The sequence below is a fragment of the Hordeum vulgare genome, chromosome 7H, assembly GCF_904849725.1.
Source record: "Hordeum vulgare subsp. vulgare chromosome 7H, MorexV3_pseudomolecules_assembly, whole genome shotgun sequence".
In the NCBI taxonomy this organism is placed as follows: domain Eukaryota; kingdom Viridiplantae; phylum Streptophyta; class Magnoliopsida; order Poales; family Poaceae; genus Hordeum; species Hordeum vulgare.
Genome location: NC_058524.1, coordinates 566,788,032 through 566,932,210, shown reverse-complemented (window position 1 = coordinate 566,932,210; position 144,179 = coordinate 566,788,032).

The following is a 144,179-nucleotide window of genomic DNA, read 5'->3' as shown; positions in this document are numbered from 1 at the left end:
ATACAATGGTAGAGACATGTGAAGCGTACTACTGAGCTAATATCATGGTTGCCAATGTAGTGATAGTAAACATATTTATAGAACCTTCTAGAGTATAACTTAAACTCTCAGAAATATATACTACAAGTTTGAGTCAAGGATAAGCTAACAACGAATGCATGCTTTGCTATTGGTACTGAAAATCACATCATTTACGATGAACATAAACATGCCATTGATTTTACCATTATATACATGTGACTTGATTATTTCATATGTTCTTATGCAATGCGTTTGGTTTCATCTTGTGTTTACAAAGCTCTTGCTAATTTCTGAAATAATACCTTATACAACAAATATTATTGTAAAAACTTTAGTTAACCTAAACTTCAATATGACTTGTAGGATTACCAGACACTTCATGTGTGAAAATTCCTCAACTCCGAGGGCCACCTTACTTTTGGGCCAAGCCCATGTAATGTCAAGATACTAGACCACATGCTATGTGTAGAGTTTGTACTGGTAGGGAAAAAGACTTCGGATGGATTTTAGTCCCACCTTGATAAGGGTGAATGAAATTCTTCTCTGTCGTCCTATAAATACAACCCTTAGGGTATCATTTATATTTGAGTTTTGTTTTCTTTAAATTTATCCATTACGACTTCTTGAACTTCGTGTTGTCCAACGACGAGACCAAGACTGCTTTCAGAAACCCACTTTTATGAATACTTCATCTATATTGTAAGTATTTATATTGCTTTTATTATATTCTTGCTTGTTCGTTGATTGCTTGGAGGAATAGACCTTCGTAGTTAGACCAATCGTGCTTCCGACATCGTTAGTAACCCCGGTGAGATTGATTTAGCGATCATTAAGGAACAACACCGTTCATGTTTGTAGTCATATCGTCAAAGTCATTCTCCACCAAATCGACAGTTATCATCTCATCGAAAGATGAGATACCCTCGCCTCTATCAACATGTTTATATAGGTGGCATCCTCGGGTCTCCTCCGGTGACTCCCCCTCCTTCCTCCAAGGGCTCTAGGGTAGCCAAATCCTCTCCCGAATCCATCCTTGTTTCATAAGGATCACTAGGAACAAAATGAGATGAAATCAATGAAAAATCATGGAATTTTTTACCAATTTACGCAGCTCTCAGATGCTAGTATGAGAAACGGTATGACCGGGCAAGCTTGTATCGAAGACCACCATTTACTTTGTTACTTCGGGAGAAGTTTAGCATTCTAGCCGTGATTTCTTCACATGAAGTCTGATTTTGGCGCTCTTGGGCTCGCCAGATTCGTACAAACAACACCGATGCACCTATGATGTTGGATCTTCAGTTTGGACATTGTTAAGAACTCCAAACATCAAAACTCCATAGGGCCCCAATCTAATGCGTGGAACTAGACTGTTTTGATGACCCAACCTATTCCTTTTTATGTGCTAAGTCCATGAGCATGCCCAATATTTTCAACAATCTCCCACTTGCACTAAAGTTATTAATCTAGTTCACATCACTATGTGATTCACACCCAATAATTTATGGGGTTTATCATGTTTTGCTTGTGAGAGAGGTTTTAGTCAACGGGTCTGGACCTTTAAGATCCGTGTGTGCTTCACAAATCTCTATGTCATTCTATAGATGCTGCTACCACACGCCATTTGAAACTATTCCATACGACTGCTCCACTATACGAATCTGGTTTGCTACTCACAGTCATATGGATTGGTGTCAAAGCTTGCATCGTCGTAACCCTTTACTACGAACTCTTTTATCACCTCCATAATCGAGAAAAATTCCCTAGTCCACTAGTTACTAAGGATAACTTTGATCGTTGTTCAGTGATACATTCCTGGATCACTCTTGTACCTATTGGCACACTCATGGCAAGGCACACATCAGGTGTGGTACACAACATAGCATACTATAGAGCCTACATCTAAGGCATAGGGGACGACCTTCACCCTTTATCTTTCTTATGCCGTGGTCGAGCTTTTGAGTCTTATTTAAATTCACACCTTACAACACAACCAAGAACTTCTTCTTTGACTGGTCTATTTTGAACTCTTTCAAAAACTTGTCAAGGTACGTACTCATTGAAAGTTTTATCAAGCGTCTTGATCTATCTCCATAGATCTTGATGCTTAATGTTCAAGTAGCTTACTCCAGGTTTTCCTTTGAAAAACATATTTCAAAAAACCTTATATGCTTTCCAGAAATTCTACATCATTTCCGATCAATAATATGTCAACTACATATACTTATCAGAAATTCTATAGTGCTCCCACTCACTTTCTTGTAAATACAAGTTTCTCATAAACTTTGTATAAACCCAAATTTTTTGATCATCTTATCAAAGCGTATATTCCAACTCCGAGATGCTTGCTCCAGTCCATAGAAGGATCACTCGAGTTTTCATACTTGTCAGCATCCTTAGGATCGATGAAACGTTTTGGTTGTATCAAATACAACCTTTCCTCAAGGAAACCGTCGAGGAAAAAAATGTTTTGACATCCATCTGCATGATTTCATAATTGAAAATGCAACAAATGCTAACATAATTCCAACAGACTTTAGCATCGCTACGGGTGAGAAAGTCTCATCGTAGTCAACTCCTTGAACTTGTCGGAAATCTCTTTGCGACAAGTCGAGCTTTCGAAATGGTGACATTCACCATCATCGTCTGTCTTCCTTTTTAAAGATCCACTTCTACTCAATAGCCTTACGACCATCAAGTAGTTCTTCCAAAGTATAGACTTTGTTTCCATACATGGATCCTATCTCCGATTTCATGGCGTCTAGCCATTCGTCGGAATCCAGGCCCACCATAGATTCTCGATAGCTCGCAGGTTCATTATTGTCCAACAACATGACAAGACAGGATTACCGTACCACTCTGGAGCAGTGCGTGTCCTTGTCGACCTATGAGGTTTGGAAGTAACTTGATCTGAAGCTTCATGATCATCATCATTGGCTTCCTCTTTGATTTGGTGTAGGCGCCACTGGAACAACTTCTTGTGCCCTGCTCCACTCTTTTTGATGTGATGGTTCAACAACCTCATCAAGTTCCACCATCCTCCCACTCAATTCTTTCGAGAGAAACTCTTTCTTGAGAAAGCACCCGTTTTCATCAACAGACACTTTGTTTTCGGATCTGAGATAGGAGGTATACCCAACTGATTCCTTTGGGTATCCTATGAAGATGCAATTATCCGCTTTGATTTCGAGCTTATCAGGCTGAAGCGTTTTGATATAAGCATCACAACCCCAAACTTTAAGAAACAACATCTTAGGTTTCTCTAAACCATAGTTCATACGCTCTCATCTCAACGGATTTAAATGGTGCCCTATTTAAAGTGAATGTGGTTGTATCTAATGCATAACCCCAAAACAATAGTGGTAATTCGATAAGAGACATCATAGTATGCACCATATCCAATAGGGCGTGGCTATGATGATTGGACACACCATCACACTATGGTGTTCTAGGTGTCATGAGTTGTGAAACAATTTTCACATTGTCTTAAATGTATACCAAACTCGCAACTCAGATATTCATCTCTACGATCACATTGTAGACATTTCATCATCTTTTTACGACGATCTTCAACTTTACTCTGAAATTGCTTGAATTTTTCAATAATTCAGCCTCGTGATTCATCAAGTAAATACACCTATATCTACTCAAATCATCTGTGAAGTAAGAACATAATGATATCCACTGCGTGCCTCAACACTCATTGGACTGCATACATCAAAATGTATTATTTCCAATAAGTCACTTTCTCCTTCCATCTCACTGGAAAACGAGGCCTTCAGTCATCTTGCCCATGTGGTATGATTTGCATGTCTCAAGTGATTCAAAGTCAAGTGAGTCCAAACGATCCATCTGCATGGAGTTTCTTCATGTGTTTACACCAATACAGATGGTTCGCATGTCTCAAACCATTCAAAAATGAGTGAGTCCAAAGATCCATCAACATGGAGCTTCTTCATGCATTTTATACCAATATGATTCAAGCGGCAGTGCCACAGGTAAGTGGTACTATCACTACTACTTTCTATACTTTGGCATTAATATTATGAACATGTGTATCACTATGATCGAGATTCAATAAACCATTCGTATTAGGTGCACGACCATTGAAGGTTTTATTCAAGTAAACAGAGTAACAACTACTCTCTTTAAATGAATAAGCAGATTGCAATAAACACGATGCAAACACGCAAACACCAATCAATATTTAGGTTTAACACTAATCCTGAAGGTAGAAAGAGCGTGCGATGGTGATCACATCAACCTTGGAAACACTTCCAACACACATCGTCACCTCGCCTTTAGCTAGTCTCCTTTTATTCCGTAGCTTTTATTTCGAGTTACTAACATTTAGCAACTGAACCGGTATCTAATACCCATGTGTTACTAGGAGTACTAGTAAAGTACACATCAATAACACGTATATCCAATATACTTTTGTTGACGTAGCCAGCCTTCTTATCTACCAAATGTGTAGGGCAGTTCCTCCTGAGTGATCATTCCCCTCATCATAGAAGCACTTAGTCTCGGGTTTGGGTTCAACCTTGGGTTTCTTCAGTGAGTAACAACTAACTTGACATTCTCGAAGTTTCCCTTCATTCCCTTTGCCCTTCTTGAAACTAATGGTTTTACTAACCATCAACACGTGATGCTCCTACTTGATTCCTACCTTCTCGGTGTCAAACATCGCGAATAGCTCAGGGTTCATCATCTCTATCCCTGATATGTTATAGTTCATCACGAAGCTCAATAGCTTGATGTGACAGCCCGAGACTGACGCTCTAGAAGATTCCCCTCTTTTTCGTGTCGCTGTGTTATTATTTTGTTTGCCGCATTCATCATCACATCATTTGCATCATCCGCATTGCATCGGCACTCCGTTGCCGCCAGTTTTCAAAACTTGCATCCGTTATTAGTTGTCGGTTCTCTTCGTGTACGTAGTTGACCGTTTTGAGACCAACCACACACGCACGCACCCGCGACATCATTAAATATATTGTTTTTAAAAGTGTGTATAAAACTTTCTTGGATTGGGTTGAAACTTGGCGCGCGGTCTTATTTTTATGTAGTTAGGCCGCCTGCCAATATTTGTCGCAATTGGAGTCCGTTTGATAGCCGAACGGCCGACCGTAGCAGCACCGTCTTCGGTGTATCATCGAACGTTTTCGGTATTTTGAACTCTATCGCCGGGTGCCCATTTTCCCTCTCGTCTTAGCCCATTCCACCACTTCCATCACAGCCAGCTAGCCCGCCCAACCCTAAGACGTTTCCGGAGCCGTCCGATAAAGATCGGAGGGTCTGAAAACGCCTGAAGTAGCGAAACCCTAACCCTAGTCCTTGTCTATATATAAACAGGCAAAGATCCCCTCTCTCCCTCAATTTCCGTGCCCTGCCTAACTCTAGCAGCCCCTTGGCGCACCGCTTCCCAACTCCGAGCGCCACGAGGGCCCGCCGAAGCCTGAAGCAGGCCCGCCCGGCCGAGCTGAGCCCGAACCAAAGCCGTCGCGCCCCAACTCCCAATCTGGATAAGGGAGGAAGCTGAGCTCCTCTGCTCCCGCGCCCTAGCCATGGACGACCTGCCTCACCGCTTCCCTGCCAGAGGCTGCCGGAGCACCACCGTCGTGTCGACCTCGTCGTTCCTCCATCTCCCTCCTTCTCCAACTTCTCTCTCTCCCTAACCTCCCCTCTCTCCCTCCCTATTGTGTTGCAGATCTTCCATGGGAGCTTGAAGTCACTGGCCGATCTACTTGTCTGGGCAACGCATCAAGCCACCGACGTCGGGAATGGGTTCCTCGCCCCCGATCCGCCGATCCCGAACCTCCCCGGAACCTCGACCATCTCCGAGCCCCTTGCTGGAGTGGCCCATCCGGCGTCATGCCTCTGCTGTGGAGCGAGGTGGAGGACGAACTCGCACCCCTGATGACCCACAAGTATAGGGGATCAATCATAATCCTTTCGATAAGTAAGAGTGTCGAACCCAACGAGGAGCAGAAGGATCTGACAAGTGGTTTTCACCAAGGTAAAATCTGCACGCACTGAAATTGTCGGTAACAAGTGATTGTGTGGTGAGATGATTCGTAGCAAGAAACAAGTAACAAAAGTAGCAAAGGTGCAGCAAAGTGGACCAATCCCTTTTGTAGCAAGGGACAAGCCTGGACAAAGTCTTATAGGAGGAAAAACGCTCCCGAGGACACACGGGAATTTCTGTCATGCTAGTTTTCATCATATTCATATGATTCGTGTTCGTTACTTTGATAGTTTGATATGTGGGTGGACCGGCGCTTGGGTACTGTCCTTACTTGGACAAGCATCCCACTTATGATTAACCCCTCTCGCAAGCATCCGCAACTACGAAAGAAGAATTAAGACAAAGTCTAACCATAGCATTAAACTAGTGGATCCAAATCAGCCCCTTACGAAGCAACGCATAAACTAGGGTTTAAGCTTCTGTCACTCTAGCAACCCATCATCTACTTACGACTTCCCAATGCCTTCCTCTAGGCCCAAATAATGGTGAAGTGTTATGTAGTCGACGTTCACATAACACCACTAGAGGAAAAACAACATACAACATATCAAATTAACGAACGAATACCAAATTCACATGACTACTATTAGCATGACGTATCCCATGTCCTCAGGAACAAAAGTAACTACTCACAAAGCATAATCATATTCATCACCAGAGAGGTAATGAGTAGCATCAAGGATTTGAACATAAACTCTTCCACCAAGTAATCCAACTAGCATCAACTACAAAGAGTAATCAACACTACTAGCAACCTTACAAGTACCAATCGGAGTTACGAGACGGAGATTGGTTACAAGTGATGAACTAGGGTTTGGAGATGAGATGGTGCTAATGAATATGTTGATGGTGACGAGTCCCCTCCGATGAGAGGAGTGTTGGTGATGACGATGGCGACGATTTCCCCCTCCGGGAGGGAAGTTTCCCCGGCAGGATCGTCCTGTCGGAGCTCTAGATTGGTTCTGCTCAAGTTCCGCCTCGTGGCGGCGGCGAATCCATGAAAAAGCTCCTCCCTAATTTTTTTCCTGGACGAAACCCTTCATATAGCAAAAGAGGGGGGCAAGTGGGCCAGCAGGTTGCCCACAAGCCCTCATGGCGCGGCCTGGGGGGGTGGCCGCATCGTGCAGGCTTGTGGCCAACCCCTGGCGCCCCTCTGGCACTTCTTCGGCCCAGTATTTTTGATAAATCCGGAAAAAAATCCGCGTTGATTTTCACGGCGTTTGTAGTTGCGCAGAATAGGTATCTCAACTTTGCTCCACTCTCAGGCCAGAATTCCAGTTGTTGGCATTCTCCCTCTTCATGCAAACCTTGCAAAATAAGAGAGAAAAGGCATAAGAATTGTACTCTGAAGTGAAATAACAGCCCAAGAAGCGATAAATATCAACATGAAAACATGATGCAAAATGGACGTATCAACTCCCCCAAGCTTAGACCTCGCTTGTCCTCAAGAGAAAGCCTAGCTCAATAAATATGTCCACATGTTTAGGGAGAGAGGTGTCGACAAAACAAGATACGAACATGCATGCATCATGATCAAGATCAGAACAGTAATACCAACATATAATCTCTCATGCTAAAGTGATAATTCCTTCACAAAGTAAAGCATGGATCAAGAACCTTACCAAGAAGTAACAACCTATAGCCTTTAGTCATTGAAGCAATTGCAATTTATCACAACATCAGAAAGAGTCAAATAAGAGCTTGTAAAGCAAATTCACATACTCAATCATTCTTTCGTTCTCTACAATTGCTACAACTCACGTGGTACTCATGAGATCAAAGTTTCAGCTGGACACAGAGAAAGATAGGGGCTTACAGTTTTGCCTCCCAACTGCTTACCTCAAGGGTAATGTCAACAATAATAATTCATGAGTACTTACCTCCAAGTTGAGATATGAATATAGATCTTTCCCAAGCATATGACGTTAGCCAAGACAAATGCGAAACAGGGAATTGGTGAAGATCACCGTGACTCTTTCAAGGGCAAAAAGTAAAGGTACAAGATAGGCCCTTCGTAGAGGGAAGCAGAGGTTGTCATGCGCTTTTGAGGTTTGGATGCGTGTCCTCTTAGTGCGGAGGAACGTCACTTTATATTGCCTCCTGTGATAAAGAACTTTATTATGCAGTCTGTCGCTTTTATGTCTTCCTCATCACAGGTTCGTATAAAGCTTATTTTCCACACACTAATAGATCATACATATTAGAGAGAAATTTTTATTGCTTGCACCGATGACAACTTACTTGAGGGATCTTATTCAATCCATAGGTAGGTATGGTGGACACTCAAGGCAAAACTGGTTTGAAGGTTTAGGGACGCACAAGTAGTATCTCTACTTAGTGCGGGAGTTTTGGCTAATATGAGGTGGAAGCAATCGTCACATGCTAAGGGATCTCTAATCATATAACATTGTTCGGAGCCAAGCAAACACAATTCACTATGTTGTCTTCCTTGTCCAACATGTACTTCTAGGCATGCAATAGTTTATGAGTGTTCACAATCATAGATGGTGTTAGAGATGATATATTTATATGTGAAACTCTCCTTCTTTATCACTTCCTATTAATTGAAACAATGACCAAGGTCTACGTTTTCCTACCCTCAACAAGTTTCAATTCTCATTCTTTTTATATGTGAAGCCATCACTCCCCATAAGATCATTACATGATCTTTCATGCTTTTGTTCTATTCTCACTCTTTTGATCATGTCAAGAGGGAAAGCCCTTCAACTAAGACACTCTTTATTATATGGATCACGAGCTCGAATACATCGGGGGTGACACTAAGCAAAACTCAAGACTAAAACACTAAGAATTTTAATCTACTAGAGAAAGAGAAAACTGAAAAGGAAAACTAAAACAAAGGTAAAGGCAAAAGATGTGATGGTGATACAATACCGGGGCAACTCCCCCAAGCTTGGCACAAGCCAAGGGGATTGCCCATACCAATGCTCAGTTGTCTTCCTTTGGTGGTGGTGGTGGAGTTGTTGCAACATGGGTTTGATCCTCCGTCTTCCAAGGCATAGGTGCTCCATCATGGAAAGATGAACGAGTCCCCGAAATCCTCAAATCTGCAGCCAACTGTATTGATTTAAATCTATACTCATACTCACAGTTTTGGTTCTGCAGGTCATAGATCTGGGCCTGGAGTTGATCAATCTTGTCATAGAGCCTGGAGAGGTGCTTGCCAATGTCATTGGCATCAATCCTGTGCTTGTTGGTGAACTCCGTGATCATCATGTCGTTGGCGTTGAGTCCACGCTCCACCATCCCTTGGCACTTGAAGACTTGTTGCTCCATTGCTTCGAGCCTCGTCTCCACGCTTCCGGTCTTCTTGGGCCCCTCAACATCACGGATGTGCAACATCCCCTCACGCATCTCGATAGATTGAGGGTGTTGCAGCACTCCCGTGAGGTAGGGATTGATGACCTTCTCGAAGATCTTGTCCTTCGGAGCTTTTGGGGAAGTCATAGCGATCCAGATCTGCAACAGAAACAGGCTCGAAACGAAAAATAGAGGAAATCTGTGTGACGCAGGGGTCAGACCAAACGGGAGTATATATAATGATTTTTTTCAGACCAGAAGGAGTACCCCGCATGAAAACGGAGTCCGGGAGGCGCACGAGGTGGCCACAAGCCCTCACGGCGCGGCCAAGGGGTGGGCCCGCGCCATGCAGGCTTGTCGCCTCCTCGCACACTTTTTGGACTACTTCCAATTTTTGTATTTTTTTCAAATATTCCAAAACGGAGAAAATTTCCTACTTGAAAAGTTTTGGACTCTGTTTTCTTACCGAATCACATACCTCTTCATTTTCGGAGTCTGAAACAGGCTGATAAATATCCCTTAGGTATTCTTCGAGAGTTATGGTATTGATAATATTGCTTTCAACATTTATGGAGTACCTGAGATATAATGCTTGATTCTCTGCCCATTTACCACTCTCGGACAATTACCTTCCGTGTTGTTGATCTTGATAGCACCGGAACGATATACTTCCTCAACAACATAGGGACCTTCCCATTTAGAGAGAAGCTTGCCTGCAAAGAATCTTAAACGAGAGTTATATAGCAAGACATAATCACCTACATTGAACTCACACTTTTGTATCCTCTTGTCATGCCACCTCTTAACCTTCTCTTTGAACAGCTTGGCATTCTCATATGCCTGAGTTCTCCACTCATCAAGCAAGCTAATATCAAATAGCCTCTTCTCACCGGCAAGTTTGAAATCAAAGTTGAGCTCTTTGATTGCCCAATAAGATTTATGCTCTAGCTCAAGAGGTAAATGACATATTTTACCGTACACCATTTTGTACGGAGACATGCCCATGGGATTCTTATAGGCAGTTCTATAAGCCCACAGTGTGTCATCGAGCTTCTTAGACCAATTCTTTCTAGACCTGTTGACAGTCTTTTACAGAATTAGTTTAATTTCTCTATTGCTTAGCTCTACTTGACCACTGGACTGAGGATGGTAGGGAGACGCAATTCTATGGTTGACATCGTACTTAGCAAGCGTTTTACGGAAAGCACCATGAATGAAGTGTGAACCACCGTCGGTTATTAGATATCTAGGGACTCCAAATCTAGGGAAGATAACTTCTTTCAGCATCCTGATAGAGGTGTTCTGATCAACACTACTAGTGGGGATAGCTTCTACCCACTTAGTGACGTAATCAACAACAACTAGGATATGAGTATACCCGTTGGATATTGGAAAAGGTCCCATATAATCAAAGCCCCAGACATCAAATGGTTCAATGACAAGTGAATAGTTCATAGGCATTTCCTGATGTTTGCTAATATTACCTATTCTTTGACATTCGTCACAAGACAAGACAAACTTACGGGCATCCTTGAAGAGAGTGGGCCAATAGAAACCAGATTGCAATACCTTGTGTGCAGTTCTATCTCCCGCATGGTGTCCTCCGTAGGCCACGGAGTGACACTTCTGTAGGATCTGTGCCTGTTCATGTTTAGGTACACAACATCTAATAACACCATCTACTCCTTCCTTATAAAGGTGAGGATCATCCCAAAAGTAATGTCTCAAGTCAAAGAAGAATTTCTTCTTTTGCTGGTATGTGAAACTAGGTGGTATATATTTGGCAACGATATAGTTTGCATAATCAGCATACCACCGTGGACTACGTGATGCATTGATGACATTCAATTGCTCATCGGTAAAGCTATCATCAATAGGTTGTGGGTCATCAAGAACGTTCTCCAACCTAGACAAGTTATCTGCTACGGGGTTATCAACACCCTTTCTGTCAATAACGTGCAAATCAAATTCTTGTAGCAAGAGAACCCATCTGATAAGTCTAGGTTTAGCGTCCTTCTTCTCCATTAGGTACTTAATAGCAGCGTAATCAGTGTGAATAGTGACTTTGGAATCAACTATGTAAGACCTGAACTTTTCACATGCAAACGCGACTGCTAAAAACTCCTTCTCTGTAGTAGCATAGTTTCTTTGGCCACTGTCTAGAGTTTTACTAGCATAGTGAATAACATTCAACTTCTTATCAACTCTTTTCCCTAGAACAGCACCAACAACATAATCACTAGCATCACACATGATTTTAAAAGGTAAGTTCCAATCAGGTGGTTGAACAATAGATGTGGTTATCAAAGCCCTCTTAAGTATTTCGAAGGCTTCCTCACAATCATCGTCAAAGACAAAAGGAATATCCTTTTGCAAGAGATTGGTAAGAGGCCTAGAAATATTAGAGAAGTCTTTAATGAACCTTCTATAGAAACCAACATGACCAAGGAAACTTCTTATACCTTTGATATCTGTGGGGTATGGTATTTTCTCGATTGCATCAACCTTAGCCTTATCAACTTCAATACCTCTTTCAGAAATTTTATGTCCTAAGACGTTGCCTGCATTAACCATAAAGTGGCACTTCTCCCAATTCAAGACAAGATTGGTGTATTTACATCTCTGCAAGACTCGATCAAGGTTGCTGAGGCAATCATCAAAGGAAGACACGTAAACGGAGAAGTCATCCATGAAAACCTCGACAATCTTTTCACAAAAGTCAGAGAATATAGCCATCATACATCTTTGAAAGGTGGCAGGTGCATTACATAAGCCAAAAGGCATACGTCTATAAGCAAAGGTACCGAAAGGGCAGGTGAAAGTGGTTTTCTCCTGATCAGATTGTGCAACTGGTATTTGGGAGAAACCAGAATAATCGTCTAGAAAGCAGAAGTGTGTGTGTTTAGACAGTCTTTCTAGCATTTGGTCGATAAAAGGCAAAGGGTAATGATCTTTCCTAGTGGCTTTATTCAATTTCCTAAAATGGATCACCATCCTATAGCCAGTAATAATCCTCTGTGGGATCAATTCATCCTTATCATTAGGGATAATGGTAATGCCTCCCTTCTTAGGGACGCAATGCACCGGACTCACCCAATCACTATGAGCAACAGGATATATGATATCTGCTTCCAGGAGCTTTAGTATTTCTTTTCTCACTACTTCTTTCATCTTAGGATTTAATCTCCTTTGATGATCAACAACTGGTTTGAAGTCAGAATCAGTTTTAATCTTGTGCTGGCATAGAGTGGGACTAATGCCCTTAAGATCATCAAGAGTATATCCAATAGTAGCACGGTGCTTTCTCAGAGTTTTTAGTAACTTCTTTTCTTCATGCTTTGAGAGGCTAGCACTAATAATAACAGGATATATCTCCTTTTCATCAAGATAAGCATACTTAAGAGTATCAGGCAACTGTTTAAGCTCGAACACAGGATCACCCTTTGGTGGGGGTGGATCCCCAAGCAGTTCAACGAGCAAGTTATTCTTAAGGATAGGATATTGTTCTAAGACAACTCTATCTGTTTCATCCCTTTCATCCATATGCATATCATTTTCATGCTCAAGCAAGTATTTCTCTAAGGGATCAGTAGGAGGCACGACAATAGAAGCTAAGGCAATAGTTTCAGCCCTACTAGGCAACTCCTTTTCATGAGGTTGTCTACCAAACTTGGAGAAATTGAACTCGTGTGACACACCTTCAAAGCCAACAATGACGGTTTGCGTCTCACAATCTATATGAGCATTGACGGTATTGAGAAAAGGTCTACCAAATATGATGGGACAAAAGCTATCTTGTGCGGTAGCAAGAACGAGGAAATCAGCAGGATACTTTGTTTTACCACATAAGACTTCGACATCCCTAACAATTCCCACAGGGCAGATAGTATCTCTATTGATAAGCTGAATTGTGACATCTATAGGTTCTATCTCAATAGGTGCAATCTTGTCTTTGATTTCATCATATAAGGATTGAGGTATTGCACTAACACTAGCACCCACTTCACATAAACCATGATAACAATGATCTCCTATCTTAACAGAAACCACACGCATGCCAACAACAGGCCTATGTTTGTCTCTAACGTGAGGTTTAGCAATTCTAGCAGCATCTTCACAGAAGTGAATATTATGTCCCTCAATATCGTCGGACAGAAGATCTTTGATGATAGCAATGCTAGGTTTAACTCTAATTTGCTCAGGGGGTGTAGGTGTTCTAATATAGCCTCTACGTATAACAGTTGAAGCTTTAGAATGATCCTTTATCCTAACAGGGAAAGGTGGTTTCTCAATGTAAACACTGGGAACAACAGGATCATTATAGGCAATGACTTTCTCTTCAACTGGAGTGGGGTTAACTACATTGACTTCTAAAGGGCGATGATATTTAAACCACTTCTCTTTGGGGAGATCAATATGAGCAGCAAAGGATTCACACAATGAAGCTACTATCTCAGAGTCAACTCCATACTTAGCGCTAAAGTCACAAAAAGTATTTGTCTCAACAAAGTATTTAACGCAATCAAACTGAAAATTCATATCTGACTCCTTACCTTCTTCAAGCTCCCAATCTTCAGAGTTGCATTTAATTCTCTCCAATAAATTCCATTTGAAGTCAATATCTCTCTTCATAAAAGAACCGGTACAAGAAGTGTCAAGCATGGTGCGATCATCATGAGAAAGCCGAGCATAGAAGTTCTGAATGATAATTTCTCTCGAGAGCTCATGATTGGGGCATGAATATAGCATTGATTTAATCCTCCCCCAAGATTGATCGATGCTTTCTCTATCACGAGGCCAAAAATTATAAATATAATTCCGATCACGATGTACTAAATGCATAGGATAAAACTTTTGATGAAATTCCAATTTCAACCGATTGTAGTCCCATGATCCAGTATTATCACATAGCCTATACCATGTCAACGCCTTATCCTTCAAAGAAAAAGGAAATACCTTCTTCTTGACCTCATCCTCGGGCAAACCTGCAAGCTTAAATAAACCACAAACTTCATCTACATAGATTAGATGCAAGTTTGGATGTGATGTTCCATCTCCTGTAAAAGGATTAGCCAGCAGTTTCTCAAGCATACCCGAAGGAAATTCAAAGAAAATATTTTCAGTAGGTGCAGCAGGTTGAGGAGCAACTCTTTGTGCTTCCGTTCGAGGTGAAGATACCCCGAACAAGCCCCTCAAAGAATTAGTATCCATAGTGACAAGTGACAATAAATTTTAGCACACTATATGAATGTTTCCTTACGAAGTTTCACTTACCAAAGGCGCTTCACTCCCCGGCAACGGCGCCAGAAAAGAGTCTGGATGACCCACAAGTATAGGGGATCAATCGTAGTCCTTTCGATAAGTAAGAGTGTCGAACCCAACGAGGAAAAGAAGGATCTGACAAGTGGTTTTCAGCAAGGTAAAATCTGCAGGCACTGAAGTTGTCGGTAACAAGTGATTGTGTGGTGAGATGATTCGTAGCAAGCAACAAGTAACAAAAGTAGCAAAGGTGCAGAAAAGTGGCCCAATCCCTTTTGTAGCAAGGGAAAAGCCTGGACAAAGTCTTATAGGAGGAAAAACGCTCCCGAGGACACACGAGAATTTCTGTCATGCTAGTTTTCATCATGTTCATATGATTCATGTTCGTTACTTTGATAGTTTGATATGTGGGTGGACCGGCGCTTGGGTACTGCCCTTACTTGGACAAGCATCCCACTTATGATTAAACCCTCTCGCAAGCATCCGCAACTACGAAATAAGAATTAAGACAAAGTCTAACCATAGCATTAAACTAGTGGATCCAAATCAGCCCCTTACGAAGCAACGCATAAACTAGGGTTTAAGCTTCTGTCACTCTAGCAACCCATCATCTACTTACTACTTCCCAATGCCTTCCTCTAGTCCCAAATAATGGTGAGTGTTATATAGTCGACGTTCACATAACACCACTAGAGGAAAAACAACATACAACATATCAAATTACCGAACGAATACCAAATTCACATGACTACTATTAGCATGACTTATCCCATGTCCTCAGGAACAAAAGTAACTACTCAAAAAGCATAATAATATTCATGACCAGTGAGGTAATGAGTAGCATCAAGGATCTGAACATAAACTCTTCCACCAAGTAATCCAACTAGCATCAACTACAAAGAGTAATCAACACTACTAGCAACCTTACAAGTACCAATCGGAGTCGCGAGACGGAGATTGGTTACAAGTGATGAACTAGGGTTTGGAGATGAGATGGTGCTGATGAAGATGTTGATGGTGACGAGTCCCCTCCGATGAGAGGAGTGTTGGTGATGACGATGACGACGATTTCCCCCTCCGGGAGGGAAGTTTCCCCGGCAGGATCGTCATGCCGGAGCTCTAGATTGGTTCTGCTCAAGTTCTGCCTTGTGGCGGCGGCGAATCCACGAAAAAGCTCCTCCCTGATTTTTTCCTGGACGAAACCCTTCATATATCAAAAGAAGGGGCAAGTGGGCTAGCAGGTTGCCCACAAGCCCTCATGGCGCGGCCTGGGGGGGTGGCCGCACCGTGCAGGCTTGTGGCCAACCCCAGGCGCCCCTCTGCCACTTCTTCGGCCCAGTATTTTTGATAAATCCGGAAAAAAATCCTCGTTGATTTTCACGGCGTTTGGAGTTGCGCAGAATAGGTATCTCAACTTTGCTCCACTTTCAGGCCAGAATTCCAGTTGCCGGCATTCTCCCTCTTCATGTAAACATTGCAAAATAAGAGAGAAAAGGCATAAGAATTGTAGCGTGAAGTGAAATAACAACCCAAGAAGCGATAAATATCAACATGAAAACATGATGCAAAATGGACGTATCAACCCCCGTTGACCGAGGGCGCCACCTGGGCCAGCCAGCCGCCAGATCCACTGGCCCAGTCGGCCAGGCCAGCTGGCCAGGCTAGCGCACCATCTTGGCCAGCAGGCGGCCTGCTCCCCCGCGCGCAAGGCCCAGTGCCAAGGCTGCCTCCCCTCGGCCCACTCCGGCCACAGCGCAGGCCCATGAGGGAAGGTGAGCGTGCCCGTTATGCCCCGCACCGAGCACCTTGTAGTTATTCTGCGCCCTGTCAGTGTTGTGCCAGATTCAGTTTCAGCCCGATTAGTATTTTTTTAGGCATGCGAATTAATTCTTTTTCAGGAAAAGCATCGATTTTCAAACACCCGTAGCTTTTAGACCGTGCACTGGATCGAGACAAGTTATATATGAAACTTGACTATAATTTTGCGTAGATTAACAATTTCTAACTCTCATGCATGTTTAAGGCTGTTAGTTGTGTTGTTTGCATTGATTTGTGTGTCGACGTGTTAGAAACGGTTTAGGTCGTAGTTAATTAACCGTAGCTCCGTTGGAGTTGAGACATATATGTAAATGGACTAGAACGACGAGTATAATCATGTGAAACACTTTGTTTTTCTGTTTAACAAACATAAAATGTGGTTAGGACAAATCTGGACAGATTTAGAATTTAACGCGTGGGGTCGCTTCGGAAGTGCTATATGTCATTTCCAGCCTCATTTAAAACCCTAGATAGGTAGTTAATTAGTGCTTCACCCCTTGCCATGTTAACAACATTTTAATAATGTCGTGTTCCTAAACGGGAGTGAACTAAACAATTAAACGTGGAGTTTCGTCGATATGCAACACGTTGCATATCGAGGTTCACTTAATGTGTAGTGTTTGCGTGATGTGAATTGCCATGCCATGCCTTGAACAATTGAGCTGATCATGCATCATATTAGGTTTTGCATCATGTCATGCATGTGTTGTGGTGAATATCTGTGTTGATGCTTGTTTCCGGTTTGCTCCGCCTCGTTAGAGTTCCGCAAGTGTGTCGGAATGTGAGGACCCGTTGGACTACATCGGTTCGTCTGCTTCACAGAGTCATTCTTCTTCCAAGCAAAATCTCACGCAAGATGACCATTTCCCTAGATACCATTACTATCATTGCCATGCTAGTTGTTCCATTTCTATCGCTATGTCTCGTTGCCTACCACATGTTAAATGTCAGCTTCTCAACATTGCCATGAAAACCTTCAACCTGTTCACAACCTAGCAAACCACTGATTGGCTATGATACCGCTTGCTTAACCATGTGTTAGTGTTGCTAGTTTTAGGTGCAGTTGCTTCCATGTGATTACATGGGTTCCTTGTTATATCACCATATTATTGCTAAATAATTTAATGCACATATATACTTGGTAAAAGGCGGAAGGCTCGACCTTTCTAGCCTGGTGTTTTATTCCACCTTTGTCCCCTTAGTTTCGGCTACCGGTGTTATGTTCCATAAATGAGCGCTCCTAACATGCTTGGGGTTGTTATGGGGACCCCCTAGATTCTCGTTTTGGGATAAAGCTCGTCTGGCAAGGCCCAACATTGGTACTATATTTGCCCAATATAATAATACTGTTAATACTGAAAACATAGGGCGTCATGAACCCAAGGAGTAATTCAACATAATACAGGGAGGGCCGGTGCTGATGGTGTTGGTCCAAAACAGAGCACCGTGCGGGGCCAACCCGGGACAACTCGGGTGATGTCTATTAGGCTACCGTACGCTTCGCTTATCCGTCATGTCCTGAGAACGAGATACGCGGCTCCTATCGAGATCGTCGACACGCCGGTGGCCGTGGTAGACTTGTTTTACCTTTCTCGGGCGTCTTGTGCGAGGGATTCTGAGGATGCTTTGGGTTATCTCGAGGTTGAGGTTTTCCAATAGGAATCCGAGGAGATCACGGGTTATCCCTGATCGAGGTCATTCCGTCGCAGCGTGGGGTAGTTTGTGATGGACTAGTTGGAGCACCCTTGCAGGGTTAAATCTTTCAGAAAGCCGTGCCCGCGGTTATGTGGCAACGTGGAAACTTTGTTTAACATCCGGTTCTAGATAACTTGAAGTAAACTTAAATAAAATATCCCAACTGTGTGCGTAACCGTGATTATCTCTTTCATGAGATCCTTCCCAGATCGAGGACACGGTGGGGTTATGTATGACGTAAGTAGGTGTTCAGGATCATTCATTTGAGCATGAGTAGTTCACGTCCACTATGCGTAGATCATCCCCCTCTTTATTCTTGTACTCGTAAGTTAGCCACCTCAAATAATGCTTAGTCGCTTGTTGCAGCCTCACCACTTAACCATACCTCACCCATTAAGCTTTGCTAGTCATGATACCTTTGGAAATGAGATTACTGAGTCCTGTGTGGCCCACAGATTACTACAACACCAGTTGCAAGTACAGGTAAAGCAATACTTTGAAGTGAGCGCGTTGATTGTGTTTTTGGAGTTTCTTCTTCTTCATCATCGATCTAGGGTGGGTTCCAGGCCGGCAGCCTGGGATAGCAAGGATGGACGTCATTAATTTATCGTTTGTTTTTGTTCTTAGACGGACCCTACTCTTCTTCATGATGATTGTATGCATTGTACTGATGTGACTCTGATGTAGCTTGTGGCGAGTGTAAGCCAATTCCATATTTACTCATCTTTTCAGTAAATGTACTTGTAACGATATCCATTGTTGTAAAACGACGAGATGCATTTCTATCCCTATCGAGGACCTCGCGCCAAAATAAGGATAGTGTCGCATCTTGGCCGTTACAAGTTTGTATCAGAGCGGTACCGACCTAGGAGCCCCCTTGATTGATCGAACATGGCCGAGTCAAGTCTAGTGAAAAACTGATTTGAGTCTAGTTATATATCGGAGAGTAGGATTCTTTTTTCTCCTCTTCTATGCTCTGGTGAAGAATCTTGACTTAATAATTTTAATTCTACTCCTCTTCTCACTCAAAATTTTCTTAGGATCACGCAGATATTTTTGGAATCTATATGATGCCGATGTGACGAAGTTCTGTCTTGGTGCCTCCTATCTGACTTGATTTCTTCCGGGGAGTTGAGCTCCAGGGGACTCTTGAGAACATCGTTATCATTCAGATTTCTTAGTATCTTAGGACGGAGGATGTTCGAAATTGCTTCAATACTAGTAGTGGAGAGAGGAGTCTGGCTTCCCCAGTACTGGTGCAGATAGATCCGGATGTATTGCCATACTTAGTATCATTTTGATTACGAGTGTCTGAGATAGATGAGGTTCCGAGATTCTGGTTATGTGTTGACGAATGTGATGCACTGGACGGGTTAGATGCTAGGAGTTGAGTGAAATGTTACTCCTTGTATCCGTGGACCCGATTGCATGGCCAGAAATTTGGAGAGTTCTTAGGTGGGAATTCAAGTAGTTACTTATAGGACAATCTTCCAACAGATGCATGATGTGAGTTTGGGGTTCAACATCTAGTGGATTCTTTTGTTCACGGTCATCTTACAGTAGTCCTCGTTGTGTCTTAAAGAGTCCTTGTAGCTTGCTATGACTCGAGGACGCTTCATATGTCATGTGCACTGCCTTGTACATGATGGCTACTCTAGGATAGAGCCCATGCAAGCCTCATCCACGAAAATATCAGACAAAATCTCTCTCATGAATTTGTTCTGGCTTGTTTCGTAAGCCTCATCCATTGTTTTGTTGGAGTTGTGTAATTCGAGTTGCTTCGATATCAAGTGGTGATTTTATATCTTTTCCAAGAGGTGTTCTCATATTTTTATGGGAATGCAAATTCTTTTGCTCAATCAAGTTGTCTTTTCAATTCTTGTCAACCGGAGTCGTCGTGTCAATTTTTTTTCCATCCGGCGTGCTTCTCTTCAAGATCAATCTCTCATTTCCTTCCGGAGTTCGTCTCGTCGGTTCCAAGTTGTTTGTGTTTTCCCCGCCCTCATACCCTTTTTCTTCAATGTTTCAATTGTCATCCAAGTGCATTTCATTTCATTGTGGCTCCCGCTATCTTTTTCTTTTCTCTCTTATCCGGTGATTCCTTGTGAAGATTCTCACAAGTTGCTAGTTCATCATTTTTCATTCTTGTTCTCTTTTTCAGTGGATTCAATTCAATATCTCAGTGTCCATATCCTTTTCATCCTTTAAATTCTTTCTCATGTTGAAAATTCTAATCAAGTCGTTCTTGTTTTTCATCTCTCCTTATTCTATCCGGAGTGTTGAAGTTATCTCAGAAGTTCCTTGTGTTTCAATTCTTTCAATTATTTCAAGGGTCTCACCTCTTCAAGTTTTCATTTGTATCAGTGCAATATCTCTCTTTCTGAGCAATCTGTTCAACGGTGTTTCTTTTGAGTGGGCCCATAACCCACAGGTTTTTTTCCAGGATCTTTTCTGGCTCTTCAACTCTTTTCCCGGAGTTCTTTAATTCTTTTCAATTATGGCATAAGTATGAATTCCATCAGTCATATTCATTCTCCAAGATCGCTTCAAATTTATTTTCATCGTTTTCTCAACCTTTTCTTAGTCATCATTCCGGAGTGTCTAGTTAGTCTTGGTGATGTTCTCCTCATCATTTTCAGCTTGGAAGACAGAAGGAGTGTTTCTCTCAAGTCTTATTTCCATTCTTTGAAGATTGTCATCTAAGCTTCATGCTATCTTCTCAGTTGTTTCCTATCGTGAGTAATTCCTTCCATATCTATCTGGTGCATTTTAGTGTTGTTATCATTTCTTGATCCTCCGAAGGCCATCATTTCAGAAAATTTCTTCGTTCTCAGCTTTCAGCTTTCATCCTCAAATTCTTCTCAATTGTTGTCTGTTCGTTCGTCTCTCAATTCTTTCCGCTGCTTTGTTCAAGTTTTTTCTCTCAGGTGGCTCATGATCTCTTCATTCTCATATATCTCCATTCATTCTTGTTATCCCCATTCATTCCAATTCTTAACGGTGTATCCTTCAAGACTTCTTCAAGTTTGTGCTCATATCTCTCCTCAATCTTTTCAAGAAGAATAAGTGGTATGCTAAATCCGTTGCTTGTCATCAATTTAACTTGATGAAGGATAAGCATAACATAATTCTTATTCATGTTTCATACTGATTTCAATCTTTCTTCCGGAGTGGCTCATGATATCAATTCTTTATCTCAAATGCTTCATCTTTATTTTTCGGAGGTCAAGTTTTTCTCAAGTATCTCTTCGCAAAGTTCCATCTAATTCTTTGCAAGGCCATAATCTTATTCCTTTTAACCTTTAATTATTTTCTATCATCCTTTCATTCCGGAGTCTTCCAAGTGGTTCTTCATGGTGGTTAGTTTAGGACTTAATTCTTTCTCAGAGTGTTCTTCAAGATTCTTGTTGGAGAACCTCAAGTATCCCTTCTCTTGCATTTTAAAGTGCAATTCTTCCTCCTTTATCCTTTGAGGTTGTATTATAGAGTTCTTGTTTGTGGAGGAGTCTCGAAGAGAAGTTGTTTCGAGAATTAAATATGTAAACCCACCGGTTCTATGATCATGAGATTTTTCAAACCCATGGTTTCTTCATTGAGCTATCTTGGTTGAGACTTCACCTAAGGATTGTCGCTATTATGGTGTTGCCATTAATCAAAGTTCTCAAGGTATCCTCTTGGTGAAAGAAGTTTGCCTTTCTTGCTGCATCTAATCAATCCTTGGGTCTGTTAGTGGCTGGTTGTCACCTCATGGTTGAGATGGTTTTCGTAAGTCAACTACAAGTTTGTTCTTTCCATTGTTAGTTTTCCAACAACTCCGTTCAATTCTTCTTGCAAGGATTCTTGCCAAATTCAATTGCCATAGTAGTTGTCATTTTCTTCTTCATTCTATTCTTCTCAAAGATCTAGTTTCTATTCTCTTGTTCCGGAGTGTGGTGTCTTCTTTCATGATCTTTCCTTGCTTATCAATTTTGTTGGTTTGTTGTGAATCTTGTCAAGATCTTTCCATTGTATCAAATTTTTGTCCCTTTTTCCTACCGAGGTGCTGCCGAAATTTTGATTGAATTCTTGATTGTTGCTCATGTCATTGTTCATCTCTTTGCAACCATAAAGATTCATTGGTTTCACTTGTTTGTCGAAGAAGCAATTAAGTTTTACCTCTTGATCTTCCTCTTCCTCTTCCCCTTTCATTCTTGGATCTCGGGTCTAGATCTTCTTATAGTGTAGGAGAGTTCTGACACCCCGAGACTGACGCTCTAGAAGATTCCCCTCTTTTTCGTGTCGATGTGTTATTATTTTGTTTGCCGCATTCATCACCGCATCATTTGCATCATCCGCATTGCATCGGCACTCTGTTGCCGCCACTTTTCAAAACTTGCATCCGTTATTAGTTGCCAGTTCTCTTCGTGTACGTAGTTGGCCGTTTTGAGACCAACCACACAAGCACACGCCTGCGGCATCATTAATTTTTTTTAAAGTGTGTATAAAACTTTCTCGGATTGGGTTGAAACTTGGCGCACGGTCTTATTTTCATGTAGTTATGCCCCCTGCCAATTCTTTTCGCAATCGGAGTTCGTTTGATAGCCGAACGGTCGACCATAGCAGCACCATCTTCGGTGTATCATCGGACGTTTTTGGTATTTTGAACTCTGTCGCCGGGTGCCTGTTCTCCCTCTCGTCTTAGCCCATTCCACCACTTCCATCATAGCCAGCTAGCCCGCCTAACCCTAAGATGTTTCCGGAGCCGTCCTATAGAGATCGGAGGGTCCGAAAACGCCCGAAGTAGCGAAACCCTAACCCTAGCCCTTGTCTATAAATAGACACGCAAAGATCCCCTCTCTCCGTCAATTTCGGCGCCCTGCCTAACTCTAGCCGCCCCTTGGCGCACTTCTTCCCACCTTCGAGCACCGCGAGGGCCTGCCGAAGCCCGAAGCAAGCCCGCACGGCCGAGCTGAGCCCGAACCGAAGCCGTCGCGCTCCAACTCCCGATCTGGATCAGGGAGGAAGCCGAGCTCCTCTGCTCCTGCGCCCGAGCCATGGCCGACCTTCCTCCCTGCCAGAGGCCGCCGGAGCACCATCGTCGGGTCGACCTCGTCGTTCCCCCATCTCTCCCTCCTTCTCCAACTTCTCTCTCTCTCTCCCTAACCTCCCCTCTCTCCCTCCCTGTTGTGCTGCAGATCCGCCGTGGGAGCTTGAAGTCTCCGGCCGATCTGCTCGTCCGGGCAACGCCTCAAGCCGCCGACATCGGGAATGGGTTCCTCGCCCCTGGATCCGCTGATCCTGAACCTCCCCGGAACCTCGACCATCTTTGAGCCCCTCACCGGAGTGGCCCATCCGGCGTCGTGCCTCTTCTGTGGAGCGAGTTGAAGGACGATCTCGCACCCCCGTTGACCGAGGGCGCCACCTGGGCCAGCCAGCCGCCAGATCCACTGGCCCAGTCGGCCAGGCCAGCAGCCGGCCTGCTCCCTCGCGCGCAACGCCCAGCGCCCAGGCCGCCTCCCCTCGGCCCACTCCGGCCACAACGCTGACCCATGAGGCAAGGTGAGTGTGCCCGCTATGCCCCGCCCCGAGCACCTTGTAGTTATTTTGCGCCCTGTCAGTGTTGGGCCAGATTCAGTTTCAGCCCGATTAGTATTTTTGTAGGAGTGCGAATTAATTCATGTTCACGAAAAGCATCGATTTTCAAACACCCGTAGCTTTTAGACCGTGCACCGGATCGAGACAAGTTATATATGAAACTTGACTACAATTTTGCGTAGATTAACAATTTTCCAACTCTCATGCATGTTTAAGGCTGTTAGCTGTGTTGTTTGCATTGGTTTGTGTGTCGACGTGTTAGAAACGGTTTAGGTCATAGTTAATTAACCGTAGCTCCGTTGGAGTTGAGCCATATATGTAAATGGACTAGAACGACGAGTATAATCATGTGAAACACTTTGCTTTGCTGTTTAACAAACATAAAATGTGGTTAGAACAAATTTGGACAGATTTAGAATTTAATGCTTGGGGTCACTTCGGAAATGCTATATGTCATTTCGGCCTTATTTAAAATGCCTAGATAAGTAGTTAATTAGTGCTTCACCCCTTGCCATGTTAACAACATTTTAATATTGCCCTGTTCCTAAACGGGATTGAACTAAACAATTAAATGTGAAGTTTCGTCGATATGCAACACATTGCATATCGAGCTTCACTTAATGTGTACTGTTTGCGTGATGTGAATTGCCATGCCATGCCTTGCATAATTCAGCTGATCATGCATCATATTAGGTTGTGCATCATGTCGTGCATGTTCCATGGTGATATCTGTGCGGCAAGGCCCAACATTGGTACTCTATTTGCCCAACATAATAATTCTGTTAATACTGAAAAACATAGGACGTCATGAACCCTAGGAGTAATTCAACATAATACAGGGAGGGCCAGTGCTGGTCCAAAATAGAGCACTGTGCGGGGCCAACCCGGGGCAACTCGGGTGATGTCTATCAGGCCACTGTATGCTTGACTTATCCGTCGTGTCCTGAGAACGAGATACGCGACTCCTATCGGGATCGTTGACACGTCGGGCGGCCTTGCTGGACTTGATTTACCTTTCTCGACCGTCTTGTGCGAGGGATTCCGAGGATGCTTTGGGTTATCTCGAGGTTGAGGGTTTCCAATAGGAACCCGAGGTGATCACGGGTTATCCCTGATCGAGGTCAGTCTGTCGCAGCGTGTGGTAGTTTGTGATGGACTAGTTGGAGCACACCTGCAAGGTTAAATCTTTCGGAAAGTCGTGCCCGCGGTTATGTGGCAACGTGGAAACTTTGTTTAACATCCGGTTCTAGATAACTTGAAGTAAGCTTAAATAAAATATGCCAACTGTGTGCGAAACCGTGACTGTCTCTTTCGTGAGCTCCTTCTCCAATCGAGGACATAGTGGTGTTATGTCTGACGTAAGTAGGTGTTCAAGATCATTCATTTGATCATCAGTAGTTCACGTCCACTATGTGTAGATCATCCCCCTCTTTATTTTGTACTCGTAAGTTCGCCACCTCAAATAATGCTTAGTCACTTGCTGCAGCCTCACCACTTAACTATACCTCACCCATTAAGCTTTTCTAGTCTTGATACCTTTGGAAATAAGATTGTTGAGTCCTATGTGGCTCACAGATTACTACAATACAGTTGCATGTACATGTAAAGCAATACTTTGACGTTGATTGTGTTTTTGGAGTTTCTTCTTCTTCTTCATCGATCTAGGATGGGTTCCAGGCCGGCATTCTGGGATAGCAAGGATGGACATCGTTGTTTTATCGTTTGTTTTCATCCGTAGACGGACCCTGCTCTTCTTCGTGATGATTGTATGAATTGTACTGATGTGACTCAGATGTAGGTTGTGGCGAGTGTAAGCCAATTCCATATTTACTCATCTTTTCAGTACATGTACTTGTAGCAATATCCATTCTTGCAAAACAACGAGATGCGTTTCTATCCCTGTCGAGGCCCTCGCGCCAAAATAAGGATAGCGTCGCATCTTGGTCGTAACACTTGGTGGTAGTGACTTTGGAGAACTATGTCAATCACTATCTTATCTGGAAGATCAACTCCCACTCGAGTCAAGTGATTGTAGCACCCACACAATCTGAGCACATGCTCAACGATTGACCTTTTCTCCCTTACTTTGCAAACAAAGAATCTTGTCGGAGGTCTCATACCTCTCAACATGGGCACAAGCCTGAAAACCTAATTTCAGCTCTTGGAACATCTCATATGTTCCGTGATGTTCAAAACATCTTGGGCAACTCAATTCTAAGCCATAAAGCATGACACACTGAACTATCACGTAGTCATAAAAATGTGTATGTCTGATGTTCGAAACATCTACAGACGACATTTGAGGGGGGGGGGTGTATGTCTGATGCAAGGTAATCCGAGGCCCGAGCGGTGCATTAAGGACATGAGCCTTCTATGCAGCAATGAGGACAATCCTCGGATTACGGACCCAGTCTGTATAATTGGTACTATCATTTTTCAACTTAGTTTTCTCCAGGAACATATCAAAAACAGGGGAGCTACAATGCAAGGTAATCCTCCACAACATAATTTGCAAAGACATTTTGACTATGTTCATGATAGTGAGTTCAATTAATCATATTACTTAAGAACTCCCAATCACATTGACATCCCTCTGGTCATTCAAGTGGTAGATGATCCAAATCCACCAACTCAAGTACGATCATCACGTGAGCTGAGTTGGCTTCAATGGTGAACGTCTCTATGTTGATCATATCTACTATATGACTCATGTTCGACCTTTCGGTCTCTTGTGTTCTGAGGCCATGTTTGTACATGCTAGGCTCATCAAGTTTAACCCGAGTGTTCCGCGTGTGCAAAACTGTCTTACACCCGTTGTATGTGAACGTAGAGTCTATCACACCCGATCATCAGGTGGTGTCTCGAAATAAGGAACTTTCACAATGGTGCACACTCGGGGAGAACACGATTTTATCTTGAAATTTTAGTGAGGGATCACCTTATAATGCTACCGTCGTCCTAAGCAAAACAAGGTGCATAAAAAGGATTAACATCACATGCAAATCATAAGTGACATGAAATGGCCATGAACTAGTGCTTTTTTATCTCCATCTTCAAAGCACCGGCATGATCTCCATCGTCATAGGCACTAAACCATGATCTCCATCATTTTGTTGCCATCGAGGTTGTCGAACCAACTATGCTTGTACTACTATTGCTACTGTTTAGCGATAAAGTAAAGCATCACCAAGCTCCAAAGTAAATTAAAGACAACCCTATGGCTCCTACCGGTTGCCGTAGCATCGACATGCAAGTTGATTTTTAACTATTACAAAAAGATCATATCATACATCAAATATATCACATCATGTCATTGGCCATATCATATCACAACATACCCTGCCAAAACAAGTTAGATGTCCTCTAATTTGTTGTTGCATGTTTTAAGTGGCTGCTAGGGGTATCTAGCAAGAACGATTCTTACCTACACAAAACTGTTGGAAATATGCCCTAGAGGCAATAATAAAATGGTTATTATCATATTTCCTTGTTCATGATAATCGTCTATTGTTCATGCTATAATTGTATTAACAGGAAACAGTAATACATGTGTGAATAAATAGATCACAATGTGTCCCTAGCAAGCCTCTAGTTGGCTAGCTCGTTAGTCAATAGATGATCATGGTTTCCTGATCATGGGCATTAGATGTCATTGATAACGGGATCACATCATTGGGAGAATGATGTGATGGACAAGACCCAATCCTAAGCATAGCACTAGATCGTATTGTTCGTATGCTAAAGCTTTTCTAATGTCAAGTATCTTTTCCTTCGACCGTGAGATTGTGCAACTCCCGGATACCGTAGGAGTGCTTTGGGTGTATCAAACGTCACAACGTAACTCGGTGACTATAAAGGTGCACTACGGGTACCTCCGAAAGTGTCTATTGGGTTGGTACGAATCGAGATCGGGATTTGTCACTCTATGTGACGGAGAGGTATCTCTGGGCCCACTCAGTAGAACATCATCATGAGCTCAATGTGACTAAGGAGTTAGTCACACGATGACGTGCTACGGAACGAGTAAAGAGACTTACCGGTAACGAGATTGAACAAGGTATTGGTATACCGACGATCGAATCTCGGGCAAGTTCTATACCGACAGACAAAGGGAATCGTATACGGGATTGATTGAATCCTTGACATCGTGGTTCATCCGATGAGATCATCGTGGAGCAAGTGGGAGCCACCATGGGTATCCAGACCCCGCTGATGGTTATTGGCCAGAGAGGTGTCTCGGTCATGTCTGCCTGTCTCCCGAACCCGTAGGGTCTACACACTTAAGGTTCGATGACGCTAGGGTTATAGGGAATTGTTATACGAGGTTACCGAAAGTTGTTTGGAGTCTCGGATGAGATCCCGGACGTTATGAGGAGCTCTGGAATGGTCCAGAGGTAAAGATTGATATATAGGACGGATGGTTTCGGACACCGGAAGTGTTTCGGGCGTCACCGGTAACGTACTGGGACCACCGGGACCACCTGAGGTGGCCCCGGGGGTCCACCGAAGGGGGCAACGACCCCGGGAGGCTAGATGGGCTAAGTGGGGAAGGGAACCAGCCCCTAGGTGGGCTGGTGCGCCCCCACCCAGCCCATGCGCACCAGAGAAGGGGGAAGGGGGAAACCCTAGGCGCAGGGGAGGCCCAAGGCCCACCTAGGGCGCCCCCCCCCTTTCCCTGCCCTGGCCTCCGCCCCCCTCCCATCTGGTGGCTGTCGCACCACCTAGGGGGAAACCCTAGGGGTGGCGCACCCCCTCCCCTCCTCCTATAAATAGAGAGGGGTTTTGGCCCTTGTGAGACAGACTTTTGCCTCTCCCTCGGCGCAGCCCTACCCTACTTCTTCCTCCTCTCTACGGGTGCTTGGCGAAGCCCTGCCGGGAGACCTCGTCTCTCCATTGACACCACGTCGTCGTGCTGCTGGAGTTCTTCCCCAACCTCTCCCTCCTCCTTGCTGGATCAAGGTGCGGGAGACGTCACCGGGCTGCACGTGTGTTGAACGCGGAGGTGCCGTAGTTCGGCACTAGATCGGAATCGCCGCGAGTACGACTCCATCAACCGCGTTCTAGCAACGCTTCCGCTTAGCGATCTTCAAAGGTATGAAGATGCTCTTACCCCTCTCTCGTTTCTGGTCTCTCCATAGGAAGATCTAAATATGCGTAGGAAAATTTTGAATTTATGCTACGTTACCCAACAGTGGCATCCGAGCAAGGTTTTCTATGCGTAGATTCTATGCACGAGTAGAACACAAAAGTTGTGGGCGATGATTTGTCAATTTTCTTGCTGCTACTAGTCTTATTCTTTTCCGGCGGTATTGTGGGATAAAGCAGCCCGGACCGACTTTACACGTACGCTTACGTGAGACTGGTTCCACCGACAGACATGCACACCGTGCATAAAGGTGGCTAGCGGGTGTCTGTCTCTCCTACTCTAGTCGGATTGGATTTGATGAAAAGGGTCCTTATGAAGGGTAAATAGCTTTGGCATATCATCGTTGTGGCTGTCACGTAGGTAAGAAGGCGTGCTTGCTAGAAACCCAAATCAGCCAGGTAAAACTTGCAACAACAATTAGAGGACGTCTAACTTGTTTTTGCAGGGTTTGACATGTGATGTGATATGGCCAAAGTTGTGATGTTGCATGTATGATGTATGAGATGATCATGTTATTGTAATAGGTTTCACGACTTGCATGTCGATGAGTATGAAAACCGGCAGGAGCCATAGGAGTTGTCTTAATTTATTGTATGAGATGCAACGCCAAGTGCTTACTACTTTTACTTCATTGCTAACGGTTAGCTATAGTAGTAGCGATAGTAGTAGTTGGCGTGACGACTTCACAGAGACACGATGATGGAAATCATGATGATGGAGATCATGGTGTCACGCCGGTGACGATGATGATCATGCGATGCCTGAAGATGGAGATCGAAAGAGCAAAGATGATAATGCCCATATCATGTCACTATATGATTGCATTGTGATGTTTATCATGTTTTACATCTTATTGCTTAGAACGACGATAGCATAATAATATGATCCCTCTTAAAATTTCAAGAACGTATTCCCCTAAGTGTGCACCGTTGCGAAGGTTCGTTGTCTCGAAGCACCACGTGATGATCGGGTGTGATAGATTCTAACGTTCGCATACAACGGGTGTAAGCCAGATTTACACACGCGAAACACCTAGGTTGACTCGACGAGCTTAGCATGTACGGACATGACCTCAAATATAAGAGACCGAAAGGTCGAACATGAGTCGTATGGTTGAATACGATCAGCATGAAGTTGCTCACCATGGTGACTAGTCCGTCTCACGTGATGATCGGACACGGGTTAGTCAACATGGATCATGTATCACTTAGATGACTAGAGGGATGTCGATTTAAGTGGGAGTTCATACTTAATTTGATTAAATGAACTTAATTGTCATGAACTTAGTCTAAAAGTTGTCTTTATAAATATTGTAGATGGCCAATGTCAACCTCAATTTCAACGCATTCCTAGAGAAAAACAAGCTGAAAGATGATGGTAGCAACTATGTGGACTGGGTTCGCAACTTGAAGCTCATCCTTGAAGCAGCTAAAAAAGTCTTATGTCCTTGATGCGCCGCTAGGTGACCCTCCCGCTCCCGCTGCAACCCAGGACATTCTGAACGTCTGGCAAACGCGGAGTGATGACTACTCTCTGGTTAGGTGTGGCATGTTATACAGTTTAGAAACGGGGCTCCAAAGGTGTTTTGAGCAACACGAAGCATATGAGATGTTCCAGGAGCTGAAGTTAGTTTTTCAAGCTCATGCCCGTGTCGAGAGATATGAAGTCTCCGACAAGTTCTTTAGCTGTAAGATGGAGGAGAACAGTTCTGTCAGTGAGCACATACTCAAAATGTCTGGGTTACACGGTCGTCTGACTTCACTTGGAGTCGAACTTCCGGATGATGCTATAATTGACAGAATCCTCCAGTCTCTCCCACCAAGCTACAAAGGCTTTGTGCTTAACTACAACATGCAAGGGATGGAGAAGACCATTCCCGAGTTGTACTCGATGCTCAAGTCTGCAGAAGTAGAAATCAAGAAAGAGCATCAAGTGTTGATGGTCAACAAGACCACTAGTTTCAAGAAAGGCAAGGGTAAGAAGAACTTCAAGAAAGACGGCAAAGCTGTTGCCGCGCCCGGTAAGCCAGATGCCGGGAAGAAGAAAAAGAATGGACCCAAGCCTGAGACTGAGTGCTTCTATTGCAAGGGAAAAGGTCACTGGAAGCGGAACTGCCCCAAATACTTAGCGGACAAGAAGGCCGGCAACGTTAAAGGTATATGTGATATACATGTTATTGATGTGTACCTTACCAGCGCTCGTAGTAGCTCCTGGGTATTTGATACCGGTGTTGTTGCTCACATTTGCAACTCAAAGCAGGAACTGCCGAATAAGCGGAGACTGGCCAAGGACGAGGTAACGATGCGCGTCGGGAATGGTTCAAAGGTCGATGTGATCGCCGTCGGCACGCTACCTCTACATCTACCGTCGGGATTAGTTTTAAACCTTAATAATTGTTATTTAGTACCAGCTTTAAGCATGAACATTGTATCAGGGTCTTGCTTAATGCGAGACGGCTACTCATTTAAGTCAGAGAATAATGGTTGTTCTATTTATATGAGTGATATGTTTTATGGTCATGCTCCGCTGGTGAATGGTTTATTCTTGATGAATCTCGATCGTGATGTTACACATATTCATAGTGTGAGTACCAAAAGATGTAAAGTTGATAATGATAGTCCCACATTCTTGTGGCACTGCCGCCTTGGTCATATCGGCGTTAAGCGCATGAAGAAGCTCCATATTGATGGACTATTAGAGTCTCTTGATTTTGGATCATTTGACACATGCGAACCATGCCTCATGGGCAAGATGACTAAGACTCCATTCTCAGGTATAATGGAGAGAGCAACCGACTTATTCGAAATAATACATACCGATGTGTGTGGTCCAATGAACGTTGAAGCTCGCGGTGGCTATCATTATGTTCTCACTCTCACCGATGATTTGAGTAGGTATGGGTATATCTACTTGATGAAGCACAAATCTGAGACATTTGAAAAGTTCAAGGAATTTCAGAGTGAGGTCAAGAATCAACGTGACAGAAAAATCAAGTGTCTACGATCTGATCGTGGAGGAGAATATTTGAGTCACGAGTTTGGCACACACCTAAGGAAGTGTGGAATCGTTTCACAACTGACGCCGCCTGGCACACCGCAACGCAACGGAGTGTCTGAACGTCGTAATCGCACTTTATTAGATATGGTACGATCTATGATGTCTCTTACCGACTTACCGCTATCATTTTGGGGATACACATTAGAAACTGCGGCATTCACTTTAAATAGGGCACCGTCTAAATCCGTTGAGACGACACCGTATGAACTATGGTTTGGCAAGAAACCTAAGTTGTCGTTTCTTAAAGTTTGGGGCTGCGATGCTTATGTGAAGAAACTTCAACCAAAAAAGCTCGAACCCAAAGCGGAGAAATGCGTATTCATAGGATACCCTAAGGAAACTATTGGGTATACCTTCTAGCTTAGATCTGAAGGTAAAACCTTTGTTGCCAAGAACGGATCCTTTCTAGAGAAAGAGTTTCTCTCGAAAGAAGTAAGTGGGAGGAAGGTAGAACTTGATGAGGTAATTACACCCCCTCTCGAACAGGATAGTAGCGCAGCGCGGGAAGTTGTTCATGTGGCGCCTACACCGACTGAAGAGGAAGTTAATGATGATGATCATGAAGCTTCAGATCAAGTTACTACTGAAACGCGAAGGTCCACAAGGGCACGCTCCGCACCAGAGTGGTACGGCAACCCTGTGAAGGAAATCATGTTGTTAGACAACGGTGAACCTTCGAACTATGAAGAAGCGATGGCGGGCCCGGATTCCAACAAATGGCTTGAGGCTATGAAATCCGAGATAGGATCCATGTATGAGAACAAAGTATGGACTTTGGTGGACTTGCCCGATGACCGGCGAGCCATAGAAAATAAATGGATCTTCAAGAAGAAGACTGATGCAAACGGTAATGTAACCGTTTACAAAGCTCGACTTGTCGCAAAGTGTTTTCGGCAAATTCAAGGAGTTGACTACGAAGAGACTTTCTCTCCCGTAGCGAAGCTGAAATCAGTCCGATTCATGTTAGCAATTGCCGCCTTTTATGATTATGAAATTTGGCAAATGGACGTCAAAACAGCGTTCCTTAACGGGAACCTTAAGGAAGAGTTGTATATGATGCAACCAGAAGGTTTTGTCGACCCTAAGGGTGCTAACAAAGTGTGCAAGCTCCGGCGCTCCATCTATGGGCTGGTGCAAGCATCTCGAAGTTGGAACATTCGCTTTAATGAGGTGATTAAAGCATTTGGGTTCATACAGGTTTACGGAGAAGCATGTATGTACAAGAAAGTGAGTGGGAGCTCTGTAGCTTTCCTCATACTGTATGTGGATGACATATTATTGATGGGGAATAATATAGAGATGTTGGAGAGCATAAAGGCCTATTTGAACAAGAGTTTTCAATGAAGGACCTTGGAGAAGCTGCATACATATTAGGCATCAAGATCTATAGAGATAGATCAAGACACCTCATAGGTCTTTCGCAAAGTACATACCTTGACAAGATATTGAAGAAGTTCAATATGGAAAACTCAAAGAAAGGGTTCTTGCCAGTTTTGTAAGGTATGAGATTGAGTAAGACTCAGTCGTCGACCACGGCAGCAGATAGAGAGAAGATGAGTTATGTCCCCTACGCATCAGCCGTAGGCTCTCTAATGTATGCAATGCTGTGTACCAGACCTGATATAAACCTTGCCATAAGCTTGGTAGGGAGGTACCAAAGTGATCCCGGTATGGAGCACTGGACAGTGGTCAAGAATATCCTTAAGTACCTGAAAAGGACTAAGGAAATGTTTCTCGTTTATGGAGGTGACGAAGAGCTCGTCGTAAAGGGTTACGTCGACGCTAGCTTCGACACAGATCCGGATGACTCTAAGTCACAGACCGGATATGTATATGTGTTGAATGGTGGGGCAGTGAGCTGGTGCAGCAGCAAGCAAGAAGTCGTGGCAGCATCTACATGTGAAGCGGAGTACATAGCTGCTTCAGAAGCAGCTCATGAAGGAATTTGGATGAAGGAGCTCATCACCGACCTTGGAGTGGTTCCAAGCACGTCGGGTCCAATGACACTCTTCTGTGATAACACTGGGGCCATTGCCATAGCCAAGGAGCCCAGGTTTCACCAGAAGATGAAGCACATCAAACGCCACTACAACTCCATCCAGGACCATGTCCAGAGTGGAGTGATAGATATTTGTAAAGTACACACGGATCTGAATACTGCAGACCCGTTGACTAAACCTCTTCCACGAGCAAAACATGATCAACACCATAATGCTATGGGTGTTCGATACATCACAATGTAACTAGATTATTGACTCTAGTGCAAGTGGGAGACTGTTGGAAATATGCCCTAGAGGCAATAATAAAATGGTTATTATCATATTTCCTTGTTCATGATAATCGTCTATTGTTCATGCTATAATTGTATTAACAGGAAATAGTAATACATGTGTGAATAAATAGATCACAATGTGTCCCTAGCAAGCCTCTAGTTGGCTAGCTCGTTAGTCAATAGATGATCATGGTTTCCTGATCATGGGCATTAGATGTCATTGATAACGGCATCACATCATTGGGAGAATGATGTGATGGACAAGACCTAATCCAAAGCATAGCACTAGATCGTATTGTTCGTATGCTAAAGCTTTTCTAATGTCAAGTATATTTTCCTTCGACCGTGAGATTGTGCAACTCCCGGATACCGTAGGAGTGCTTTGGGTGTATCAAACGTCACAACGTAACTGGGTGACTATAAAGGTGCACTACGGGTACCTCCGAAAGTGTCTGTTGGGTTGGTACGAATCGAGATCGGGATTTGTCACTCTATGTGACGGAGAGGTATCTCTCGGCCCACTCGGTAGAACATCATCATGAGCTCAATGTGACTAAGGATTTAGTCACACGATGACGTGCTACGGAACGAGTAAAGAGACTTACCGGTAACGAGATTGAACAAGGTATTGGTATACCGACGATCTAATCTCGGGCAAGTTCTATACCGACAAACAAAGGGAATCGTATACGGGATTGATTGAATCCTTGACATCGTGGTTCATCCGATGAGATCATCGTGGAGCAAGTGGGAGCCACCATGGGTATCCAGGCCCCGCTGATGGTTATTGGCCAGAGAGGTGTCTCGGTCATGTCTGCCTGTCTCCCGAACCCGTAGGGTCTACACACTTAAGGTTCGATGATGCTAGGGTTATAGGGAATTGTTATACGAGGTTACCGAAAGTTGATTGGAGTCCCGGATGAGATCCCGGACGTCATGAGGAGCTCCGGAATGGTCCAGAGGTAAAGATTGATATATAGGACGGATGGTTTCAGACACCGGAAGTGTTTCGGGCGTCACCGGTAACGTACCAGGACCACCGAGACCACCTGAGGTGGCCCCGGGGGTCCACCGAAGGGGGGCAACGACCCTGGGAGGCTAGATGGGCTAAGTGGGGAAGGGAACCAGCCCCTAGGTGGGCTGGTGCGCCCCCCACCCAGCCCATGCGCACCATAGAAGGGGGAAGGGGGAAACCCTAGGCGCGGGGGAGGCCCAAGGCCCACCTAGGGCACCCCCCCCTTTCCCTCCCCTCGCTGCCGCCCCCCTCCCATCTGGTGGCTGTCGCACCACCTAGGGGTGGCGCACCCCCCTCCCCTCCTCCTATAAATAGAGAGGGGTTTTGGCCCTTGGGAGACAGACTTTTGCCTCTCGTTCGGCGCAGCCCTGCCCTACTTCCTCCTCCTCTCTGCCGGTGCTTGGCGAAGCCCTGCCGGGAGACCTCGTCTCTCCATCGACACCACGCCGTCGTGCTGCTGGAGTTCTTCCCCAACCTCTCCCTCCTCCTTGCTGGATCAAGGTGCGGGAGACGTCACCGGGCTGCACGTGTGCTGAACGCGGAGGTGCCGTAGTTCGGCACTAGATCGGAATCGCCGCGAGTACGACTCCATCAACCGCGTTCTAGCAACGCTTCCGCTTAGCGATCTTCAAAGGTATGAAGATGCTCTTACCCCTCTCTCGTTGCTGGTCTCTCCATAGGAAGATCTGAATATGCGTAGGAAAATTTTGAATTTATGCTACGTTACCCAACAAAAACCACAACCGTGATACACAAGTTGCTATTTAACCTTCTCCAAGGACCGCCTTTGTCAAATCCGATTCAACTAAAGTAGGAGAAACAGACACCCGCCAGCCATCTTTATGCAACAAGTTGCATGTCAGTCGATGGAACCAGTCTCTCGTAAGCGTACGAGTAAGGTTGGTCCGGGCCGCTTCATCCAACAATACCGTCGAATCAAGAAAAGACTAAGGGGGCAGCAATCTGAATATCAACGCCCACAAACTCCTTTGTGTTCTACTCGAGATGTCATCTACACATAGACCTAGATCTTGATGCCACTGTTGGGGAACGTTGCATGGGAAACAAAAAAAATCCTACGCACACATACGTTCTATCCATGGTGATGACCATCTACGAGAGGAGAGATTGGATCCACATACCCTTGTAGATCACTAAGCGGAAGCGTATATAACACGGTTGATGTAGTCGAACATCTTTGCTATCCAAATTGCAGTCCGTCCCACGATGACATCACGATTCGTCCCGCGATCCCATCACGATCAATCCCGATCTAGTGCTGAACGGACGACACCTCCACGTTCAGCACGTGTACGGCTCGATGACGTCTCCTCCTTATTGATCTAGCAAGATAGTAAGGAGAAGTAGATGGGATCTCAACCAGCACGACGACATGGTGGAGATGATGGTGGGGCAGTGCGAGCAGGGCTTTGCCAAGCGCTGTCGGAACCGATTTGAGGAGAAAACGGAGTTATGGGAGATGTAGGGCTGCCCTCAGGGCGTGGGAATTGGTGTGTTCAGCCCCTCCCTCCCCCCCCCACTATATATAGGAGGCAAGGGGAAGGGCTGGAGCCCTAGCCCCTCCTCCAAGGAGGGGCGTGGGCCTAGGGAGGTTTCCTCCCTCCCCAAGGCACCTACGAGGTGCCTTCCCCTTTAGGCCTTGTTCGGTTGCAACGGATTTGAAGGGGATTGGAGTGGATTGGGGAGGATTAAATCCCCTGTAAGTCAAAATCCACCTCAATCCCCTCCAATCCTCTCCAATCCCCTTGTGGTGGGGATTAACCGAACAAGCCCTTAGGGACTCTTCCCTCACAACCGCATGGGCCTTTGGGGCTGTCCCTACAAGGCTTGGACACCCCCTTACATCCCATGCACGTCCTAGGGGGTGGAGGGACCCTTCCGGACTCGTCCGGAACCCTCCAGAAGCTTCCCGCTACAATACCGATAAAACCCGAAACTTTCCGATAGCCAAAATAGGACTTCTTATATATAAATCTTTACCTCCGGAACATTCCGGAGCTCCTCGTGACATCTGGGATCTCATCCGGGACTTCAAACAACATTCGGTCACCAACTTACATATCCCAATATTACTCTAGCGTCACTGAACGTTAAGTGTGCAAACCCTGCGGGTTGGAAAATTATGCAGACATGACCGAGACACCTCTACAGTCAATAACCAATAGCGGAACCTGGATGCCCGTATTGGTTCCTACATATTCTACGAAGATCTTTATCGGTCGAACCACGATGTCAAGAATTCAATCAATCTCGTATACTGTTCCCTTTGTCCATCGGTATGTTACTTGCCCGAGATTCGATTGTCGGTATCTCCATACCCAGTTCAATCTCGTTACCGGCAAGTCTCTTTACTCGTTCCGTAATACAAGATCTCGTGACTAACTCTTTACTGACATTGCTTGCAAGGCTTGTTGTGATGTTGTATTACCGAGTGGGCCCCGAGATACCTCTCCGTCACATGGAGTGACAAATCCCAGTCTTGATCCATGCCAACCCAATAGACAACTTCGGAGATACCTGTAGAGCACCTTTATATTCATCCAGTTACTTGTGACGTTTGATACGCATAAGGCATTCCTCCGGTGTCCGGGAGTTGCATGATCTCATGATCATAGGAACAAATACTTGACATGCAGAAAACAGTAGCAATAAACACACACGATCACATGCTACGTTCATAGTTTGGATCTTGTCCATCACATCATTATTCTAATGATGTGATCCTGTTACCAAATGACAACTCATATCTATGGCCAAGAAACCTTGACCATCTTTGATCAACGAGCTAGTCCTTAGAGGCTCACTAGGGACAGTGTGTTGTCTATGTACCCACACATGTATTTGAGTTTCCAATCAATAAAATTATAGTATGGATAATAAACGATTATCATAAACAAGGAAATATAATAATAACTTATTTATTATTGCCTCTAGGGCATATTTCCAACACGTTGACGGTTGTGGTTGGGCACACGATCCATTAATCCTTCAAATTTTCTCATAGAATGTGCATTCTTTTTCCTCGTTGCATTTTTTTCTTGTTAATATGATAAATCTAAGTATGATATTTCTCTTATATAAAAACCACAGCGGTTTCACTATTTTGGTTTAAATTTTGTCTGTCAGCTCCTTTTTCTTTCGTATTTCTTTTTCACGCTATTTTCGTTTTTAAAATTCGTGATTTTTAAATATCTTGAACTTTCCTTAAATTCATTTTCTCCTTTTTGATATTTATTATTCTTTTGAAACTTATTCAATAAATTGAAAAATAGTTTAGAATACCAAAATTACGGTTTAATTTGTGCACAGTTTTGAATTTCAAATTATGTATGAAATTTTTAAAAATTTCAACACATTTTCCAAAGTTGTTAACAACTTCCCAACAATTTAGGGTTTAGGGTTTAGAATACCAGAATTACGGTTTAAGTAATAGTTCATCAATTTTTAAAATAACAGATCATCAACTTTATAAAAAAAAAATATCAACTTTCAAGAAAATTTCGCCTATTTGAGGAATAGTTCACGAATTTAGAAAAATAAACTTCGTCAATTTGTGAAAAAAATACCTATTTTGAAGAAAAATTGACGAACTTGAAAAAATCATCATTTTAAAAAAACAAATGGTGTGAGGTTTAAAAAGCTAACGCATTTAGAAAGGAAAAGGAAATAAAAAATAAAGAGAAAAAAAAACATAGAATACTGTGTTCCTAGAGTTGTTTATTAGGATAAAAAACAATTGTAGCACATGAGGTGTTGTTCCCTAGTTGGTTACTGCAGCTGTGTTAATACGTAAAGGTGGATGGTTCGAATGGTGCTTCTCACATTATTCTTTTACGGTTTAAAAAATAGAGAAGACATGAGCATGCCTGATCAGCAGAAAAGGATGTGTGCGTATAAAAAAACACAGCATATACGTGAATATGACTATCCTATCCTTTATTATAAAGAGATATCGATTAATCTGGACCGTCCTTGTGTTTAGGGGGTGTACCGAAGCACAAGTGTGTTGCAACGGGAGAAAAACAATTATAATCTTCAATGGTGCTGATCATATTATGTCTTTAAAATTTTAGGACATTTCTTGAAATGCATGAACATTTTTTAAATAAGCAAACATTTTTTTCAATTGCACTCAAAAAATAACACACAAACATTTTTTCAAAATCATGGACTTTTATTGTTTTCACCAACATTGTTCTCAAAAAATTTCTGAATATGTGAATATTTTTACAAAAATCGTGAGCATTTTTTGAATTCACAAACATTTTATGTTTTCTTCAAACTTTTATTTCAAAATTCCCAGTTTTATAAATTGCAAAAGTTTTTCAAAGTTCTAAATTATTTAAACTAAAAAATGGAACAGAAAATAAAAATAAAAAATGAGACTAAAAACAGAGGCACGAACTGTTTTTAAGATTTTTACATGGACTTTTGTTTAAAATCGTTGACTTTCTTATTTTATGGACATTTTCTCAAAGTTTAAACATTTTTTATATGCAAACATTTTTCAAAACTCCTGAGTAGTTTTTGAATTCTAAACAAAAAAAATGAATATTTTATTTCGAAATTCTCAGTCTCTTAAAATTGAGAAATGTTGTTTGAAGTTCAAAATTATTTAAAGTAGAAAAACAAAATGGAACTGAAAAGAAAATAAAAAACTAAACTAAAAAAACAGGCACCCACGCATGGGCCGGCCCAAACAGGTGTGTTGCATCTTTTTCCAACGCCTGGAGCGTAATATAGGAGGTGCCTACATGGGCCGGCCCAGTCCGGAGATTTTCCTGTTTGAAACGTTTTTTATGACTTATAGGTGATATTGGTGGGTAATTTTAGTCAACTTTAAGAGCAATTTGGATGACGTACGGAAGAAGCACTATTTTCTTTATTAGTAGGTAAGATAAGATTATATATATATATATATATATATATATATATATATATATATATATATATATATATATATATATATATATATATATATATATATATATATATATATATATATATGTATGTCATGGGCTTCTATTTTTATTAGACATGAAGGTGTCTGCCCTTTTTTTATATAACAATAGGGTATAGCTACTTTGAGAAAAAAATTGTTTTGCTTTCACGTGGAGCGAGAAAACACTTGCTAATCTCTTTTTCATATACTCATGTTGTGTAGGGTAGTATTCCATCTAGGGATATTGGTGGTCATGCCATAAGCCTGGAACATAAGAGGAATGAGGCATGCATGGTCAAGCTTCGTAGAGTTGCTAAAGTTAAATAAGCTCCCAATGGGTCATAAGGTGGGATGATGAACTTTTGAAGACAATGTCTCTATGATGTTCAAGAGAAAACTCTGTAAATGAAGACAATGTCGGGGGCTACAACTCTGTAAATGATGTTCAAGAGAGGAACTTGTAACTGTCTCTGCAACCACGGAGCTGCAGCCTGTAGGTAATTGTTCTTGTGTCTTCCAGCTGCAATAAAAAGTATCGAGGTCCTACTAATCAATTAAGATGACTGTTTGCTTGCTTCTTGTGCCTGCAACATGCTCGATAACTTGTTTATCGCAGTATGCAAGCTTCTAAGAGCCAGATTGAGGCCCTAATTAATTAAGGTGGTTGCGTGCTTGCTTTTCTTTCTCTAAGTATTGCAGGTTTTACTATGAATTAAAAGCTGTGAGCATGATTTTTTTATCGGTGAACAGAAGGTCATGTAAATAGTAGGAGTAAATGACAATGGAGCATATAAGAACACATACAGGTTGTTTCCAATCTTTGCCGCTGTGATTCGGTGAATGTAATGCTGCTGATATTTATTTATAGGTGAACGTATTATATCTTTGCTGCTGAGATTTAATGTTGGACAACGCTATGGAGCGGCGCCGCACATGCGTCTTACCGTGAGGCGGCTCAGTTAATCACTTTTCAATGCAAAAATTAACCTCCTATTAATCATCCATTACGTATTTTTCTCATGCATGCATGCGTGCAATGATATCATTATGTATAATAAAAATTGCTACATGCATGTTATCAAGATCCCTTTTGATTTTGAAATTTAAAAAGTTTTATCTACATAATCGTTAATTCAATCGATAATCCGTTTTCACCATTGACTTTCTCTCGACGAGTTCATCGAAATTAGATCTCATGTCGACATGTTCCGTCAACTTTTTTTTTCATTCATACTTGCCATATTTTTTAATCCCACTTACCATATTATTAACCACTTACTTGCTTGAAAAAATAACCTAATTGGAACTTTTTAATATATTTTCGTATAAAATCATGTAGCAGTTTTCATTATACATGATATAAAAGCATTGTCATAGGTTGTGTTTGCTAATTTAAATATGCAAACTTGTCATATTTACATACAACTTTGTCAAAAAAACATTTTTATGTGCTTGTTATTTTAACTATGCCGAGTTATCATATTTATAAACGATGACCAAAAAGATTTTTTAATCATCGATTTTAAATATGTTGAGTTGTCATATTTTTCCGCGTAATCGTTTAAAAAAAGTTGTTTGTGCTTGCCATTTTGATTATGTCGAGATGTCATATTTATACGCAATTTCCAAAAACATTGGCGATTAAGTTATTTTTTATCAGACAAGTAAATACTTACTAATATGACAAGTAAATACATCAAATGTGGTAAGTACGAGCAAAAAAAAAGTAGTCAAAACATGTCGACATGGGATCTAGTTTTGAAGATTTCATCGAAACAAAGTCAATGGCTAAAACAGATCATCGATCGAATTAACGGTTTAAGAGATAAAAGTTTTTGAATTCCGATCATTTAGAACGAATCTAATGACATCATTGCATGCATGGAGCATGCAAGCCGCCGCACGGGATGTTTCCTATCGGACTGTAACTTACACGAGGCTATCCAATGTTAGATATGCAGGACTCTTATTATTTGTATTTATTTGTTCTAGCTCTATGGATACCAAGATCATCATAGTTCTTTGAAAGTAATGCATTTGTACTATAAATTTCAAGAAACCTGTTGCGACGCATGGGCATTCTACTAGTAGTAACAGTAATTAGTAATTAGTAATCTATACCTATTAATAAAAGAAATAAGTATTCTTTATCTGTTGTGACGTTTAGCAAAACCCTTTTGAGTTTTCTGATAATAAACCCATGGTATTGGTTTAAGTTCTGAAAAGGCGGTGTCCAAGATGGGCTCCAATGGGAGGAAGGTGAGGCGTGCGGGTTCAAATCCTCATGCTATACACGGCTGGTTTGATATGCATCGATTTTGATTGTGTCCTTTTTCTGTCGCACTTGATTTTGGTACCTAGTATGATCTCAGAAAAAAAGTGCAAGAAACTTCCGTGAATTCGCCGGCAACACAAACCGACCCAACATCAATTAGCCCACGTGTCTACCGCCTATATAAACTCAAGATAGGAAGCGATGCCATGAGATGCAATTTAACGAGTGTCGTTCTCGGCTCGTCGCAGTCAGAGTTGATCGATTGGTCCATGTGGTACTGCTACAGCACCGGCGGCGTGTCATTGTTGCGTTCCCGGTGGCCAGGCACGATCACAATTTGGGTTGCTCCTTGGTGGCGGCCCCGTGGGGCAATGTTTGGGGGAAGAAATTCGTGTCCGGCCTCACAGTCGCGCTGTGCTATGACAAGTTCTTCTGGTTTGCATATGAAGATGGGAGAATGGTGACGACTAGGGCTGATGTAGATGGGAAATCTGGACATGACGTGTGGTGATGTTTTTTTGCTTATCTGTCATCGGGCCCTTTATAAAGGTTGTTCTCGTGGATCAGACGCCTTCGTAGGCAGTCCATACGATCGTGCCACCTTTGTTGGTGAATTCACAAAACACTAGCTAATTATGATGTAAATCATAGAATAACATCACCTTATTATCCTAATTTTTCCTTAATAATAAAGCAAATTCGGTTTCTGGTCGTCCGTCTTAGAAATTACACCTAAATTTTGCATAAATTACCCACCATGCCACCGGTAAGTAATAGAAAAAATTTCACAAAGCGAAAAAATTTGGACTGGGCCGGCCCATGCAAAACCTCCTATATTACGCTCTACACGCTGGGAGAATATCCAATACACCGTATGGGCCGGCCCATGCACAGGCACCTACTTTTAGTTCTGTTTATTTTTCTTATTTTCAGTTCCATTTTATTTTTTTATTTTAAATAAATTAGAACTTCAAATAATCTTTAAAATTTTAATAAACTGAAAAATATAAATCAACATATTTAAGAAATTAAAATGTTTGTGACTTCAAAAACTGCTCGGAGTTTTGTAAAAAATACTCGCATATACAATAAAATGTTTGCAGATTTCAGGAAAAATGTTTGTACTATAAGCAAAGTCCATGATCTCAAATACAATTCCATGTATTAAAAATTATTAAAGGCATTTAACAAAATGCTTTCTAATTCAAAATATGTTAATGCCTTTAAAAAATGTCCTAATTTTTTTAAAATAGCTAATGTCTGTTTTGATAGTTTCTTTTTTTTATTTAAAATTTTTCGTCCCATTTTTGTTTATTTATAAGTTAAATAATTTAGAATTACAAAACTTTTGCATATTAAAAAATAGGAATTTTGAATTAAAATGCTGACGAATTTTTATTTTGAATTAAAAATAGGATTCAAAAAAAGCGCTGGATTTTATATATTTTTTGCAAATTCGAAAACAATGTCCATGAATTTAATAAATACATGACTGATTTATAAAAATGTTTGTTTATTCAAAAAAGCTTCATGCGTTCTAAAAAATGTTTGTAAATTTAAAATAAAATCTTCCAACATCAAAAATTATGTTCGTCTTTTCTTGAATTGGTCGCCAATTCAAAAGAAAATATTTAAACCCATTCGAAATATAAAAAATATTGACGATTTTTAATAAATGTTTGTGAATTGTAAAAAATGTTCTCGATTTTAAAATTATTCCCATTTTTGTAAAATTGTTCACGAAAGATCTAATGTATGTAGTTAAACATTAATGCTTATAAGTCTTTGTGACAATATACTTGTGTGAATTTTGAAGAATTAACTGTTGGATGGATCGGATTATTGTTGTATGTTTTTAAAAAAAATCCTGAAATTCAGAATAAATCTTTGAGTTACCAAGATTTTTAAAAACCATGATATATATTTTTTGAAAATGTAAAGATTGCTTCAATTTTTGAATAAATTTAAACAAAGAAACATTTTCTTGTATTTGTGCATAAAATTTCTGAATCAAGCGTTGATATGTCAACATAATGTGGTCACCATCATTGAAGATTATGTTTTTTTTTCTTCCGTGGCAACTCACGGGCCGTTTTCCTAGTAATAATAAAACACGGACTACGTCTGATCGTCCGCCATTGAAATTGTCCCTAAGATTCAAAATATTACCCACCAATACCACCTATAAGTGATAAAAACGTTTCACACAGGTAAAATCTTGGACTGGGCCGGCCCATATAGGAACCTCCTATACTGCATTATGTGCGCTAGAAAAAGATGCAACTCGTCAGTTTGGGTCGGCTCATGTATGGGTGACCAGTTTTTATTTTTTTTGCTTTTATTTTCTGTCGTTTTTTTGTATATTAAATAATTTGACAATTGAAAAAGTTTCAAAAATAAAAAAAAAGGATTTTGAAAGAAATGATTAATAATTCATAAATGTTTGTGGCGTCAGTAAATGTTTGTGACTTTTAGAAAATAATGTTTGTGGCTTCAGAAGATGTTTGCGACTTTCAGAAAATAGTCTCAAATTTTAAAAAAATTGTTGAGGAAATAACAATACGTTCATGAGTTTATTAAAAAGTGTGTATATTAAAAAATGTTTATGAAATTGCACAAAATTTCGCCAATATAAATAGCATTCATGTAGTGAAAAATATCCTACTAATTCAAAAGCTGTTCATAAATTAAAATATGTAATTTATTGATTCATAAAATATTTGCTGATTCAAAAACGATCATGCAGTTCAAAAAATGTTCATTAATTTCGAAAATTGTTTCATAAAGTTCCAAAGACTTGTTGTTCGATTCTAGAAATGTTCGCCGATTGAAGAAAAATGTTTTAAAAAATATTCACTTTCAAAAACTGTGTGCAAATAGTATAAAGCGTTCATGAATTCAGAAAATGTTCACAAATTCAAATATGTTCACGGGTTTGAAAAAATGTCATGATCTTTTAATAATTGTTCACGATTTCACAACAATGAGAGTGATAGTGTATCTTGATGATGTAGTTAAATGTGATCGTTATCATTTGAGATTATGATTTATTTTTTCTCCCGTTGCAACTCACGGGCCGTTGTGCTAGTATCTGCCTAATAATAAAGCAAATTGTGTTTCCGCTCGCTCACCGTTATGGCTTTTTTTTTGCAAAAAAGCCGTTGACGTTTATTTTTCTTGGCTCCATGCTCCTCATGATTTATCTGATTTTTTGTATAGGATCTTGATAAAAAATCATCTAAGAAAATATGTGGTTCTTCTCTACAAGATGTAGAATTTGAGGAGAATTTGTGCACCAGCATCGCACTCCTTGATGTTACTCTAATCATATTGTGTAAATATATTTCTAATAAAGAAACCGCTCAATGGTGTACATCTTAGAAATAGAAAGATGTATCATGATGGGATGGTATGTATTGGTGTGCTCATCAATAGGTTAGTCTTTCATTCTGTTGCAGCCAATATGTTTTTCCTTATGCACACAATTAAGGAATATCTAATTTCTAGGTACGCCCAAATATATATAAGTGGCTGTTGTTAACACTGAGTTTGGATTTTTTAACGGTTCGTGTTCTTTTGATATCCTCTTGGCATGATATTGTGACTGGACTTCTGGTATGTGTTACCTTTAATTTTCTTTCTCTGGACTAATTAGGGTCGGCTTCTGTTTGGTATAACCGATATAATGGTTGTGGCGTGCAGCAGCCAAGTCAACAACAGAGACAGGCTTAGGCCTGATGACGACTTGACAAATATGATCAAAATGCTGGAGATAAGGAATCTTACGAAACTGAAGAAATAGGGGGTGCTCTTAGCTTTAGTTCCTTATCACTTTTTGATGTTCGTTGCTATGTATGTGTATGAACTTGCTCCGACCATTGTTGTGAATTGGCCTGCAAAAGCATTGCATTCTAGTCATCCAGAATAAGCAAACGAGATGATGTGGATTCATGTGGTGGCACAAAATCAATTTCCTTTTCCAACTAATAGTATCCGTCGTGGCGGTTTTGTAAAAAAGCCCCTGACATTTTATGTATTCAACCCGCACTCCTTTTTTAAGTGGGGAAAACGAAAAACGGTTCGTTTGGTCTGGTATATATAAAGTGCCACCTCTATTTCAGCATTGTGATGTACCTACCGCAGTGGTCGACGCACCGCCAGCTTGCTGCAGAGACCTGGGTTCGACTCCAGCGTTGGCCTGTTATTCCTTTCCTATTGCTTCATTTTTTGTGTAAATTCAAATGCTTTTAAAACATTCATATCTTTTAAATCCTAACTTCAATTCTAACTTGTTATATATGAAAATCGCTCAGAAAAAAGTAAAGATTCCAAATATGCTATTATTTTACATGTTACTTTCCTGTTTTTCCTTTCCTATTGCTTCATTTTTTGTGTAAATTCAAATACTTTTAAAACATTCATATCTTTTAAATCCTAACTCCAAATCTAACATGTTATATATGAAAATCGCTCAGAAAAAATTAAAAATGGTCACGTAATTTTCAAAATTCATATTTAAAAACCCGTGTCTCCGGCCGTTTTAGCATATTAGTAGCCCAAATGGCTATAACTCAACCCCTTTACCCCATAATCCTCGATTCAATCCCACATAAGCTTATTTTGTTATTTTTTCTATTGAGCATGTATTTTTCATATTAATAAAACAAAGAACTGTGGGGGCGCTTTTAAGGGCTGTTGTTTCACGCACAAATTTAAATATATGGCGCACAAATTATAAAACCGAGTGAGTACTTAAAATAAAAATATATGGAACACTGGTGAGCATAATAAAAGGTGTTGATAACCTATCGAGGTATTTAACGTGCTTCATAAATTAAGCTGGTCTTTTTTTCCTCTCCGAAAAGCATATACGAAAACTGTAAGAGTCTAAAGATTTTTTATTCAGTTGTAACACATGTACGTGTGAAAAACTGAGACGAGAAAGAAGGGAAATAGCTATAGTCATAAGACATGTAACAATGTCTCCCGTTGCAACGCACGGGCATTTGTGCTAGTCAATACCTATACTAATTAGAGACTCCCAAGAAATGACCACGTTAATTAGATTTTACGAGCCGTTGATCTGATGGGTCCGAATTATTACGGTGTAGATTGACTCGTGAAATCCTCCATAAAAAAACTTATTTTTTGTCGATCCTACAGTTTATAATCCATCTAAACTTCTAAACCATGTGATAACCAATATTAGATGTGGACTTATCCCTTGGTTCGAGGACCCTAATAATTAAAGACTCCCAAGAAATTACCATGTTAGTTAGATTTTACGAGCCGTTGATCTGATGGGTCCGAATTATTACGGTGTAGATTGACTCGTGAAATCCTCCATAAAAAACTTATTTTTTATCAATCCTACAGTTTATAATCCATCTAAACTTCTAAACCATTGGATAACCAATATTAGATGTGGACTTATCCCTTGGTTCGAGGACCCTAATCACCCCGTCTAACATATCTCCTATCCTCGATCATATTCCCCACATGCCGCCGCCACGACCTGACCATGGCTTCTTCCCGTAACCTAATCATCAAGCATTCGCCATCTAATTTTTTGAGCAAAGACAATCAGCTCTCCAGGACGTAGCAAGTCAGTTCCTTTTGCCACACGAACGACGTGATTTAAGGGGAGAAAGTGTTCCAGAAAGTAGCGAGGCATAGACCTGATCGTCCGTGTTGTTGCCACAGTCTGACCTTTCCGAGGCAAGACAAGGTCCGAGGCGAGACAAGGTTCTTTCAGATGATCACGCCCGTGCAAAAGCTAATATAACTTGGCTACTTTTAGAGCTGTCCGGGCACGGTAAGATGCGCAGGTATACATCACCTAGCTAATTGATTTCTCACCGGTACAAGAGTACGACCATGAAAGCACATACACGCAGAGCTTTAGTGGGCCCTAATTTGGCCACAAATCAATCCAGGCGTGTGTTATTTTGTGTGTGTTATTGTAAGGTCAATTCATCAGCTAGCGGAAGCTAGGCTTTGTAGGTTCTTTCCGATGATCACGCACGTACAGAAGCGAATTAACTCGAACATAACACATGCTAGCATATATAATCTTGAATTAGAGTTATGTGTTAGTTAGTTTGGTTTAATTAGCGATCAAGGTAGCCGCGTAATTGTTAGGGTTTTCTCAACGCAAACCGCACCGATCTCGTGCTCTTCTGCTCTCAGCTCGCTCGTGGTGAGAGGTAGACGATGACCGGTTGTTTTGCGTCGCGTAAGACTTGCGACTTTTCTCGTTTTTCTTCTCTATTTATGCAGTTACAGAAGGGAAAGGGTCGGCCGGTAGATCCTACCTTAGCGCCATGACCCGGTCTGCTCGTGCCATCCCACGAGCTCGCGTCGTGCGGAGCCTCCCAGCGAAACGCATGGCCCTCGACCGACGTGGTCACGTCGCTCTACAGGCCCATGCAGCCTACATGCACGGCGCACATAAGTTGCGGCCCAAACTAACCTAACAGCTATCTAACTAAAGTTTATTTCTAACGACAGGATTAGCTAACAGATCACCCCCTAATCTTGTTGTCCTCTGATTATTTCCGTCATGCCAATCTTCCCCCTCAGCTCCAGGAACCGGATCCTTCCAAGTGCTTTTGTGGGAATGTCGGCGAGTTGGTTGGAGGTGTTGATGTAGTCGATGCAGATGCGCCCCTCCTCAACGCACTCACGGATGAAATGATACCGCAAGTCGATGTGCTTGCTTCGATCGTGGAAGACGGGATTCCTTGACAAAGCGATGGCCGATTTGTTGTCGACCAGTAGCTTCGGCCGCTTGATCTTCACGTTGAGCATTTTCCCAATCAGCCGAGCCAGCCATACGCCCTGGCATGCGGTAGTAGTGGCGGCCATATACTCCGCCTCACAAGAAGAGATGGCCACCACCCGTTGCTTCTGGGACTGCCAGCTGACAGGGCTGCCCCCAAGGAAGAAGAGCACGCCCGACGTGCTCCTCCTGTCATCGATGTCGCCGGCGTGGTCCAAATCGCTGAACCTAGTGAGCTCCGGCTCGCCCTTCCCGCGGACGTAGGCACAGCCATAGTCCAGCGTGCCAGCGATGTATTTCAGCAACCGCTTCACCGCCGCGAATTGATCAGAAGCCGGCGCTTCCATGAACCGGCTCAGGTAGCCGACGGTGAACGCAATGTCGGGCCTCGTGTGCACAAGATACCGCAAGCCTCCCATGATGCTTCGGTAAAGAGTGTTGTCCACCAGCTTCTCCTTGCTATCCCGGCTCAGTTTCAGCCGAGCCTCCATTGGCGCGTTGCCGGGGTAGCAATCTTCCATCCGAGCTCGTTCCAGCAGCTTCTTGGCATAGGTAGCCTGACACAGCGTGATGCGATCACGCTCGTGACGCACCTCAATTCCGAGGTAATAGCTGAGCTGCCCAAGGTCGCTCATTCGAAAGAGCGTCGTCATTTGGAGCTTGAAGGAGCTGACTTCTGCCGCGTCCGAGCCGGTGATGATTAGGCCAACGACGTAGACGCCAACCAGCAGCAGCTTGCCCCCTTCTCCATGTTGGGGAACGTCGCATGGGAAACAAAAAAATTTCCTACGCGCACGAAGACCTATCATGGTGATGTCCATCTACGAGAGGGGATATTCGATCTACGTACCCTTGTAGATCGCACAATAGAAACGTTAAGAAACGCGGTTGATGTAGTAGAACGTCCTCACGTCCCTCGATCCGCCCCGCGAACCGTCCCGCGATCCGTCCCATGATCTAGTGCCGAACGGACGGCACCTCCGCGTTCAACACACGTACAGATCGACGATGATCTCGGCCTTCTTGATCCAGCAAGAGAGACGGAGAGGTAGATGAGTTCTCCGGCAGCGTGACGACACTCCGGAGGTTGGTGGTGATCTAATCTCAGCAGGGCTCCGCCCGAGCTCCGCAGAAACGCGATCTAGAGGTAAAACCGTGGAGGTATGTGGTCGGGCTGCCGTGGCAAAGTTGTCTCAAATCAGCCCTAAAACCTCCGTATATATAGGTGGGAGAGGGGGGGCCTTGCCTTGGGGCTCAAGGAGCCCCAAGGGGTTCGGCCGAGCCAAGGGGGGGAAGTTCTCCCCTTCCAAACCGAATCCAACTAGGTTTGGAAGGTGGAGTCCTTCCCCTTTTTCCCACCTCCCCTTTTTTTTTCTTTTTTTCTTTGATTTTCTTCCTATGGCGCATAGGGCCTTCTTGGGCCATCCCACCAGCCCACTAAGGGCTGGTGCGCCACCCCCAAGGCCTATGGGCTTCCCCGGGGTGGGTTGCCCCCCGGTGAACACCCGGAACCCATTCGTCATTCCAGGTACATTCCCGGTATCTCCGAAAACCTTCCGGTAATCAAATGAGGTCATCCTATATATCAATCTTCGTTTCCGGACCATTCCGGAAACCCTCGTGACGTCCGTGATCTCATCTGGGACTCCGAACAACATTCGGTAACCAACCATATAACTCAAATACGCATAAAACAACGTCGAACCTTAAGTGTGCAGACCCTGCGGGTTCAAGAACTATGCAGACATGACTCGAGTGACTCCTCGGTCAATATCCAATAGCGGGACCTGGATGCCCATATTGGATCCCACATATTCTACGAAGATCTTATCGTTTGAACCTCAGTGCCAAGGATTCATATAATCCCGTATGTCATTCCCTTCGTCCTTCGGTATGTTACTTGCCCGAGATTCGATCGTCAGTATCCGCATACCTATTTCAATCTCGTTTACCGGCAAGTCTCTTTACTCGTTCCGTAATACAAGATCCCGCAACTTACACTAAGTCACTTTGCTTGCAAGGCTTGTGTGTGATGTTGTATTACTGAGTGGGCCCCGAGATACCTCTCCGTCACACGGAGTGACAAATCCCAGTCTCGATCCATACTAACTCAACGAACACCTTCGGAGATACTTGTAGAGCATCTTTATAGTCACCCAGTTACGTTGCGACGTTTGATACACACAAAGCATTCCTCCGGTGTCAGTGAGTTATATGATCTCATGGTCATAGGAACAAATACTTGACACGTAGAAAACAGTAGCAACAAAATGACACGATCAATATGCTACGTCTATTAGTTTGGGTCTAGTCCATCACATGATTCTGCTAATGATGTGATCCCATTATCAAGTGACAACACTTGCCTATGGTCAGGAAACCTTGACCATCTTTGATCAACGAGCTAGTCAACCACATATACTTATGAGAAATTCTATAGTGCTCCCACTCACTTCTTTGGAAATACAAGTTTCTCATAAAACTTGTACAAACCCAAAATCTTTGATCATCTCATCAAAGTGTATATTCCAACTCCGAGATGCTTGCACCAGTCCATTGAAGGATCATTGGAGCTTGCATACTTGCTAGTATCTTTAGGATCGACAAAACCTCTTGATTGTATCACATACAATGTTTGCTCAAGGAAACCGTCGAGGAAACAATGTTTTGACATCCTATGTGCAATATTTCATAAATAATGCAGCAACTACTAACATAATTCTAACAGACTTTCAACATCGCTACGAGTGAGAAAGTCTCATCATAGTCAACTATTTGATCTTGTCGGAAACATCTTTGTGACAAGTCGAGCTTTTCTTAATAGTGACTTATCACCATCATCGTCTGTCTTCCTTTTAAAGATCCATCTTTACTCAATAGTCCTATGACCATCAAGTAGTTCTTCCAAAGTCTACACTTTGTTTTCATACATGGATCCTCTCTCGGATTTCATGGCCTCAAACCATTTGTCGGAATCCGGGCCCACCATTGCTTCTCCATAACTCATAGGTTCACTGTTGCTCAACAACATGACCTCCAAGACAGGGTTACCATACCACTCTGCAGGAGTACGCGACCTTGTCAACCTACGAGGTTTGTAGTAACTTGATCCGATGCTCGATAATCACCATCATCAGCTTTCACTTCAACTGGTGTAGGCGCCACAGGAATAACTTCCTGCGCCCTGCTACACACTGGTTGAAGTGATGGTTCAGTAACCTCATCAAGTTCTACCACCCTCCCACTCAATTCTTTCGAGAGAAACCTTTCCTCGAGAAAGGATCCGTTTCTAGAAACAAACACTTTGCTTTCGGATCTGAGATAGGAGATGTACCCAACTGTTTTGGATATCCTATGAAGATGCATTTATCCGCTTTGGGTTCGAGCTTATCAGACTGAAACTTTTTCACATAAGTGTCGAAGCCCCGAACTTTCAAGAAACGACAGTTTAGATTTCTCTAAACCTCAGTCTATACTATGTCATCTCAATGGAAATACGCGGTACCCTATTTAAAGTGAATGCGGTTGTCTCTAATGCATAACCCATAAACGATAGTGGTAATTCGATAAGAGACATCATAGCATGCACCATACCGAATAGTGCGTGGCTATGACGTTCAGACACATCATCACACTATGATGTTCCAGGTGGCATGAATTGCAAAACAATTTCCACATTGTCTTAACTGCGTACCAAAACTCGTAGCTCAGATATTCATTTCTGTGATCATATCGTAGACAGTTTATCCTCTTGTTACGACGAACTTCACTTCGAAACAGAATTGAACTTTTCAATATTTCAGACTTGTGATTCATTAAGTAAATACTCTTGTATCTACTCAAATCGTCATTGAAGCAAGAACATAATGATATCCACTCCGTGCCTCAGCACCCATTGGACTGCATACATCAAAATGTATCACTTCCAACAAGTTACTATCTTGTTTCATCTCAATGAAAACAAGGCCTTGCTCATGTGGTATGATTTGCATGTCACTAGTGATTCAAAATCAAGTAAGTATAAAGATCCATCAGCATGGGGCCTCTTCATGCAATTTATACCAACATGAGTCAAGCGGCAGTGCCACAAGTAAGTGGTACTATCATCATTACCTCGTATCTTTTGGCACCAATCTCATGAACATGTGTAACACTACGATCGAGATTCAATAAACCATTGAAGGTGATTATTCAAGCAAATAGAGTAACCATTATTCTCTTTAAATGAATAATCATATTGCAATAAACATGATCTAATCATGTTCATGCTTAACGCAAGCACCAAATAACAATTATCTAGGTTTAACACCAATCCCGATGGTAGAGGGAGCGTGCGACGTTTGATCATATCAACCTTGGAAACACTTCCAACACTTATCGTCACCTCACCTTTAGCTAGTCTCCGTTTATGCCGTAGCTTTCATTTCGTGTTACTAATCACTTAGCAACCGAAACGGTACCCAATACCCTTGTGCTACTAGGAGTACTAGTAAAGTACACATCAACATCATGTATATCAAATATACTTCTTTTGACTTTTGCTAGCCTTCTTATCTACCAAGTATCTAGAGTTGCTCCGCCTTAGTGCCTGTTCCCCTCATTACAGAAGCACTTAGTCTCGGGTTTGGGTTTAATCTTGGGTCTCTTCATTAGTGCATCAATTGTTTTGCCGTTTTACGAAGTATCCCTTCTAGCCCTTGCCTTTCTTGAAACTTAGTGGTTTTACTAACCATCAACTATTGATGCTCCTTCTTGATTTCTACTTTCGCAGTGTCAAACATCACGAATTGCTCAAGGATCATTGTATCTATCCTTGATATGTTATAGTTCATCGCGAAGCTCTCACAGCTTGGTGGCAGTGACTTTGGAGAACCATCACTATCTCATCTGGAAGATTAACTCCCACTTGATTCAAGCGATGGTCGTACTCAGACAATCTGAGCACACGCTCAACGATTGAGCTTTTCTCCTTTACTTTGTGGACAAAGAATCTTGTCGGAGGTCTCGTACCTCTTAACAAGGGCACTAGCATGAAATCACAATTTCATCTCTTTGGAACATCACTTATGTTCGGTGACGTTTGAAAACGTCTTCGACGCCTTGCTTCTAAGCCATTAAGTATTTTGCACCGAACTATTGTGTAGTCATCAGAAACATGTAAGTCGGATGTTCACAGCATCCACAGACGACGCTCGAGGTGCAGCACACTGAGTGGTGCATTAAGGACATAAGCCTTCTGCGCAGCAACGAGGACAATCCTCTACAAAGTTTGCTACTATCAACTTTCAACTAAATTTTCTCTAGGAACATAAAAAAACAGTAGAGCTATAGCGCAAGCTACATCGTAATTCGCAAAGACCATTAGACTATGTTCATGACAATTAGTTCAATTAATCATATTACTTAAGAACTCCCACTCAAAAAGTACATCTCTCTAGTCATTTGAGTGGTACATGATCCAAATCTACTATCTCAAGTCCCATCATCACGTGAGTCGAGAATAGTTTCAGTGGTAAGTATCTCTATGCTAATCATATCTACTATATGATTCATGCTCGACCTTTCGGTCTCATGTGTTCCGAGGTCATGTCTGCACATGCTAGGCTCGTCAAGCTTTAACCCGAGTGTTCCGCGTGTGCAACTGTTTTGCACCCGTTGTATGTGAACGTTGAGTCTATCACACCCGATCATCACGTGGTGTCTCGAAACGAAGAACTCTCGCAATGGTGCACAGTCGGGGAGAACACAATTTCGTCTTGAAATTTTAGTGAGAGATCACCTCATAATGCTACCGTCGTTCTAAGCAAGATAAGGTGCATAAAGGATTAACATCACATGCAATTCATAAGTGACATGATATGGCCATCATCATGTGCTTCTTGATCTCCATCACCAAAGCACCGGCACGATCTTCTTGTCACCGGCGTCACACCATGATCTCCATCATCATGATCTCCATCAACGTGTCGCCATCGGGGTTGTCGTGCTACTCATGCTATTACTACTAAAGCTACGTCCTAGCAATATAGTAAACGCATCTGCAAGCACAAATGTTAGTTTAAAGACAACCCTATGGCTCCTGCCGGTTGCCGTACCATCGACGTGCAAGTCGATATTATCTATTACAACATGATCATCTCATACATCCAATATATCACATCACATCGTTTGGCCATATCACATCACAAGCATACCCTGCAAAAACAAGTTAGACATCCTCTAATTTTGTTGTTGCATGTTTTACGTGGTGACCATGGGTATCTAGTAGGATCGCATCTTACTTACGCAAACACCACAACGGAGATATATGAATTGCTATTTAACCTTATACAAGGACCTCCTCGGTCAAATCCGATTCAACTAAAGTTGGAGAAACCGACACTTGCCAGTCATCTTTGAGCAAGGGGGTTACTCGTAGCGATGAAACCAGTCTCTCGTAAGCGTACGAGTAATGTCGGTCCAAGCCGCTTCAATCCAACAATACCGCGGAATCAAGAAAAGACTAAGGAGGGCAACAAAACGCACATCACCGCCCACAAAAACTTTTGTGTTCTACTCGAGAAGACATCTACGCATGAACCTAGCTCATGATGCCACTGTTGGGGAACGTCGCATGGGAAACAAAAAAATTTCCTACGCGCACGCAGACCTATCATGGTGATGTCCATCTACGAGAGGGGATATTCGATCTACGTACCCTTGTAGATCGCACGGCAGAAGCGTTAAGAAACGCGGTTGATGTAGTGGAACGTCCTCACGTCCCTCGATCCGCCCCGCGAACCATCCCGCGATCCGTCCCACGATCTAGTGCCGAACGGACGGCACCTCCGCGTTCAGCACACGTACAGCTCGACGATGATTTCAGCCTTCTTGATCCAGCAAGAGAGACGGAGAGGTAGATGAGTTCTCCGGCAGCGTGACGACGCTCCGGAGGTTGGTGGTGATCTAATCTCAACAGGGCTCCGCCCGAGCTCCGCAGAAACGCGATCTAGAGGTAAAACCGTGGAGGTATGTGGTCGGGCTGTCGTGGCAAAGTTGTCTCAAATCAGCCCTAAAACCTCCGTATATATAGGTGGGAGAGGGGGGGGCCTTGCCTTGGGGCTCAAGGAGCCCCAAGGGGTTCGGCCGAGCCAAGGGGGGGAAGTCCTCCCCTTCCAAACCGAATCCAACTAGGTTTGGAAGGTGGAGTCCTTCCCCTTTTTCCCACCTCCCTTTTTTTTCTTTTTCTCTTTGATTTTCTTCCTATGGCGCATAGGGCCTTCTTGGGCTGTCCCACCAGCCCACTAAGGGCTGGTGCGCCACCCCCAAGGCCTATGGGCTTCCCCGGGGTGGGTTGCCCCCCCCCCCCCCCCGGTGAACACCCGGAACCCATTTGTCATTCCCGGTAACTCCGAAAACCTTCCGGTAATCAAATGAGGTCATCCTATATATCAATCTTTGTTTCCGGACCATTCCGGAAACCCTCGTGACGTCCGTGATCTCATCCGGGACTCCGAACAACATTCGGTAACCAACCATATAACTCAAATACGCATAAAACAACGTCGAACCTTAAGTGTGCAGACCCTGCGGGTTCGAGAACTATGCGGACATGACCTGAGTGACTCCTTGGTCAATATCCAATAGTGGGACCTGGATGCCCATATTGGATCCCACATATTCTACGAAGATCTTATCGTTTGAACCTCAGTGCCAAGGATTCATATAATCCCGTATGTCATTCCCTTCGTCCTTCGGTATGTTACTTGCCCGAGATTCGATCGTCAGTATCCGCATACCTATTTCAATCTCGTTTACCGGCAAGTCTCTTTACTCGTTCCGTAATACAAGATCCCGCAACTTACACTAAGTCACTTTGCTTGCAAGGCTTGTATGTGATGTTGTATTACCGAGTGGGCCCCGAGATACCTCTCCGTCACACGGAGTGACAAATCCCAGTCTCGATCCATACTAACTCAATGAACACCTTCGGAGATACTTGTAGAGCATCTTTATAGTCACCCAGTTACGTTGCGACGTTTGATACACACAAAGCATTCCTCCGGTGTTAGTGAGTTATATGATCTCATGGTCATAGGAACAAACACTTGACACGTAGAAAACAGTAGCAACAAAATGACACGATCAACATGCTACGTCTATTAGTTTGGGTCTAGTCCATCACATGATTCTCCTAATGATGTGACCCCGTTATCAAGTGAGAACACTTGCCTATGGTCAGGAAACCTTGACCATCTTTGATCAACGAGCTAGTCAACTAGAGGCTTACTAGGGACAGTGTTTTGTCTATGTATCCACACAAGTATTGTGTTTCCAATCAATACAATTATAGCATGGATAATAAAAGATTATCATGAACAAAGAAATATAATAATAACTAATTTATTATTGCCTCTAGGGCATATTTCCAACACTCCACGCCGGTACACAGCATGCTCGGACGGGCAACGCTCAAACCCGAGTGAGCACAGGCTTTCGTCAATCTTTGCATTCCATGCTCTTGGCGCATGTCGAAGCCCATACAGCGCCTTTCATAGGCGAAGCACCTTCTCCTCTTTGCCGGGCACGGTGTACCCCGGCGGCTGGACGACGTAGACCTCCTCTTGCAGGTCGCCGTTCAAAAACACGAACTTGACGTCCATGTGATGAACATGCCAGTCGTGGTGCGCGGCGAGGGCTATCAAGACGCGCACAGAGCCCATCCGAGCCACCGGCGCGAATACGTCCTCGAAGTCCACTCCTTGGACTTGGACATATCCCTTTGCCACCAGCCTCGCTTTGCGCTTCACCACCTCCCTATGGGCATCCTTCTTAAGCTTGTACACCCACTTGAGGCCAATGGCGCGGTGGCCAGGTGGGAGGGTGGTGAGCTCCCATGTGCCGTTGTCGATGATGCTTCGCATCTCCTCATCCATGGCGGTCCGCCATCCCTTTTCCTTCTCCGCCTCGAGGAAGGAGGCTGGTTCCTCTCCTGAGAGGAGGCAGAGAGGGCTGTAGTCCGCCTCGATCTCCTTTGTATTCTCCCAGAGGTTCTCAAGTGTCCGATATCGCCTTGGAGCCTCCGCTCCGGGGTCCGGCTCAGATGCTGCCGTTGGTGGAGATGCAAAATCGACGCCAGGTGCCGCCGGGATCGGCGTATTGGGCTCCGGTGGCGTGGGAGCGGCTGGAGATGCTCCTCCTGGAGTCGGTGCCCCAGCGTCGGGTGTGCGAGGCGTGGGGGCCGCCGAGACCGTCTCTGCATCGCTGCCTTGGGCGGCACGGTGCCCGCCCTGGAGCCCATGCTCGAGCTCGACTGTGAAACTCTCCAGCCATGGCGCCAGGTTTTCCTCGCGTGCTCCTGCGCGCCAGTCCCATGCGCCATCCTCGTCGAAGACCACGTCCCTAGAGACATGGACGCGATCCGTTGTGGGATCCAGCACACGGTATGCAGCCATGCCTGGCTCATACCCAAGGAACACCATGGGCTGGCTCCTGTCATCGAGGTTCTTGAGGTTTGGCTTGGTCACCTTCACGTGCACCACGCAATCGAACGTGCGCAGGTGTTGCACGCTCGGGCGTCGCCCGCACCACGCCTCATGCGGGGTCATCTTCTCAACGCTCTTCGTCGTGGATCTATTGAGGAGATATGCCGCCGTGGTGACAGCTTCTCCCAGAACCGCCCCGGCATGCCCTTCGCCTTCAGGAGACTACGTGCCATGCCGACGATGGTCTGGTTCCGCCATTCTACGATCCGTTCTGCTGGGGCGTATACGGTGCGGTGAGTTGGCGCCCCACCCCCTTGTCGGCAAAGTACTCCCCGAGGCTGTGGGAGGTGAACTCGCCTCCCTGATCCGTGCGCATCACCTTGAGCTTGTGCCCAGACTCGAGCTCTGCCCTCGCCTGGAAGTGCTTGAGTGCCGCCTGTGCTCCGTCCTTCGTTGCGAGTAGCACCAGCCACATGTGTGTGTTGTGGTCGTCGACCAGCAGAAGGAAATAGCGCTTCCCTCCTGGCGTGGGTGGAGTGATAGGCCCGCACAGGTCGGCATGGACCAGCTCCAGGGTTGTTGAAGCTCGATTCAGTGCTTTGCTGGGGAAGGGAGTGCGTCGGTGCTTGCCGGCGAGACAAGCCTCGCAGACTCGATCGGTCTCTTCGAGCAACGGCAGGCCGTGTACCATGTCTTCCCGGGCTAGTTGGCGTAGTGGCCGGAAGTTGACATGGCCGTAGCGTGCGTGCCATCGTCACGCGTCCTCGCCGCCGTGTACGGCGAGGCACACCGACCGAGCCGGTGTCAGTTGCAGGATATAGAGCCGCCCGGCGTTGCGCTCCACGCGAGCGAGGAGCCGCCCTCCCGGCTCATGTAGCTGGAGTACCCCGTGATGGATCGTGGTCTCGTAGGCGATCTCATCCAGCTGCCCGATGCTGATGATGTTGCTGCAAAGACGGGGTATGAAATACACCTCAGATAGCAGAAGGTGCTCACCGTTGCGGCACTGGAACACGATCGTCCCTTTGCCCTCGATGTGGACCGCTGAGTTGTCGCCGAGCTTGACCGTCCCGCGCACACCGGTGTCCAGTTCGGAGAAGATGTCCCGACGCCCGGACATGTGGTTGCTGGCCCCAGTGTCCAGGTACCACGCCATATCGCAGCGGTCGTCTACTGCCGCCGCTCGCGCCTGGGATAGTTCTTCGTTCAACAGGACATGCTCGCCAGCGCCGTCGGCGGTCAGCACGGTCTCGTGCGTAGTCGCAAGGAGGAGCGCCGACTCGTGCGGCTCTTCCTGCGCCAGATGTACTTGCTCCTTGCGCTCCCGGCGTGGCTCGGTGCAGTTGCGGGAGATGTGCCCAAATTTGTTGCAGTTGTTGCACTTCACCCCGCTCATGTCCCGACCGTCGTCGCCGCAGCCGCCGGACCCGCCACCCGTGTTTCCGCCGTCCTGCGGCGGGCGGGAGTCGTTCCCCTTCTTCTCGTTCTTACCCCGGCGATTGTTCTGACCTGCGTTGCCGTTGCCGCCGCCCGAGCCCTGCCCGGACTCGTGTCCTAGGCGCCGTGCCTCCCATTGTCGTTTGGTGAGGAGCAACTCCCCGCCGGCCTGGCCTGGCGTAACCGCCCCGCAACGTTCCTTGGTCGTGCGCAGCCGCCCGATCAGCTCCTCGACTGAGATGGTCCTCAGGTCGAGTAGCATCTCGATCGCCACGGCAATCTGTGCGTAGCGAGAGGGAACAACTCGTAGGAGTTTCTGTACCACACGTACCTCTTCCAGATTGTCGCCGAGGGTGCGTATCTGATTGACGAGGCTGGTGATCCTCATCCCGAAGGCGTCCAGGGTCTCGCCGTCGTGGAAGGTGATCTGCTCGAATTCAGCACGCAGCTGCTACGCGGTTGCCTCGCGCACGCGATGCACCCCCATACGCATGACTTTGATCATGTCCCAGGCCTCCTTCGCCGTTTCCTCGATGACGAGGACGCCGAGCATCTCAGGAGGCACAGCTCTGAAGAGGATGCCGAGCGCCGCCTTGTCATCACGGACGTACAACGCGTTCCCCTCGACGGCGTCCCAGAGCCCCCAGGACTCCAAATGGACTTTCATCACGAGCGACCACTCGATGTAGTTCGTCGAGGTGAGTGTTGGGAACGTGGTGCCGGCGCCCGGTACGAATGGCGCCAGCTCCATGGCCGCCCCTTCGTGGATCACCACCCGGCGCTCCCGCCTCACCCTGCTGCGCCCGCGACTGCATTCCCGCGGTGGTGTCGGCGATCGGCTTGGCCCACCCCTTCCTCTGTTGAGGGGTGTCGCCGTTGCCTGTGCCGCCGCCTCCGCTGCCGCCCCTTGGCCCGGTCGCTCTCTAGCGCTGGACATAGCCGTCGAACGCCCCTAGACCTTAGCTCTGATGCCAATTGTCAGGGTTTTCTCAACGCAGACCGCACCGATCTCGTGCTCTTCCGCTCTCAGCTTGCTCGTGGTGAGAGGTAGACGATGACAGGTTGTTTTGCGTCGCGTAAGACTTGCGACTTTTCTCGTTTTTCTTCTCTATTTATTCAGTTACTGAAGGGAAAGGGTCGGCCGGTAGATCCTACCTTAGCGTCACGACCCGGTCTGCTCGTGCCATCCCACGAGCTCGCGTCATGTGGAGCCTTCCAGCGAAACGCATGGCCCTCGACGGACGTGGTCACGTCGTTCTACAGGACCATGCAGCCTACATGCACGGTGCGCATAGGTTGCGGCCCAAACTAACCTAACAGCTACTCCCTCCTTTCCGGTTTATAGGGCTCAAATCTGAAATCTCACCAACCAAGGTGAATTGTGAGTGGATGACACTAGTTTGAACTAGGCAATGAAATATTTCTCACAGGTCGACCGATGTGAAGGCTGTCAGTTCTACTCTAACAAATCCCACAAACCAACATCTGCGTTGAAGACAATCCCTCTTGTTTGGCCATTTGCGGTATGGGGATTAGATACAGTCGGTCCATTCAGGACAGGCCAAGGGGGATTCACACATCTGTTGGTGGCAGTCGACAAGTTCACGAAGTGGATCGAAGCCAAGCCCATCAAGAAGCTCGACGCCCTAACGGCCATCAAGTTTGTCACAGACATCATCTCCAGATTTGGGGTACCTCACAGCATAATCACTGACAACGGAACAAACTTTGACTCGGACAGATTCAAAGGTTTCGGTACAGGCCAAGGTATCCGAGTGGATTTTGCATCTGTGGCGCATCCCCAAACAAACGGACAAGCAGAGCGGGCGAATGGACTTATTCTGCAAGGTTTGAAGCCTCGACTCCTGCGAGAGGTGGGACATGCTGCTGGCGCATGGGTCACTGAGCTACCTTCGGTGCTTTGGGGTCTCCGCACAACCCCAAATAGATCTACAGGGCGATCCCCGTTCTTCCTCGTTTACGGAGCAGAGGCAGTCCTTCCGAGTGACTTGCTTCACAACGCTCCACGAGTTGAACTCTTCTCCGAAGCTGAAGCAGAACAAGCAAGGCAAGACGGAGTGGATCTTCTAGAGGAGGAGCGCGAGATGGCACTGAGTCGCTCAACCATTTATCAACAAGATCTGCGGCGCTTTCACGCGCGACACATCAGGAGTCGTACATTCCAAGCAGGTGACCTGGTGCTCCGACTCGATCAACAGAGACCGCATAAGTTGGCTCCCGCCTGAGAAGGACCCTTCATCATCTCCAAGGTGCTGAATAACGGAGCATACCGACTCTACAACATCGACAGGGAAACGGATGAGCCGCGAGCATGGAACGGAGATCTCCTGAAGCGCTTCTACACGTGACCGTCGACTGAAGCAATGTAAAGAACAAGTATCGGTGAAATAATACAAAGCAGATTGAGTTTTTGCAGATTCAAAATTCTTCCGCGGTCGCAGACTCCGGTCTCAAAAAAAAAACTTAGCTGCGATCACGAATCGCCTAAGTATTAACTTTCTCCGAGTGTGCACTAAACGTCGCACTCGGGGACTTAGCTGCGATCACGAATCGCCTAAGTATCAACTTTCTCCGAGTGTGCACTAAACGTCGCACTCGGGGACTTAGCTGCGATCCAGAATCGCCTAAGTATTAACTTTTTCCGAGTATGCTCTAAACGTCGCACTCGGGGACTTAGTTGCGATCATGAATCGCCTAAGTATCAACTTTCTCCGAGTGTGCACTAAACGTCGCACTCGGGGACTTAGCTGCGATCACAAATCGCCTAAGTATCAACTTTCTCCGAGTGTGCACTAAACGTTGCACTCGGGGACTTAGCTGCGATCCAGAATCGCCTAAGTATTAACTTTTTCCGAGTAAGCACTAAACGTCGCACTCGGGGACTTAGTTGCGATCACAAATCGCCTAAGTATCAACTTTCTCCGAATGTGCACTAAACGTCGCACTCGGGGACTTAGCTGCGATCTAGAATCACCTAAGTATTAACTTTCTCCGAGTGTGCACTAAACGTCGCACTCGGGGACTTAGCTGCGATCACGAATCGCCTAAGTATTAACTTTCTCCGAGTGTGCACTAAACGTCGCACTCGGGGACTTAGCTGCGATCCAGAATCGCCTAAGTATTAACTTTCTCCGAGTGTGCACTAAACGTCGCACTCGGGGACTTAGCTGCGATCAAGAATCGCCTAAGTAAAAACTTTCTCCGAGTGTGCACTAAACGTCGCACTCGGGGACTTAGCTGCGATCCAGAATCGCCTAAGTACAAACTTTCTCCGAGTGTGCACTAAATGTCGCACTCGGGGACTTAGCTGCGATCCAGAATTGCCTAAGTATTAACTTTCTCCGAGTGTGCACTTAACGTCGCACTCGGAGACTTAGCTGCGATCACGAATCGCCTAACTACACACTTTCTCCGAGTGTGCACTTAACGTCGCACTCGGGGACGTAGCTGCGATCCAGAATCGCCTAAGTACAAGCTTCCTTCGAGTGTCTCTCACAGATCCACTCGGAGGATTAGCAGACCCTCATTGAGGCTCATGTAGATGTCAAGACCACTGACAATTACATGAGTAGCAGAACCTCATTGAGGCTCATGTAGATGTCAAGACCACCGACAATTACATGAGTAGCAGAACCTCATTAAGGCTCATGTAGATGTCAAGACCACTGACAATTACATGAGTTGCAGAACCTCATCGAGGCTCATGTAGATGTCAAGACCACTGACAATTACATGAGTAGCAGAACCTCATTGAGGCTCATGTAGATGTCAAGACCACTGACAATTACATGAGTAGAAGAACCTCATTGAAGCTCATGTAGATGTCAAGACCACTGACAATTACATGAGTAACAACTCGCTCCGAGTACGACCTGACAGTCGCACTCGAAGACTTAGCCGCGATCCCGAATCGCCTAAGTACTCTATTGCCTTCGAGTGTATCCTACACATCCACTCGGAGACTCAGCAGACCCTCAGTGAGGCTCATGCAGATGTCAAGACAACTGACAATTACATGAGTAACAACTCGCTCCGAGTACGACCTGACAGTCACACTCGAAGACTTAGCCGCGATCCCGAATCGCCTAAGTACTCTATTGCCTTCGAGTGTATCCTACAGATCCACTCGGAGACTCAGCAGACCCTCAGTGAGGCTCATGCAGATGTCAAGACAACTGACAATTACATGCTCCGCATGTTTGCCATTGGCTTCACCAAGAAACGCCCAACAAACACCACGAGCCAAAATCGTATCAACAACTCTTTGGCAAAAGAAGAGAAAAAGATTCGATTCAAATTCAAAGTTCACCTAAGGATAGTTGGCTCGGTGTAGATCAAGCTTATCCACACCGAACCACGAATGTGACGGCCAACAGCAGTGGCCAAAGTTTCTTACAACCAACACTCAGCATACCGAGGTAAAAGTTTTCTTAAACGTCGTCAGGACTGGCGCTGGGACTGGCAGGCTCCACGAATGTGTTGAGGTCGATCCCGTCGGCGATGCGAGTGGCGCTCTCAAGGAAGGTCTCCATGAAGTCTTCGAATCGAAGCTTTTTCGTGTTGGCGACCTGCAACGCCTTCAGCTTCTCTTCCCGAGCCTCCTTGCAGTGCACTCGGACCAGCGACAGAGCGATGTCCGCACCACAGCGAGCCGCAGACTTCTTCCACGCCTGCACTTGGTTCGAGACCTCCTCCAGCCGAGTCATAAAGCCTTCCATCTCGTGCCGAGACTCGTCTTCCGGCCAAAGCTCCTTGTCGATTCGGCCGACGACCTCTCTCAGTCGACCGATGAAAGGCCCCACCTTGCCCAGGCGAATGTGCGCTCGGAGCATATCTCGATTGGCATCCTCGCCGAGTGGAACGTTCGCAAGAATCGACCGCTCAACATCAGCTGCTTCAACCTCAGCGTCCATGCAAAAATCTGCAGAGACAGGACGAGCAAACAGTCAGCGCAGAATGAAATGCACAGTCCACAAGCACTCGGAAAAACAGAACTTACCACCGAGAAGCGCTATCATCTTCCGGGCCCAGTCACTGACATAATTCTCCTGTGCTATGCACCGCCTGTTCAACACTTTCATCTGTCCCATCAGCTCGGTCCTTTGTTTCCCCATTTTATCCACTTCAGCAGTCAACGCCTTGTTTGCCTCACGGGCCTCCTCCAAGGACTTTTCTCGTTCATCCAGGACATCCTTCATACCAGCCAAGGCAACCATTGCTGCATCCAGTTCCCCAGCAAACTGCACCTTTTCAGCCCTCAGAGTCTCGTACGCTGCTCCCATCTCGCAAGTTTTCTGCAAGTCAGCGCCAAGAGACGATCAGACAAATTCAACAAGGACAACAATAAACATTCTAAGTTCTTCAGACCCCTGCCGACGCAAGGAGTCGACAGCGGTCTCGGGGACTACACCCAGTGGGTTCACTAAGAGTGACCCCACTGGCATGAAGCTCAAACAGGTCCGCCCTATTGAGATACATGACAACAAACAAGCCTATGAGGTTACTACTACCCGACCTGAGTAAAATTACTCTCGGGGACTCATCCAGTAGGTGCACTCGGAGTGCCCCCACTGCTAACATTCGAAAAGATTAATTTTTGATCTGATCAAGTTAAAGAAAATGTGTATAAAGACAACTGCCGGTGCAAGCACTCGACAGAAGTCTCGGGGACTACACCCACTGGGTTCACTAAGAGTGAACCCATTGCAAAACAATCATACAATATCTGAGTGCATTGATCAAACACCCAGTGGGTTACAGGAGGAAAGTAAATACTTACTAGCCCACTTACTCTGATATCGTCCCGCAGTTCCAAGCTTCGCTTGTACACGGACGCGATGGAGTCGTACGCTTTCTTGGCCTCTCCCGCCATCAGCTCCGCCTGCACCATGGCCCCCTTGGCAGCTCCCACCTGATCTTCTGGGAGGCGCTGGACTTTGTACTCGACAGTCGACGGGCCTGGCATCGTAGGAGGCTCCTTGGGCATCCCAAGGCCTGCTCCAGTCGGTTCAGCAACAATCAGCGCCGTTTCAGTCGACGGCATCGCCTCAGTCGGCGGCGCGTCCATGGCGAGAGTAGTAACCGGCGGAACAACCTCAAGGACAGGCACCGCAGCTTGCTCGGACCTCCTCTGGTCGCCATCCTCCACATAAATCACCCTGAGGGAAACCCGACCGAACGGCGTGAGACCACAGGAAAAAGACAAGACCAAAGACAGAATTCGTGACGCAATAACGTAGACTCTCGGAATCGCTACGACGCACCTGGCTGAGATGTGGCAACGTTGTCCATGTCCATGGGATCGTCCCCCTGGCGTGTCGGAGAGGTAGCAGAGGTGGCAACCCTGTCGAGTAAAATTCATTCGACCAATAAGCAGGAGTTCGATCAAATACTGAAAGAAGTTAGAAGAACAATGCACTTATGTTGAGGTGACGGGAACTGTGACCCTCATCCGCGGCAAAGCCTTCCGAGGCTTAGATCCACTTGGTTTGGCCACCTTAGAGGGCTGACCCGCAGGCTCAGCAGCAGCGTCCCTGGTCCTCTTGGTGCTCCGAGCACTCGGAACCACCGGAACGGTTGGCGAGGTGCTCGGAATCACAGGAGCGGCTAGCGGGGCACTCGAGGACGCTGGAGGGGCCGAAGGAGCCGCGGGTTCATGACGGCGTTTGGTTCGAAGCTCTAGCGGTGGGGGTGGCGAGTTCTGCTCTTCATCTTCCTCCTCCTCTTCTTCGGACTCCTCCTCCGTCTCCCCACTGTCGGAGACGTACTCGACGCTCTCCACGCTGCCCTCCTGGCTGCCTTCCTCCTCCTCGACCGGACTCCCGTTTGAAACAGGAGAGAACCAGTTGGTCCACGTCTGCACAAGATACAGTCGACAACATCAGACGTCAGTTGGTAAAACAAGAAAAAGCGATAAATCTAAGACAATTGGATGCACTCGACAAGTTTTACTCACCTCATTCAGAGGAGGGTTGTCCGCGCGGAAGGCCTTCACTCGCCGGGCCCCTCTAGGGTTTTCGCAGGCGCCCGTGATGTTGAGGACCCACGACGCCACCGTCTCCCCGGTCACGCACTCGACATTAGTCCGAGTGGAGTCTTCAGGCCCCGTATAGTGCCACATGGCGTGGTGTCGAGCTTGCAGGGGCTGGATACGCCGACCCAGGAAAACCTCCAGCAAATCTATGCCGGTGACTCCCCTTCGGACGACATCTACAAGCGCATCGACCAAAGGCTGGATATGGATCTTCTCCGCCTTCGTGAGCGTGAGCTGCTTAGGCGGAGCCGGTCGGTCTAAGCTAAAGGGAGGCAGTCCTGTCCTGGCATTCGGGCAAGCAACATCCTGGCAGTAGAACCATGTCGACTGCCAGTTCCTAACAGATTCACTCAACTGAAGAGCGGGATAGCTACTTTTACTCTTCTTTTGGAAGCCTAAGCCTCCGCAGAGCTAGAGGAGGTGAGTTTTATCATCCGACTGGTTAAGTCATTTGATAGTTTGGGATCTAGCAGAGAAGATGTGTTTGAAAAGCCCCCAATGGGGAGGACAACAATGAAACACTCGCACAACACGACGAAGGCAGAGAGATGAGCTATGGCGTTTGGGGGAAAATGGTGGAGCTGCGCCCCGACGTGGTTCATAATACCTTTGAAGAAGGGATGAGGAGGCAGAGAGAAACCTCGGTGCACGTGGCTGAGCAGCAAGACGCGCTCCCCCTCCCGGGGCGCCGGCTCGGTCTCGCCCTCCTCCGGCAACCTCCACGACTTGTGCGCAATCATTCCGTGCTCCACCAACTCTAGCAAGTTCTCCTCCGTCACCGTGGAGGGGAGGAAATCCCCCTGGATCCACCCCGCCGGTAGCGCTCGCTGCCGCCGCTGAGCAGGAGCCGCCGCCTTCCCCTTCTTCTTCCACGCCTCTAGCTTGCTAGTCTTCCCCTTTGTCATGGCGGAGGCTGCAGACCCGCAAGGGAGAAGGAGAAGGAAGAAGCTTGGGATGCGCAGGAGATGGCGAGAGAAGCGGGGCAAATGCAAGTTATCCGGCGAGTGTAACGAAAAACGCTCGCCGCAAAAGTTTAAATAAGGTTCTGACTGGGTCACTAGCAAGTGGCCCCGAAATCTCATCCCCCGACCGGTTGCTGCGGTATTAGTGGAGAAGATGAAGGCGCGGGAATCGAGGCGTCAGGTACTACTCGAGTGCGATGTCGTCATCCCCGCTGAGCGCGCGACAACCGAATTTGAGGATCCCGGAAAATCCGCCGCTGTCAGTTGACTGGTCACGTCAAAAGATACCATGGAAGCACTCGGTCCATGACAGTTCGTTTCACAAATACATCCACTCGGATCGTTGGTCAAGGAAGATAAAATGGATCGAGGCAAGCAACGCGAAAGTCGCATCCGTATCAGTTGGATCCGTACTCCAAGCATCGCTTCGTCGTTCCAACCCCAATCCATTCGGGGACTAATAATGGGGTCACAGTCCTAGGGTAGGGTCATAGGCCTTCCCTATAAGTCCTACCCAAGGACTACCCTTCATAAGGGATAAGGCCCTTAGTCAGTTCCGACTGAATTAAGGGCTTCCCATCAACCAGTCAGTAATAAATCCTCCACCATCCAGTCGGAGATGAGCATTCGGAGTATATCGAACTAACCGACTGGATTCCACTCTGTGCATCGTAACCCCCGTGGAGGGAAACGGTCATACGTTTCCCTGTGCGTTTATTAGCATTTAAGACATACGTTACCTGTAACGTAGGCATTTATTCGCCACTACTCCACCCCTGTGAACCGAACCGTTCTGAAGGGTAGCGCACTCTATATAAGCCACCCTTCCCCACTGGTGCAGGGGTTAGCAATTCACTGTAATCCATATTCCACTCGACAACAAGCTCCCAAGAGCACTGAGACGTAGAGCTATTACCTCCACCGTAGAGGGGCCTGAACTCATACAACCTCGCCGTAGCTAAGGCTCTGCCCATCCTTTCGTACCCTGCACATCTACTGTCAGGCTTATACCCACGACAACTGCCACATTATGTATGTGCACAAGTTGATTCAATTTTTTGTCTCATCTATGTAACCTAGCTAGCTAGATTCTATATGTCATGTTGTTGTCTCTCAAGGTATTGAACAAATCCATGGCTTCCTCATTACCTGGTAGTAACAGACGCATGGCGCTATGAAGCTCTCGAAAGTTGTTTTAGAACGGAGTTCCTGATAGAATAATTCGTTTTTCGGTTCAAATTTCGGCAAAGTCCTTCCAAATAGCGATATTCGGATGGCTCCTTTTGAACTGCTTACCAAAAAGCTAATTATCCTATTTGGGATTCCTTTACAAACCAACTTTGTATAGCTTCATAGCATCATGCGTCTATTACTAGTAGGTAATGATGAAGTCATGGTTTTCTTGAATCTTTTGAGAGTAGACAATGTGACATATGGAAGGGTAGATGAGATGAGGAAAAATATGGATCATTTTCTACACATCCAGAATGTCGCCATTTTGTTAAATCCCTTAAAGGTTAAGAGAATCCGTTAGACATATTTTAGAGTATATATTCACTCATTTTGCTCCGTATGTAGTTTTCTGATGAAATATTTAAAAGATCTTATATTTTGGAACGTGGGGGTACAAGTTTACAAAAGTTTATTAAATAGTAGAAATTTAAATAGTAGGACATACGATGCCCGGCCTGCATCCTCGTCGTCGACTCGGTGACGACCACCTTCCTGATAGGCGCCAGCATGTGCGGGACTGGGCTCCGCCGAGCTGGCACTCGGAGGAGTTACCTTCCGGGGCACGCAGCTTGGTGAGGAACCGGGCTCCCGTCGTCGACCGGGAGCTTCTTTGGTGGTGGTCGCAGGGGCCACTTTCGGTTCCTAGGGTGCCGGCACCCGAGAAGGAGGTACGTCGCCATGTCAGCGAGGAGGACGAGCACGTCCGTCGCTACATGGAGGCGTTGGATGCCAGGTTCTCCAGTACCTCGCAGGTTCTTCAGGGATCTCACCCGAGCTATGATCCGGTGATGGTCCCTACTCTTTGGGTGTCCACCGCCCGCGCCTCAGTACAGCGACGGCTCTTTGTTGGTTGATCAGTTATATATTATTCGATGTATTACTGTACTCGAGAGATGTATTATTTATGTATTCCATATTATAAATTCGATAATATTAAGTGGATTATTCGATGATGCATTAATTTAGTGGATTATTCGATGTATATAAGCGAGAGTTTTGGTTTCAAATTAGTTAATTTAGTTTTTTATGTTTAATTAATTTGTAGATACTATGGATCCAATACAGGGCAGAGACGAATATCAGGAAGACGTCATGCATGGTATCATCCCCGGGGATGATATTTTAGTTCGCGATGTCGATGTCACCAATCAGTTTATGAACGAGTCCGGCGAGGGAGGTGAGTCTCTCAACACACGAGGTAGAAGCTCCGGTGAGGTAGACGCCCATGCCTCGGGCGAGGGAGGAATCAGCGGCTCCAATGAGGAAGAAGCCGACGAGGGAGAAGCGGACTGCTCCATCGAGGAGCATATATATATTAATAAATTAATCCTCTGCTATATACATATATTAACGCTCTTTCTTTTAGCCCTCCGGATCGAGCAAAACTTTAGTACGGACGAAACGAGGCCCAACCAAGGAGCTGGATGATGGTGAGAGATACAGGATCGAAACAGTCTCAAATGTCGAGCAACCAATTGCTCCCACAGATGTAAAGCACAAGTTTGTGAAGGCATGTGGAGTTGTTGTTAGGGAACACATCTCTATCACCACTCGAGAATGGATTAAGACAAGGGAGGAAGGAGTCTCATATGTCAGCACAGCAGCCAAAGAAAACCTTTGGAGAAAGCTCATGCTTAATTTCACACTGCCGGTGCCAGAGGTTGATCCAGATGAGGAGGAGCCAAATAAGGAGGAAATGGAAAGGCGAAAAGAGGCCCTAGAGAAAAAATTCAAGGAGTGGGATCTTAAGAACATGGCTGATTTATTCAGGGGCTGGAAAAAAATATTGCACCAGGACTTTATCTTGAAAGATAAGACTCCAGATTTCGATCACGACTATGACAAGATAAAAGACTACTGGGCCGAATTTGTGGCGTACAAGAAACCGAAGGACGCCTTGGAAAAGTCTGCAATAAATAAGACGAATGCAGGTAAGAAGAAGTACCACCATATTATGGGCCTGGTGGCTACGACGGTAACATGGCTAAGTGGGAAGCACTTGAGGCATCATTTCTGGAAAAAAGTATCACTCCAGAGCCCTTAACATGGCTCGAACGGGGAAGAAATTGGTTTTACGGGCATGGGGGCTTGTTGGATGAAGAAGGGAAGGCAATATATAACCAAAGACACACAGATAATCCCCTACCCATCGAGGAAATTAGACGTGCAGTAGAGGATGTTGAAGAGGGACGGTTCTTGCCAGATAGAGAGAACGACGAGCTCACACGCGCCCTTGGGAATAAGGAACACAAAGGGCGAGCACGAGGCTTACCAGGCTCCCCGCCGTGGATGCTTGCATTTTTCGAGGAAAAGAAGAGATTTCTCGATAGAAGCCATCTGAGGAGAAAGGAAAAGGAGGCAGCTGAGAAAGCGGCTAATGCAGACCGGCTGCGTAATATAGAAGAAGCAGTAAAGCGGCTGGAGCATGCTCAGGATCAAATCGACAGACGGCAAGGTAGCGACCAATCTCAGCGGCTCATGAGAGAAGCTGCATCAAATCGGAAATGCAGTGTCGCTTCCACGCAGCTCCAGGATGATGGTGATGATGCAGTGACAACGGATCCTCCTCGTCGCTACCTAGTGGATGATATCACAGAGAGCACACCTTGTCAGCTAAAGGTGAAAGCTGCTAACTTAAGGTTGACGGTGGCACTCGGCATGGCCATACCAATTGGACATAATCCAACTTGGCATTGCTCTCCGGTTCCAGAAGGGTACGTTGTCGTCGCGGTGGATGAAGTGGTGAAAGATTATGAGGAGCTGAAGCTCGACCACCCTGCAGGTGAAGATAGGGATTTGACTCAACTTGTAGAAGTCAAGACACAAACCGTTGTATGGCCAAAGGAGGACATATTCCTTCCAAATTGGACGCCAAGGCCACCGACTCCTCATAGCAGCAATCCTTCTTGTCCTCCACGTCACCAGTCTCCAACGCAACCGTCGTCTTCACCGCCTCACAGGTCTCCAGCGCAAGCGTCGTCTTCGCCACCTCACCAGTCCCACCGCAGCCGCTCCACCGTCGCATCAACCGTCTCCACCGCCCCGTCAGCCGTCTCCATCCACTGATGACCAAAATGTAAGTTGTCGCTCCTCCCAAAAGTACCTCATAAGAATATGGAGAAGAGACCTTGGGACTATACTGGAGAGGACAATATTAAGAGGGCAGACGCCCAACATCAACAGTGGAAGGCTGACGTGGCTAACAAGAAGAAGCCGAAAGAGCCAGAGTTCCTGGTCACCCAGAAGATCATGCCTCGTGCGTGAAAATGCTGAAAAACCTTGCAGATCCCCCGCCACCGTTGCCAGCAGACTATCAACGCTCTATTCTCAAGTCGGCTCAGACAAAAAAGCAGCGGTTGAAGAGTAGTACGTCCGGCGATAAATTAGTTGTCCAACTTGGACAACAAAAAAACCAATCGTGCCCCCCCGCTAAAAGTGTATTCCGATACAAAGGTGTGCTCGAGCGGAGCTGCGGTCGAGCAGAGGAATGATGAATCAGCTGGCATCGATCCGGATTTTCTTGCACAATATGGAGACGCGGCCAAGGCTCAAGGCATGTCTATTGATGAGTATTTAAACCATTTGGAGGAATTCGCTGACATAACATACGTGTATCGGTACGGGGCTCCTCTCGTCAAACCTGAGTTAGTCAAGGAGCTACTAACAGAAATGCGAAGATTGCATGACTGGTACATGCAAGATGTGCTCAACAGGAAAACTGGATGTACCTTGCATATAGAAACGAGCATTTCGGGCATGGAGATGGCGTGATAATGATTGAATTCGACGAATTATTTCAGTTATACCAACAAGACATCCTCGACAAATCTATCATCAGTGCCTATTGTTTTTAAGTATTAATAATTTATGTCATTAAGTCTTACTCAGCTCATTCTTGCATGTATAATCTTACTCATCACTATATTAATTTTGCAGACTAAAAATTCTCGAATGCAAAAGAGGACAAATCTATGACATTGTGTTCATTGACCCATATTACATTCATCAGCAAAGTCTCGCAACGAATCCCTGCGAGACAGAGAATAACTTGGTACAAGGGTTAAGGTTTTCCGGTACCAAAAGGGAAATACTATTTCCTTACAATTTCAAGTGAGTGTTACTACACACATTCTATTTTCGCTTACTCGATGTTATTATGAGTGTATAATTGACTCGTTATGCGTGCACATGTTTCACTTTATTTTATTAATCATTATACCTGACAAGGGAGAAGTAATAGTCATGGACCCGAATTGCACACCCCTCGTTGAATGGACGAACATGCAGGATTGCCTCAAGAGATAATTTCAATCATTATGGCACTATTTCCTTACAATTTCAAGTGAGTGTTACTACACACATTCTATTTTCGCTTACTCGATGTTATTATGAGTGTATAATTGACTCGTTATGCGTGCACATGTTCCACTTTATTTTATTAATCATTATACCTGACAAGGGAGAAGTAATAGTCATGGACCCGAATTGCACACCCCTCGCTGAATGGACGAACATGCAGGATTGCCTCGAGAGATAATTTCAATCATTATGGCACTATATCGACAACTTCTCGTTCATTTCCTGATAGCAAGGAATTAATATAGAACTCCTTTATTCATTTCCTATTCTTGGCAGGGCTTGGAAACGGTTCACCGCCATGGCTTGGGGTGTTTCGAAGTCAGAACTTACATTTAAACAAATAGATGTAAGTAACTACTAGCTAGATTGGCGCATCTCTTTATTCTAGTTTCAATACCATTATAATTCTTGATTATGTTTTTGATTGAACTCTGTTCTCGTAAAGTGCTTGAGGCAGGAACAAGGAACAATTTATGTGGATATTATGTTTGCGAGTTCATTCGCCAGACGACCCATGAGACAGGCAAAAACTGAGACATAAAAAAAATTGAAGTACGATAAACAATACTCAGAACTTTATTTTATTACCGTGAATTGTGTTCAGTTTCATTGATATATATATTAACCCCTTTTTTAAATTAGATCGAATGGTTGCGGGACGGTCTTCTACCACATGAACGTGTACGAGCAATTTAAGAGGAAATTGTCGGATTCTTATATGCAGAGGTCCTAGGTCTGATGGGAGAATATTATTGCCCGTCGATGCTATTCCAATGAAATGTTAAAGTGTAAAAGAGACATATGTGCATGTGTAACTTGTGTCTACATTTTGTAATATGTTCAACAAAGCACGACGGGTGAGATGGTGTAATATATTCGTGACGATGACGTGCAATATAGTTGTTCCTTTATTGTTGTGTATGTACCATCATATTTAGTGCAAAACAAGAATTAAAAAGTGCCCAAAACAAATAAATGAGAAAATAGGGGGCAGCAAAATAGCCCCATCCAATTTAATGCAAAACCATAAATCCTAAAAAGTGCTAAAAAAACAACGAATAAATAGCCCCAGTTCGTATTCTAATGCCCTCCCCCTCGCTCCCAGCCCCGCCACGTGAAGGTTCATTAGCCCCGGTTCGTAATACGAACAGGACTAATACCCCTCCCCCGCCTCGCTCCCAGCCCCTCCACGTGAAGGGTCATTAGCCCCGATTCGGGGCCGAAACGGGGCTAGCATTAGCACCGGTTGTTTAGTCTCAGTTCGTGAACCGGGACTAAAGGCAAGAACGAACGGGGTTATAGGCTATTTTTTTACTAGTTGACAGATTTCATCTGCTTCACGTGGATGATTTTTTCATGGAACTTGCTACATCATCAACTCGTTGTTGAACAAATCTGTTCCAACCAACCAACTGAAATCGCGACATACGCACCTGCTGGCCTACTCGAACCGCCCGTCCACCGGAACTCCATGAGGCACCCCGTAAGGCCGTGATTCACCGGTCTTTGCCAAAATCGCTGCAGCTGTCAACCTGTCGAGCTAACTATCGGCTATGTCTGCGTTTTTTGCCATGCCCTGTCGCCTGAGCTCCTTCACGCTATCACGTCGTGGAACAACGTATGTCCACCACTTCAACATGCCGGATGCGCCAAGCTGGACACATAGGCCAGTGTCGTGGCCTTGGAACCTTGTGGACATTGCTGAACCCGATGCTTCCCGCGGCGCCAATTTGTCCGATGACTGGCCAAGCCAAATGAGCTAGATGCTCGGAAACTGCATGTCACGTCCATGCCTGCTACCGCTCCTACCTACTGCAGACATCATCAAGAACACCAACTGCACGACCAACCGGGCGGCCGGAACAGGCCCATTTTGGGGGACCGGGGCGATACTAAAACACGGACCCTTTAATATACTCATTATGGCAATTAATACTTTCTTCGTTCTTAAATATAAGATGTATTATTTTTTTAAAAATTCAAAGATTTTAACTTTAATCAAGTTTATAGACAAAAATATCAATATCTAAAACACCAAATCATTATCACTGAATTCAACATGAATATATTTTGAGATTTAGTATTGTAAATATTTATATATCTTGTTGTAAGGTTGTTCAAACGTACATAACATTTATCTTTTTGAAAAACTAATACACCTTATATTTAAGAATAAAGGGAGTATATATCTATACAAAATATTATGAATAAACAATTAAATGCATAAAAATGTAATCTGTCAAGTAGTTTATAAATATTCTCTCAAAAAAATCTAACTTTCTTAGATGCGAAGTCACTAATATTGTTGTTATCCATGGAAAGAGAATAAAAGACATACTGTATGTAAAATTTTGACGGTCACGATAACCAGTAGGCGTAGTGTGTTCTCCTCTTTGTGACTCGGCCTCTCGACTCAATCGTGAGAGGCTGATGATGGGGTGTCACGAGATAAGGTATCAGCCATACTAGATCAATCGTTGGTCGTTGGATATCACACATCAAATCAAGCCATATTTTGGATGTCATCTTATAAGCCAAATTAGCTCCAACTATTAAAATGATATGAATAAGTTTAAATCTTTTTAGGATCAATTGATCGCTAATGTCATATTCAAGAAAAGGGGATTTTCTCCAACTAAAAAAGGGAGATTGCTAATTCTGCTGAACCGGTGTTTTGAAATGGAGCTCATTTTGTGTCCCACCGTCATTTTGGAACTTGACCTGACCGTGTGACCCACAACCATTTTCTAACTAAAACAAAAGGGGGTTGCTAGCCTGGTGTGGCCCATCACAATGTTTTCACAGCTTTGTTTAGGGCTAAACCAACAGACTACCTAAACAAAAATACCCAAGGCCGAGTCGCTAAAGAAACATAACGTTTCAGCTTTCTTCTTCCTGGAGATCGATCGAATGACTTCTCAGCTTTCATGGCCCCTCAAGCGAGCGGTTGTCGATGGTAGAAGTGCACTCATACCTGGGCGGGGGCCCGGGGCGGCCGCCCCCCCCCCTCAGGGTCGGCCCTGGGTCGGAAGTTCAACATGCACCTGTACACGCATGCTACAATGGAAGGGATGCTAATTACGAATCCCAGTTATCTATTAATTTAATTATTTTATTAGATTGTTGATGAAGGGACTAACTTGTTTGATTGCTAATCTACTGCATGTACGTCATAACAACGAAAATACGTCTACTCCTTGGAAGAAGTTAAGGAGGACTCCAGAATAAATGTGTGGATGTGCTGCACGGAGTAAATGATTAGATATTAAAAACCCCCATGATTGAATTATTATGTGGAAAATTATGCATAATCTGGAAAGGGACTTCAGGCAACTGTTATTATTGACCATCACTTGTGTATGGAGGAATATGAGAGTCGCTCCGAGGACAAGGATTTTTTTTCATTTGCCGGAAAATTGATCTGTTTTGGAACTGAAATGCCCTCAAACTCCGTTCTGGAGGAAAATTATTGTTGGTGGAAATATTGTCCGAAAAAATACATATAACCTCAAAAGGGATTTAAAAGAAGCATTATTATTGAGCATCACTTGTTTGTGGACGAAGATTAGAGTCACTCCAAAGACAAGGAAATTGCTCTTCATTTGTCAGTATGCCTGACGATACTTTATCTGCACTATATTTATTTATTTGGAGCTATGTCTTATTGCTGGAATACTACAGCAACTTTATTGGCATGCAACAATTACAAAGTAAAATTGACGTACTTCGGATTGGAAATTATGCCATGAAACTCCCTTGTGGAGGAAAACTCTTATTGTCATAGGACACTCTGTGCAACTTCGGTGAGAAGGTATTTGATTTATTGTTATACCTTTGGAATATATTGATTATGACTTACTATTTGGAAAAGGATGAGTGGAAATATTGCTCCATGGTTAAATTAGTGCATTATGGATTTTCACACAATGGTCTATCTTTCTTGATGTCCATTGGAAGTTGGCAAATAAATTTCTTTATTTGGAAAATGTAAGTCTATATGGAGGAATACCGATAATGGGAACACATGCTTGGAATTTTATTATCTACAACATCAACGACTTGGACATATATCTTGGAACTAGATGAATTGGCTTATTGATTCTGGAATTCTAAACTTTAGTGGGAGGACTTTGGTATTTTGGGAAGCATATATACTGGACATTTTTACTGGCACACCTTTTATTAAGGTGGAAGGAGATTACAAAAGTAAACTTCACATTATTTTTTTATATAGTTATGGTATTTTTCCCACTCCCACTAGAGGCTAGATTATTTATTTTATCACATTCATTGATAATTGCACTTGATATGGTTATGTTAATACTATTTGAAGTACAAGTCGGAATGTTTTATTGTGCTTGTCAGATTACGTACTGAAGTGGAAAATCAGTTGCTTAAAAGATATTAAAGTTTTAACAACTGATTGGTGGGGGAAGTAAACTTCATGAATATATTAGTTGAACATGAAAAGAGCATGGAACTATTCACCAATGTAATAAACTGTACACTCTGCAATTAAATGGAGGAATTGAATAATTTTGCTACCATTTGTTTTTAGGAAGAAGCATTGCATACATACTGTTGTTTATCAATATCACACTATCACTCCTTATGGTTTGTAGACTGGAATGGAATATATATTTTTGTAAGGAAATTCTTAATTACTACAACGCACACACCAGGAACTTTCTAATAGTTATTATTGTGGATCAAAGGGTGTTTTCTTTTTATCCAGAAAAGGAAAACTAGTGGAAAAGTAGGAACACAATAATTATTATGATCAAAGGGTGGAATTATTAACAATCATACTGGAATATAATCTTGATTCCAAAGGAAACAAGTGAAACTCCCGATACTAACATGCTTAGGATAAGTTGGAGGAATTAACTTGGAATGTCATATATGCATAATTGTTATGTCTTTTGGGGGAAAACTCACTCTATATTTGGGAGGAAGTCTCTTGAGAAGGCTCAAAATTTTATCAATGTCAACTATGGGTGGAAGAAATGCGGGAAGGAATAAACTCATTGAGGAATTATATAATTTGGGAACTTATTATCATACCAAGAAACTGCAAGCCCATTGTTTGTAAATGTTTTTATTCATTTGTGAGGAAATTTGACTAACTTGAATATTATAATTTCACTCTTGTTATTCAGTTCTTCACACAAAGGGAAATATACTTTGTGGAAACTCTCTCTCCTAGAGTTTTGGGAAAGAGGAACTAAAACATAGTTTGCTAATTAAATACATTATTGTATGGTCGTATAACAAGCTTCATGTAAATGGAATAGCAGGTTATATTGTTTTCTAAATGAAGCAAGGAGGTCATCTACAAATGTAAGTGTAAAATATTTTGCTTTATTATTGTATACGTTAACATTGTTTTGTTTTTTGCAATGATAAAATCACATTGATGGAAGTGAAAGCTTGGTCATTTTTTTAACTTTCATATGAAAGGAACATTTGAAGCTTCCTATGTTTTGGGAGTGGAATCACATAGGACAAGTTTTTTGAAATGTTTCTATGGAAATTGCAAACTTGTTAAGTACCTGAAACCAAACTTAGTGAGGAATTATGTTTGAACTCCTGAGGAAAAAGGGATAATACATGGTGTTGAAATCTACTGTATCTTCGTTATACAATCGTACCTTAGCTTCTGGAATTTATGTTGCGTTAAAGTAGTAGAAGGAAAAACAAGAATCTAACGGAATGCCACACATCATATTAGATTGTGGAAAGTGCATCATAACATGTCACTTGTTAATAACATTGAGGAAGCTATTATTGTATGGACGAGATAAGAAATAAGTCCAAGTATGCATATTCAATTTTAATTTTTGTAGTACTAATATGGTGCAGGTTCACTCACTAAAGTCAGGAATTTCATTCGAACATGGTTATTCATATTTATGTGGTTCTGAAAATTTGGTCAACGTGGTTATCTTCTATTTGACTTGATGTGGAATTATTCATATTATTGATATATGTGACTGGAAATAATTGATGCGGAATTTTCACTTGAGGAAACAAAATAATCAAGGCCCTTGTAAAGGTGGAATTGCACTCGAGGAAATAATACTCGAGACGCCGAGGACAGCTTTGTTGGAATAATTAGGTGGAAACTAAGGTCTCTAGTGATCTTAGGTGTCACAACAAGGAAACATATTGAGGGAATGTATCACAATATATATTTATGGGTTTTCAATGTAGTTTTAATATGATTGTTGATCCCTTGACTAAGCCTCTTAGTCAGGAGGTATTTGGCAAGCATGTTAAGGCTATGGATTTACGAATATTTGAATGATCGTTTTGGACAAGTGGGAGATGCTAGAATTATGTGTCATGCAACTATATTCAAGTAATAGAAATTGCTAATATTCAGAATACCTTATTATGGAATTATACATGTATTTATACATGGAATTACTTTACATAACTATCATGGAATTATCACTTGTTGGAACGTACTTGAGTTATATGCTTAAGGAAGCTCGTAGATCATGAGTGGAATACAATATACTATTTATATTGGAAAGACTACGTGGTACATTGATGATCGGAAGGAGCTGGATCGCATAGTTAGATTACAGCCCTAATGTTGATCTACATAATTAGAGGAATTTACACTCTATATTAAGGCGCGTAGCTCACAAGCGTGTGCTCCGGGGACATAACGGGTAGAATCTGTTAACAGACAAATATCGTGGTTGGTAATTTGATCTGGACTCTATGCCGGAAAACTAGTTAAAAAGACTAGGAATCTTATCTGTATAAGAGGTGGACTCTTTGAAAAGACAGTATAAGAAGGTTCATATCCCCTAGGCTCAGATATGCGAATTGTGAGCGGCACCATGGATAAGTGCAGAGGAATAGGGGGTAGATCACAACACTAATTTCTAACAGTTCTCCTATGTGGAGAAGACTTTGTAGCAGAGTTTGGCCTGGACCGCCGGCTTACAAGGTTGGATGTATGGAATGTGAGAGATTAGATGGAGGCACGTATTTGGCGTCTGATTTGTGGTATGTGAAAACTCAATCTATGTAATTCTAATTGTTTGTTCTTAGAAGGAGACATGTCTGATAATAAATCGAATGCAGGAGGAACTGATGTTCCGTTCTGATATGCCAGATTATGAGTTATGGGTAGAATGATGAGGTAGGAAGTGTTGGGATATAAACTGGAGTGGACGAAGAAGGTAAGTATGATGTCAGTATGCGTCTTTCTGTCAAAAAGAAAGATCATGTACCTTTTGGTTAAATGTCACACTAGTATAGAAAAAGGGTGTTTCGGCCGAGGGCCGAAAGACCCTTAGTCCCGGTTCAAATGAAAACAGGGACCAATGCCAGGCATTGGTCCCGGTTCGGTTTGCCGGGGCATTGGTCCCGGTTGAGTTCACCTCACTAGTCCCGGTTCGGGGCAAAACCCAGGACTAAAGATCCAGCGACTGCCACGTGGCGTGCCGCGGAGCACTAGTCTTGGTTTGTGGCATGAACCGGGACTAAAGGGTAGGCTATTAGTCCCAGTTTTAGACAAAAAGAGGAACTAAAGTGTTGCCTATATAAACCCTCGCCCCTGCCCACCCTCTCCTCTCTTTTTTGGGTGTTGAGGTGTGACCATGCCATGCTCTTACCACTCTAGTTCATGCACATGAGGTGTTCGATGAAATGCCCGAGCCACACTACTTAAGCTTTCTCCTCTCCAAGCTCGACCTCCAAGCTCCATTTTCATCAATATTTGTCTAGGTTTGGCCGTGCACCAACTGCACAATTGTTTTAAAAGGTTAGCTAGTTCATCCTTTCATCTGTCACTGCTAGTTTAGCTCATTTCAAATGCTCTAAAAGTCGAGTGATTTGTGAGGGAGTGTCCACCATATATGAGAGAAGAAGAACGCCGACTGTTGTTGTGGGGGTCACTTCTCCTTCTTCTCCTTGTGCTAGATATTGTTATGCACTAGGGAAGTAGGAGTAGCGACCATCATTGACGGTCAAAAAATCAGGTGAGGGAGTGCCCACCATATATGAGAGAAGAAGAATGCGGACTATTGTTGTGGGGTCGCTTCTCCTTCTTATCCTTGTGCTAGATATTTGTTATGCACTAGGCGAAGTAGGAGTAGCGACCATCACCGACGGTCGAAAAATCAGGTGAGGGAGTGTCCACCATATATGAGAGAATAAGAATGCTGACTCTTGTTGTAGGGGTCGCTTCTCCTTCTTCTCCTTGTGCTAGATATTTGTTATGCACTAAGGGAAGTAGGAGTAGAGACCATCATCGACGGACGAAAAATCAAGTGAGGGAGTGCCCGCCATATATGAGAGAATAAGAATGCCGACTGTTGTTGTGGGGGTCGCTTCTCCTTCTTCTCCTTGTGCTAGATATTTGTTATGCACTAGGGGAAGTAGGAGTAGCGACCATCATCGACGGTCGAAAAATCAGGTGAGGAGGTGTCCAACATATATTAGAGAAGAAGAATGCCGACTGTTGTTGTGGGGGTCGCTTCTCCTTCTTCTCCTTGTGCTAGATATTTGTTATGCACTAGGGGAAGTAGGAGTAACGACCATCATCGACGGTCAAAAAATCAGGTGAGGGAGTGTCCACCATATATGAGAGAAGAAGAATGCCGACTGTTGTTGTGGGGGGCGCTTCTCCTTCTTCTCCTTGTGCTAGATATTTGTTATGCACTAGGGGAAGTAGGAGTAGCGACCATCATCGACGGTCGAAAAATCAGGTGAGGGAGTGTCCACCATATATGAGAGAAGAAGAATGCCGACTGTTGTTGTGGGGGTCGCTTCTCCTTCTTATCCTTGTGCTAGATATTTGTTATCCACTAGGGGAAGTAGGAGAAGCAACCATCATCGACGGTCAAAAAATCAGGTGAGGGAGTGTCCATCATATATTAGAGAAGAAGAATGCCGACTGTTGTTGTGCGGTCGCTTCTCCTGCTTCTCCTTGTGCTACATATGAGATAAGAAGAAACCCCTTTGTAACAGATGAGTTCTCGTTTGAAACCCTGATACTTCGAGAGAGATTGTCCGTTTTGTACACGAAGTGCATCCAGCTTTTTGTTGTAACCCTCTCGACTTTTTAGCACATGCTATGTGGGAGAAATGATGATACCATGTCAACTTTCAACATTTTCATAGTTCATTTGTAGTGCTTTTCAATTTCAGGGTCAACTAGTTCAAAACAAATAAGTAAATGCACGAAAAATACCAAATGAAGTCACAAATTGTTTAAAATTTGTGATATGCCTTTGAACGGTGCCTTTTGAACACACAGAAAGTATGGAGTTCAAATAAGTTCATAAAAATGAAATCCCTTTGTAACAGATGAGTTCTCGTTCGAAACCTTGATACTTCGAGAGAGATTGTCCGTTTTGTACACAAAGTGCATCCAGTTTTTGTCGTAACCCTCTCAACTTTTTAGCACATGCTATGTGTGTGAAATGATGAAACCATGCCAACTTTCAACATTTTTAGAGTTCATTTGTAGTGCTTTTCAATTTCAGGGTCAACTAGCTCAAAAACAATAAGTAAATGCACGAAAAATACCTAATGAAGTCAGAAATTGTTGAAAATTTGTGATGTGCCTTTGAATGGTGCATTTTAAGCACACAAAAAGTATGGAGTTCAAAGAAATTCAAAAAAATAAAATACCTTTGTAACACATGAGTTCTCGTTCGAAACCCTCATACTTCGAGAAAGAATGTCCGTTTTGTACACGAAGTGCATCCAGTTTTTTTCGTAACCCTCTCAACCTTTTATCACATGCTATTTCGTTGAAATGATGATACCATACCAAATTTCAACATTTTAAGAGTTCATTTGTAGTGCTTCTCAATTTCAGTGTCAACTAAGTCAAAAAAATAAGTAAATGCACGAAAAATACCAAATGAATTCAGAAATTGTTGAAAATTTGTGATGTGCCTTTAAATGATGCATTTTGAACACACAAAAAGTATGAAGTTCAAATAAGTTCAAAAAATGAAATCCCTTTGTAACAGGTGAGTTCTCGTTTGAAACACTGATACTTCGAGAGAGATTGTCCGTTTTGTACACGAAGTGCATCCAGTTTTTGTCGTAACCCTCTCAACTTTTTAACAAATACTATGTGGCTGAAATGATGATACCATGTCAACTTTCAACATTTTCAGAGTTTATTTGTAGTACTTTTCAATTTCAGGGTCAACTAGCTCAAAAACAATAAGTAAATGCACGAAAAATAACAAATAAAGTCAGAAATTGTTGAAAATTTGTGATGTGCCTTTGAATGGTGCATTTTGAACACATAAAAAGTATGGAGTTCAAATAATTTCAAAAAAACGAAATCCCTTTGTAACAAATGCATTCTCGTTCGAAACCCTGATACTTCGAGAGAGATTGTTCGTTTTGTACACGAAGTCCATCCAGTTTTTGTCGTAACCCTCCAAACTATTTAGCACATACTATGTGGGTCAAATTATTATACCATGCCAACTTTCAACATTTTGAGAGTTCATTTGTAGTGCTTTTCAATTTCAGGGTCAACTAGCTCAAAAAATAAGTAAGTGCACGAAAAATACCAAATGAAGTCAAAAATTGTTGAAAATTTATGATGAGGCTTTGAATGGTGCATTTTGAACACACACAAAAGTATGGAGTTCAAATAAGTTCAAAAAAATAAAATCCCTGTGTAACATATCAGTTCTCGTTCGAAACTCTCACACTTCGAGAGAGATTGTCCGTTTTGTATACGAACATCTAGTTTTTGTCGTAACCCTCTCAACTTTTTAGCACATGCTATGTGGATGAAATGATGATACTATACCAACTTTCAACATTTTCAGAGTTAATTTGTAGTGCTTTCCAATTTCAGGGTCAACTAGCTACAAAAAAATAAGTAAATGTGCGAAAAATACCAAATGAAGTAAGAAATTGTTGAAAATTTGTTAAAATATTTAATAGAAAACAAAAAAAAAGTCAACTAAAACATTAACTAAAATGAATGAATTAAAAATAATCAACTAAAATTATCAAAGTGCTTATTTGTTAAAAAGAATCAAGTAAAACATTAACTAAAAAGAAACAAAAAAAGATCAACTCAAAAGAATTTTCATAAAGTTTTTTGGTTCAAATCTTTAATAGAAAACTAAAATAGAACAGAAAAAAAAGTACAACCCAAAGAATTCAAATTTGAAAACTAAATTTTAGGTGTAAGTAGAAAAAACAAAATAAATAACGCAAAGAACAAAACAAAAAAATGAAAAAAAAATTGAAACTACATGAGAATTTATAGAGAAATTTTAACCTAAATTCATAGTGATTCACTTTGTATTTAGGTTGAAATTTTTCTTTAATTTCACATATATTTTCAATTTTTAAATTTAGAGTGCGTTTAGGCCCGTAAGCCTGCTTTAGAGAGGAGCTCGAAAGAGCATGCGCAGCGGTGCTTATAAAGCACTCCGAGCGCTCCTCGCTAGGTGAGGTGGGATTAAGGTTTGCATTGCGTCCAGCCCAGGCCTTTAGTCCCGGTTCGTGGCACGACCCGGGACTAAAGACCCTCCCGGGTCGAGCCACGACCCGAGACTAAAGACCCTCGTTTCCCGCCACTCCGCCTGCCGAAAAGGGGTCTTTAGTCCCGCTTTAGTCCCGGTTCGAGCCACGACTCGGGACCAAAGCTCCGCCTATATACGCGGGAGTTGCAAATTTGTGATATCCAAATCGCCGTTTCGATCTATTCTTCCTCCTCGCGACGCGGACGCCCTCGACGCCGCGAGGCTTCGTAACTCGATCTTCCCCGACGCTGTCGCCGTCTCCGTGCTCCTCCCCGTCGCCGCCTCACGCGCCGTCGTCGTTGTCGTCGTCGTCGCCGCCGCCTCCCTCGCCGTCGCCGTCGCCCCCTGTCCTCCCGGCTGTTAAGCCCCTTCCCCTCTCCGGCCCGCTCCAGTAAGCGGGCACCATCCCGCTCCGGTAAGCCCACCGCCCTCCACGCGCCTCCGCCCCCTCCCCTCCCGCTCTAGGCACCCGGCTGCTGTAATTTTGATTTTAGGGCCATCGATCGGTTCAAGATGCATGTCAATCTTGAGATGCATATATGTTAATAACAGAATCAAGATATGTTTGTTGAAGATCTTTTGATGGGCTAACTAGAAAGAAGGGAAAAAATCTTGTTTGTAAATTTCATGTAAGTAGGCACATTAGGTCTGAATTAGACAACCAATGGTTTCAAACAACTTATTTAAACTTTGGAGAGGAAAAAAAGGGCACATGCATATTTCACCAACCTACAAATATCATCCTTTTGTTGGTGTTAATGCATAAGAGAGTAGTGAGTTACTCACTTTTGCTTGCTAATTATTTCTGCTAAGTTTTATCGGAATGTCCGAGTGGCCTATACTAGTCATAAACCCGTGCGTCAGCACGGCCTAGATACTATATGGATGCGGAATTATTAACACAACTCTAGTAACATGTAAAATATATGCAATATTATAAATTTCAAACAACATATTGAAGAACAAATTCTTTGGTATTCAAACAATGATAACACAATATAAACACCTTTATTGGTAGGCTTCATGATTAGATGTATTGCATCCATTTTCTGTTTATGTGGCACAAACTACCATAATTGTTAGAAATGAATCCTTCCCATCATTGTGAGAAGTACATCTGTGTGAATTTTCAGTCACCTAAGAAGGAAGGACCGGACAAAATGTGTATTAATTTGATCCTTATGGCTAGCTATATACACGTCTGCTTGACTTAGAAAAAAATACATAAGAATTAATTCCATCCACATGGTAGCTTATATGGTACCCCTTAATAGAAGTTGGGAGAAATATGCACATACACTCACTTACTACTTGACAAAGTGTGAATCACAAGCTTATACAATATGGGCTAGCATTTTTTTAAGATAATGTATATAGCATCAAATAGTATTGCATAAACTAAACTATTATAACAGAGTGTTCTTCAATGATAATTCTAGTGCCTACTGCATATGGTATATAGTTACAAATAGTATTGCATAAATTGAATTATTATAAGAGAGTGTTCTTCAATGATAATTTCAGTGCCTACTGGTATGTTTATATACAGATGTTCAATTCTTTCGATATAGTGTCACGATTGTTGTTTATACATTTACCACATTAAAATAGGAAATGTCTGACGATGAATAATGGCAGTGTGAGTATTGCGGCGACTGTCGGGATATGTGTGACACGCCTCACCTGCGAGACGATAGGTTCTTCAGCATGAAGATTGACGAGAATGGAGATATGTTCCTCCCTTGCCATGTAAGAAGATATGTGTTGGAGAGGCTCGGTTTCGAAGACTGCGAGAGAATTGAGACGAGGAGCGCTAATCTGAGGACTATACATGGTCACACATTTGTTATCAAAGTATTTAATTCAGTTTTTCAAACAGAATTTGGGTGCCCAAAGTGGGAAGATCTTTGCAAAGCATATGGATTTCAGGAGGGTATGGAAATAACATTCGATCTTCGTCGTGAAGATAATATGCCAGGCAACATCGACATTTGGGTGGTTGTCGATGATATGCTTCCGTTTTACCTTCATGTGAGTTTCTCAACTATATTTGTCAAGTAATTTGCATTTATATTTAGAAATAGTTGGTGTTCATCCATATACTAAATTTGTTAAATTATGATTTACAGCTTATTTCGTTTCTTTGACTGAATTGCGGAAATTAATTGACACGACACACTACACGTATGGACCACATCTAACTTGGGAGGAGAAGGATGTTCTTCTCCACTTTCTTGTTGCTGGTGTTCTGGTTTCTAGGGATACCTTCCCGTATAATTTTGGAATTGGCCAAAATTATTCATTTTACATGCCACTAGTGCATAGGTTGAGGCAGGATGACATTCGCCGAAATATCTTGGTAAGAGTTTCCTAATTAAGTACGCTCTACTATTGCATAAATTATGTTGATTACATTGCTAACTAGGTTATTATTATGTTCTTCAACAGCAACTACTACATGATGTAGTGTCTCTGTTGATGCACCCATAAGGTCAAATGAAAATTAGAAGCCCGTTGAAGGCTCAGTTCGATGTTCCATACTCGAGTAACCTCAAATCAAGATTAAAAAGGCTCCAAATTGAAGGATGGAGAGAAATAAAGAAGGTTCGCAAGCCTTAAGTTGAAGATCGTTGGATTTCTGTGCTTCATCAATGAAGACATAGGTGTTATTCTGTTTTATGACATTATATTTAAGAGCGAGGACTAAGTCTTATGAGAGACAAGTTATTCTGGTTTATATTATTACTTGACATGATAGATTAGGATGCATACATATGATGACTATATATTATGATGTTTCTTAGTTTTATTTTATGCGTATCATATGATAACTTGGTATATGATTAAGATGATGATGAGTTGTTAGATGATCGATTAGAATACTATTGTCATTCGACGGAAATGATATGAAATGATATAGTATAAAAAAGATGCATATATGTGCATGTAACTCGTGTCTACATTTTGTAAATATGTTCGACAAAGCACGACGGATGAGATGATGTAATATATTCGTGACGATGTGTAACATATATGTAACAACAATTTAGTGCAAAACCCTAAACCCAAAAATTGTTAAAAAAACAACAAAGAAATAGCTCCGGTTCGTAATACGAACTGGGACTAATACCCCCATGGAAGGCCAATAGCCCCGATTCGGGGCCGAACCGAAGCCAACATTAGTCCTGGTTTGCGAACCGAGACTAATGGCCTAACCAAACCGGAACTAATGACCCTTTTTCTATTAGTGTCACTTATGTCTTTCTGATATGCTTTTGTACACTTGGCACTGCAGCGGATGCTCCCTTTGCCGATGACGGGTGGCTGGTCGCTGTACGTCATAGACATTGAGGACAGGGTATTGTTTGTGATGGAGCCGTGCGAGACATCTATGTACGACGATGAGATGCGTATGAAGCACGAGGACAATGCCAACTTGGTTTTGGAAGGCCTCCGAAAGTGCATTCGTGCAAACATTACGGGTTGGCATGTTCCTGCATTGGGCTGGAAAATCACATACAACTACAGGATGCACAATAGCTATGATATGTAAGTTACTACTGCACTAAATACTGTCCGCACTGTGCACATTGATATTGATATTGTTGGGAGTATCCTAGCTAGCTCGCTCTTTCTTTCTGCTTACGGACAAAGGTCAAAGACGGAGGCAGTGGAAACAACAGATTTTTCCACGGCGCACGAACGCCGTCAAGGACGCACCAACGCCCTACTTTTTTCTTTTATCTACGCTGACTTAGATTACATCAACGATTACAAGGCCTTTTATAACCACACAGCAACGCAGCGCCCATGCAACTCCTCCAGCCGATCTCTACGTGCATCTACACATATAGCTTGACCTGTACGTTCCGATCACACGGACGACGTGCTCCAACGGGCATAACCTCCGGCTTGCATATAGCTAAGTCGGTTCAACACGCTCATGTGATCCCCTCGCCCAGGCTGCGCACACGACGCGCTCCTACGTGCACAACACGACCGGCGTCCAACGGATCACAAACGGCCTCCGACTTAACCTGTGCTTACACGATGAACGCCAACACGAGAACAGACTCACACGTCACCAAGTCACACATGTGATGACCGAACACGACGTGGTTTATTTTCCTAACATTCTTTCCCTAAACCACGACCTCACCGTCGCCAGAGTTGTTGTAGCTCCCGTCATTGTTGTTGTCACGGCCGTAACCCAGCCCGCGGACCCGACGTGCCCGACACGCCCGGCGCGTGCCCATACACGCGTCCGACGTGCCCGACCCGTCGCCGCGGCTTATTCTTCTAACATTCATCCCTCTAAGCCGTGGCTCAGAGGAGCCCGACGTTCTCGACGTCGACGTCCGCCAGCAGCGCTTGCTCCGGCGCCAGCTCCTTCCTCCGCTGAGGGCAGTCCCTCTTGAAGTGGCCGCGCTCGTTGCAGTTGTAGCAGCGCCCGCGTCGGTTCCCACGGCTTCTCGACGCCACGCTCTTGTCGTCGTCGTCATCGTCCCGTGCACCGCCTCGCCGACGCTCCCGCGCTCGCCACTGCTCCGCCGTGAGCATGAGCTGGTCGTCCGCCCGTTCGCCACCCGCTTGTCCGCGTCGTCGTAGCCGCTCGTCGAAGGCCTTCAGACGACCCAGCGCATCCTCGAATGCCATGGTGGAGACATCACAGAACTGCTCGATTCCGGCCACCGCCGCGTACAGACGGTCCAGCACGGAGTCGAGTAGTTTCTTCACCAATGCGTCGTCTTCCAGCGTCGATCCGAGCCCCGCGAAGCGTGCCGCCATGCCACCGAGCTTCCCAGCGAATGAGTCCAGCGTGTCGTCCTCCGCCATGCGCAGCAGCTCGAACTCTCCTCGGAGAGTGCCCAGGCGCGCCGCCCGGACTCGGTCCGCCCCGACGAACCTCGCCTTGAGGCTCGCCCACACCTTCGCCGCCGTCTTCTTGGACGCAACCTGCGGCAGAAGATCCTCAGAGAGCACGTGGAACAGGTACGCCCGCGACGACTTGTCCTTCTTGGCGATCACGGCCGCCGTCCCGTCCTCCGGCGGCTCCATCACCTCCCACAGCCCGGCGGCGTCCAGGTCCGCCTCCACCTTAATTGTCCACGTGGTGAAGTTATCACCAGTGAGCATCGGGACCGGCGTTGACATCATGCTCCCCGACCCGCCGGCGTATGGGACGAGCGTCATCTACGACGAACTTCTCCCTCAACGTGGCTCTGATATCAAATGTTAGGAGTATCCTAGCTAGCTCACTCTCTCTCTCTCTCTGCTCACAGACAAAGGTGGAAGACGGAGGCAATGGAAACAATAGATTTTTCCACGGCACACGAACGCCACCACGGACGCACCAACGCCCTACTTTCTTCTTTTATCTACGCTAGCTCAGATTACATCAACGATCACAAGGCCTTTTATAGCCACAAAGCAACGCAGCGCCCATGCAATTCCTCTAGCCGATCTCTACGTGCATCTACACATGTAGCTTGACCCGTACGTTCCGATCGCGCGGACGACGTGCTCCAACGGGCATAACCTCCAGCTTGCATGTAGCTAAGTCGGTTCAACACGTTCATGTGATCCCCTCGCCCAGGCTGCGCACACGATGCGCTCCTACGTGCACAACGCGGCCGGCGTCCAACGGATCACAAACGGCCTCCGACTCAACCTGTACCTATACGATGAACGCCAACGCGAGAACAGACTCGCGCGTCACCAAGTCACACATGTGATGACCGAACACGACGTGGTTTATTTTCCTAACAGATATGCTGTGGTTGAACACCCCTAATTTACTTTTACAATGCAGCGAGGACAGCTGGGTTTATGTTGTTCACTACATACCGGCGTAGAATGGATTGTAGCTGGAAAGTCAGGTGACAGGGGTAAGACTGAAGTCTGATTCCTGGCATCAATTTATTTAGCTCGATCGGTTTGTGCTGCCATGGCCAAGACTGCTGATTTGTAAACTGCAATGCAGCACCGGCTTTCGAATCTGCGCAAGTCAATTGGTTACGAGGTTATCTTGATGCAAGGGACGGAGGGAGAGCTTCCGACCTTCATTGATCCCAGAGGTGCTTTTCTCAAGGTGAACCGATGTGGTGTACTCACTCCGTCCCATAATGTAAGCTTGCAAAAACAACTTACATTATGGGACGGGGAAGTACTGAATAAGGCGCCAGTTTGGGTGGACTATGAATGTTGCGGGCTACCGAATTAAGGAAGTGCATTGAGATGAGCTATTTATTTTGATGCACTGGGGTATTTGTTTAGCTCCCATCTTCCTCAGAGACTTGCACTGCATTTTTTTCTTTCTTGAAAAAAGGAACAAAGCCTTCCGCCTCCGCATCAATCATGCATGCAACCATATTATTAAATAAGTTTAAAAACAAAGTTTTAGATCCACAATGTGCTCACGAATTGAGCATAAAAACAAGTGCATAAGTAAACAAAAACTGACACAGCCGGCGAAACCAAAAGTAGGCTATGATGGCTATACACTTAGTCTATTATTAGCTCGACATCTGAATCGGCTAAAGATATCCGTGCGACCGTCACCCACCGGTTGCACCCAATAGTCATAAGGTCCCTAGAGTCCGCATGAGTGAGTAATGACCACGTACGGATCCAAGTCGTGGCTCTGTAGATAACCTACAAAAAATTGTTGAAGCTCTTGCCAATAAAAATCATACCAGTTCCAGTGTTCCATCTAGCCCAAACTAATACACTTATTCTAATCCGGATATGATTCGCTGTAGTTACGTCAACTCCATTGAGCCACGTTTCAAATAGCGTATCAATGCTTGTCGGTGGATTAATATTGAAGGATATATGAACAATGCGTCATAATAGTTTTGCTAGTGGACAATCGAGAAAGAGTTGTCTTATTGTTTCATTTTGATCACAATAGAAACATGTAGAACTGCCTACCCGTCTTCATTTTATCAAGTTATATTTGATTAGTACTACTCTCTTGTGTACAAACCACATTTTTTTTAATTCTAAGCGACACTTTAATCTTAAAAATATGCTATGATCTCGAAAGAGTCCCAGTGTTAATTAAATCCATGTACATCGATTTTACTGGAATAATATATATCATTCGTAGCTAATTTCCAATGAATGTTATCTAACTAGTCAGAGAATTGAGCATCCATCAATCGTGTGACAAAGTATAGCCAGGAATTCCAACGCTTTTGAGATCGCCTGAATTGGATATTAAGAGGTACCGACTGTAATACTATGGCAACATAATCTTCCTTGCATTGTACAATATTATATAGGGTAGGATATTGTAAACTTAGAGGCGTATCCCAACCCTGTGTCCTCCCAGAATCTGGTCATGGTACCATTACCAACTAAAAACTTCACCCGCTGGAAGAAGGTTACCTTCATCTTCATTAACCCCTTCCAAAAAGGTGAGTCATTAGGTCTAGCAGTAACGTGGGCCAATGTCTTAGACTGTAGGTACTTAATCCTCAAGATTTGTATCAACATCCCTTCGGTCTCAATAGATAACCTATATCGCCATTTGCTAAGCACTCATTTGTTCTTCACTTCTAAATTCTCAATGCCTAGCCCCTCTTGGTCTTTGGGTCTACAAATAATATTCCACCTTGTCAGTCTTTATTTCTTCTTAGCCTCATCACATTGTCAGAAGAAACAAGATCGATAAAAGTCTAGTCTTTTTTGTACACCTACCAGTATTTCAAAGAAAGATAGAAGGAACATCGCGGCAGGCTTGTCAAAACTGAGTTTATCAACACGAGCCGACATACATAAGATATAAGCTTGCCCTTCCAGCAACTTAGTCTTTTTTCGAATCTATATTCAATACATTTCCATTCCTTATTCATCAATCATCTATGATGAATGAGAAGCCCTGGGTAACTAAACGACAATGATCCCGTTTCACATCCGAATAGTTGACTGTAAGTATCTTGTTCCTCATTTGCTCTGCCAAAGTAGAACAATTCACTTTTGTTCAAATTTATTTTTAGTCCAGGCAATTTTTCAAATAGGCAAAGTACAAGCTTCATATTCCTAGCTTTTGCTATATCGTGTTCCATGAAGATGATTGTGTTATCCGCGTATTGTAGTATGGACACTCCCCTCTCTACAAGGTGTGGGACAAGTCCTCCTACTTGGCCATTCTCTTTAGCCCGACCAATAAGGACTTCCAACATATCCACTGCTATGTTGAACAGCACGGGAGAAATGGAATCTCCGTGTCTCAATACCTTATGTGTTTGAAAATAATGACATGTGTCATCATTAACTTTAATCCCAAAATTACCTTTTTGAATGAAAGCATCCACCTGATCCCTCCAGGATTCGTTGAACCTCTTAATATGCAAGGCATGTTGAAGGAATGGCCATTTGACCTTATCATATGCCCTCTCGAAATCCACTTTAAAGATAACCCCATCAAGTTTCTTTGTATGGATTTAGTGCAGCGTTTCATGCAACACGACGACCCCTTCTCGGATGTGTCTTCGAGGCATGGAAGTTGTCTAAGTCAGTTGGACTACCGAATGAGCTATCTGTGTCAACCTATTTGTGCCAACCTTTGTAAAAGAAATTGAAACTAACATTGAACAGACATATTGCTCTCAACTGCTCAATGCGAATAGCCCCCACCTTATTTCACAATAGCGTTATTGTTCCAAAATTAAGGTGCAATAGTTGTAACTGACCATTAAACAAATCATGGAACCCATTCGGCCCTTGTCTTATTTTGTTTCATATGTGCTATTGCGTCAAACACATCTTTCTCTGTAAACGGAGCAGACAATACCTCATTCTAATGTGAACAAAGGTGAGTACGTCACCTGTTGTGCTCTCATCCACAGAAACAAAATTATCTTCAAGTGCACCAATAAGTTTCTTATAGTATTTGAAGATGTAGAATTTTAGTTTCTCATGTCCTACAATTGTACCCTCATCATGTTCAAGTTGAATTATTTTCTTCGTCATATGCTTGCCATTTGCAATCATGTGAAAGTTGTGTGTTATCATCTCCATGGACCACCTTCGTCACCTTTGATCGAAGGGACCATTTCATCTCCTCCTCTCTCAGAAGAGTTTGCAACTTCTTCTCATCCTCGATCTTAATATTCCGATCTAACATATTAAAAATTGTAGACGTTGCTTTCACATCTAACTCATTAATGAGCTGAATAAGCCTATCTTTTACACTTTGTAAATGCCGCTTTGATTCTTGGCTCAGCCTCTCAAGAACTGGTGAAAGTGTCTAATTTTGTTTTACCACCTATCCATACTAGATGACGCACCAGATTCCCTGGCCCATTCTATAGAAATGAGATCCATGAGTCCTTCTCTCTCGAACCAACTTAATTCAAAAGATAAAATATTCTTGTTACCCACATGAGTAGCTTCCCTAGAATCGACTAGTAGTGGTGTGAGATCTGAAATGGCCCTTTGTAAAGCAAGGACTGTGACTAGTAGATACTTCTGCTCCCATCCTACACTGGTCAGAACCCTCTCCAACTTCCCATGTGTTGGCATCGGTAGTGAGTTAGCTCATGTGAATTGTCTACTGGTGAGGTCAATCTCCCTCAAATCGAGACTCTCAATAATCATGTTGAACATAAATGACCATCTTCCATGAAAGTTGTCATTATTATTTTCCTATTATCTTCTAATGATATAAAAGTCTCCCCCAACCAGAATGGGAATACTTTCATCTCCACATATTATCACTAAATCCATGAGAAAAACAGATTTAAGCTCAAGTTCTGCCGCCCCATATACGGCCACCAGAGCCCATCCGAAGCCATCCACTTTAGATCTGACACGAAATTTGACAGTAAACTCTCCATAGACCACATTCAACACCTCTAGTGTTTCGCACTTAACCCCAAGTAAAATCTCCCATATCTACCCCTTGGTGGTAAACAATGGCAATCAAACTTAACTCCTCCTGAAATGGTGTTGAGAATTTGTGGCATGAAGTTATCTCTGCCCGTCTCTTGTAAAGTCATAAATCAAGCTTATGCTCTAAAGATGCATTTCTAAGGATCTCTTTTTAGCCAAGTCCACTAGACCTCTGCTATTCCAGAAGATTCCTTTCATATTTCATTAGGAATTTTTTTCTTTTGATTAACTGCCGCGCTCCTCTGTACAGCTGATACAGGATAAGCCTTCCTCTTCCAAGGTCTCTTAGGTTTATCCTGCATCATCTCGGCGTCCACATGGGCGGATGCTACCCGAGGAAGACTATCGGGCATCAAAGGGGCCATATACCCGATGGATCCCACGCCTTCCTCTTCCACCTCTACTCCCTCTGTGGGTACCAAATCCTCACATAAACTTTGTAGTGTTGTGACTCCAAGATTATTAATATCTGCCTCATTCATCAGTTTTATCGCTGCTAAGTTTGTATTAATCTCTATGGCTCTATCTACTTCTAAGTCTAGAATGCCACTAATTGATTTAGCTATTTCTTTTCCACTACCACCAAGAGATATCCCTAAGTTGCTTGCATTATCTATAATTTCCCTCTTAGAAAAATGAAGGATTGAACACCTTGAATTAACAAACATACTTGTATTGGCTTCGATATCATGAAGCTTGGCGGCCCTGATGACCCACAAGTATAGGGGATCAATCGTAGTCCTTTCGATAAGTAAGAGTGTCGTACCCAACAGGAGCAGAAGGATCCGACAAGTGGTTTTCAGCAAGGTAAATTCTGCAAGCACTGAAATTATCGGTAATAGGTGATTGTGTGATGAGATGATTCGTAGCAAGCAACAACTAACAAAAGTAGCAACGGTGCAGCAAGGTGGCCCAATCCCTTTTGTTGCAAGGGACAAGCCTGGACAAAGTCTTATAGGAGGAAAAAACGCTCCCGAGGACACACGGGAATTTCTGTCATGCTAGTTTTCATCATGTTCATATGATTCGCGTTCGTTACTTTGATAGTTTGATATGTGGGTGGACCGGCGCTTGGGTACTGCCCTTACTTGGACAAGCATCCCACTTATGATTAACACCTCTCGCAAGCATCCGCAACTACGAAAGAAGAATTAAGACAAAGTCTAACCATAGCATTAAACTAGTGGATCCAAATCAGCCCCTTACGAAGCAACGCATAAACTAGGGTTTAAGCTTCTGTCACTCTAGCAACCCATCATCTACTTACTACTTCCCAATGCCTTCCTCTAGGCCCAAATAATGGTGAAGTGTTATGTAGTCGACATTCACATAACACTACTAGAGGAAAAACAACATACAACATATCAAATTACCAAATGAATATCAAATTCACATGACTACTATTAGCGTGACTTATCCCATGTCCTCAGGAACAAAAGTGACTACTCACAAAGCATAATCATATTCATGACTAGAGAGGTAATGAGTAGTATCAAGGATCTGAACATAAACTCTTCCACCAAGTAATCCAACTAGCATCAACTACAAGGAGTAATTAACACTACTAGCAACCTTAATAGTACCAATCGGAGTCGCGAGACGGAGATTGGTTACAGGAGATGAACTAGGGTTTCGAGATGAGATGGTGTTGATGAAGATGTTGATGGTGATGAGTCCCCTCCGATGAGAGGAGTGTTAGTGATGATGATGGCGACGATTTCCCCCTCCGGGAGGGTAGTTTCCCCGGCAGGATCGTCCTGCCGGAGCTCTAGATTGGTTCTGCTCAAGTTCCGCCTCGTGGCTGCGGCGAATCCACGAAAAAGCTCCTCTCTGATTTTTTTTCTGGACGAAACCCTTCATATAGCAGAAGAGGGGGGCCAGTGGGCCAGCAGGCTGCCCACAAGCCCCCTTGGCGCGGCCTGGGGGGTGGCCGCGCCGTGCAGGCTTGTGGCCGCCTGCTGGCGCCCCTCAGGCGCTTCTTCGGCCCGGTATTTTTTATAAATCAGGAAAAAAAATCCTCGTTGATTTTTACGGTGTTTGGAGTTGCGCAGAATAGGTATCTCAACTTTGCTCCACTTTCAGGGCAGAATTCCAGCTGCCGGCATTCTCCCTCTTCATGTAAACCTTGCAAAATAAGAGAGAAAAGGCATAAGAATTGTACCGTGAAGTGAAATAACAGCCCAAGAAGCGATAAATATCAACATGATGCAAAATGGACGTATCAACTCCCCCAAGCTTAGACCTCGCTTGTCCTCAAGCGAAAGCCTAGCTCAATAAATATGTCCACATGTTTAGGGAGAGAGGTGTCGACAAAACAAGATACGAACATGCATGCATCATGATCATGATCAGAACAGCCATACCAACATATAATCTCTCATGCTAAAGTGATAATTTCTTCACAAAGTAAAGCATGGATCAAGAACCGTACCGAGAAGTAACAACCGATAGCCTTTAGTCATTGAAGCAATTGCAATTTATCACAACATTAGAAAGAGTCAAATAAGAGCTTGTAAAGCAAATCCACATACTCAATCATTCTTTCGTTCTCTACAATTGCTACAACTCACGTGGTACTCATGAGATCAAAGTTTCAGCTGGACACAGAGAAACATAGGGGCTTACAGTTTTGCCTCCCAACTGCTTACCTCAAGGGTAATGTCAAAAATAATAATTCATGAATACTTACTTCCAAGTTGACATATGAATATAGATCATTCCCAAGCATATGATGTTAGTCAAGATAAAGGCGAGATAGGGAATTGGTGAAGATCACCATGACTCTTTCAAGGGCAAAAAGTAAAGGTACAAGATAGGCCCTTCGGAGAGGGAAGCACAGGTTGTCATGCACTTTTGAGGTTTGGATGCATGTCCTCTTAGTGCGGAGGAATGTCACTTTATATTGCCTCCTGTGATAAATAACTTTATTATGCAGTCTGTCGCTTTTATATCTTCCTCATCACAGGTTCGTACAAAGCTTATTTTCCACACACTAATAGATCATACATATTAGAGAGAAATTTTTATTGCTTGCACCGATGACAACTTACTTGAGGGATCTTATTCAATCCATAGGTAGGTATAGTGGACACTCATGGCAAAACTGGGTTGACGGTTTATGGATGCACAAGTAGTATCTCTACTTGGTGCGAGAGTTTTGGCTAATATGAGGTGGAAGCAATCGTCACATGCTAAGGGATCTCTAATCATATAACATTGTTCGGAACCAAGCAAACACAATTCATTATGTTGTCTTCCTTGTCCAACATCTACTTCTAGGCATGCAATAGTTTAGTGAGTGTTCACAATCATAGATGGTGTCAGAGATGATATATTTATATGTGAACCTCTCCTTCTTTATCACTTCCTATTAATTGCAACCATGACGAAGGTCTATGTTTGCCTACCCTCAACAAGTTTCAATCCTCATTCTTTTTATATGTGAAGCCATCACTTCCCATAAGATCATTACATGATCTTTCATGCTTTTGTTCTATTCTCACTCTTTTGATCATGGCAAGAGGCAAAGCCCTTCAACAAAGACACTCTTTATTATATGGCTCACGAGCTCGAATACATCGGGGGTGACACAAAGCAAAACTTAAGACTAAAACACTAAGACTGTTAATCTACTAGAGAAAAGAGAAAACTGAAAAGGAAAACTAAAACAAAGGTAAAGGCAAAAGATGTGATGGTGATACGATTCCGGGGCAACTCCCCAAGCTTGGCACAAGCCAAGGGGATTGACCATACCCATGCTTAGTTGTCTTCCTTTGGAGGTGATGGTGGTGGAGTTGTTGCAATCTTTGACTCCAAGAGGGCCATTAATCTTTGATTTATACCTTCGAGATCTGCGATATGTTTTTCTAGAAAAACAACTTCACGAGTGAGACAAGTATTGCGAGCACGAGATGTTTCACAAAACCTCAAGAGTTCAATCAAGGATGGAGACAGTAGGTGGAGGTAGGCTTGGAGGAAATCCACTTCTTCAACTTCTTCTCTGTTGAGCACAGATTGCACTTCGTCCCAAGCCTGATTCCTCTCCTTGGTTTTGCCCTTGGGTTCTTTTGGTAGCCTTTCCTTAGCCTCCATGACCTCCATCCTTTTCACATCAGCACTTGCTTCTCCATAAACTTGGGGGAGATTGTTTCCCCCCACAAATTCCGGAGACGACATCTTGCTATAAATCTGCGGCAGAAAACATGCTCGAAACAAAAAACAGAGGAAATCTGCATGATGCAGAGGTCAGACCAAACGGGAGTATATATAACGATTTTTTTTCTGACCAGAAGGAGTACCCCACACAAAAACGGAGTCCGGGATGCGCACGAGGTGGCCACAAGCCCTCCCGGCGCGGCCAGGGGGGCCCGCGCCATGCAGGCTTGTCGCCTCCTCGCGCACTTTCCGGACTACTTCCAATTTTTTTTTTTCAAATATTCCAAAACGGAGAAAATTTCCTACTAGAAAAGTTTTGGACTCTGTTTTCTTACCGAATCACATACCTCTTCGTTTTTGGAGTCCGAAACAGGCTGATAAATGTCCCTTAGGTATTCTTCCAGAGTTATGGTATTGATAATATTTCTTTCAACATTTATGGGAGTACCTGAGATATAATGCTTGATTCTCTGCCCATTTACAACTCTCGGACAATTACCTTCCGTGTTGTTGATCTTGATAGCACCGGAACGATATATTTCCTCAACAACATAGGGACCTTCCCATTTAGAGAGAAGCTTGCCTGCAAAGAATCTTAAATGAGAGTTATATAGCAAGACATAATCACCTACTTTGAACTCACGCTTTTGTATCCTCTTATCATGTCACCTCTTAACCTTCTATTTGAACAACTTGTCATTCTCATATGCCTGAGTTCTCCATTCATCAAGCGAGCTAATATCAAATAACCTCTTCTCACCGGCAAGTTTGAAATCAAAGTTGAGCTCTTTGATTGCCCAATAAGCTTTATGCTCTAGCTCAAGAGGTAAATGACATGCTTTACCGTACACCATTTTGTACTAAGAGATGCCCATGGGATTCTTATAGGCAGTTCTATAAGCCCACAGTGCATCATCGAGCTTCTTAGACCAATTCTTTCTAGACCTATTGACAGTCTTTTGCAGAATTAGTTTAATCTCTCTATTGCTTAGCTCTACTTGACCACTCGACTGAGGGTGGTAGGGAGACGCAATTCTATGGTTGACATCGTACTTAGCAAGCGTTTTACGGAAAGCACCATGAATGAAATGTGAACCACCGTCGGTCATTAGATATCTAGGGACTCCAAATCTAGGGAAGATAACTTCTTTCAGCATCCTGATAGAGGTGTTGTGATCACCACTACTAGTGGGGATAGCTTTTACCCACTTAGTGACGTAATCAACAGCAACTAAGATGTGAGTATAGCCGTTGGATTTTGGAAAAGGTCCCATATAATCAAAGCCCCAGACATCAAATGGTTCAATGAAAAGTGAATAGTTCATAGGCATTTCCTGACGTTTGCTAATATTACCTATTCTTTGACATTCGTCACAACACAAGACAAACTTATGGGCATCCTTGAAGAGAGTGGGCCAATAGAAACCTGATTGCAATACCTTGTGTGCAGTTATATCTCCTGCATGGTGTCCTCCGTAGGCCTCGGAGTGAAACTTGTGTAGGATATGTCCCTGTTCATGTTCAGGTACACAACATCTAATAACACCATCTACTCCTTCCTTATAAAGGTGAGGATCATCCCAAAAGTAGTGTCTCAAGTCAAAGAAGAATTTCTTCTTTTGCTGGTACGTGAAACTAGGTGGTATATATTTGGCAATGATATAGTTTGCATAATCAGCATACCACGGTGCACTACGTGAAGCATTGATGACATTCAATTGCTCATCGGGAAAGCCATCATCAATAGGTTGTGGGTCATCAAGAACGTTCTCCAACCTAGACAAGTTATCTGCTACTGGGTTATCAGCACCCTTCCTGTCAACAACGTGCAAATCAAATTCTTGTAGCAAGAGAACCCATCTAATAAGTCTAGGTTTAGCGTCTTTCTTCTCCATGAGGTACTTAATAGCAGCATGATTAGTGTGAATAGTGACTTTGGAATCAACTATGTAAGACCTGAACTTTTCACATGCAAACACAACTGCTAAAAATTCCTTCTTCGTAGTAGCATAGTTTCTGTGGGCACTGCCTAGAGTTTTACTAGCGTAGTGAATAAAATTCAACTTCTTATCAACTCTTTGCCCTAGAACAGCACCAACCGCATAATCGCTAGCATCACACATGATTTCAAAAGGTAGGTTCCAATCAGGTGGTTGAACAATAGGTGCAGTTATCAAAGCCCTCTTAAGTATTTCGAAGGCTTCCTCACAATCATCGTCAAAAACAAAAGGAATATCCTTTTGCAAGAGATTGGTAAGAGGCCTAGAAATCTTAGAGAAGTCTTTATTGAACCTTCTATAGAAACCAGCATGACCAAGGAAACTTCTTATACCTTTGATATATGTGGGGTATGGCATTTTCTCGATTGCATCAACCTTAGCCTTATCGACTTTAATACCTCTTTCGGAAATTTTATGTCCTAAGACGATGCCTTCATTAACCATAAAGTGGCACTTCTCCCAATTCAAGACAAGATTGGTGTCTTTATATCTCTATAAGACTCGATCAAGGTTGTTGAGGCAATCATCAAAAGAAGACCTGTAAACGAAAAAGTCATCCATGAAAACCTCGACAATCTTTTCACAAAAGCCAGAGAATATAGCCATCATACATCTTTGAAAGGTGGCGGGTGCATTACATAAGCCAAAAGGCATAGATCTATAAGCAAAGGTACCGAAAGGGCAGGTGAAAGTGGTTTTCTCCTGATCAGATTGTGCAACTGGTATTTGGGAGAAACCAGAATAACCATCTAGAAAGCAGAAGTGTGTGTGTTTAGACAGTCTTTCTAGCATTTGGTCGATAAAAGGCAGAGGGTAATGATATTTCCTAGTGGCTTTATTCAATTTCCTAAAATCGATCACCATCCTATAGCTAGTAATAATCCTCTGTGGGATCAATTCATCCTTATCATTAGGGACAACGGTAATGCCTCCTTTCTTAGGGACGCAATGCACCGGACTCACCCAATCGCTATGAGCAACAGGATAGATAATACCCGCTTCCAGGAGCTTTAGTATTTCTTTTCTTACTACTTCTTTCATCTTAGGATTTAATCTCCTTTGATGATCAACAACTGGTTTGAAATCAGGATCAATTTTAATCTTGTGCTGGCATAGAGTGGGACTAATGCCCTTAAGATCATCAAGAGTATATCCTATAGTAGCACGGTGCTTCCTCAGAGTTTTTAGCAACTTCTTTTCTTCATGCTCTGAGAGGCTAGCACTAATAATAACAGGATATATCTCCTTTTCATCAAGATAAGCATACTTAAGAGTATCAGGCAACTGTTTAAGCTCGAACACAGGATCACCCTTTGGTGGGGGTGGATCCCCAAGCAGTTCAACAGGCAGATTATTCTTAAGGATAGGATATTGTTCTAAGACAACTCTATCTATCTCATCCCTTTCATCCATATGCATATCATTTTCATGCTCAAGCAAGTATTGCTCTAAGGGATCAGCAGGAGGCAGGGCAATAGAAGCTAAGGCAACAGTTTCATCCCTACTAGGCAACTCTTTTTCATGAGGTTGTCAACCAAACTTGGAGAAACTGAACTCATGTGACACACCTTCAAAGCCAATAGTGACAGTTTGCTTCTCACAGTCAATATGAGCATTGACGGTATTGAGAAAAGGTCTGCCAAATATGATGGGACAAAAGCTACCTTGTGCGGTAGCAAGAACGAGGAAATCAGCAGGATACATCGTTTTACCACACAAGACTTCAACATCCCTAACAATTCCCGCAGGGCAGATAGTATCTCTATTGGCCAGCTGAATAGTGACATCAATAGGCTCTATCTCAACAGGTGCAATCTCGTCTTTAATTTCATCGTATAAGGATTGACGTACTGCACTAACACTAGCACCCACGTCACATAAACCATGATAACAAGGATCTCCTATCTTAACAGAAACCACAGGCATGCCAACAACAGGCCTATGTTTGTCTCTAGCGTGAGGTTTAGCAATTCTAGCAGCATCTTCAAAGAAGTGAATATTATGTCCCTCAACATCGTCGGACAGAAGATCTTTGATAATAGCAATGCTAGGTTCAACTCTAATTTGCTCAGGGGGTGTAGGTGTTCTAATATAGCCTCTACGTATCACAGTTGAAGCTTTAGAATGATCCTTTATCCTAACAGGAAAAGGTGGTTTCTCAGTGTAAGCACTGGGAACAATAGGATCATTATAGGCAATGACTCTCTCTTCAACTGGATTGGGTTTAGCTACATTGACTTCTAAAGGAGGATTATATTTAAACCACTTCTCTTTGGGGAGATCAATATGAGCAGCAAATGATTCACACAATGAAGCTACTATCTCAGAGTCAAGTCCATACTTAGCGCTAAAGTCACAAAAAGTATTTGTCTCAACAAAGGATTTAACGCAATCAAACGTGAAATTCATACCTGATCCTTACCTTCTTCAAGCTCCCAATCTTCAGAGTTGCGTTTAATTCTCTCCAATAAATTCCATTTGAAGTCAATATCTCTCTTCATAAAAGAACCGGTACAATAAGTGTCAAGCATGGTGCGATCATCATGAGAAAGCCGAGCATAGAAGTTCTGAATGATAATTTCTCTCGAGAGCTCATGGTTGGGGCATGAATATAGCATTGATTTAAGCCTCCCCCAATCTTGAGCGATGATTTCTCTGTCACGAGGTCAAAAATTATAAATATAATTCCGATCACGATGTACTAAATGCATAGGATAAAACTTTTGATGAAATTCCAATTTCAACCGATTGTAGTCCCATGATCCAGTATCATCACATAGCCTATACCATGTCAACGCCTTATCCTTCAAAGATAAAGGAAATACCTTCTTCTTGACCTCATCCTCGGGCAAACCTGCAAGCTTAAATAAACCAAAAACTTCATCTACATAGATTAGATGCAAGTCTGGATGTGATGTTCCATCTGCTGTAAAAGGATTAGCCAGCAGTTTCTCAAGCATACCTGAAGGAAATTCAAAGCAAATATTTTCAGTAGGTGCAGCAGGTTGAGGAGCAACTCTTTGTGCTTCCGTTCGAGGTGAAGATACCCCGAACAAGCCCCTCAAAGGATTAGTATCCATAGTGACAAGTGACAATAAATTTCAGCACACTATATGAATGTTTCCTTACCAAGTTCCAGTTACCAAAGGCGCTTCACTCCCCGGCAATGGCGCCAGAAAAGAGTCTTGATGAACCACAAGTATAGGGGATCAATCGTAGTCCTTTCGATAAGTAAGAGTGTCGAACCCAACGAGGAGCAGAAGGATCTGACAAGTGGTTTTCAGCAAGGTAAATTCTGCAAGCACTGAAATTATCGGTAACAGGTGATTGTGTGGTGAGATGATTCGTAGCAAGCAACAACTAACAAAAGTAGCAACGGTGCAGCAAGGTGGCCCAGTCCCTTTTGTAGAAAGGGACAAGCCTGGACAAAGTCTTATAGGAGGAAAAACGCTCCTTAGGACACACGGGAATTTCTGTCATGCTAGTTTTCATCATGTTCATATGATTCGCGTTCGTTACTTTGATAGTTTGATATGTGGGTGGATCGGCGCTTGGGTACTGCCCTTACTTGGACAAGAATCCCACTTATGATTAACCCCTCTCGCAAGCATCCGCAACTACGAAAGAAGAATTAAGACAAAGTCTAACCATAGCATTAAACTAGTGGATCCAAATCAGCCCCTTACAAAGCAACGCATAAACTAGGGTTTAAGCTTCTGTCACTCTAGCAACCCATCATCTACTTACTACTTCCCAATGCCTTCCTCTAGGCCCAAATAATGGTGAAGTGTTATGTAGTCAACATTCACATAACTCCACTAGAGGAAAAACAACATACAACATATCAAATTATCGAACGAATACCAAATTCACATGTGTACTATTAGCATGACTTATCCCATGCCCTCAAGAACAAAAGTAACTACTCACAAAGCATAATCATATTCATGACCAGAGAGGTAATGAGTAGCATCAAGGATATGAACATAAACTCTTCCACCAAGTAATCCAACTAACATCAAATACAAGGAGTAATTAACACTACTAGCAACCTTACAAGTACCAATCGGAGTCGCGAGACGGAGATTGGTTACAAGAGATGAACTAGGGTTTGGAGATGAGATGGTGTTGATGAAGATGTTGATGGTGACGAGTCCCCTCCGATGAGAGGAGTGTTGGTGGTGACGATGGCGACAATTTCCCCCTCCGGGAGGGAAGTTTCCCTAGCAGGATCGTCCTGCCGGAGCTCTAGATTGGTTCTGCTCAAGTTTCGCCTCGTGGCGGCGGCGAATCCACGAAAAAGCTCATTTCTGATTTTTTTTTCTTCACGAAACCCTTCATATAGAAGAAGATGGGGGACAGTGGGCCAGCAGGCTGCCCACAAGCCCCCTCGACGCGGCCTGGGGGGTGGTCGCGCCGTGCAGGCTTGTGGCCACCTGCTGGCACCCCTCTGGCACTTCTTCGGCCCAGTATTTTTTATAAATCAGGAAAAAAATCCTTGTTGATTTTTACGGCGTTTGGACTTGTGCAGAATAGGTATCTCAACTTTGCTCCACTTCCAGGCCAGAATTCCAGCTGCCGGCATTCTCCCTCTTCATGTAAACCTTGCAAAATAACAGAGAGAAGGCATAAGAATTGTACCGTGAAGTGAAATAACAGCCCAAGAAGCGATAAATATCAACATGAAAACATGATGCAAAATGGACGTATCAGGCCCTCATAGCATGCTCCAATTATATGTCATCGGCATTCAGTTGGTCCTGAATCCGATGATTATAACATCGATCACTAGATGTAGTATCCAGAATCCCTCTGATGTTGATCACATCTTCCAAGTAGACCTAGGTCGGGTTTTGACCTCCTGCCTCATTCCCGACAAGGTCTAAGCTGGTCACTAGCTGTGGAAAAAGTGTCGGCGGTTCCGCTGGTGATGCAACCTCCACCACGGGTAGAGAGACATCTTGTGCAAGCCTCCCTCGATCGACCGCAGCTGGTAAGCCGGTCTGAGCGGGCCGGCCCTCCACGACCGCCAGCTCAGATATCTCATGTGTAGCCGCAGTAGAGCATGCTGAACATGGAGAGTGTGGTGAGGACGGATCTGATCGCGGGGCCTCCTGCCATGACTATCCGCCTCCACCTCCTCGGAAGAAGACCTTCATTTTTGTGCCGCCACCTCAGGTAGAAACCTGCAGTTCTCCTGACTGTGCTGCAATCCGTCCTCAAAAGCATGTACCTTCCTCTTCTTCTTTTTTTGCGGGGAGGTGTTACCTTCCCATTGGTCGGATTTTGCCTGGCAAAAAACTAAAAAAACAGAAAAAAGAAACCTAGCCAGGTTTAATATAGTTAGAATAGAATTCTCCCTCACGTTTACGATAAGATGGTTTTCCCATATAATTTTCTCGAATGGAAAATCCCCTGAAACATCACTTGTCGCGTCGCCGAGGGATAGTTGTTGCCGTCACGTCGCCAAGGGCAGTTGCAGAGCCACCGCCGATAGGAGGCATGCTACCAGGTCACTGCGCCGCCGCTGACTATACGGGCACTCCGCTGACACGAGGCATGCTACCAGGCCGTGTTGTTGCTTCGCCACCCCACCATGCAACACCGCCGTTGGGCCGACTGCTACCCCATCAGGTTGCACCGATGTCGTGCCGCCAGGTCGGGTTGCCGCTCCGGCAGCTACCCATCATGTTGCACCGATGTCGTGCCACCAGTTCACGTTACCGCTCCGGCTGTTAAGATAGAGATTTATTTCCTTCACACTAAATCATCATGTACATGTGTGTTAGATATATATAACAGAGAGAGGGAGAGTGGCATCCGAGAGAGGTGGCACGCAGGCCATGGAGCCGGTCCAGATCCTATATACATGGAGGACTAAGTACATGTATGTTAACACCCCCCCTCAGCCGGGACGCCATTGGGATGGACGTTCAGGCTGGATCGAAACTCGATGAACACTGGTGTTGGTAAGCCCTTTGTGAATAGATCGGCGAACTGCGAGCTTGATGGAACATGGAGAACGCGAGTGTCACCGAGAGCCACCTTGTCGCGAACAAAATGCAGATCAGTCTCAATGTGTTTAGTTCATTGGTGTTGCACCGGATTGCTGGCAAGGTAGGAGGCGTTGACATTACCATAGTAGACAATTGTTGCTTGAGTCAGTGGACGCAGGAGCTCGTGAAGAAGGTGACGGACCCAGCATGTTTCGGCGACGCGGTTTGCGATGCCCTTGTATTCAGCCTCTGCATTGGATCGACTGACTGTGACGTGTCGCTTCGACGACCAGGAAACCAGGTTCTGTCCAAGGAAGACGCAAAAGCCAGAAGCGGATCGATGTGTATCCGGGCACCCTGCCCAGTCAGCGTCTGTGTAGGCGAGGAGATGCTGTGAAGAGGCTTTGTAGAATTATATGCCGAAGTGAGTGGTGCCCTTGATATAGCGGAGAAATCGTTTGACGAGCTGCATGTGAGTGTTGTGAGGTTGATGCATAAATAGGCAAATCTACTGGATTGCATATAAGATGTCTGGGCGTGTGAGGGTTAGGTATTGCAAAGCGCCGGCAAGACTTCTGTAATGCGTGGGGTTGGACAGTGGGCGACCAGCGGTAGTAGATAGCTCAGAGGAGGTGTCGACGGGTGTGGGAACTGGTTTGCAGTTCAGCATGTCAGCGCGATCAAGGATCTCAAGTGCATACTGTTGTTGGCACAAGAATAGGCCGGAGGAGTTTCGTGTGACATTGATGCCGAGGAAGTGATGAAGTTCCCCGAGATCAGTCATGGAAAATTCCTGTTTGAGAGAGTGGATGATGTGGTGTAGTGTATGAGTGGAGCTAGCTGCGAGGATTATATCATCGACATAGACCAGTAGGTAGGCGATGGAGGATCCTCGGAGCAAAATGAAGAGTGAGGTGTCACTTTTGGACGCGGTGAAACCAAGGGAAATGACAAATGAGCGGAAGCGGTGGAACCAGGTGCGTGGTGCATGTTTGAGACCGTAAAGAGATTTGCGAAGGAGACATACGTGGTTTGGAGAAGTTGGGTCAATGAACCCTGATGGATGGGCACAGTAGACTGTCTCCTTTAGGTCGTCGTGGAGAAAAACATTCTTGACGTCGAGTTGGTGTATCGGTCAGCTGTTGCAGGTGGCAATGCTCAAGACGACGCGAATGGTGGCTGGCTTCACCACAGGGCTGAACGTCTCGTTGTAATTGACCCCTTCTTGTTGTGTAAAACCACGAACGACCCACCGTGCTTTGTACCTTTCCAAGGACCCATTGGGATTGAATTTGTGGCGAAATATCCACTTGCCAGCCACCACATTGACACCTGTAGGTTTGGGAACCAAAGACCAAGTAGAATTCTGAATTAAAGCCTTATATTCGTCTAGCATTGCGGTAAGCCAATGGGGATCCTTTAGAACGGAATGATAGGTAGGTGGAATGGGAGAAATGGCGGTGTTAGATGTGGTAGTCAGGAAGAGGCGCTTGGGTTGGCAAAAACCAACTTTGGATCGGGTGCGCATGGGATGGGAGTTCAGGGGTGGCACGGTCGGTATTGCATGTGGAGGGACGCGTGGAGGTGTTCTATTGGACGGCGTGGAAACTAAGGAGGATTTGGTGGAGGGAATATGCACGGCAGGCAAGACAGGTGCGGGGTCTGAGGAAGATGGTGTGGCAGGTGTGATAGAGGCGGGTATTGGCGCGTCAGAGGGAGATCCGGTGGGTTCGACGTGAGTAGGTGAGTGGGGCACGGCAGTCGAAGAAGATGCGGTCATGGGGGTGCCAGGTGTGGGGCTGGGAGAGGGTACTGTTGGTGCGATGATTGCGGTGGGTGGGTGGGATGGGATGGGAGCGACAGAACCGGTCGGTTCGTTGCGGTACGAGGTAGGTGGGCGGGTGGGGCTGGTAGTGGTGGCAGGTAGTGAATCTGGTGTGGTGGATGGGGTGTGGCTGATAGCGGTGTGGCTGAGGGTGTGGCTGGAGCGTACGGGAACGTTGCTTCATAAAAAATTACGTGACAGGAGACAATGACTCGCCGCGAGGAGAGATCGTAGCAACGGTAGCCCTTGTGCTCCAGAGGGTAGCCGAGGAACACACAACGTGTTGAGCGAGGGGAGAGCTTGTGATCTGCGGTGGCGTAAAGATTGGGGAAGCATAGGCAACCGAATACGCGTAGGTGATCGTATGTAGGAGGGATGCCGTGAAGACATAGGTAAGGTGTGTGGCCATCGATGGCACGGGATGGTCGCCGGTTGAGCAGGTATGTGGCGGTGTGGAGAGCCTCGACCCAAAACGAAGGAGGGAGGTTTGCTTGGATGAGGAGAGTGCGGATGACATCGTTTATGGTGCGGAGAAGGCGTTCGGCATTGTTGTTTTGGGGGGAGGTGTGAGGGCAGGAGAACCGGTAGGCAATGCCATTTAGGGAGAATAAAGAGCGAAGGTGGGTGTTGATGAACTCCCTGCCGTTGTCACATTGGAGAGCCTTTATGATCACATTGTATTGAGTGCGTACAAACGAGAAGAAGCGTTCGAGGGTGAGAGAGGTGTCGGATTTGTTGCGTAGGGGAAACGACCAGGAGAAATGAGAGTAATCATCCAATACAATTAAGTAGTATTTGTAGCCCGAAAAACTTACAATGGGAGATGTCCAAAGATCACAGTGGATTAACTCAAACGGTGAATAGGTTCGACTAGTAGAGGAGGGGGAGGAGAGGCGAGGCTGCCGACCTAATTGGCAGGCAGTACATGGTGTTGCTGGGGATTTATTACAAGGGAAAAAAATTCCTAGTAATGGATGAAAGGGACTGCGAGCCAGGGTGGCCGAGGCGGCGGTGCCACTGGTCGGCGGTGGAGGTGGTGGCGGAGAGCGCATCTGGCCACATCGAGTTACTGTCGAAGAATGGGTAGAGATTGCCGGAGCTAGCAGAGATCATGAGAACCTTCCTGATGCGCAGATCCTTCAAAAGAAAGCCAAAGGGGTAAAATTCAATGGAACATGAGTTATCGTGTGTAAATTGGCAGACAGAGATTAGGTTAGTGACTATGTGTGGGGAAAAGAGGACGTCGCGAAGGTGAAAGGGGGAGGGAGAGAGAGTGGTGGATCCGGTGCTGATGATGGGAAGGTGATGCCCATTGCCGACGACAACACTAGATAATTTATGCTTTAATGGAGAAGTCGAGAGGGTGAGGTTACCAGGGTTGCCGGTGATGTGGGATGTCGCGCCGCTGTCGAAGTACCAGTTGTTGGTGGCGGAGCCCGCGGGTGGCTGGTTATTGGCGCTGTAGGTGGCATGAAGCATGTCAAGGTGATCCCATGCTGGCTGGTGTTTGACGGGGGAGGAGCGGTCGGCAGGTGGTGGATAGGATACACCTGTGTATGGGAGCCCGGGGCGGGCCCAAGAACGCCGACGGAGTTGGGGGGAACCCATCCGGGGCTAGGTGGAGGGATCGCCATGCCGTATGGAGCGAAAAACCCCATGTAAGGGTTGTACGGTAAGTGGAGAGGAGGACCACGGCCGGAGTGATCGCCGCGTCCATGACCACGGCCATGACCCCGTCCGCGGCCGTGATCACCGCCATCCTGACCATGACCACGACCCTGGGGCTGGCTTGGCCTGCGATTAGTGGAGCCGGCAGATCAATCGCCCGAGCATGGAGTGGAGGAGCCGGGGGTGGTGCCACTGGTGACGGCGAGGATGGTGGCGCGGTTGTCGGCCTCCCGTTGGGAGAGATTCTCTTCGGCAAGTTTGAGCCGAGAGAAGACAGTCTCGAACGGCGGTAGAGGCACCATCTCGCCGAGAACGACGCGGATGGTGTCGAGCCGTTTGTTGATGCCGTGGAGGAACTGAGTGGTGAGATCCACTTCAGTGACAGGGTAGTTGATGTTGGCGAGACCGGCGGTGAGGAGCTTCATGCGGCGAGCATATTCGGCGACAAAGAGATCCCCCTGTTTGAGATTGCGGTACTGCCGATTGAGGGTCATGTACCGGGCGGCGCGATTGGCGAGGAAGTACTCGCGGATGCCCCCCCAGAGATCTAAGGTGGTGGTGGCGCCCACGACGTGATCGATGAGGGAATCAGCCAGGGTGGAGTAGATCCAGAGAACAAGGTGGGCATCGAGTTCACGGAGATGAGCATTGGCGTTGGGAGGGAGGGGTTGTTCAATGAAGTGGGTGACGCCGTAACGGAGAAGAACAAGGAGGAACAAGGACTTCCACTTATGATAGTTGTGGTCGTCGGGGTTTAGTTGAAATTTGATGTGATTCTCGATGCTGTCGTGGAAGATGGGATGGCGTGGTTGATGAATGGTGGGCTGAGGGGGTGGAGCAGTGGAGAGGGGCACGATGGTGGAGAAGAGGGGAGCGAACGTAGACGAAGCAGAAGGTGTCTGAAAACGAAGGGGGAGGAGGCAGCGGCGACGGCGGGGCTAGGCGCCGCAGTGGTGTCGACGACCGTCATCGAGGAGGAGGAGTTGCTGCCGGATCCGGTGGCCAGCGCAGAGGGGAGATCGGAGGTGGTCATGGGGAGGGTCTGGAGTCTGATACCAAGATAGATATTGATTTCCTTCACACTGAATCATCATGTACATGTGTGTTACATATATATACAGCGGAGAGAGGGAGAGTGGCATCCGAGAGAGGTGGCACGCAGGCCATGGAACTGGTCCAGATCCATATACATGGAGGACTAAGTACATGTATGTTAACACCCTACCCCATCATGTTGCACCGATGTCGTGCCGCCAGTTCGCGTTGCCGCTCCGGCCGCTACCCCATCAGGTTGCACCGATGTCGTGCCGCGAGTTCGCGTTGCCGCTCCGATCGCCGTTGCCACTCCCATCAAACTACCGACTTGCGCGAGCTAACGTGCTTTAACAGGAAATATGAAAAGGTAATTTTAAGGGAAGAAAATTACAGAAACTAAGAAAACATGTTACAAAAAATTCCCAAAATTCTAGTGTCATCCCGTAAAACCACTTTTGCATAATTTTTTTTATAGAAGCTACTATTGAAGTTGCTCTAGGTCAACTCTGATGCATGGACACATTTCTTTTCTGTCCAGTTAGGACGGATGGGTAAAAATGATGGCCTAAGAGCAAAGACCCCTTAAAATCGCGACCCTTAAAAGCGGGATAAGAGTCGAGGAAATCCTTCTTTAAGGGACGGCGGTGAAATGGAGCCCGCAAACTGCAAAAACACACAAATCAAATGACGAGAATTCAAACATGATCTTGACATCATCACACAATTTTTACGACATTTGAACATAGTTTTGCACCACAACACAAAAGACATCACCACACCATCCTTCATCACTCCATCATCATCATCATCATCATCATCATCATCACAAGATGAAATCTTGACCGCCACCATGCTCACCGAACCTTGGCATCGCATGGCCTCTTCCGGCTTACCTCCTCCTCTCCAAGATCTCCAACCTTGCCATGACATGCCATTATTTGGTGACTTCGTCCATCTCATTCCATTTCATCATCATGATCTTGTTCTCCTCTTGAAGGAGTTTGTCCATGGCTTTGTCCTCCTCGGCCTTGGCTCTTCTCTCAATGGCGGCCTTGCGGTCGGTCTCCTCCTTGAGTAGTTTCCACTTTTCTTGCTTCTCTTGACCCTTCTTCTCGGCCAACTCCTTTTTTGCCTCCAATGTCTTGATCATCAAAAGCTCATTGGACTTGACCATGTGATCTAGCTTGTCCCGCAAGCTTAAAGCCTTCGCTTTCTTCTTGATCTTGTCGTTGGCCTTCTTGTTTCCATCGGGCTTGTTCTTGTTTCTCGGGACATCGTCCTCTTCATCATCATCATCATCGTCCATCTTGGTGAGGGCACCTCTCTTTGGTTGGGATTCTTTCTCTATCACCTTCCACTTCTCACTATCTTTGAGAAGTTTCCAACAATGCTCTAGTTGAAATGCTTTTTTGCATGAAACTTCCATATCCTTGTACCTTCGTTGTGCAATTTTTTCCTAAAAAATGGAAAACAATGTCAAATTGTGCAACCACTCCGAGTTGTACAAAAGATTTGCGCTTGGGACATGAAAACGAACTCATATAGTCGGCTTCAACGACACCACTTGGAGGTGCATTGCGCACTACTGTCAAGCAAGCGGACCAACGGCTACATATTGGCTTGATGACGTCCCGATGACCTTGAAGAGAATGAAAGGTGCGCCGCATCCTCTTGGAATACTTTGCCATCATAGCAAGAATGGATCTTCAATCCTTTGCCAATACAGCTTTGCGGTTTGGTCGGTGTCGGTGCATGCATCAAGAGACATCGACTCCCAAGACTTGATCAAAATTTTGTCTTCCAATGGAGTGCATTTCTTCAATCTTGCATGTTTTTCTTATGCTTCGTTCTACACCCCCTCGTCAATTTCCTCCACATCACCTTCTTCCCCGTGACCGTGCACGTCACCATCCATCTCATTGTAGCCGTACTCACCGATCGGTGTTTGATCGATTCAACAGTGTTGTCGTCCAAAATTTGCACGAAGTCGTCCCTCGTGTGATGGATACCGATGCTACAATTGCGCTCTACATGTCACATACAAGCGGAATGAACTCAAATGAAAGAAGTGCAGGAAATCATGGAATCATACCTTGCGCCCATTCCATCGAACACCTCGGGGGCGGCAGCATCGCCATCGCCGGGAGTGCTCATGGAAGCTCTTGTCGAAGCAATTGGGGGAGGTGTTGGCGGGGCAACTTTCCTTGTGAGCTTCTTGCCTTTCACACTGGAAAACTTCCCCTTCTTCGCCGGAGGTTGCCGGACCAAATTCGCATCGGAGACGGCAGGGCGGGCCGGTGGGCAGACCTTCATGGCGGCGGCGGCAGGAGTGTCGCCCTGGACAATGACGTTGCTCTCCCTCTTGTGGGATGGCATGGTGGAGCCTTCAACGGCGACGGGCGTGACATGGCCGCCGACGAGATCTGCCGAAGGCGGTGGCGCGTGGATGGCGTCTGCGGTGACGCCTTCCCGATGAGAGGCTTCCATGTCGGCGAAGGGACGCTGGGGGAATGATGAAGACATGACTACCTTTGATATTATCACAATCATTGCATATACGTATTTATTTGAGGTGATTTCTGATAAAACTCATGCAATAATTTGTTTATGTTATCCGGAACAAAAATACATCACCTGATTTTATTTTATGCCTAAATGCAGAATGGCCGAACACTTGTATGAATCACGTGTGATGACAAGCGAAGAGGAAATGGTTGGATGTTATTTAAGAGGTCCTCTCATATCAAAGGAAATAATTAGTTGTTGTACAAGAAGTTCTCACACATCACTTTTAGCCCAAGAGAAGATAGAGTCCAAGTCTTCACGTTCTGCACTCAGATTCGGACTACACAAACGTACCTGTATAAAAACGCTTTCAACTTTTTCATCCAGACTCCGAATTGCGTGATTATTTTTGGGCTGTAAAGTAGATTTTATGTGATTTCAGGACCAATTGGAATCACCTTCAAATTAGTCCGGAGCATGGAGATATAGACCAAACAATATGACATTGCACGAGAATCCGAGACAAACAACAAGTCCAAAGGTGTTGCACCACCTTCACGTGGGCCCATAGGCCTTGTACGACCTAGGGTTAGTTTTGGGCTGTCTTGGGATGTCCTCCCACCTCCTTGGCTGCCACCCCTTGCTCCTATATAAGTAGATCAACCTAGTAGCTTTTTTGCTTGGGTTTTGTTTAGATTACAAGTTCGCCATAGCCGCAACTTGGCGTTCTTCTTTGTGTTCTACGACCAGACAAAGGCGCCACAGAACCCCACCTTCATCAATAAAGCTTTCCTCTTATATTCGCAATATCTTAATTGCAATCTTGGTTTATTTCTTGTTCTTCATCTGCGTGCATGAAACAGACCTTCGTGGTCAGGTTAATCGTGCTCCCGGGTGATCAATAACCTCTCGGAGTTGGTTTAGCGATTGCTAAGGCACGACGTCCTCACACGTTCGTAGTCAGATCATCAAAGTCTACTCCAGCAAAACGATACCCACGACCTCACCGAAAGACAGGGTCAACTTCGCCTCTATCAGGGAAGGTGCTCCGAGGCGACCGGAGGGAGGTGGTTAGTAGCAGAGGGAGAGGGAAGCAAAAAGAGCCACATGGAAATGTCCCTCCCACCAAATCCCGCAGCTGATAGGGGTCGAGATCGGGTCGGCCTCCCGCCCCGTGAATCTAAAGATTGAAGGCGAAGTTTTTCCACACCTCGTAATTTTTTTTACAGTTCGGGCATTGATATGGTGTGTGGTCGGGTCGTTTTTTCTGCCCGAAGCTGTAAACGGGGTCAACGCATTTTAATGATCTACTAGAGTTGCTCTAACATACAAACGCCAACCCATTTTGTGTGTGTGGTGCCCGTAAGGACGCAAATATGTTCCAAATTTATGTCAAATTTGCGTTCATACGAACACTAGACGGACATGTCCCGCCTGTCGTCGGTATGGATGCAAATCAATCCAAAATTTGTGTCATGATGGCGTCTACATGGACATCAGACGAACATGCCCCGCCTGCAGTAAATATGGACACAAATTCATCCCAAATTTGAGTCAGGTTGCGCACACGGACACACGGACGGGCCCTGCTTGTCGGCCACCCAACTACCAAGCATCAGTCAGTTTAAATGCATGCATGTGGGGATCGGCCACCACAGCCACTCTTCTCCCTCTCTATCTATCCCATCGCCGCCTAAGGCCAACTCCAACGCACAACCCCAAACGGATGTCCATTTTGCTTGGATTCTGTCCGTTTGGGTAGGGCAGTGGGTTATCACCTTGAAAATCAAATCCTTGGTCAAAGATGTTGTTATCACGCTCATCGTCGACGATCATGTTGTGCATGATCACACAAGCGGTAATCGCCTCCCAAAGCTTACCTTTATCCCATGCAACACCATTAGCACTCTCTTGCATTTGGGCAAATCTCTATCTCTTCTCACCTTGGGGTTTTGAGATTGTGTTCACAAAAGTTGACCACTCAGGATATAAACCATTAGTTAGGTACTATCCCCTGTTGTAGTGGTGGCCATTGACCTCAAAGTTGACAGGTGGGGAGTGGCCTTCTGCAAGCCATGCGAAGACTCGAGAACGATGCATCACGTTGATATCATTGTGAGAACCTGCCATGCCGAAGAAAGAATGACATATACAAAGATCTTGCGAAGCCACCTCTTTTAATATGACAGTGCACACTTTCACATGCCCCTTGTACTGGCCCTGTCAAGCAAATGGATAGTTCTTCCACTCCCAATGCATAAAATCCATGCTGCCAAGCATGCCTGGAAAGCCTCTATCAGCGTTGATCACGAAGAGCCTTTCTGTATCAGCGACATTTGGCTGCCTCAAGTACTCAGGGCCAAACACTACCACCAAGGACTTGCAGAAGTTGTACATCGACAACAGACATGTGGACTCACTCATGCACACGTACTCATCCACAAGATCATCTGGAATTCCATATGCAAGCATGTGAATGGTCACAGTGCATTTCTAATAAGAGGAGAATCAAAGCTTTCCAAGGGCATCCGTTTTGCATTCGAAGAATGGGTCATGACGAACCACTCCCTCTCGGATATGATTGAACACATGCAATGCCATACGAAAATGGTGACGGAATTTCTCCAGTTTGAAGAGCGCAGTATTCTCAAAGTAATCGGCATAGAGCATGGTGTGGCCTCTCTCTGTTGCGATTCAGGTCGGGAGCACGGCCCGGGACTGACCCCTTGTACCGAGGCCGCTCCCTTTCAATGTGGTCATGAACAACGAGTGCAGCCACCACAAGGTCTTCGTCATCCGAGGACAAATCATCACATGAACAAATGAAGTGGTTGAAGAGAAATTCATCTCCATTGTCGATACCGTTGTGGGCAAAGTGTCAAACACCTTGCGGTCATGGTGGCAAAGAGGCTGTGAAGATCACCTAGATGCAGTATGAGCATTTGTCGGCCGGCTACATGTCGCTCTGGAGCATCCGACGGAAGGTGTCGTGGTCGATAGGCGTCGCCGTCGGTCGTATCCCCTATGGTACCGGATAGGATGGTGACGGCCAAAAATCCTCCAAACAACGGTCAAAACTCCTACGAAAGCGCGGGCATGGTGGTGGCCATGGCGAGACATGGTTTCATATGAACGACTGGAGGGTGAGAAGTGAGGAGGCGGCCAGAAAAATAGTGGCGACGCCAGGGGGTTGAGGCGTTGGAGGTGAAAGAAACGCTAGTGTCCCTGACAGAAGGGCAACGGGGAGGATAAGGGCGTTGTACCGCCCGTCCGCGCGCTATCCGTTTTACCCCAAACATGGTGCATGTTTGGACCGGGTATGGATAAAAAACGAAGGGAAACCAAACATTTGTTCATTTAGTATCGCGCGTTGGGCCGCGTTATTCGTCCGTTTAACTCCAAACGAACTACGACAGATGGGAAGGGATCACTAATGACCCACAAGTGTAGGGGATCTATCGTAGCCTTTTTGATAAGTAAGAGTGTCGTACCCAACAAGGAGCAGAAGGTACTGACAAGCGATCTTGAGCAAGGAATAACTGCAAGCACTGAAGGGTAACTTTTTATGGGTTTTCTGGTATAAGCAACAAGGAAATAAATGCAAGGAAAGTAAATGGTGTCGAGGTGCAGAAAGTGGCCCAATCCTTTTAAACACAAAGGATAAGTCGGGGGACTAAACTTATAAAGACTAAGGCGTTCCTGAGGACAAACGAGAAGGATAGTCAAGTGCTTTTGCCATATTCCATCTAGTACTGTGTTTTGTATTGGTAAGTGTTATGTGGGTGGATCTTTGTTAGTGCACTGTCTAGGCTAAGACAAGTACACTCTTATGGTTAAACCCCTTGCAAGCATCCACAAATACAAGAGAGAAATTAAGGCAAAGCCTAACCATAGCAATAAACTTTAGGATCCAACACTCCCTTGTGCAAAAGCATGCGAACTGGGGTTGAAGTTTCTGTCACTCCGGCAATCCACCATAAGCATTCTTTATACACGATGCATTCCCCTAGGTCCTTAAAAAGGCAAAGTCTTATGTAGTCGACGTTCACATAAAACCACTAGAAGAATAACACCATAACTTAAATATCAATCAACACATATTACTTCAACATCACATGACTACTAGCAACTAGACTTCTCCCATGTCCTCAAGAACTAAAGTAACTACTCAGAAGACATAAAAGAGATCATGATCAGAGGGGATGAAAATATGATGAACAATCTCGTCATAACAATAATTCTCCAACAATACCCAACATCATTCACCACAAAAGAGTAATCAACACCGGTAGAGTAAAGGGGATGAATAGTGCAAGGTACAACTCCGATTGTAATGATAAAGTGAGATGGGGTGAAGATGGAGATGGTGTTGGTGTTGAGGGTGATGGTGATCATGATCTCGATGATGCCCGTGACGATGGTGATGACGATGAGGACGATCTCCCCTTCCGGGAGGAGTTCTCACCGATGGAATCTGCCCGCCAGAAAGGTCGTTTCTTCTCTGTAGGTTTCCGCCACGGAGCAGCGGCGTAACTGTGAAAACTCTTCTGTCCACGTAATTTTAGGTCACGAGGGTCATATAGGCCAAAGGAGATCACCGGAGGCGGGACCCACCACCCAAGCGGCCACCTGACGCGGCCTAGGGGTGACCCGCGCCACAAGGTCGCGTGGGTGCCTGGTGGCCCCCCTCCGACCCTTCTTCGGCATGTCTTCGTGATTTGTTCGGAAACTCCTTCCCCGTAAATTTCAGCTCAGTTGGAGATGTTCTGATATGGCAACTCTTCATGCTATTTTCTCCGCTGAATTCTGCGTCTGCTGTTTCGGCATCGGAAAATTGTAAAGTGTGTAAAATAAGCCAAAACACTATAAGATCAGCATCATATTGTGAAATATATCAATGAATAGAGACAAATTATGATACAAAATAGTGATGCATTTTGGACGTATCAACTCCCCCAAGCTTAGACCTCGCTTGTCCCCAAGCGAATACTGATCTCGGTAAACCTGTCCACAAGTTTAGAGAGTGAAGTGTCGATAAATAAGAATACAGACAAGAAGCATCATAATTTCTCTACTAAACTCAACCATCCTCAGCAACAATCTCAACTCATAAGGCCCCTATGAAAGAGGAATATCAATTACAATCAAAAGTAGGGCTAAGGAAACTCATCAAACCATGGCAAACATGTCCTTGGTCAAAGAACAACTAATAACTTTTAACTTTTGCTCTTTCTCTTATATTTTGATGAGATCAATTGAAGCTTTTTGAAAGAATATGTTTTTAGTCAAGAAGTGAAAATGCTAACACAAAGGAAGATGTTTGTTTTAGCTAGGCTTAACAAACAGCTTACTCGTCTTAATGATAAAGTCAACAAAATTGTGATATGGCAATTCTCAATGAAACAATATAAATGCATGCATCTTGTCAACATAAGGTGTCTGCACTTTTATAGGATAGAAAGAAGTAGGTTTATTGACTCAACATAAAAGTAAAGGATTAGCCCTTCGCAGAGGGAAGTAGGATAACTCATGTGCTAGAGACTTCAGAAATTTTGAAATCAATAAGATTGTAAAACAATCTTTTGGGAGGTGCATAATTCGTCAACGAATGCTAGCAGATAGCCCAATACTTCTCATTTTGGACAAGTTTTGAGGAACGGCTTCCAAAGTGGGGACGATCACATCCCCTTAGTCTCCTTTGTTTATCACTACCAAAGTTTTCTGATTTCTCATAAACAAAGCGTGAAGGAGGTTTTGTTTGTTGTTATTATCTTTTATGAGCTAGGCACACTCATGCCAGTCCCTCCTTGTATTAGGGGTTCGCAGATTAGACATGCAAACCCAGGATAAAACTTGTCCATTACGAGAAGATCATGAATTATCTACTACTTCCTCATGAGCTAAAACAGAGGCACAAAATAGGGAATAATATTTTGAAGGTTTAAAGATAGCACATGAGTAATATACTTTAGGAGTGGCGGTGAAATGACACATATAGGGAAGGTATGGTGGACTCTTGGGAAGGTTGAGGTTTCAAGGTATGGGTGCACAAGCATTATTCCCGCTTAGTACAAGGGTTGGCTAGCAAAGTCTTTTGAAAGAAGACAAATGATGTTATCTTAGATGCAAAACAATATAAAGTTTAACATAAATAGTTGGCATGAAACATCAAGTTGTCTTCCTTGTCAGCATATCACTTCAAGCATAAGAACATAAAGGTTTTGGCTATGCCGCTACTAGAAAAACTCATGCTTGTTGTTATGACCAATGCTATGTTTGCCAAGATTAAATAAATTTTTCAAAACCATACCTGATATATAAGATCAATACTCCCATAAGAATCGGCATATAAGGTCGATTGCATGAAGAGAATACCAGGTGCAGCAAAGAAACCAATAGACTTCTCATTAATATTCCAACATAGAAAACTACACATTCACAGATAGAAGACTCTCCACAAAGGAGTGATAGACCTCAATGCAAACACCTATTTCATAAGATAACTTCCCTAGACATGATACGACACTAGACTTGACCGTAAAAGATAAAGGATAAAGATAAAGATACTGGGCACTCCCTCAAGCTTGGAACAAGCTAAGGGAATGCCATTACCCACGAAGATTTCACTCTTCATCCTTGTTCTTGTTCCTGAGGTAATTCTTAGCGAAAATCTTATATGGCAAGGGCCCTCCCTCCACACAGGATTCTTCAGTCTCCAGGATCCTGCTTTCGGCAGATAAGCCCATGCGGAAATTTAGTTCATACTCACAGTTCTAGTTTTGGAGGTCATACATGTGCCCTTGAAGCTCGAACACTTTGATTTCCAGTGCGGATATGCTTGATCGCACTTCCTTCATATCCTCCTCATGTTGCTTCTTTAGCTTGGCGATGATATCGAAGTTGGCCTCGACACCACGCTCGATCATCAACTTGCACTTGAAGACTTCTTGCTCCACTTCTTCCATCCTGGCCTTGGTGCTCCCCTCCTTGACAAGTCCCTTCAGATCTTCTTTGTGGAGGACACCATCCTCCACCCAAAGTGTTTGAGGGTGTCTCTTTACCTCTGCGAGGTAAGGGTTGATGACGTTGACGAAGAACTTGTCCTTGGGGGAGTTTGGGGAAGCCATGGCACCTAGGTTTGGTGAAAGTTCTCTTGTCACAAACAGATCGAAAAGAAAACGCATGGAATCGCAAGATACAAAACCGGGACGATCTGGGAAAATATATAGCAAACATTTCTGCATCAAAAGGAAGGTAGCAAGCCAAAGTGGGGTCAGAGACGGACTCCGGGTGGCCCAGGCGGCCTCCTGGCGCGGCTAGGAGGTAGCCCGCGCCACCAGGGCGCCTGGAGCCCGTGGAGCTCCTCCCCGGCTCCACTTTGGCTCGGAATTTTCCTAATTTTGCAAAAACACATAATACAGAACTTTTATTGATGTTCCCTAAGTTTCCTACCGTATTTCATACCTATTCTTGTTCTGCTTCTGCTGGTGTCTGACACAGTATTGCAATATGTTCTTCATGAGTAGCTACATGTATCACATCCACCTCTACATTGATGGGGTCTCCTACCATGTAATTCTTGAGTCTTTGCCCATTCACAACATGTGGTTTGGTGCCTTCAAAATTGTTAATCTTGATTGCACCAGAGCTGTAGACTTCTTTGATATGGTACGGTCCTTCCCACTTGGAAAGTAATTTACTTGGAGAAAACCTGAAATGAGATCTATACAACAAAACTTTATCACCAACATTAAATTCACGTTTCAAAATTCTCTTGTCATGCCACTTCTTTACCTTTTCTTTGAACATTTTTGCACTCTCGTAAGCTTGACTTCTCCACTCATCTAGAGAAGTCAAGTTCATGAGACGCTTTTCACCAGCAAGCTTTGGGTCAGCATTAAGCTCTCTAACAGTCCAGAAAGCTTTGTGCTCTAACTCTAAAGGTAGATGGCATGCCTTACCATAGACCATCTTATACGGAGACATTCCCATGGGATTTTTGTAAGCAGTTCTATACGCCCACAAAGCATCTCCTAACTTTTTGGACCAGTCATTTCTAGAACTGTTCACTATCTTTTGCAAGATCAACTTGATCTCTCTATTTGTGAGCTCAACTTGCCCACTTGTTTGAGGGTTGTAAGGTGAAGCAATTCTATGATTGACATCATATTTGGCTAGAGCTTTTCTAAAATCACCATGTGTAAAATGTGATCCTCCGTCGTTAATGAGGTACCTAGGTACACCAAACCTAGGGAAGATTACATCCTTGAGCATTTTCAAAGATGTCTTGCGATCAGCACTTCCAGTGGGGATTGGTTGAACCCACTTGGTCACATAATCAATAGCCACTAAGATATGAGTGTACTTGTGTGAAGGAGGAAAAGGACCCATAAAATCAAAACCCCAACAATCAAAAGTCTCAATGAATAGAGAATAATTCATATGCATCTCATTTCTCCTACTAATATTACCAACTCTCTGACACTTATCACAAGATAAAACATAATTTCTAGCGTATTTAAAGAGAGCAAGCCGATAAAAACCCGACTCAAGAATCTTGTGTGCGGTCCTCTCACCGGCATGATGTCCTCCATAAGGATTGCTATGACATTGTCTCAAAATATCCTTATGCTCATGCTCCGGTACGCATCTCCTCATGATACCATCCGCACCTTCGCTAAAAAGATGTGGGTCATCCCAAAAGTAATACCTCAAGTCGTGGAAGAATTTCTTCTTCTGCTGGAATGTTAGACCTGGAGAACAAAACTTTGCAACAATAAAGTTAGCATAATCTACATACCATGGATCAGAATTAGATTGTACCCTCAAAACAGCTAACTGTTCATCAGGAAAATTATCGTTGACCAGAATAGGATCATGTGGTATGTCCTCCATTCTGGAAAGGTTGTCTGCTACAGGGTTGTCTGCTCCCTTCCTATCAACAATCTGCAAATCAAATTCTTGAAGAAGAAGGACCCATATGATAAGCCTTGGTTTGGCATCCTTCTTTTCCATAAGATACTTAATAGCAGCATGATCAATATGAATGATGACTTTGGAATCAACAATGTAAGGCCTAAACTTATCACAAGCAAACACTACCGCTAAAAACTCTTTCTTAGTAGTAGCGTAATTATTTTGAGCACTATCAAGGGTTTTGCTAGCATAATATATAATATTAAATTTCTTATCAACCCTTTGTCCTAACACAGCTCCAACAGCAAAATCACTAGCATCACACATGATTTCAAAAGGCAAATTCCAACCAGGTGGTTGGACTATAGGGGCGGTTATCAAAGCTTTCTTAAGAACTTTGAAGTCTTCCTTACAATCTTCATCAAACACAAAAGGAATATCCTTCTGGAGAAGATTAGTGAGGGGTTTCGAAGTCTTAGAAAAGTCTTTAATAAATCTTCTATAAAAACCAGCATGACCGAGGAAACTACGAATACCTCTGATGTCCTTTGGATAAGGCATCCTCTCGATTGCTTCCACCTTTGCCCTGTCCACCTCGATTCCCTTTTTAGAAATCTTGTGGCCAAGAACAATTACCATGAGGTGGCACTTCTCCCAGTTGAGTACCAAGTTTCTCTCCTCACATCTCTGCAAAACTTTATTAAGGTTGTGGAGACAATGGTCAAAATAGGTTCCATAGACGGAGAAATTGTCCATGAAAACCTCCACAATTTCCTCACAAAAATCATGAAAGATAGCAGACATACCCCTTTGAAAAGTAGCAGGAGCATTGCAAAAACCAAAAGGCATACGTCTATAAGCATAAGTACCAAAGGGACAAGTAAAAGTGGTCTTCCCTTGATCGGCAGTGTTAACATGAATTTGAGAGAAGCCAGAATACCCATCAAGATAGCAAAAGTGAGTGTTTTTGGATAACCTTTCAAGCATTTGGTCGATGAACGGCAGCCGGTAATGGACCTGCTTGGTTGCTTTGTTCAGCTTCCTTTAATCAATAAACATTCTATATCCAATAATAGTTCTTTGTGGTATTAGTTCATTCTTATCATTTGGAACCACAGTCGTACCTCCTTTCTTGGGAACACAATGTACCAGACTTACCCACTTACTATCAGCTATATGGTAGATAATACATGCAGCTAGAAGCGTGAGGATTTCGGTCCTCACAACATCCTTCATCTTTGGGTTCAACCGTCGTTGATGATCCACAACCGGTTTAGCATCAGGCTCAAGATTGATAGTATGCTGAAAAATAGATGGACTAATCCCCTTAGGATCATCAAGGGTATAGCCAATAGCACCACGGTGTTTACGAAGGACTTCCAATAATCGCTCTTCTTCATATCCTGAAAGGTTAGCATTGATAATAACATGATATACTTTATTTTCATCTAAATAAGCATAAAAGAGAGGCATAAGATCTTGCCAATTTAGCAAATGAGAGTTATCAAGAAGCCTATACCAATCCAAAGCCTTATATTTTAATGATATAGAGAATAACTTTCTCATAACAAAATCCATCGATATATCTGCAAGCTTAAATAAGGAGCATAGTTGTGAAAGATATAGCAAGTGTTCGCTTGGATGTCTATCTCCTGCATATCGATTAGCCAAGACACAATCAATAATACCATTTGGTATTTTTAAAGGGCACAATTTTAGTAGGTGGGGGAGGCTGCTCCAGCACGATAGGGGTGGGGAGGTTCCCCACAAGCAACAAACCAAGAGCAGAGTTGTCCATATGGACAAAAAGCGGAAACAGCAAAATAAAAACAACACGTAGCGTAAAGGTTTCCTTACCAATTTCACTTACCAATAGCGCTACACTCCCCGGCAACGGCGCCAGAATATGATCTTGATGACCCACAAGTGTAGGGATCTATCGTAGCCTTTTTTGATAAGTAAGAGTGTCGAACCCAACAAGGAGCAGAAGGTAGTGACAAGCGATCTTGAGCAAGGAATAACTGCAAGCACTGAAGGGTAACTTTTTATGGGTTTTCTAGTATAAGCAGTAAGGAAATAAATGCAAGGAAAGTAAATGGTGCCGAGGTACAGCAAGTGGCCCAATCCTTTTAAACACAAAGGATAAGCCAGGGGACTAAACTTATAAAGACTAAGGCGTTCCTCAGGACAAACGGGAAAGATAGTCAAGTGCTTTCGCCATATTCCGTCTAGTACTATGTTTTGTATTGATAAGTGCTATGTGGGTGGATCTTGGTTAGTGGATCGTCTAGGCTAAGACAAGTACACTCTTATGGTTAAACCCCTCGCAAGCATCCGCAAATACAAGAGAGAAATTAAGGCAAAGCCTAACCATAGCAATAAACTTTAGGATCCAACACTCCCTCATGCAAAAGCATGCGAACTAGGGTTCAGGTTTCTGTCACTCCGGCAACCTATCATAAGCATTCTATATACACGATGCATTCCCCTAGGTCCTTAAAAAGGCGAAGTGTTATGTAGTCGACATTCACATAACACCACTAGAAGAATAACACCATAACTTAAAAATCAATCAACACATATTACTTCAAAATCATATGACTACTAGCAACTAGACTTCTCCCATGTCCTCAAGAACTAAAGTAACTACTCAAAAGACATAAAAGAGATCAAGATCAGAGGGGATGAAAGTATGATGAACAATCTCGTCATAATAATTATTCTCCAACAATACTCAATAGCATGCATCACAAAAGAGTAATCCACACCGGGAGAGTAAATGGGATGAATAGTGCAAGGTACAACTTCGATTGTAATGGTAAAGTGAGATGGGTTGAAGATGGAGATGGTGCTGGTGTTGAGGGTGATGGTGATGATGATCTAGATGATGCCTGTGATGATGGTGATGACGATGAGGACAATCTACCCTTCCGGGAGGAGTTCTCCTTGGCGGAATCTGCCCGCCGAAAAGGTCTTTTCTTCTATGTAGGTTTCCGCCGTGGAGCGGCGGCGGAACTGCTAAAACTCTTCTATCCACGTCATTTTTAGGTCACGGGGGTCATATATTGCAAAGGAGAGCATCGGAGGTGGGACCCTCCACCCAGGAGGCCACCTAGTGCGGCCTAGGGGTGACCCGTGCCACAAGGTCGCCTGGGTGCCTGGTGGGCCCCCTCCGGCCCTTCTTCGGCCAGTCTTCGTGATTTGTTCGGAAACTCATTCCCCGTAAATTTCACCTCAGTTGGAGATGTTCTGATATGGAAACTCTTCATGCTATTTTCTCCGTTGAATCTTTCATCTGTTGTTTCGGCACCGGAAAGTTGTAAACTGTGTAAAATAAGCCAAAACACTATAAGAACAACATCATATTGTGAAATATTTCAATGAATAGAGACAAATTATGATACAAAATAGTGATGCATTTTGGATGTATCAATCATGTGCTGGAGTTAGCCTAACAACTCAACCCAAGCCATGGTCGTCGCCCACCATGACTCGAAAGTGGACGCTCAGAGCGCATGACCATGAGGTTGAATCCCCCTCGGGGCACCGCCATGCGGCAACCTTCATCGTAACGTCGTCGGATGCTACACCCTTTGAGTGTGACCACATCTATGTGCATGTCATCGGTGCCAGCATTACAGGGAGAACGCCATCACCGTGCACTGTCCAGAAGTGAATCTGTCGCGCGTCCAACATTTGCACCCAGTTAGGGTTCGAGTACCGCAGAAGGCAGAGATTGTGCTCAACTCCCAGCCGACCTCCGTCACGTCCCAGCGTACACAGTTAACTCCATGCATTGGCACACGCGGTTCACCGACGAGCACGACTAGCATCATTAGTCGTGCGCCACCGTCCCACACACGATGATGCGCCAGAGTCACCGATGAAGTGGGGAGGCCAACGAGGACCAAACGGCTATGTACGATCTAGGAGACCTCGTAAACTGGTCAAACTCATAAAAAACAAGGTGTTTATAGTTTTGATTGGAAAACGGCACGGAGCAGACCCCGTTAAATTTTTTTGACCCTTAAACTTTTTAAGGGGCACGGTAAATTCAACCGTGAAAACCTTATATGTACAGTTTCAAAGACAATATACAGTTTAACCCATAAACCGGTAAAACCTCGTCGAAGTAGACACGTCACCGTGGAACTGGCTGGAATGTACTTGGAATTCATCGGAATCCGCCGCCGCACGTCAGAAGAAGCCCGTGCATGCCAGAATTTGTCGTTGTCGGCCAGAATTGCGCCCGGTTCGGCGTCCATTGCCGAGGCGAGGCCATCCATGGGCAGGGCGGATGTCACGCCCAAGATGCGACCCTATCCTCAATTTGGCACGAGGGCCTCGTCAGGGATAGAAGCGCATCTCGTCGTGTCGCAAGAATGGATATCGTTACAAGTACATGTATTGTAAAGAAGAGATGTATATATAGAATTGGCTTACACTCGCCACAAGCTACATCAGAGTCACAGCAGTACAATACATAAACATCATGAAGAAGAGCAGGCTCCGACTACGGACGAAAACAAACGACAAAAGAAGAACGACATCCATCCTTGCTATCCAGGCTGCCGGCCTGGAACCCATCCTAGATGGATGAAGAATAAGAAGAAGAAGAAGCAACTCCAAATGTACAATCAACGTGCTCGCGTCATGTAACCTTTACCTGTACCTGCAACTGGTGTGGTAGTAATCTCTGAGCCATAGGGGACTCAGCAATCTCATTTCCAAAGGTGTCAAGACTAGCAAAGCTTAATGGGTGAGGTAAGGTTAAGTGGTGAGGTTGCAGCAGCAACTAAGCATTGTATGAGGTGGCTAACTTACGAGTACAAGAAATAAGAGGGGGGAAGATCTACGCATAGAGGACGTGAACTACTGATGATCAAATGAATGATCCTGAACACCTACCTACGTCAGACATAACCCCACCATGTCCTCAATCGGAGAAGGAACTCACGAAAGAGACAGTCACGGTTACGCACATAGTTGGCATATTTTAATTAAGTTAACTTCAAGTTGTCTAGAACCAGTGTTAAACAAAGTTTCAACGTTGCCACATAACCGCGGGCACGACTTTCCAAAAGATTTAACCCTGCACGGGTGCTCCAACTAGTCCATCCCAAATTACCACAAGACGCATAGAAATCCTCGATCACGACACTTGCGATCTCGTCGGATTCCTTAGTGGAAAACCTCAACTCTGAGATTACCCAAAGCATCACCGGAATCCTGATGCACAAGATATCTCGTCAAAGGTAAAACTAATCCAGCAAGGCCACCCGACGTGTCGACGATCCCGATAGGAGCCGCGTATCTCGTTCTCAGGACACGACGGATAAGTTACGCGTACGGAGACCTGATAGAAATCACCCAAGTTTCCCTGGGTTGGCCTCGTACAGTGCTCTGTTTTGGACCAGCACCATCAGCACTGGCCCTCCCTGTATTATGTGAAATTACTCCTCGGGTTCATGATGCCCTATGCTTTCAGTATTAACAAAGTTATTATGTTGGGAAAATGTAGTACCAATGTTGTGCCTTGCCAGACCAGCTTTAATCTAAAACGAATTATCAAGGGGGTCCCCATAACAACCCCAATCGTGTTAGGAGTGCTCGTTTATGGAACATAACACCGGTAGCCGAAACTAAGGGGGCAAAGGTGGAACAAAACACCAGGCTAGAAAGGTCGAGCCTTCCACCTTTTACCAAGTATATAGGTGCATTAAATTAACTAGCATTAAATATGGTGATATGACAAGGAACCCATGTTATCACATGGAAGCAACTGCACCTGCAACTAGCAACACTAACAACAGGGTTAAGGAAGAAGTAACATAGCCAATCAGTGGTTCGCTATGTTGAACAGGTTGAAGGTTTTCATGGCATTGTTGAGAGGCTGATATTTAACATGTGGTAGGCAACGAGACATAATCGATAGAAGCGATAAAATTAGCATGGCAATGATAGTAATGGTATCTGGGGAAATGGCCATCTTGCCTGAGATCCCGCTTGGAAGAAGAATGACTCCGCGAAGTCGGCGAACCAACGTAGTCGAACGGGTCCTCACATTCCGACACGCTTGCGGATCTCTATCGAGACGAAGCAAACCGGAAACAAGCATCAACACAGATATTCACCACACGATGCACAACATGATGCACAACTTACTATGATGCATGATCAGTTCAACATGCAAGGGATGGCATGGCAATTCACCTCACGCAAACACTACACATTAAATGAAGCTCGATATGCAACGAGTTGCATATCGACGAAACTCCACGCTTAATTATTTAATTCACTCCCGTTTATTTACACGACAAGATTAAATTGTTGTTAACATGACAAGGGTGAAGCGATGGTCCTACAAGTCATTCTAGACGTTTAACACGCGGAACATAGAACGGAGCTACGTTACAAGAGACAAGCAACACAAAAATATTATGCCATGAATGCGTCATGCATGCAATATCATCAACACCACGGCAAGAAGAGAAAGAAACACATGTCGCCACGGCGAGCGAGAGGGAACCATGGCGGCAAGACGGAAATGATGCCACGGCAACGTTCCTATCCCGATAACTCGTCGAGATATCGTGCCAACGTATAGGAAGCGTGTGCGGGAATGCAAAATAAAGATGGGGTGGTACCGTTTATCGGGTTCCCATGTGTCGAGGGCACGTCGAAAGAGAGACAACGTGCAACGCGCAACATCTGGCGCAAACATACGGTTCAACTCATACAACATTTGCACACGGTCACGACAACGTCTCATCGGTATACCTTCGAAGCATGCAATTCGGAGGGGTTCGGATTGGTGAAGGAGAGCAACGATCGTCGTGGTCGTCGTGGATGTAGAGGAAGTCGTGGTACTCGGGTCTCGTCCACGGTAGTCGTACTCTTGGCGTTGGTAGACGGTTCTTCGGCGACGGTAGTCGAACACGGGTCCGTAGAGGTCCGGGGTCGTCGAGGTACTCGGTGAACTTGTCAACGATCCACGATGGCGGGGATGGTGTACGCGGTCTTCGGCGACGGTCCCGAAAGGCGATAGGGCGAGGCAACGCAACAACATCTAGCGGGCAACGGCCAACTACAACTACAACAACTAGCTTCGGCCACAGCAGAGCAACTAACAACAGCTACACATGGCAGGCACGGCAAGCATCAGCAAATGCAACTGGCAGAAGCAAGCACACTAACTAGCAAACGCTAGCAAGCAACCTACATCATATAGCAAGCATGCTACGACAACTAGCTAGCTAGCAGGCAACCTAGCATGCTCCTCCGGAAGGCATCCGCGATAGCTAAGCATGGCACGGCAAGCAAGCAAGCACATGCGGCAGCAAGAGCAACAGCAACAGGTAATAGCAGCAAGCCACAACAAGCAACAGCGATAGCATCAATGGCAGTAATCAACGCGACAGCAAAGCATCAACAACATCAACTGCAGCACGCTCCAGCGACAGATAATGCCGACAACAGCAAGCGCAGCACAGTAACTCCATGGCGCGGCGGTGGCGAGCTTCGGCGTGGGGCGGCGGTGGCTGCGATGAGCTCGGGCCCGGCGAGGCTGACCGGGGAAGGAGACGCAGGGAGGCGAGGTCGGCACGGCACCGCGACGGGCGGCGGCTGCGCGGGAACGGCGAGGCACAGGCTGACGCCAGCGGGGAACCTCGGGCCAGCCACCGGGATGGCGGCAGGGAGGCGATGTGGCGAACTGGCGCGGCAGGGGGTTCGGGGCACCTCGGGGCTGGGCGAGCAGGTGCTGCAGAGGCCGGCGGCGATGGCACAGCGGCGGCGTGCAGGGTACGGCGCAGGGGCTCCTGCCGGCGGGGACGCGGCAGAGGAGGTCAGGAGCGAGGCGAGTAGCAGGACGGCGGTTGAGGCCGGCGAGCAGGGGGGCTCGGCGCTGGCAGGGGAGGAGCACGGCGGCTGCAGGGGAGGCCGCCGGGGAGGCGCGGGGCACCGGGCAGGCGCGGAAGAGGGCGGCGCGCGGGATCGAGGGGACCATGAGGGGATCGGGCATGGGGATAGCTACGCTCGGGAGGAGAAGGGGAACGAGGAGGGGGTCGGGACGAGCAGGGGAGGACGAGGGGATCGCTAGGGTTGGCTGCCGGGGTTTGGGCCTGGGCATTGGCCAGGCTTGCTCTCTCCCTCTCTCTTATTTTTTTTACTTTAAAAACAGAAAGCTTAAACAAAAGAAAAACTTTTAACAAAAATAAAAAAACGCTTTTGGCTCTTTTGAAAAAAATATAAACCCCAACTATAAAATTAGATTGGGCTTTTTAAAAGAAATAAAAATGAAACCTTTTTTAAGAATAAAATAAAACCCTTTAACAAGAGAATAAAAATAAACCCCTTTTAAAGGAGAAAAGAAAATGAGACTTTATTTTGTAAAATAAAACAAGAGGAGAAATGAAAGAAAAACCCAAGGGTTGCCCCCACATTTAATAAAAGGACTTTTATTAAAAAGAAGACGAACCTTTTTAAATAGGGGTTAAAATGTAGACTTAGCAAAACCACAAAAACGAAATAAGAGGGGAGAGGAGGGGAGTTAATATCGCACTAAGACTCGGAGAGGACTCGAAGCACACACACTCAAAACACCACATGCGACAGACGATGCAAGATGCCATGCAGGATGCGACGATGCAACAAAATAAAATAACCACACGACAGAAACGGAAAATAAAGGGGAATCTCCTGGGGCGTCGGCATCGGGCTGTCTCAGCGGAGCAGGCCACCGGTGGCTCGAATCATGGCGGGGCGGCACCAGAGAAGAGTGATGCAGGGGTGAGGGAGCTTGCATGTCCACGTCGGGGAACGCGCGTGCGGTGGCACGTGGTGTCGGGATCAAATCGGGAACGGGCGGGCGTACCAGGGAGCGCGTGGTCATGGCGGGTGGCGCAAGGCTCTTCCGCTGCATGTGTGTCCCAGAACGCGCGACGCTGGGATGAGGCACGGGCAAGGTGGGCGGCGCCGGGGCGAGCCGGGGTGCCAGGGCGACGCATGTCGTGACCGGAGACGGCTCGCCGGGACGGGAGGAAAAAATGAACTATAGTTGGATACAGTTTCATTTACGGGGTCTGCTCTACCAGGGTAATTTTGCACCATAAAAATGGTTAGCAGTGCCCTTTATACGCATTTTAAGGGTCAACTTTTACAGGGTGTGATAGAGATGCCTTAAGCCGGTTGTCGACTATCTTTTTGTCCGTTGACACATAGTATCCTCCTTTTACTGATGACGACCAGGTCCTCGTATTTCCCATTCTACTGGTTACCTAGCCGACCTATAACTCATGTCCTATAGAACATACAGTTCCTCCAAAAAATTGAACTTACCAAACTATTACATAATCAAAGACGCAAGGTCGCCAAACTTGTTAGACTTCTTACATGTGTTGGCCCTACTTTTTTTCTCAAAGTGAAAGCTCATGAGCTTAGCTTAAGCGGGCGATATCCTTCCCAACCAATTGGATTATTGTGAATAAAGTGACTGAATCATCTTATTCGATGGATTACAGGAAACTGAAATATCTCCTGGAGAGACATCACGATCCACACGAGGCATCACTTCCACGAGATGCGTCGGTTGCGGACAGATATTCGTGTGGGTGCAACCGCACGTTCGATGGGCAAGGGAAGATTTCCCCTTAATTACACATTGTAATTTAATCTTAACACTCCCCCTAATCTATGCTTGACCATGTAGAATCATCCCACGATTGTTGGGGTAGCCCTATCCTCTCAAAGGGTTCTCCTCCAAAAATTTATTCGTGAAAACTTGATCATAACTTGAAACATATACTCACAAAGAGATAGCATAATGTGGTGTCATTAAACAAGGATATCTCAAGAACAGACTCCCCCAGATGCGTGCAATTCCATGAACATATTTCTGAAATTTTGAGTTTGGTAGAGACTTAGTAAATAGATCGGCATGGTTGTCGCATGATTTAACTTGCAAGATACTTATTTCCCCACTTTTATGGAGATTATCGGGGGAAAACACTTAGGAGAAATATGCTTAGTGATATTGCTCTTGATGTATCATGTTTGCATCTGTGCAACACAGGCCGCATTATCCTCATTGATAATGGTGGGTGATTCTATCGAACCAATTCCACATGATTGTTGTATGTGGTTTATCATTCTGCAAAGCCATACACATTCACTTGATACTTCAAATAATGAAATTATTTTAGAATGATTTGTAAATGTTGCCACCAGAGTCTTCTTTGAAGACTTCCATGATATAGCAGTATCACCATGTAGGAACACAAAACTGGTATGTGATCTTGATACGTCTCCAACGTATCTATAATTTTTGATTGTTCCATGCTATTATATTATCAACTTGGGATATTTTATATGCATTTATATGCTATTTTATATCATATTTGGGACTAACCTATTAACTCAGTGTCCAGTGCCAGTTTCTGTTTTTTCCGTGTTTTTGACCTTTTTCATATAAGAATATTAAATGGAGTACAAACGGAATAAAACCTTCGGGGTGATTTTTTCCATAATAGAAGGGATCCAGAAGACTTGATGTGACAGCCCGAGACCGACGCCCAGAAGATTCCCTTTCCTTTCCGTTTTCATCGTGTGTCTATTTTATTTTGTCGCATCATCATCGCATCATGCGCATCATCAGCATTGCATCGACATCTCCATTGCCGCCAGTTTTCAAAACTTGCATCCGTTGTTAGTTGCCGGTTCGCGTCGTTGTTCGTTCCGAGCCTGACCGCACTCGCACGCGCCCGCGGCATCGTTCGAAACCCTATTTTAAAAGTGCGTCTAAAACTTTCTCTGATCGGGTTGAGATTTGACGTGCGGTCGTAATTAGTTATCGCTAGACCGCCTGTCGAGTTTCGTCGCGATCGGAGTTCGTCTCGTACCCGAACGGTCGACCGTAGCGGCACCGTATTCGGTCTACCGTCGGACGTTCGTCGGCGTTTTAAATTTCGTTGCCACGCCACCCGTTCTCCCTCTCGTCTCCGGTTATCCCCTCTACACGGCCACGTACCCATACCCGCGTTCGGAATCGTCTGAATCCGACCGCACGGTTGGATCCGGAAAGAAATTCCGGGTAACCTAGCCCCCCGTTTATCTATATAAAGACCCCATGGCATTAATTAGACAGCCACTTCCTCTCCACCTCGTTTTCCGTGCCCCTCCTAACCCTAACCCTGGCCTTCCCCACCTCTCTCTCCTCCCCCAGCCGCCACGGGCCCGTCGAGCCCAGATCGGGCCCGGGCAGGCCCAACCGCCGCCGCCGCCTCGCCCGAGAGCTCCCTCCCGAGCTCTCCCTGCTCGTGCCTCGCGTCTCCCGCCGATGCTCGCCATGTGCCACCGCCCCTGGCCGCCGCCTCCGCGCCGACCGGTGTCGCCGCCCTCGGAACCGCGCCGCCTCGCCTGCGCGCCTGCCCGGATCCCCACCTCCGTCACCAGCGAGCCGAGTTCCTGCTGAGGTCCTCGTCGTCGGCCGGTCGGAGCCTCCCCGCGCCGGATCCAACTTCCACCCCGCCGGTCCCGCCGCCCTCGGCCTCCCGTCCGAACCCGGCGCCGACCCCCCTCGTTTCCATCGCTGGAGACCAGCCCGTGGTCGCCTGCTGTCAGGAGAGCCGGCGCCGCCGCCTGACGAGCTCGGGGACGAGCCAAGCGACGGGAGGAACCCCAGCCCTCCTCCCACGTGGGCCCCGCGCCGGCACAATAACCGCGCCGCAGCGGCCCAGCGCTGCCTCCCGAGGCCGCCTCGCCTCTCCTCCGCCTGGGCCCCGAGCCCCCTGCGCCAGGCCGGCCCAAGTGGCCAGGTGAGCCAGTTCCCCGCCTGCGCCTTTCTTTTTTTGATGTAGCGCCCCTGTTCGGCCCAATAGATAGTTAGGTTTGTTTTTTTCCTTTTTTCGGAATTAGTTATATTCCAGAGAATAGACGTATAATAAAATGCCCGTAGATCCTTATCCGTAAGTCAGATCGAGGCAAGTTATATATGTTTTTCGCGTAGTTTTACGCGTAGATTACGTTTGTGCACCTTGCGTATTTGTCCGATTTAGTTTAGCATGCCAAATGCATTGTTTACCGTGTTGTCTATATAGTATAGACGTCGTATTTATTTTTCGCGCTAGACCGTATTGCCCGAACGCCGTTTTAGAAATGTCCATGTTTTAGGGACTATTTTTACGTGCATTTTAGATCGGTCATTTGTGTTTTTTTGCGTGTAGGAATTTGCCGGTAGTTTATTTTCCCGTATCTAGGTGTTTATCTCGCATTAATGTGTGGCATTATTTTGTGTTGCAAACCCCACATATTTTATATGTTTCCGGGGTAGAAAAATCCCATGGGTTTTTCTGTGCAATTAGTTTTAGCATTAGAGCAAGTTAGTTCGCGAGATATTTTGCTATGTTGCCCTTTTGATTAATTCGTAGGATTTATTCCGTGCCTCGTTTGACGGAGTTGTCAACTAGAGAGTTGTTCATGGATGTTTAGACTAGCCTCTGGTATTTTTAGTTGCAATAGAAATGCATGTTTAGGTGTGTTTTGATTGCCCTCAAGTTGCTAGAAATAGTGTTGTTTTGGACGTGCTGAAATATTTCTAAGTCTGGAATCTGTTATTATTTTGTTGCTGTCTTGTCTTGCTTGCATCTTGTGATCTATAGCTCTTTTGAGGTTGGTCCAATGGAGTAATTTTTAGCCCTTGTGTTTCTAAATAATGTTGTGAAGTTTCGTGCAATTTGGAGACATGTAGCTTAGGATTTTGCTGCTTTCAATATGCCTTCAGGCTGAAAACTGCACTTTCATGAGGTGTAATTTTCACTAAGTCTGAAATAGTGTGTGAGATGCCGTTTTGTGTCTTCCATGTGTTACCGTTTTGTTCCATGCCTTCAGGCTATGTTACCGCTTGCTTGCCCATGTTGTTAGCGTTGCTAGTTGCAGGTGCAGATGCTTCCATGTGATAACATGGGTTCCTTGTCATATCACCCTATTAAATGCTATTTAATTTAATGCACCTATATACTTGGTAAAAGGTGGAAGGCTCGGCCTTTCTAGCCTGGTGTTTTGTTCCACCTTTGCCCCCTTAGTTTCCGGCTACCGGTGTTATGTTCCATAAATGAGCGCTCCTAACACGATCGGGGTTGTTATGGGGACCCCCTTGATAATTCGTTTTAGATTAGAGCTGGTCTGGAAAGGCCCAACTTTGCTACTACATTTGCCTCATAACCTAATAATAATGCATAGGGACCCGCCGGCACCCGCGGACAAATTTAATCAACCCCCGGGCCAGTGCTCCTCATGAGTGTTGGCCCCACCTGAGCGATGTCCGGCGCCCCTCTGGTCACCCGGAGGTTTAGCGATCCCGATGTCTAGCTCATCCGCCGTGTCCTGAGAACGAGGTACGCGACTCCTATCGGGATCGTCGACACGTCGGGCGGCCTTGCTGGATTAGTTTTACCTTTGACGAAATATCTTGTTCATCGGGATTCCGGTGATGCTTTGGGTAATCTCAGAGTTGAGGTTTTCCACTAGGGAATCCGACGAGATCGCGAGCTTCGAGATTGAGGATTTCTATGCGGCTTGTGGTAATTTGTGATGGACTAGTTGGAGCACCCCTGCAGGGTTAAATCTTTCGGAAAGCCGTGCCCGCGGTTATGTGGCAACGTGGAAACTTTGTTTAACACTCGTTTTAGATAACTTGAAGTTAACTTAATTAAAACTTGCCAACTGTGTGCGTAACCGTGACTGTCTCTTTTGTGAGTTCCTTCTTCGATCGAGGACACGGTGGGGTTATTGTTGGAATTATGCCCTAGAGGAAATAATAAATATAGTTATTATTATAATTCCTGTATCAAGATAATCGTTTATTATCCATGCTATAATTGTATTGAATGAAGACTCATTTACATGTGTGGATACATAGACAAAACACCGTCCCTAGCAAGCCTCTAGTTGGCTAGACAGTTGATCAAAGATAGTCAGTGTCTTCTGATTATGAACAAAGTGTTGTTGCTTGATAACTAGATCACGTCATTAGGAGAATCACGTGATGGACTAGACCCAAACTAATAGACGTAGCATGTTGATCGTGTCATTTTGTTGCTACTGTTTTCTGCGTGTCAAGTATTTATTCCTATGACCATGAGATCATATAACTCACTGACACCGGAGGAATGCTTTGTGTGTATCAAACGTCGCAACGTAACTGGGTGACTATAAAGATGCTCTACAGGTATCTCCGAAGGTGTTAGTTGAGTTAGTATGGATCAAGACTGGGATTTGTCACTCCGTGTGACGGAGAGGTATCTTGGGGCCCACTCGGTAATACAACATCACACACAAGCCTTGCAAGCAATGTAACTTAGTGTAAGTTGCGGGATCTTGTATTACGGAACGAGTAAAGAGACTTGCCGGTAAACGAGATTGAAATAGGTATACGGATACTGACGATCGAATCTCGGGCAAGTAACATACCGAAGGACAAAGGGAATGACATACGGGATTATATGAATCCTTGGCACTGAGGTTCAAACGATAAGATCTTCGTAGAATATGTAGGATCCAATATGAGCATCCAGGTCCCGCTATTGGATATTGACCGAGGAGTCTCTCGGGTCATGTCTACATAGTTCTCGAACCCGCAGGGTCTGCACACTTAAGGTTCGACGTTGTTTTATGCGTATTTGAGTTATATGGTTGGTTACCGAATGTTGTTCGGAGTCCCTGAAGAGATCACGAACGTCACGAGGGTTTCCGGAATGGTCTGGAAACGAAGATTGATATATAGGATGACCTCATTTGATTACCGGAAGGTTTTTGGAGTTACCGGGAATGTACCGGGAATGACGAATGGGTTCCGGGAGTTCACCGGGGGGGGCAACCCACCCCGGGGAAGCCCATAGGCCATGAGGGTGGCGCACCAGCCCTTAGTGGGCTGGTGGGGCAGCCCAAAAGGGCCCTATGCACCTAGGAAAGAAAATCAAAGAGAAAAGAAAAAAAACGAGGAGGTGGGAAGGGAAGGAAGGACTACCACCCACCAAACCAAGTCCAACTCGGTTTGGGGGGGGGAGCCTTCCCCCTTGGACTCGGCCGACCCCCTTGGGGCTCCTTGAGCCCCAAGGCAAGGTCCCCTCCCTCCCACCTATATATACGGAGGTTTTAGGGCTGATTTGAGACGACTTTTCCACGGCAGCCCGACCCCATACCTCCACGGTTTTTCCTCTAGATCGCGTTTCTGCGGAGCTCGGGTGGAGCCCTGCTGAGACAAGGTCATCACCAACCTCCGGAGCACCGTCACGCTGCCGGAGAACTCTTCTACCTCTCCCTCTCTCTTTCTGGATCAAGAAGGCCGAGATCATCGTCGAGCTGTACGTGTGCTGAACGCCGAGGTGCCGTCCGTTCGGTACTAGATCGTCGGACTGATCGCGGAATTGTTCGCGGGGCGGATCGAGGGACGTGAGGATGTTCCACTACATCAACCGCGTTCACTAACGCTTCTTCTGTACGGTCTAAAAGGGTACGTAGATCACTCATCCCTCTCGTAGATGGACATCACCATGATAGGTCTTCGTGCGCGTAGGAAATTTTTTGTTTCCCATGCGACGTTCCCCAACAGTGGTATCAGAGCTAGGTTCATGCGTAGATGTCTTCTCGAGTAGAACACAAAAGTTTTTGTGGGCGGTGATGTGCGTTTTGCTGCCCTCCTTAGTCTTTTCTTGATTCCGCGGTATTGTTGGATTGAAGCGGCTTGGACCGACATTACTCGTACGCTTACGAGAGACTGGTTTCATCGCTACGAGTAACCCCGTTGCTCAAAGATGACTGGCAAGTGTCGGTTTCTCCAACTTTAGTTGAATCGGATTTGACCGAGGAGGTCCTTGTATGAGGTTAAATAGCAACTCATATATCTCCGTTGTGGTGTTTGCGTAAGTAAGATGCGATCCTACTAGATACCCATGGTCACCACGTAAAACATGCAACAACAAAATTAGAGGACGTCTAACTTGTTTTTGCAGGGTATGCTTGTGATGTGATATGGCCAACGATGTGATGTGATATATTGGATGTATGAGGTGATCATGTTGTAATAGAAAATATCGACTTGCACGTCGATGGTACGGCAACCGGCAGGAGCCATAGGGTTGTCTTTATACTAACGTTTGTGCTTGCAGATGCGTTTACTATTTTGCTAGGATGTAGGTTTAGTAGTAATAGCATGAGTAGCACGACAACCCCGATGGCAACACGTTGATGGAGATCATGATGTGGCGCCGGTGACAAGAAGATCGTGCCGGTGCTTTGGTGATGGAGATCAAGAAGCACGTGATGATGGCCATATCATGTCACTTATGAATTGCATGTGATGTTAATCCTTTTATGCACCTTATTTTGCTTAGAACGACGGTAGCATTATGAGGTGATCTCTCACTAAAATTTCAAGACGAAATTGTGTTCTCCCCGACTGTGCACCGTTGCTACAGTTCGTCGTTTCGAGACACCACGTGATGATCGGGTGTGATAGACTCAACGTTCACATACAACGGGTGCAAAACAGTTGCGCACGCGGAATACTCGGGTTAAGCTTGACGAGCCTAGCATGTGCAGACATGGCCTCGGAACACATGAGACCGAAAGGTCGATCATGAATCATATAGATGATATGATTAGCATAGGGATGCTTACCACTGAAACTATACTCAACTCACGTGATGATCGGACTTGAGCTAGTGTAAGTGGATCATGAACCACTCAAATGACTAGAGAGATGTACTTTTTGAGTGGGAGTTTAGCAAATAATTAGATTAAGTTAAACTCTAATTATCTTGAACATAGTCTAAGTCCACTTTGAATATATTTGTGTTGTAGATCATGGCTCACGCGAGAGTCACCCTGAATTTTAATACGTTCCTAGAGAAAGCTAAGTTGAAAGATGATGGAAGCAACTTTTCCACGACAGCCTGACCACATACCTCCATGGTTTTTCCTCTAGATCGCGATTCTGCGGAGCTCGGGCGGAGCCCTGCTGAGACAAGGTCATCACCAACCTCCGGAGCGCCGTCACGCTGCCGGAGAACTCTTCTACCTCTCCGTCTCTCTTGCTGGATCAAGAAGGCCGAGATCATCGTCGAGCTGTACGTGTGCTGAACGCGGAGGTGCCGTCCGTTCGTTACTAGATCGTGGGACTGATCGCGGGATTGTTCGCGGGGCGGATCGAGGGACGTGAGGACGTTCCACTACATCAACCGCGTTCACTAACGCTTCTGCTGTACGGTCTACAAGGGTACGTAGATCACTCATCCCCTCTCGTAGATGGACATCACCATGATAGGTCTTCGTGCGCGTAGGAAAATTTTTGTTTCCCATGCGACGTTCCCCAACAGTTATGCCTGACGTAGGTAGGTGTTCAGGATCATTCATTTGATCATCAGTAGTTCACGTCCGTTATGCGTAGATCTTCCCCCTCTTATTCTTGTACTCGTAAGTTTAGCCACCGCTTAGCCGCTGCTGCAACCTCACCACTTAACCATGCCTCACCCATTAAGCTTTGCTAGTCTTGATACCTTTGGAAATGAGATTGCTGAGTCCCCTGTGGCTCACAGATTACTACAACACCAGTTGCAGGTTCAGGTAAAGGTTACATGACGCGAGCGCGTTGATTGTTCATTTGGAGTTGCTTCTTCTTCTTCTTCTTCATCGATCTAGGATGGGTTCCAGTCCGACAGCCTGGGATAGCAAGGATGGACGTCGTTCTTTCTTTTCTCGTTTGTTTTCGTCCGTAGTCGGACCCTGCTCTTACTCTTGATGTTTATGTAATGTACTGATGTGACTCTGATGTAGCTTGTGGCGAGTGTAAGCCAACTCTTTATATATCTCTTCTTTTCAGTACATGTACTTGTAACGATATCCATTCTTGCGACACGACGAGATGCGCTTCTATCCCTGACGAGGCCCTCGTGCCAAATTGAGGATAGGGTCGCATCTTGGGCGTGACAAGTTGATATCAGAGCCGTACCGACCTAGGAGCCCCCTTGATTGATCGAAATTGGCCGAGTCGAGTCTAGTGAAAACTGCTTTGAGTCTAGTTATATATCGGAGAGTAGGATTCTTTTTTCTCCTCTTCTATGCTTTGGTGAGGAATCTTGACGTAATAATTTATTCTACTCCTCGTCTCACTCAAAAAATTTTAGGATCACGCGGATATTTTTGGAATCTATATGATGCCGATGTGACGGAGTTCTGTCTTGGTGCCTCCTGTCTGACTTGATTTTCTTCCGGGGAGTTGAGCTCCAGGGGATTCTTGAGCACATCGTTATCATTCAGATTTCTTAGTATCTCAGAACGAAGGATGTTCGTAATTGCTTCAATACTAGTAGTGGCGAGATAACCCCGATGTCCCCAGTACTGGTGCAGATTGTTCGGGAGTACTACCATACTGTGTATCGTTGTGATCACGAGGGTCTGTTGTAGATGAAGGTCCGAGATTCTGTTCGTGTGTTGACGGATGTGATACAAGTGACGGGTTAGTATAGGAGTTGTGTGATATTACTCCTTGTATCCGTGTACCAGATTGCATGACCAGTTATTTCGGGAGTTCATAGGTGGGAATTCAAGTAGTTGCTTATAGGACAATCTTCCAACAAATGCATGATGTTAGGTTGGGGTTCGACATCTAGTGGATTCGTTTGTTCACGGTCGACATACAGCGGTACACGTTGTATCTTAAAGAGTCCTTGTAGCTTGCTACGACTTGGGGACGCTTCGTATGTCAGGTGCACTGCCTTGCACTTGATGGCTACTGTAAAATCGAGCCCGTGCGATCCTGTCCACGAAAATATCAAACGGAAATCTTTCTCATGAGTTTGTTCTGGCTTGTTTCATAAGCCACACCCCTTGTGTTGTTGGAATATGGTAATTTCTGTTGCTTCGATGTCAAGTGGTGATTTCAGATCTTTCCTAAGCGGTGTTCTCATATTTTTGTGGGAATGCTAATCCTTTTTCTTAATCAGTTGTCTTGTCAATTTCTGTTAACCGGAGACATCGTATCAATTCCATTCAACCGGTGTGCTTCTCCTCAAGTGAATTCCATCCTCTCCTATTTTGCAAGATCATTCTCTGAATTCTTTCCGGAGTTGTCTCATCTAGCGAAAGTTGTCTTTGTTTTTCCCCACCCTCCCGCCCTTTTTCTTCAGTCATTCAATTTTCATCCAAGAGTTTTCTTTTCATTGTGCTTCCGCTATCTGTTCTTTTCTCTCTTATCCGGTGATTCGTTGTGAAGATTCTCAGGAGCTTCATGTTCCTCTTTATTCATTCTTGTTATCTTTTCTGGTGAATTTAATTTAATTATCCGTGTCTTCATATCTTATTCATCCTTGTAATTCTTTCCTGTGTTGGAAATTCTTATCTAGTCTTCTGTTGGCATTTATCTCTATTCTTTCCGGAGCGTTGAAGATATCCCAGTAGTTTCTTGTTATCAATTCCTTCAATTATTTCGAGGTGCTACCTCATCTAGTTTTCTTATACCGGTGCAATATCTCTCGTTCTAGAAATTGTTTCAACGGTGATTTCTTTGAGTGGGCCCATAACCCACGGGTTTTCCCAGGATCTTGTCTGGCTCCTTAATCTTTTCCGGAGATCCTTTATTCTTTTCAACTATGACGTAAGTATGATTTTCATCAGTCATATTCCTTCTTCAAGATCAATTTGATTTAATTCTCTTATTTGGCTCAACCTTGCATCCTTCTTTATCCCGGAGTGTCTCATTAATTTTTGGTGGTGTGTTCCTCGTCATTATTCTCAGCTTGCAAATTCGAGGGAGTCTTTCTCTCGAATCTTGGTCCATTCTCTTGTAGATTCATCATTTCGGCTTCGTGGCATTATCTTAGTTGCTCGAATCATGAGTGTCCCTTTCTTTCTATCTGGTGCTTTTCTGAGTTGTTTTATTTCTCGTTCCTCCGAAGGCCATCATTTTAGAAGATTCTTCGTTCTCAGCTTTCAGCTTTCATCCTCAATTCTTCTCAATTGTTGTCTCTTCGTTCGTCTCTCGGTTATTCTGGTGTCTTGTTTAATCTTTCCTCTCAGGTGGATTATGATCTCTTCTTTCTCTTGTGTCTTCATGCTTTCTTGGTATTCCCATTCAATTGTGAATTCTCACCGGTGTCTCCTTCAAGACTTCTTCTAGTGGTGCATATCTATATCTCTCTTCAAGTTTCTTTCAAGAAGAATAAGTGGTATGCTAAATCCGTTGCTCGTCATCCATTAAACTTGATGAAGGACTAGCATAACATAATTCTTATTCTTGTTAATAGTAATCTGAATTCTTCTTCCGGAGCGGCTCACGATATCAATTCCTTTTTCTCAAGTGTGCTTATCTTTTCTTTTCCGGAGTTTCAAGTTCTTTTAAGTATCTCTTCGTGAGGCTTCTTCTAAATCCTCGCAAGGTCATAATCTTATTCTTTTCTACCTTGTTATCATTGCATCGTTCATTTGTATACGGAGGTCCTTCATGGTGGTTCATCAAGATTTCATTCTTTCTTAAGTGGTCTTTAAGATTCTTGTTAGATTACCTCAAGTATCCGTTCTCTTGCATTCCCAAGTGCATTTGTTCTTCCTTTATCCTTTGAGGTGGTATTATAGCCTTCTTGTTAGTGTAGGAGCCTCGAAGAGATTTCCTTTCAAAAATGAGATAATTAAACCCACCAATCCTATGATCATGAGATATTTGCAACCCATGATTTCTTCATTGAGATATCTTGGTTTGGAGTTCACCTAAAGCTTTTCCTATGGATTATGCTATCATGGTGCTTGTTATTAATCCAAGTTCTCAATGTATCCTCTTGGTGTAAGAAATTGTTCATATCTTGTTTCTCCCAATCAATCCTTGTTTCTTTTAGTGGTTGGTTGTCACCTCATATTTGTTGAG